We start from the raw sequence: 121,896 nt of genomic DNA, 5'->3' as shown, positions 1-121,896 counted from the left end.
CTGGAACTTCGAACCAGTGCATTTTAGAGAGGAGAGAGGGAGAATGGTCAGGAAGGGGCGACTGGAAGCAAAGAGGGCCCCCCCTCCTGCCTAGAGTTCTGAGAGAAAGAGCCCTCACCTGACAGGGCTGCTCAGGAAGCAGGGTCCACAGGGATCTGTCATCAGTGTTAGGAGTGGGTGCCGGAAGACATGAGAAAATTACAAGGGAAAGGGGTGGTACAGGGGTTGGGGAGAGGACACCCCAAGGGGCCCTGAACAGGACAGCCGGGGCTGGACCTCAGGGCAACCAGGGATGCTGGGGAAGCGTGGGAGTGGGGACCAGGGCTGGGCGTGGCTGGGTAGGAGGCAGGCACCCTATCCTCACCCCTCAGAGTCCCCCTAATCAAACAGGACCGGCTGCGGTGTGGACCAAGGTCACTGCCACCCTGGCTTTGCCCTGGAGCCCATGGAGCTGAGACCTGACACCAGCCACAAGGAGAATGTGCCCCCCAGGCCGGCCACCCCCCTGAGGCCAGGCAAGAGGCTCAGGGGGTCTGGGTCAGAGGTGGCAGGAGTGAGGTCCCCTCGGGTAGCAGCCCAGCGGCCCTTTCCCAGACAGGCCAGCCCAGGGCCTTGCTAATTCCAGAGATTAGCTGTTCAGGGCCAGCCGGGCCAGGACAAAGTCTTCCAGCTTGGGGCGCGAGGGAGGGTCAGGAAGTCAGGACACGAGGTGAGGAGGGAGGCGCAGGAGGGGGCCTGTCTGCGGCCCCTGGCAGAGAAGGGGCCCTCACAGGTCGGTCTTCTGGCAGTGCTGGTGGGCTGGGAACCTCCCTGCTCAGGTTCCTGGGGCTTCCGGAAGGCCACCAAGCTGGTGCAGCCAGGAGTGGGAGTAGCCCAAGAACAAATGCAGATTCCTGTTTACTTGCCGGGTTCTCTGTGTTCTAGCTGTGTGGCCGTGGGGCAAGGCGCTTAACTTCTCTGACCTTTAGTTCCTATTTACAAACTTTCATGGCCCACACTACCTGCCAGGCCCTCCCAGGCATCTCACCCGCCCCCAAGAGGCCTTGTCTCCCAGCTGCAGAACGGCCTGGGGGCTGGGGAGACCGGCAGGGAGGGAGCGCCACCACCTCGGGGCCAGAGCAGGCCACGTTTAGCTGTTTGATACGTTGAGTCTTGCTTTCACCCCAGCTGCGGACGCCCCAGCACCTCTTTGCTCAAGCTGGACACCAGGGAGCCGTCAGCGACACTTCTCTTCCCTTCACCCTCTTCTAGGCCTTCTCAGCAGACCTGATCTGTCTCCTTCTCTCCACCCTCCTGCCGCCCCCATGCCAGCCCCATCGTCTCTCGCCTGGGACCCCTCAGCAGCCTCCCAACTATCTCCCTGCTTCCCTCTGCCCTCCTCCCTGCCCCTGCCCTGTCCCTGCTCTGAGTCCCTGCACTGTCACCAGGTCACTGCTCTGGCTCAAGACCCCCGGGTGCATCCGTTGGTCCACCTGGGATGACAGAGCTGACGCAGACCTCTGGAGCTGGGTTCCCTCCCGTGTGGCGCCCTGTCCCTCCCCAGCACTGACCACCAACTTCTCCCCCAGGACATAACTGTCTGTCCTCTTTTTAGAGCAATGGAGACTCCGGAAGAGCCTGGCCAGTACACATGGCCAGTGGGTGCCCGTGGGCCAGGCCGGGAGCAGGGGGGCTGCCACCACACCATCCCCGGGGGCAGCACTGTGCCAGGAGCCCTGCCGAGTCCAGAGCAACCTGACCAGCCCCAGCCTGGGCCTCGCCCTGAGGGACACGCCCGGCAGCTGACCAACTCAAGCTTCCGACAGCAGAGCAACTTGCAAGCCCCTGGCCGGGAGGCCCCAAAGAAGAGCCCAGGCGTTTGCCATCCAGCAGAGCGACCTGAGCGTCAGGGAGACGAGCGTGGCTAAGTGGGGACGTCGCCTCTGGTCGGGGCTCAGGAAAGCTTCTGGCCGCACAGGATGCCCGGGGGAAGCCCTCTACCCCGAGGGCCACTGGCTTCCCCAGCCTCCCGCCCGAGGTGGTCCCGGCTGCTGTCCACCAATACCCCCTGCCCAGACATTGGGCCTGCTGCAGGCCTGGGCCCGCTCGAAGGGCACACACGGCCAGAGCCCAGATCCCAGTGTGGCCTGGGGGGCTGGACCTCCAGGCTCGTGGGGGAATGCCTCACCCTGGAGGACCTGGCTGCCCCTGCCCAGAGCCGGACTCGGGCTCCGTCCCAAGTTGCCATTCACCAGCTGCTGGCCTCTGTGCAACGCCTGGAGCGTGAGGCAGTCCGTCTCAGGTGCCAGGCATCCTGGGAACCCCCAGGCCCTGTGCAGCAGGAGTCCTGGACCAGAGCTGGCCAGATACTCCCTGCTCACCCCCAGCCCAGCCAGCCTGTTCTTGCTTCCTAGGATGAGAGGAGGAAACATTCCCAAGGTTTCAGGGAAACTGCAGGTTTCCCGGAAGCACCGGGGGTCCAGGATGGTCTCTCAGACTCTCAGGCAAGCAGCAAGTCTGCATCACTGGAGACTGCTTTGGAGATGCTTCCCGGGGTTGCCCTTGACCCTGAGCAAGGGGTCCTTCCTGCCCACCCTGTAAGACGAGGAGAGAAGTGCTCCCCAGGGACTACATACGGCAGGGGACAGAGGGAGGACCCCTGCTCCCTCAAGGGGCGGGCAGCAGGGAGGCCAGACTCTGCTCTTCAGCCTCGTCCAGTTCAGCCCGGGGCATCCTCCCTGGGCGGGAAGGAGGGGACAGGACCCCGTGGGAGCAGGTCGGCAGCGAAGAAGAGAGGCCGGCTTCCGGTCTGCCAGACACGGCCCCCGCGAGGAGTGCCCTGCAGAGAGAGGCTAGAGGGGTCTGGGATGGGAACTGGGGGACTCAGGGTTGGGGGAGGAGGGCTGCCTCCCAGGAATTCTCGCTCCAAGCTGGGTGTCACTCCTCTGTCACCCTCCCTCAGAAAGGGAGGCTGTGGGCAGGCAGGCTTAGCAGGGGGTGTCCAGTCCTGCTGCTTCTTGGCCTGAGTGCTGTGTCGTGTCCCTTTGTTTTCCAAGAACGCAGCCAGAAACACTGTGAGCCTGGAGTCTGAGATAGGCCGGTGAGGTCACGGGCTGGGGGTGGGAGCCGGGGCCATGCTCCTGGGACGCCTCCTCTCCCATTTGCCTGCAGACTCGGGCCTGATGGAGATAAGGCCCGGATGGCAGATCCTTGCAGAATTTCAGGGGCAGGGAAGGCCCCAAGGACAGGAACGCGGGGACTGCCGCTCCCGGGAATCCTAAACCTGTGAGGCTGTCCTGCATTCATTCCCCTGCCCCCAGGAGCTCTCCTGTCTGGGATTTCCAAGGCTAGCCCTCCATAGAGGGAAGTTCTCCCGGGGTGCAGCCAGCTCTCCTGCCGCAGCGTGGAGCATCACCCTCCATGCTGGAAAGGCGACGCGGGTGCTGCTGAGCCCCCAGCTCTCCCTGGGACTGGGGACCGGGCCCATCCCCTGGTCAGCCTGGTCTGTCCCCAGCCGGCAGTGGCTGTCCAGATGTTTCAGAGCGTGGCGGCACTGGGTGCAGAGGCGGCGGGCAGTGGCAGCAGCCATGGCGCTGGGCTGCCGGCAGCTGTTGCGCAGGGGCCTACGGGCGCCGCGGTGGACACTGGCTCCAGGAGGCCCAGCTGGCGGCGGCGTGGGGACAACACACGCAGGCCCTGCTGGCGCGGACCTTCCAAAAGGTTAGGGGCCTCCAGGTTGGACCGTGGGGGGGTGATGAAGTGCCCGTGTGTCTGGGGAGGAGGCTCTCCTGGGGCGCAGGTTGTTCCTCCTGAGTGATTGGCAGTAGGGGGGAGGCAGTGTCAGCCCAGACATGACCGAGCTCTGCCTGAATTCAAATCCTGTCTCCGTCACTTTCCTTTTCCCCACATTTTCTCACTGTGTGAGCTTGGGCAAGTTACTTAACCTCTCTGTGCCTTCGTCTCTTTAGCTTTAAAATGGGATCATAGGGACTCCTCTGGTGGCGCAGTGGTTGGGAGTCCGCCTGCCAATGCAGGGGACACGGGTTCAAGCCCTGGTCCGGGAGGCCCACATGCTGCGGAGCAACTAAGCCCGTGTGCTACAACTACTGAGCCCGAGTGCCACAACTGCTGAAGCCCAAGTGCCTAGAGCAGGTGCCCCGCAGCAAGAGAAGCCACCGCAACGAGAAGCCCGCGCACCTCAGCAAAGAGTAGCCCCTGCTCACTGCAACTAGAGAAAGCCCGTGCGTAGCAACCAAGACCCAACGCAGCCAAAAATAAATAGATTAACTAATTTAAAAATGGGTTAGAATGGGCATCCTCAGAAAATCTACAAACAACAAATGCTGGAGAGGGTGTGGAGAAAAGGGAACCCTCTTGCACTGTTGGTGGGAATGTAAATTGATCCAGCCACTATGGAGAACAGTCCAAGGAGTCGGAGGGAGGAGGCGGGAGCCCAGCTGATTCCATTGTGTTCTGGGCCAAGGCCAGATGGAGGAGACAGGGGAGTCCAGATCCTGCAGGCTCTGCAACAGCTGGCTGGTAAGATGTGGGGCGCTGGGAAACGGGGGAGATGGAGCCAGGTCGGGCAGGGGGTCCTCAGTGAGTGAATGAGTGTTTATCGAGTATCTACTCTGGCAGCTTCCCAGACAAGATCTCATTTGATTCTCTCGTGGTGACCTCAGCAAGGCATTGTGCCCATTTTACTGATGGGGAACTGAGGCACAGAGGCATGAAGTGAGCAGCTCAAAGACACAGAGTATGAGAGGCGCACATCCTGCGTTTGTGTGCCATGGACGCTGGTACAGGCCGGACAGAAGCTTGAGTGTTAGAATTGGCAAGTCCTTAGACATGACTCATTCGTGGGGAAACTGAGGCCCAGAGATGGAGAGGGACTGGCCGGAGGCCACACGGCCTGGGGTCCCAGGAGTCAGTGGTCCCTCCTGGCCCTGACTTCCCCTCCCTTCACTCTCTCTTCCCCCTCTCTTCATTCCCTGTAGTCTTCCTCCTGTGGTGCCGTCAGAAGGAACGGGCAGGAGAAGGGGGTCCAGGGAGAGGCCTCCGGGGCTGTGCTGAGGGCTCAGAGGATGGAGAGGCCCCCCCCAGGCCTGGTGCTCTCCTGTTGCAGATGCAGCCTGGGTGTCCCCACTGGACACCCGGCGCCAGAGGGCCTGGCTCTGCAGGTACGGGGAAGTGGGAATGGGGACCGCCTCCCCTGAGGCAGAGGGTGAGATGCAGCTGGGAGATGCACTTTAAGTCAATTCTTGACTCCTAGTGTTGAAATGATGAAAATAAGAAATGAATACATGTGCCATTTACTGAGATGCTAAGACCTGGCAGACACCACCCAGGGGCTGCGATTTAGTTATAAGCAAAGCTTCATGCCCGCTGTCACTGGCCCTCATGGAACCCATGGCCCAGTGTGGAGACAGGCAGGAAATTAACAATCACAAAGTGCGTGTGTGTGTGAATACCACCAAAGTTAAGTGCTGTGAAGGGAAGAAACACAGATCTACATGAAGTTGTTTTTTTCCTTGTTAACTATTTTATTATGGGACTTTTAATCTTACATAAAAGTAGGGAAAATAGGATAATCACCCTCAGTGTACCCATCGTCCAGTTTCACGAAAATCACCTCCTGAGAAAATGTGTTTGATCTGTACCCTGGCTACTTCCCCCAGTACATAATTTTGAGGCAAATCCCATGCATCCTACCATTTCATCTGTAAATATTTCTGTAGCATCTCTAAAACATAAAGTGTCTTTTAAACAACAGAACCACCAGGCCAGGATCACACCTAAAAAATGAATAATTCCTTAACACCAACAAATATCTGGTCAGCATTCAAATTTCCAATTGTTTTATAAGCAAATATGTTGTTATAGTTTTTTGGGTTTTTTGGGGTTTGGTATTTATTTATTTATCTTGTCTGCGCTGGGTCTTAGTTGTGGCACGCAGGATCTTTGTTGTGGCATGCAGACTCTTAGTTGCGGCATGCACACGGGATCTAGTTCCCCAACCAGGGATCGAACCCAGGCCCCCTGCATTGGGAGCACGGAGTATTACCCACTGGACCACCAGGGAAGTCCTTGTTGTTATAGTTAGTTTGTATTGGGATCTAAATAAGGTCCACTTGCTGTCATTGGTTGAGGGGTCCTTAAGCTCTTTTAAATCTAGGGACTCCCCTCTGTTGTTTTTGATTGTTTCTTTGTTTCCTTGCAAGTTATCTGTTGAAGAAACCAGGCTGCTTGTCAGGTAGAGTTTCCTACTGTCTGCATTTTGCTGGTTGCATCCCCCGATAGAGTTTTCTTTTTCATAAATTTATTTATTTATTTATTTATTGTCTGCGTTGGGTCTTCGTTGCTGCGCGCAGGCTTTCCCTAGCTGCAGCAAGCGAGGGCTACTCTTTGTTGCAGTGCATGGGCTTCTCATTTCAGTGGCTTCTCTTTGTTGCGGAGCGCAGGCTCTAGGCGCGTGGGCTTCAGCCGTTGTGGCACAACGGCTCAGTAGTTGCAGCTTGCAGGCTTAGTTGCTCCGCGGCATGTGGCATCTTCCCGGACCAGGGATCGAACCCGTGTTCCCTGCATTGGTAGGTGGATTCTTAACTATTGCACCACCAGGGAAGTCCCCGATAGAGTTTTCTATGAGAACTTTTGACAAAGAGAGCTGACCTCGACCAGCGTTCAGCAGAGATGGGAAGGGTGCATGGCTGACTGATGGAGGGACAGCAGACAGGAGTGCCAGGCAGAGGGAACGGAACAGCATGTGCAAAGACCTCTGACAGGGAGAGGAACATGGAAAATGCAAAGAATGGCAGTCCGGTCAGAGCCCTGTTAGTATGGGGTTGGGGGCTGGGGTGCTTTGAGATGAAGTTGGAAAGGTGTGTAATGGGGTGGGGGACAGACCATGCAGAGAGTGCCTTGCTGTCAGTGGGGAGGAGTCGAAATTTGATCATCAGAGCAAGGGGACTGCTCCTGGCGTATTTTAGCAAGAGAGTAAGATAATTTGATTTGAGATTTGAAAAATATCACTCTGGTTACTGTGTAGGCACTGACTGGAGGGGCGGGGGCAACAGTGGATGCAGGAGGGCAGGTAGGAGGCTGCTGAGGCCATCCGGGCACCCAGAAGTGACGATGTGGCCTGAGCAGATGGCATGCTTCACCATCCCACAGCAGCCCCATTTTACAGACGAGAAAGTTGAGGCTCAGAGCGGTGAGTGGCTTGCCCAAGGCCTCAGTGGTGTCTGGCACATGGCGGGAGGCTGTAGCTGCAGTCATTACAATGAGCACCTGCACTTTCTCTTGGCTCTCCAGGTGCTTTGGGGCCTGGCAGCGGTTCGCGCAAGGAGGGACCCGGTACCGGGACCACATGGCCGACCGCGGGCAGGGACCCTGAGGATGTGCCTGCAGCAGTGGGTGCAGACGAAGCAGCTCCAGGCCTCAGATGGGGCGAAGGTGACCCAGCCGCCCCTTTGTTGGCGGGAGGCAGGTGAGCGAGTGGCGGGCCGAGGGGCTCCCTCTCTCTCCCACCCCAGCAAACAGCGCCACTTAAGCTCCTTCTGCAGTCGCCCAGTTGATTTAGGGATGCTCGTGGTGGGAGGTGATGGGATCGGGAGTTTTCTCGGGGATGCAGCCTGGCAGGCCTGGGAGGGTCCGGAGGGGTCCCTGGAGCAGCAGGCTTTGGTGGGCCCCATCCTGACCTCCATCATGAGCTCCTCTAGGCGAGAGACCTGTTCAATCTTCCACCTGGAAGAGATGGAGCCCCTGCTTCTGGGAAGCTTCTGGTCTTAGGGGGATGTACAGCTCCTGCCCCCGACCGACCAAAACGTGACAGAGGAAGATGGGATCTTCCAGGTGTCCCGGTGGGGAGGGCTTGGGGGTGGTGGGAGGGGGCAGTAGCCACAAGGGGAGAGGCCCTAAGGGGCCTGAGGCAGCGTCCACCAATGGCTTTGAGCAGAGGGTGCTCACTGGTTCATCTCTTGTCTGCTTCTCAGGGAACATGGCCCTCCCCAGCTCAGCCCCTGGGGGGGCCACAGCCCACGGCCTGGGGGTGGTGGCCCAGGCCCAGGCGCTGCCCCGGGAGCAAGGCCGGCGCTCCTTGCAGGAAGCCGGCCGGAGGCTGGCCCTCCACCGGGTGCTGCTGCTCTGGAGGACGCAGCTCTCCCAGCGCCAGCGGGCGGAGCAGGTGTCCGTGAGTTTGTGACCTGGGGTTGGGCCTGGAGGACATGGGGTGGGAAGGTGAGCAGTCCTCAGCACTGGATGGAGTGTCCCATAGGGAATGGGCCACATCCTACTCCTCTCTGTGGCCCCAGCATGGGGCCTGGCACCCTGTGGTGCCCAGCAGGCGTGGGGCCGGGGGAGGTAGCCTAGGGACGCTGAGTCAGTGATAGAGCAGAGAGCTGTGGGGGACAGGGAGTGGTCAGGGGCACAGACACGGAGTCCTGCCAAGGTGGCTGGAACCTGACGGGGAGGTTGCTTTAATGCTCTTCTCCCTCCCCAGAATCTGGACCCACCTCTCACCCATCTCCTGGCTAAGTGGGAGCCCCCTGGTGGCCGAAACCCTGTATGTCTCCTCACCACTGTCTCCTAGCGTCTTGCAGATGCCCAGGCTGCCGAAGGCACAGAACAAATACCGTAAATGAATCAGTGAAGGAGCCACTTTTTCCCCTGCCCCCATTTGCCTTATTACACAGCTGGAGAAACTGAGGCTCAGAGGGGTCAAGCAGCTTGCTCTAAATCACACTGAATCAGGAGCAAGAAGTGAGACCTATAGTGAGACCTTGCGATGCTTTTATACAAGGTGGGATGCTGGGACTCAGAGCCCAGGCTGATGGTTATGGGTGAGAGAGCCAGTGGAGGTCAGGAGGGGCCAGCTTCACTGATGGAATGTCAGCAGGAATGTAAGCCAGCAGCTGCAGGGTTAAGAATTCTGTCCTTAAAAGCTATGCACCTAGCAGAGGAGCTCCCACGCTGCGATCTATTGAAAGTCAGCCCTCAACACAAGGGGTTGTAAAGAAACAAACAAACAAACAAAAAACCCAAAATAACAAACAAAAAAGAACAAAACAAGAAAAAAATAAACCAAAAAAAGCTATACACCTGGCATCCATCAGCCCCACACCCACTTGGTCCACTTGGACCCTCAGTCTCTTTTAATGCGTCCCTGGACCTCTAAGGAAACTCAGTTCACCATGATCCTTCAGAATGTAGCCCTCCCTCCCCCAGTCTATCCTCTGGCCTTTGGGTACCGGGTCACAGTCCATAGCTCCCTGCAACATATCTGAGGCTGCCCTGTAGCCTGAGATGAGTGCTTGGATCCCAGGTCTGCTGCTGTTTGGAGTTTGGGGACATGACCTTCCCCCAGGCCTCAGCTTCCCTACCTTTATAACCGAGTGGAGGCAGAAATACTGGTGTGGGCTCTTGAGTCCTGGGTCGCTGGGCCTGGGCTCGGCTCCACTCCGCATCAACTGTGTGGCCCCCACTCACCCAGGGAGTGTGGCGAGGATCAACCAGGTGATCAGGGTAAGTAGAGCTGTGGTCTCGGCCTCAGCTGCTCACGGGGGTCACCGTGGGGACTTTGGAAAAGTTGGGGAGCCCAAGCCGCACCCAGACCATTACATCAGAATCTCCGGGGCTGGGGCCCCAGTGAGCATCGGTATTTCTTAGAGCCCCCGGTGGTCCTAGTGGGCGGCCCGTGTGGGAGGTGGGGCTGCCCAGCTCTGGCCCAGCGTTTGGCTCACGGTGGCACCCTTCCAGCACCCCCAGCCAGGGGTGACAGGGGGCCCCAGCACTCACCTGCCCCCTCCAGTAGCTCCTTCTTCGAGGGCGTGCAGCAGTGGGTGCTGCGTCACAGCCTGAGGGGTTGGCGCCTGAGGGCGCGGGATCCGGGCAGCGCCAGGACCACCTTGGCCCCAGCGGTTCTGGGCGGTGTCCTGGGAGGAAAGGCCCTGCCGGGCTGCAGGACACCCCGCAGCTCCCTGGAGCAGGTGAGGGGGAGAGGGTGGGGAGGGCTGGGAAGGGGAGGGGAGGGGGGAGGGGTAGCAGCACCCAGGGCACCCAGGACTCCACAGCTCCTTCCCCAGGCTTCCCGGGCCCCCGCCCTCCTGGAGGTGTTCCGGGTGAGCTTTCTGTGGGCAGCTGGGCAGCAGCAGCAGGGGCGGCACCTTCTGCTCTGGCAGGCGCAAGCCCAGCAGTCCCGGGGCGTGGCAAGGTGGCATCAGCGCACCCTTCAGAGGCGGTAGGGACCCCTCCCAGGACGGGTAAGCCATGCTGCCCACCACCCTTGGATTTACTGTTTCCCATCAATCCTTGCCCTTCCCACCTCACCCCCTTGGGGTCTGCACCCCAGAGGGCTCCCCTCACACCCCAGACTCAAATCCTCTCAGAGCCTCCTGCCCTCCTACCCTGCCCTGCTGAGAGGTGTGAGGTATTCATTTCTCCCAGAAATTTCACTGCTGTGGTAATCCCAGCTTTGTTCCTCACTGGCTGTGTGATCTTGGGCAAGTTGCTTAACCTCTCTCTGCCTCTATCTCTCCGTTCGTATGGGGGTAATAATAGGACTCACTCCAATGAGAATCAGCGAGGGAGGGGCACGCACATCCCCTAGCACAGTGCCTGGCGTTAGTAAACACTCAGCCCGTGGCAATGTTCCTCACTAGGAGCTGAGCATAGCACTTGGCATCGGGGGTCTGGGGTCCCACTGCATCCCGACCACCTGTCATTGTGACCCTTGGAGCAGCATTTAAGCCCTCCAGCCCCCAGCAACCCACCCTCCCCCATGATGGATGGAGGGAGAAGAGTCACCCCAAGCCCTCCCTGCTTCTGAGGGGAGGGGAGGGAAGGGGAGGGCCGGGCTGGCCCAGGGTGGCAGTGACCACCTGAGGGTGGACACTCCCCTTCCCAGCATCCTCCTTGGCTGGAGCCACTGGGCAACAGCCCAGGGGGCCAGGAGAGAGCTGGCTGCCCGCCGGGCCTGGGATCAGAGCTGCAGGGCCGTGCTGGGCCTGTGGCGGCAGCAGCTGGTGCAGCAGCAGGAGACGGAACAGTGGGCCCGGGAGTGGGATGGGGACAGCAGCGACGTGCACTGGGTCACTGGCACTGCTGCTGGCAGAGTGAGTCGGGCACTGGGGCGGGGCACCGGGGCTGAGGGGGGGCCCAGGTCCGTCAGGGACACCCAAGATTCTGGTCCTCTAGCACAGAGTCCAGTGATGGGACACTCCCACAACCCCCCACCCCCCCACCCCAGGTTTGGGTGGCAGAGCAGGACCGGGGGGCGTGGACGCTGTAGGCTTGGGTTAACGTTCCCCGCTCTTCCATTCCCTGGCTGTGTGGACTTTAAGTGTGCTACTTAACCTCAGCTTACTCATCCGTAAAATGGGGATAACAGTGGTACCCCCCCACCCCCGCTAGAGTGATTGTGAGAATTCTGTGAGACAATCCACACTAAGGGCTTGGCTCAGAACCCCGCTCCTCGTGGGCGCTACCATCATCATCACCATCTTCATCTTCATCCTTGTCACCCTCACCTGGCCTTCAGGAGTCACAGTGTCCTCAGAGCCCAGCACAGAAGGCGGGGATCACCGGGGGCAATTTTAGAGGCTTCTCACTCCGTTGCTATCATATCAGTGGGCTGGCAGGTGGGAATTTGGTTGTTCTGGAAAGTTCGTGTCCTGTCCACTGGGGACAGCTGCTTCCCCAGCCTAATCGTTGCCCAGGAACATTGACCTAGTGTTGCCAGACCTCTGTTTTTACAGAAAAGCTGGAAATCTGTATTTTTATGTGAATTCTCCTGACTCCTAAACATCGTCAAGAAATTAAAAAAAACAAAACAAAACAAAACTCTGAGTTGGTAGTCCTGGTCACCAGTAGGACGCCTGTAATGGGAGCATCTTAACCCAGACAGTTAGGCGGCCTCCTTGGTTCCCACTTGGGTAGAGGGCAGAAGCTGGCAGAGCAGGGGCCCACGGTTCCTTGGGGCCCAGGCTGAGGCTGCAATGAGCGCCTAGGGGCACCTCAGCATCTCTCTGGCCACGGGACAGCAGCTCCTGCGTGAAAAGTACCAGCGGTGTGTGCGGGCCCGCCTCCAGGGCCTGCGCAGGGCCGTGTTCCGGGGCTGGCAGGAGGCAGCAGCTTGTCAGGGACCCACGGCGGCCGGTCCAGAGCAGCTCCTACTGCAGAGGTGGCCGGGCCTGGGGGTGGGAGAGCGAGGGTCACCCCCCACCCCTGGAAAAGCAGGGAGAGAGCCCAGGGATGGGAAGCTGGGTGGCCTCTGCAGCTCTAGGGGCAGGTCAGGCTGGAGGCCTGGGACCCGGGCATGGGCGTGAAGGGAGACCCCAGCCTGGAGTCAAAACCACCAAGCTTCCATTATATGAATTGTTTGGGAGGTGCGGGATGGCAAGCCCCTAACCCCACCCAATGCCCTGACAAGCCCCAGGTCTCCACCTCCTGGCCAGGTCAGTCCTTTGGTTTCAGAGCTCACAGTTAAGATGAGGAAATCAGGGACTTCCCCGGCGGTCCAGTGGTTAAGACTCTGCGCTTCCACTGCAGGGGGGATGGGTTCAATCCCTGGTCAGGGAACTAAGATCCCACGTGCCTTGAGGCCAAAAAAAAAAAAAAAGAAAAGGATGGGGAAATCAACTCCTCAAAGAGCCACCACAAAGAGAGAGAAATCTGAAATAGAGATGTTCTAGTGCCACACATATACTGTTCATGGGTGCATGTTTAAAAGCAGAGGGGACAGATGACACCTTCTCCCACGGTTGGTTCTGTACAAACTCACACGCATTCACAGCGTCCCCACGGGGCCATTGAACCATTCACCGCAGAGTGGCTGATGTTTTCCTGGTCCATCTGGGAGCGGGGGACCACATTCTCCTCACTGACCTCCTGGCCCACAGCGGCCTTGTGAGGGCAAGCAGGGCGTGGATGCTCTCTTGGTGGAGGGGGACCTGAACCCACAACTGCCAGGTTCCCACACCCTCCCGGGCAGCACCTGCCCCCGGAGCGGGGGTGAGTGCGTGCCAAGGCCCCTAAGCGAAAGCCAGAGCTCTCACCTGTTATACATCGATCCATACGTTCTTAAGGCACGGGGCTGTGTAGCCAAAACTGTGAAGAACCCGTGATGGTTTGTGGGGAATTTTCAGGTGTAATTTTGAATTGATGTGACTTTTGACTGGGAAGTCGGCTGGGCCCCTTCTCTGCACCTGTTCTGCAGCCGCTTCCAGGCCTGGTGTGGAGTAGCGAGAGGCACAGGGATGCCCCGGGCCAAGGGTCCAGCCTTCCAGGATGGCCTGAGGAGATGGGCACCAGGGGCCACATTTGCCAGTGAAGCCCCAGAAGCTGCAGCCCGGCCTCAGGAGCAGCGCGTGGCCCAGGCCTCCTTCTCCTGCTGGAGAAGCCAAGAACAGGGACGCCAGGTGGACAGCAAGCTGAGGAGGGCCGGGCCCAGCCGGCCTCCGTTGCAAGGCAAGTGGCCCCGGGCCAGTGCTGTGAGGCCCGCCAGCAGGCAGGAGAGAGAACCCAGGCCCAGGCCCTGTGCTGGCTGCTGCCCCGAAGCTGAGCGCCAGGTGGGCGCCCATGGCCTGAGGGCGGCCCCGCACTGTGCTTCCAGCTTAGGCCTTGAGCTTGTATGGGGCCAGGGTAGAGGGTATTTGACGGCTGGTGGCAGGTCTCAGGGGGCTAGGGGTGATGGGGAGAGGAGGTCCTGGTCCCTGGGGTCAAATTCCAGCTCTGCACTTTCCAGCTATGCCACCCCTCTTTGGGCAAGTCTAACTTCGAAGGTCCAAGGAAGATTACAGGCCTGCCTTGCAGGGTGGCCCCGGGGATTAGGATAAGAAATAACGTGTGCAAGTTCTCCGCTCAGCTCGGGCCAGACACACACCAGGTCCTGGATGATATAAATCAGTGCTCGTGGCGGGATGGGAGGGAAGGAGGAGTTGGCAGGACTGCTTTCTCTGTGTCCCCTAAACAGGATGGCTGTCCCCGTCGTGTGACAGATAATTCTGCTGCTCTCTGTGCCCATTTGAACGTGATTTCCCCAGAAGAGGGATGGGGGACGAGGAACACAGGCATGGGGCTTTGCCTGGAGGTCCCCCTCCTGCGGTGCACTGGCGGGGGCAGAGGAGGGCTCCCTACAGCCCGCTGTAGAGTCCTGGCCCTGATGGCCTCGGTGTGGGCTCCTCCCTCGCCGCCAGGGTCCTAGAGGCCTGCGCCCAGTCAGCTACCAGGGGCCGTGTCCAGTGAGCTGCCATCGCCCAGTTCCAGCGGGCTGGGCCCAGGCGCCTCCTGGGAACCCACTGGGCCCAGTGGCGGACAGCGCTGCTCAGAGTGTGGCTGGAACCACAGGCCGAGGCCCAGGAGGCCAGCACAGCCCACCCCAGGCCCAGAGCCAGCCTCAGGCACTGGCCTAGGCTGGCCGCCAGAGGGCACCTCTGCTGAGGAGCGCTCCAGCCCTGCGGAGGCAGGTGAGGCCCGCCGCAGGTCAGGCGGGAGGTCCAAAATGACCTCGGGGCTACTGGCCTCAGAGTCAGCTTGATTCAGCGCCGATGGTGAGGGTGGTTGCGTGCTTTTCCAGGACCCCAGCGGCCTTGTGGACACCACCCCTATGGGTTCTCAACAGCCTCCCGGCCGGGCAGCCACCCAATTACGGGTCCATCAGCACTTACTGAGCACCCACTGAGCGCCAGCCCAGTGCTGGTCTGCTACAAAGAAGCACCCTGGGTCGCATCTGTTAGGGAGACAGACACCTAAACTCATTATAAGTCCTGGTACAGTCTAGGATCAAAAGAGGTAATTGGGGTCAGTAGCAATTTTTTGTCGTTCTTTTTTTTTTTTTTTTAAATTAGAAAATGAAACATGCTCATTATAGAAAACCCAGAAAATATAAATGAAAAAATATTCTTTCATGACTCTCTCTACCCAGAGATGACTGCCAGTCCATCTCCAGACCAGAAGCATTAGTTCTGATAGCAGCAAATGGTGACAAAGAGCTGGGTGGCCTAGCACGAGGGAAGAGGCCATAAGGAAACCCGGGTACAAAGAGCGACGCTGCATGGCAGTCCATTGCGGGACACGTCATTGCGGGACACATAGCCCCAGAGTTACTGGCAGGCCACAGAGTGTTCCTCAAGATGAACTGGTATCACCAAGAATCCTGTTTCAGGATGCCACAAAATACGTCATAGACTCTAGAAAAGTTTCTAGGAAAAAAGATTAAAGTGGTTTGTTTTCAATGGAATCGAAACGGACTGGCTTTGGTTATTTGCAGAATCCACATATTTACCTATGTGGGGCTATGGCGACAGCAGATTCTGGGTCTCAGGGTATTTTATTTCTAGATCTGTGTTTCAAGAGAATTTTATTTTCAGAGTATGTTTATAAACACTTCCATTCCATTTCTGTCAGCAAAGGCAGGCAGGGATCCCGTTTACTGATGGAGAAACTGAGACTTGTAGAAACAAAGTAAATGTCAGGAATGGTCAATGGTAACTAGGGGCTGAATTCCAGGCGCCCCTCTTTCTACCGCACGCACACGCGCGCCCAGGCAGCCCTCACCTAATGACGGGGGCGGGTTTTATGCCACCTCACGGTGGCACAGACTCCCTTAGAGAGCCCCTGGTGTCCGTAGAGTGCAGTCACTGGGGGCTCGGGCCCTGGAGTCAGACCACTCCGGAGAGGTGAGGCCTCAGACAAGTAATTTGACTTTATGAGGCTGAGTGGGGAGAGTAATGTCCACCTCACAGGGTGTACCTGGCACAGGTAAGCTCTGATTGGTAGCCATTTTTGGTCCACTCACCTTCCTGAGTCTCGAGCCATGTGGGAGCATGGGGAAAGAGGCAGTGGCGTGTACTGATGGCCACACTACTCTCGGGCCTTTCCTGTCTCCTCTACTTGTCGGGAAAGGAGTCCTGCCAGGTCACTTGGGCCCCTAGATGTCCAAGCCCATTGGTTCAGGGTTTCCTCTTTGTTCCCTCAGGCCTGCAGCTGCAGGCCACAGGCCACAGGGCCTGGCCTGCCCAGCCCCAAGCACCACAGCCCCAGTGGACAGAGGAAGCAGAGAGAAACGTCCCGGACTCCCTCAGGGAGTAAACAATGTCTGAAGTGCAGGGATGAGACCGTCACCAGCCCTCACGGGCCTGGAAATCAGCTTTGAACTCTTGGCGAATCTGTCTTATGTATTTACTGTTTTTCCCCACCCATCTCCTCTTCTGGAATATTTCACAATTTTGAGAAAACAATTACAATTTCTCCTGGCCCACCCTTTGGGGCCACAGCCCAAGCCTTTGCAGGAGGCTTGGGCAGAGGTGGTGGCAGCAGGGACACAGGCTCAACACCATTTCTCGTTAACTCTCTTCCTAGGGCTCAGCTTCCAGAAGTACCAGGGGGAGAGCTTACTCCCCTGAATGATGTGTTAACCTCTTCTGACGCCCCTTTGCCAGGTGACAGAGAGCCTCCCCTCGGCCCTGCCTCCCAGCTCCAGCTGCTGGGGCGAGGGTCAGCGCCCTACGGGGCCAGAAGGGGACCCAGCTCTGAGACCAAAGACCTCGAGGGCAAAGGCGAGGCCGAGCAAAGGTGTCTGGGGTGGGAGCAGAGTGTGTGCGTAGAGAGGGAGGGCTGAGAGCAGGGGTGGAGAGGGAGGGCTGAGAGCAGGGGTGGAGAGGGAGGGCTGAGAGCAGGGGTGGAGAGGGAGGGCTGAGAGCAGGGGTGGAGAGGGAGGGCTGAGAGCAGGGGTGGAGAGGGAGGGCTGAGAGCAGGGGTGGAGAGGGAGGGCTGAGAGCAGGGGTGGAGAGGGAGGGCTGAGAGCAGGGGTGGAGAGGGAGGGCTGAGAGCAGGGGTGGAGAGGGAGGGCTGAGAGCAGGGGTGGAGAGGGAGGGCTGAGGGTGTGGGCTGGGCTGAGGGGCTTGCCTGACCTGGGCCCTCTCTGGCCGGTGCTCGTCCCGCAGCATTCTGCGGACCAGGCCTAGGCCCATGGCTCTGCCCTCTTTCCTGGCCATGAAGGGGTCATGATGCCCTTTGCTGTCAGGACACACACCAGGGCCTCTCCCCTCAGGAGGAAGTACCTGCAGCGCTGGCGCCTTGAGGCACTGCTTCGCCGGCTCCGGGGTTCCCTGCAGGCCAGGCCCGGGCAGCGGCGTGGCAGCGCTGGGTAGATGCTCAGGGGACAGAGCAGCTGGCGCCCACACTGGCGAGTGGGGCGGCCCCTCCCCACCCTCACGCTGACCTCCCATCACGTCCCATTCCCAGCCCTAACCCATGGAAACGCAGTCTCTGAAAGTAAGTTCAGGACTTTGGACCTACCAAGCCTGAAACCTCGGGAACAGGTGCAGGAATCTACATTAACACACCTCAGATGACACCTCCTCGTCACATCCCCCTCCTCCTGGTGCCGCAGAGTTGCAGGCAGGGAGAGGCAGCAGAGGGGCTGGGGGCTGCCGGGCCGGGGACAGTGGTGGGCCCAGCTCGGGGCCTCCTCGTGACTGTCCCCATAGCTCAGGCAGTGGCACCTGAGGCGGGCCTGGCGACGGTGGGCCTTGAGGCTGCAGGTGTCTCAGCGATTACAGCAACAACAAGATGGTTGGGTCCATTCCCAGGTACTGGGGGAGGGGGGGCGGCCCCGCCCCCCAGCAGGCCCTTCCTAGCCGTGCCACGCCTGCACATTCCTGAGCTGCGGCCCTCCCTGCTTGGTGCCCCCAGAACCCCTTCTTTTCCAGGGGAGGGGTCAGTTCAGTTAGAGAAAGCAGCCTGGATTCCAGAGCCCTTAATCCAGCTGGTGACCGCGTGCTGAGCACAGTCGTGGCCGTCACTGGTCCGGGGACGGGCTTGGCCTGTGGCACAGCTGCCGCTCACACCGCCTGCGTTGGGTGTGGGTCGCTGAGCGCCGCCCCCTGATGTGCACTCAGAACCCAGCTTCCCTGATCGCAGGCCTGTGCGTCTGGCCCAGGGCAGAGGGAAGGACCTCCTCTTCCCTCGGGGGCAGAAGGAGCTGGGCCCCCGGAGTTCCTCCAGCACTGACAGCACACACCCAGGAGGGAGCCAAAGAGCTTCCTGCTCCCCGATTCCAGGCCTTTGAAACACGGCACCAGCGTCTGGCAGCCAGGGGCCTGAGGGGCAGAGCCAGCAGCAGTGGGAGGCCTCGGAGCAGGCAGAAAGCCACCAGAGCCCCTGTGCTTGGTGGACTTGGGGTGAAGCAGGGGGCCCAGCAGCAGCTGTGACCCGTTCCCCTGGAAAGGAAAGCAGATCGGAGCCCCACCCACCTGAGGAGTACAGGCTCAGGCACAAGGCGCTCAGGCCAAGAGCTCTGAAGGACAATAAAACACCCCCTTAGCCTCGGCTGCTTCTCTCTGTCTCTCCTAAAGGCTGCCCCCTGCCCCACCCAACCAGCCCCTGACCTGCTTCCTCTGCCGTCAGGCCACCCTGTGGACAACCGGCCCCCTCTCCCCGCCCCCCCCCCCCCAGAGCCGGTGAAGCCCCGCAAGCAGGGGCTGGGACAGGGAACAGCCTGCGCGCGTGTCAGTCACAGCCCCTGGGCGGTGGGGCCTGAGGGCTGATGCCTGGGGAGCAGTGCCAGACAGACAGCTTCCGGGACAGGGTGCATGGAGGGGAGGGAGCGGCAGGCAGAAGGAGGTCCTGCCCGAAAAATAAGCCAGGAAGAAGTCAGTCCTGCTCGGGCCAACCTCACTTTCGCCCTCGATGGTAACAGGCAGGGCATCCCTTCACCCCTCAGAGCCAGGGGAGAAAAGGGAAGGCCAAGGGCTCCACCATGCACAAAGGTTCAGACACCTTTAACCCTTAAGAGGCACTTTCTCTCTCGAGCATGTGAAGAGACAACTGAGGGTAAGCTGTGACAAAGCGAGAGAGAGGCATGGACATATATACACTACCAAACGTAAGGTAGATAGCTAGTGGGAAGCAGCCGCATAGCACAGGGAGATCAGCTCGGTGCTTTGTGACCACCTAGAGGGGTGGGATAGGGAGGGTGGGAGGGAGGGAGACGCAAGAGGGAAGAGATATGGGAACATATGTATATGTATAACTGATTCACTTTGTTATAAAGCAGAAACTAACACACCATTGTAAAGCAATTATACTCCAATAAAGATGTAAAAAAAAAAAAAAAAACCAGCGCTGTATAAAAGGGAGAAACTCAGCTGAGCTCTCGGCTGGGAGGCGACAACTATTAGGTTTCAGTCCAAGGCCCATCCAGGGGCCAGGGCCTGGCAGGGCAGTGGGCCGCCCCTTCATTCCCGAGTGGGTCGTGCCTGGCTGCCAACGCCTTGGAGGTGGAAGGCTGCAGCGCCTTGACCTCGCCATGTCTCCTCTGCAATCCCACAGAGCCCACTGCCATGTTCGCTTTGCTTGTCCTCCATAGGCCCCAAGAGCAAGGTCACTGGCAGTCCCAGGCTGGCTCCTAGGGGCTCCGTCAATGACAACCCTTCTCAGGGAGGATGCGTTCTGCCCACGTGCTCCTCTGGGGGATGGGGCTGCTTCCCACCGGAGCACAGACTCTCAGCTAAGCAGGGAACACCTGGCTCCCGTGTGGGGCGGACTCCGGTCCAGCCAGAGCCTGGAATCCTCACACCAGTCTAGCTGCCATCATCGTGTCAGGGGGTGGGGGGAAGCAAAGGAGAACGGGGGTCTCCCAGAGAACCAGGACGGAGAGGAGGAAGGCGGGACACAGTGGCCTCAAGCTAAGGCTGTCAGGGCTCAGGGTCACGGCGCTTCCGTCTCCCTCTTGCTCTGGGGGGGCCCGCTGAGAAGCTCAAACGTGTCTTCCACCACCTGCCACAGACAGCTGTCCAGCGGGAACTCGTTGTCCACCAGGTTGACCAGGAAGTAGTTGTCGTGGATGTGCTGGATGATTGTGCGGGACGGGGACCCCTCCTCATACAGCTTGCCCCACTGCTCGACCCACAGGGCGAAGGCCTCGTCCTGCACTCACGCACAGGCACGCGCACGCGCACACACACGGAGACACCAGCACACACACAGACAGAAAGACACAGGTACGTGTGCGGTCCCACATACAGACACGCCGGCCAGGTTAACAGGGCTGCCCTAGGGCCAGGCCTCCACACTCAGCACCCCAAGGGCCTCTGCTGCTGCCCGACAAGAGGTTTCCAAGAATAGAACTTGGCCCACTGCCAGTGCCACCCCTGCTTCCCAGCCCAGAAGTAAACACCATGAGTCAGAGTCAGGACGCTGCCAGCCCTGGGGGTGCGGCCCCCAGCCGCCCCACCCGCCCGCCCAAGGCTCTGGAGGTGGGCAGGGCAGGCCTGCTCCCGGCCCCTCCCTTACCTTCCAGAACATGAAGCTGACTGGGTCCACCACTGTGGGCTGGATGATCTCTCGCCCAGGGAAGATGCCCCAAGTGACGGCGTTGGGCTGCAGCTCGGGGGCGTTGGTGATGTTGTCACCCTGCGGGGCGGGGGGGTGGCGCAGTGAGTAGGGGCAGACTTGGGGTGCAGACAGCTCCAGCCCTCTCTCCCCGGGGGTGTGCTCCGCCCCTCCTCCCGCCGTCACCACCCCACCCCTGCCCCGCCTCTGCAGCTCTGTGGCGGCCAGGAGCCTGAAACCCAGACGTCACCCGGGGCTTTTCCTTCCTCCTCCTACGCTCCAATCAGCTCCATACCCACTGGTACTGCTCACTTCCTCTCGTGTCCAGCCTGGCCAGGCCTCTCTTTGCTACTCAGACCACCAGGGCTGCTGACTCTAGTCTCCCCTGGCCCTGTTAGCCACACAGCTGTCCCCTGGGACCTGCCCAAAATAAAACATGGAGCCAAGGCTCCCTCTTGCCTATACGGTAAAACCCAAGTTCCAGGCAGGACAACTGAGACCCCTGGGGACCCGGCCGGCTCAACGCTTCAGCCTCACTCACCCCATTTGGCAGCAAAGCCTCTGCACGCCCTCGGCCCTGTCCCTGGGATGCCCTTTCACTCCCCATCCTTAAAGATTCAGGCCACACAGGAACCCTCCAAACACCTCCCCCGATCTCTCGAGCTGGACTTCCCTCCCTCGGATCCCCAGCTTCTTCCTACGCTGAACTTCACTGTTATACAGTGCAACTGCTTTTCACCCGTGCATAATTATTCACTGACGGCTGCCCTCGCCAGGCCGGGAGCTCTCGGAGGGCAGGGGCCTGGCTCTGTCTGCATATCCATCTGGCACGATGCGTGGCCCCACTGGGCACTCCGTGACTGCTGAATGGTGGAGTAAACTTGGTGCCCTCACCCCAGCCCTGCTGAGCGCCCTTTGACCCGGGGCCAGCCCACCTTCACATCCACGATGTGGTAATTCACCCGGAGCTCGTACTTCTTCAGCACCTGCAAGAGCGCCTCCACTGTCTCTCGGGAAGTGAAGAACTCTAAGTAGGCCTGCGGGAGGGAGACAGGTGCCATCGCGTAACCCCCGGTCCTTGCTGGATGTCTTCGCTGGGCGCTGCTGAGTGGGCCATGTGCTCTGAAACACCAGACGCCTGCCCTCCTGACCGTCCCAGGGAGGCATCCACGAGGACACTTAAGGCGTGGGGACTAGCGGTGGCCGCTAGTTGGGAGTTGAACCCATAAGCAAAGGGAGGGGAGCAGGTACGTGAGGTTTCTCGGTCTGCACAGGTCTGAGGGACGTCTGCCAACCCTTCGTCCAGTTGGGAAAGGCTCCATGGAGAAGTCGCTCCAGAAGCTGTACAGGGGGCCCAGTTTGGCAAGTAAGGCAAGAGAGGCCTGACACACCCCATCCCCCTGTCTGCTGGGGGGAGGGCCTCTCCAGCACCACCTGGCCACCAGGGATTAAGCTGGGCTTATTTAAATTCACCTCCCAGAGCCCTCAGGCTTTAGTTTAGAATGTAATTTTACCTCCAGCAGCCCCAGGAGAAAGGGGTCCACAAGGAACAGTAATAACAGCTCCCAGTTAGGGGATGCTTCCCACGTGCTAAGCGCTTTATGTGCCCTGTCACGTTTCATCCCCAGAGCACGATGTGACATATCCCCATTTTACAGAAGGGAAAGCTGAGGCCCAGAGTGGTCAAGTGACCAGCCTACCCAGGTCTGTCTGACTCCGAGCCTGAGATCGCATCCATTCTGATCCCCGGCCGCTCAGAACAAAAAGCCCCTGAGATGAAGGCCTCTGTCCCCAGCTCTGGGGAACCCCTGCAGGCAGGTCAAGGGAGGGTAGCCCTGTGCGCCCCTGCCACACCTTCTGGAAGACATAGCCCCCACCGGGGCCCCAGCCCACGACGGGGTCGGAGGACGGCTTCCCGTTGATGTTGGGCTGGGAGTTGATGGTGAGGATGCCCCGCCGGTTCACTCGCAGCAGCTCCTCCTTCATCAGGCTGGTCTCGGCCGCTAGGGGCTCATCATTCCAGGGCAGGCAAGTCACCTGGGGAGGGTAAGACGGGCTGGGTCCCTCCCTGTCACGGTCCCCATCAGAGCCCCAGCCTGTCTCTGCTTCCGTAAGCCCCTTCCAGGCACCCCACGTGGGGACCCCCCAACTCACCTTCTCCCTTTGCTGAGGTGCCACCTCCAGGCACAGAGATGAGGCTCAGGGTGGGGCAGTCACGCCCGCATCTGGCCCATGGGGCGAGGGCAGGTACCCAGGGATCCCATCCCAGCAGCACTCACTTTATAGCCGTTCTGGTTCGGCTCTCCCGAGAGGTAGTGGGCAAAGACTTCAAAGACACTTTCTTCACTGGTCAGCTCCTCCCCCCACATCTGCAGCAGCTCTTCCTTTGGGGACTTGCTCTTCAGGTAGAAGAGGTAGTAGTCCTTCAGCTCCCCGAAGGCCGGAGAGGAGGAATTGCCCCTGGCGGAGGAGGTGCCGGGAGGTCAAGGCACACCCCTGACCTTGGGCTCCAGACAGTAGCATCCACCTGCCCTGGGGTGGGGGGTGGGGGGGCATTCCTGTGAATCCTGTCCCGAGGGCTCCACCATGATTGGTCTCCCTCCTCCCAAGAAACAGTTCATTTGCAATGGCTCACCAGCGGCCGTTGGGGAACTCATCCCACTCCTGGGTGCGATAAATGTAACTCTTTGGTCTGGAGGCCCAGAAGATGGGACGGACATCTTCCTCCCGGCGCTTGGGGTGGGCACTGATGGCCCAGGGCAGGGGACGTCTGGGTGAGAATGGAGACAGAAAGGGTCAGGGCTTGGCCAGAGGGAGGGGGCACCACTGAACCTGGGTTCTTCCACCTTGACTCGTAAACGTCAAGCCGGATGGCATTCCCGCTGAGACCGGAGCCCTAAGGGTGCCACTAGCCGCGGCACAGACATCCCCTCTGTGCCCCCTTGGCAGCCAGCACTGCCAGCTAGGACGCACTCATTCTGTGACTTCTCTCTGACCTCCCTGCCCACCCGACTCTCCTCTGTGGCTCCAGGGCCTGAATTCGGGGCCGCTGGCCTCACCTGGGGTCCTCGATCCACAGGCCCAAGCGCTTCAGCACCTCTGTGGTGGCCACCTCGCGGTTGAGGGTGTAGAAGTGCAGGCCCGGCACCGAGCCGCTCGCCAGAAGCTCCCGGCACAGGCTCAGCGCCTGCTCGATGCCATAGTTACGGATGGCGTCGTCGTTGTCTTTGATTGGCTCGATCACGTCCTTGATCTGCTGCGGCACCTCCAGCTTGGACAGCTTTACAAGCTGCCGGAGGGAGTGGTAGCCCTGCCCAAGACACAGGGGGCTGTGGGTCCCATCTCCCTGCCCGTCTCTCACCCCAAATACTTATCGCCCCACCAGGCCTCCTGGCTCTGCAGTGCGACACAGACTGACCCAGGAAAGTCAGACCATCTTGTAGCAGCACTTTTTGTACTCTGCAGGCTGCAGCAGCCGCCCACAGCATTGCTGCCGTTGGTCTGAGCCGGCCCTCTGGCCCCTAGATGTACCTATTGATAAATGCTGGTCACCTAAGCCAGTGGTTCCCAGGCCTGACCAGTGACCAGAATCGCCTGCCAAACTTCAGAAACGTACAGATTCCCAGGTCCCACCTCAGATCTATTACGTCAGAACTTCTAGGCATGGGATCTGGAAATCCACGTTTTAAAAGAGCTTATTAAATGATTCTGGTGACAGCCAAGTTTGGGAAACACTGATTTAACCCAAATTTATAATGAGTAATAATCCCTTTTAGTGACACTTGTCAATAAGCCCCTCCGACAGGTACCGTTGCTATTTTGGGGAGACATAAGAGGTAATCAAAAGAGGGGGGCACGACAACATTTTGCAAGGACTGAGCACCTGTCTGACGAAAATCTAATGAGCGTCAAAGAAGAACTTTGGCCTGAACTCGGAACTTCAGGTTCACTTTGGCCTGAACCAAGGCCCTGGCCTGTGCTAGGATGGGGGCGGTGGGAGCCCATGAGCCCTCCTGGGACCCTCACCTGAATAGGGAAGATTCCGGGGAGGATGGGGCAAGTAATGCCTATCTCGGAGCAAGCCTTAACAAAGCGGAAGAAAGTGTCGGCCTCAAAGAAGAGCTGGGTGATGATGAAGTCAGCTCCCGCGGCCACCTTCTCCTTCAGGTGCTTCAGGCCAGCCTCAAAGCTCTCTGCGTCGGGGTGGCCTTTGGGGTAACCTGCCAACAGGGATGACAGGAGAGAGAGACTGGCTCCACCTGCTCGAGGGGAGTGATGAAGCAACCAGAGAGCTGGGGACGGAGAGCTCCGGATCCATACCTTCCAACCCCACGGCACGGACAGGCTGAAGCAGTGATGGCTGGGCTCGTCTGATGTGCCTCTCACCCTGGAGGTGACCCTCGGTGAACGCTGCCTTAGAGCCACCCTCCCAAGAGTGGGGATGGATTGCCCCCAAACACCCACGCTGTCCTGCCATCAGCTAGGCCAATCTGGCCTGCACTTTGTGGCCACGGAAGAGAGGAAATGCTACGTTCACACCAGCCAGCCAGCCTTGGGGTAATGGGCTTGACTCTAGGTACTGGATTACAACAGTGCTCGTAATTTCACATTAAAATTACTCAGGGGTCCCAGACAGTGCAAAATCAGAAACCACGTTACACAAGGAATAAATGAAGAGAGTAGAGATGTTCTGCTTGAAGAAAAGAACGCAGAGAACATGGTAACTATTTCTAGACGCCCACAAGTCTGTCACTGGGAAAAAGGAATCACCTTAGTCGAGTTCCTTATTCGTCATATTCTGTGCTGCTTCTGATGGCAGAAGTAGGATCAGCTTCAGAGAGCTGCCTGACAGCGGAACGAGCAACCCCACAAAGGAATGGACTCCCAGTGTGTGAAAACAACGCGGCCGGGCGATGACCCTGTGCCGGGGATGCCTGGGAGGCGGGGCCAGACGTCCCCTAGGTTCCCGACTAGCTCCAGGAACGGTGCGCTCCCTTCCCTACACGACTGAACTTACTAGTGGCTCTGCCTGCACAGGAAAGACCACAGGCCTTCATGAACTGCAAGCAGAGTGCCAGCTTCCTCAGCCTGAGGCCAGGGCAGGACCCCAAGCCAGGAAGGGGCAAGCCTGAACCCACACTGTTGGGTAGCCGGGCTGCTTTGCTGTGATAATGCAGTTTCGTTCTTAAGAAACCCTGAGTCATCAAAACTGGATATAAAAACGACTGTTTTGGGGATGGGCGTGGGAGGATTAAACACTAGAGCTTTATACTTTTATACTATACTATACTATGCTTTTATACTTTATACTATTTTTCCAGCAGACATTTCAGAAGCAGAGGTTTTAATGGCTGAAGCTCTATAAAACCGCAACGGCACCCAACAATCCAGCAATTGCCTACATCTGGATTTTGCTCAGTTTTACTGTATTCTTGTTCTGTCACGGCCAGCTGGGTGCCTTCTAATCCACCGGTCCTCCTTTTCATCACTTTACCATAAGCAAAGCACCAAACCGTTCAGCAACTGTATGCTCACAGCTCTGCTGGTTTCCCCTGGTGGCCGTCCAATGCCCACCACACGTGGGCACATTCCCCAATCAACCGACTGTCTCGTGGCCGCATGACCAACGACACTTCAATTCCTACCTCCTCATCGGGGCCTCCTAGACTCATCCACCTCAACGCCCTCTTCTCAAAACTAAGAACAGCGGACGTGTACGTGGGGGCCTGGGGACGCAGCCCAAAGTCCCTACAACAAGTAATTTCCTTGAAGCCACGTGGCTTGTATTTTTAAATTCAGATCACTTTGATTTGCTACTCCATAATGTAGCCATAATAAGAATGATATGATTTTCCCCAAAATATTTGAGAAAAATTGTCATGCCAAGGTGATGTGTCAGATTAATCCCCGGACTTCCTGTGTCCCTGGCACACACTGCCTCACCACACCCAAGCCCCCGTTTGAGAAGCTGAAGGCCCAGACCCCATGAGTCGGGGCAAGAGGGAAGGCCACGCCATCTGTTTCCAGCAGGTGAACCTTGCCTCCTGGCTGTAGCTAAAGAAACTAGAGTTGAGCCGACGCAGTTCTCTCTCCTGAGGATTTGGAACTGATGCTGAGACCTGCCAATCAGTCTGGGCGAGCCAGGAGCAGGCGGCGGGTCACATGTGTACCGTACATATCAGAGACAGAAAAAGCGTACATATCAGGTCTACTGGATGAGGCATGAAGCAGCGGGGGGGGGGGGGCGGGGGGGGGCAGAGAGAATGAGGGAGGGCCTTGGATTCTGCCTGCCTCCTGGTTCCAGCGCTTAATGAGGTCTGATGCCATTTCCTGACCTTGTTCTGAGATTCCCTGCCCCCGGAATCTTAATAAATATACCTCTTTTGTTTAAAGAAGAATAGGGCTGGGAAGCAGGCTAAGAGCAAGAAAAGGCAGAGGAAGGGACTTCCCTGGTGGTCCAGTGGTAAAGAATCCGGATGCCTCGCAACGTCTAAGATCCCACATGCCGCGGGGCAACTAAACCTGCGAGCCACAACTACTGAGCTCGCACGCCTCAACCAGAGCCCGCGTGCAGCCAACTACGGAGCCCACGCGCCCTGGAGCCTGTGCGCCACAACTAGAGAGAGAAAACCCGCAAGCCGCAGCTAGGGAGAAGCCTGCACACCACAATGAAGAGCCCGCGTGCCGCGACAAAGACCGGACGCAGCCTAAAATAAGAAAGAAAAGAAAAATAAATAAATAATAAAAAGAAAAGGCAGAGGAACAAAAACTTAAGGGTGGTGGCATGCCTGGGTGGGCAGCAGATGACAGAATAATGAGAGGGCAGACGCTGCTCAATTCACCCCTGAACCTCTGTCACCCGGCGCAGGCAGGCCGGCGGTGTGCTGAGCTAGCGGGTCCTGACCTGAATGCCGAAGGGGCTCTCTGTGCCTCTCCTTCCTTCCCCTCTGCGGTCCCACCCACTGGGATACCCCAGCCTCTCACCTGCCACACAGACATCGAAGTAGTCACCAAACTCGCTTCGGATGTGCTTCACCAAGTCTACGGCGTAGTTGAAGCCTCCGTCCTCCTCTTCCCACTGGTCACCTATGGGGTCTGCAGGGTTGGAGATCACAGTGCTGGGTCTCACCAAACCTCCAGGTAGCCTCTCTGTTCCTTCTCCCCCCACGCCCAGGACCGTGAGCACGTCGAAGGCAGAGCCTTCCTATTACTCAAGTTGGTGTCTCCGCTTTCTAGCGTAGCACTTGGTAAACAGTGGGAGGGAAGACAGCAGCCAACCCATCAGACAGTCACTGAGCCCGTGCTCAGCCCGTGCCCGTCTGAGGGCCCCGTGCTGGCAGCAGCAGACAGGGAGCAGCTGCAGCTCTGCGTTCAGCCTGGAGCATCGGCGATCCCTTCCCTACTCACATCTGGGTGTGTCCACACACCCTCACCCAAGCCCACGGCTCGTTCTCCCACTCCCTCGGAACCCTCGCCTCCCGGGAGAATCTTCCACTCATCTCAGGTGAGAAGTGGTCTTTCGGGTGGTGAGCGTGAGGCCACAAGTGCCCACCCATCAGGCTCCCACTTCCCACGCTTGCGTGGCCCCGTGACAGTGCGTGTCAGAGGCATAGCCAGCTACCCTCACTCCTAGGACACACGCCAGAGCTGAACTCTGACGGGGCCGATGGCCAGGTGCAGCCAGGGATTGATTAATTGCTTGATTAATTGATCAACTGATCGTGTACATCGGGACAGAGGGTTGTCAGGCCCCGGCCGCAGGCCCAGCTGAACTCCTACTGCGAGGTCAGGAAGTGACTCCACACATCTGTGTGTCGCTCGTGGCCTCCTGACCCACACTGCCCTTCGACGCTACTGGCAGGGGCGGGACCCTGAGTGTACTCAGTGTGGGACCTGGAGAAAAGGAAAGGACCGTTCCGGGGACAGAAGTCTTCGGGAAAGCAAGACCCCAGAGAGCAGAGTGCTGACTCCACACCTCCCCTCAGCGCCAGGATGTTCTTCAGGCCCAGACGCTTGGCCTTGTGCAGGTGGCCCGTGATCTCTTCCCGGCTCTGATGGCAGCAGGTCATGTGCAGGATGGTCTCCAGGCCACAGTAGTTCACGGCGGTGCTGGCGATCACCATGGACGAAGTCTCCTTGTCTGAGCCAGGGTCCCCTGCTGGATGCCAGGTCACATCTATGAAGAGGGGACCACCTGCCCCCATCCGGTCAAACCTGTGGGGAATTTCTTTCTGAAGAGGGGCTCCTGGGGGTACACCACCCTTCACCACCTTCCCATGGGGTCTGGGAATTAGAGAAGCATCACATGCAGGCTGGCATCAGACCGACCTGCATTCATATCCTGGCTTTGCTACTCACTGGCTGTGTGATCTTGGGAGAATTACTTGATCTCTCTGAGCCTCAGTTTCCTGATTTCTATAATATGGCAGAGGACAGTGTCTACTTCATAATAATACTCTGAGGATATCATGACAGATGGCTCCACAGCTCTTAAAACAGCGCTGGGTACACGGCAAACACGCAATCAATGTGCTATCATTACGGTTACTCTTATTGTGGAGATAATATATAATGACAATGAAACCAGTTTGTGTGAGAGCAGCACTTCGGCCTTGCAAAGTGCTTGCACGTTTATTATCTCTGGTGAGTTAAGACATTTCAATGGTCAAGGGTTCGGGGACCCCTCAGAGTGGCAAAAGCAGGGCCTCGTTCTAGGGACAAAGAGGGTCAGCAGACACAAGTCTCTTTCCTGCCGCCCCCCAGTTCGGCGCAGCAGCCAGGAGTCCTGCAGAGCACGCCCACATTTCCATAACTAGAATCGAGAGCTATACGTGCGCGCATGCGCTGTGTTACGAGCTATAACGTGGTGCATTGAAACATCTTTGTGCCTTCAAACTTCACAGCCTTGGGAGTGACACATAAGAAGTGCAAGCGATAAAAAGCATAAACTTTAAAAAAGGAACTGTGATTCATCAAGTGCTAACATAATCCGGTTGGCATTTCTAGATTTCAAGATGCATAATCCAAATTCCTAACTTGCTGAAAACGTTCTCCAAGCCGCCGTTTTGTAACTTCCTAAACTCTCCTCACGGATCCAGCCCCAAGTTCCGCCAAAGAATTTAGTCTGAGAGAATCAACATTTTTAGCACATGGAAGAGAGTGTCTAAACATTCCAGGTGCTCGGAGGGGCTTTTACAGACAACAGAAGCTGCGTATCAAAGGATCTACCCTGGCTTTGCTTTTTTCCACCCCCTGTGGCTGCCTTTTCCTGCTGGGTCAAAGTGCAGCCCAGCCTCGGGGCTGACAGTTCATCTTTTCCCCCTGCCCCCATCCCCCCGTCCGGCCCTACTCCTTATCTTGCGTTGACTCACCTCGAGATGAGATTGACAGCTCCCTCAGCAGTTCGAGGAGGGAAGAATTCTAGGGAGAACCACTTGTCACCAGATTCCATCCTCCGCTTCATCTTCTCCCTGAGCCTCTCGTGTCGTTCAGGGTCCAGCACCGGGGTGGAACACCTTGAACTATCCTTGGAGCTCTCGCTGCCACTGCTGCTGCCCTCCCAGCGGGGGCTGGGGCCGCCATGCCCTCTGGGTTCGTTCACCATGGCTGAGCTCCTGCTGCACGGGGTGAGGCGGGGGCGTGAGACGGCAGGCAGGCAGCCAGCCGAGCCCCAGCAAGGCAGGATCAAGCGAGAGATGCTGCATTTCCACGCACGAGAAAGGCCGGTGAGGGTACGGGTGACAACGCGCCCACCCAGTGGCTCCACACGCCAGTTACGACTCTCTGCGCTGCCTCGCTCCAAGCTTTGCCCTCCGCTGCTGCCTGATTCCGCATGACAGCCCCCACCCAGCACAGAAACATGCTCCTTCAGCCCGTGGATCCTCCATGACCGCTACCTGATGGAGGGTGGCACTGAGAACCTCGCGCTGCCGGCCTCCCAGGCCCGCATTCCCAGGGAGGGGCAGCAGTGCCCCGCCGGGAGGACCTTGGGTTTTGGACGGTCCATTTCTGCCAGTGTAAACTCAGACCCCAGACCACTGGGGAAGAAATGGAGGAAACTTCCCCAGCGGGTGTGTCCGACTGGGCGGAGCTGTGACAAAGGAAGAGCTGAGAGCAGCAGCTGGGGCCGGCGCGAAGGGGCGGGGGCAAGGCTTCCCTGAGAGAGGGAGGGCTGAGGCTCTAGAGGCCGAAGGCAGATGGAAGGAGGGGGACGTGGGGCTGCAGACTGCAGGGTTTGGGTGTGATGAGGCCAACAGATGTTCAGGGTGACTGGATCACATGCCAAGGAAGGAACGGCTCAGCCATGGAAACATCTCCTGTTACTTGGAACAGTTTGTACGCATGCAAGCTGTAAGGGGTGAGGGCTTGACAAAGCAGCCTGATTTCTCCCGAGTTTGTGCTTCTCTGAAAAGACCATGTCATGGGTTAGAACTTGACATTGGCTGGGTTCCAAAAACAGCCAAACCCAAATTCAATAAGAGCATGAATTTATGTCCAACTCAGAACAAAGGCTTAAGTCTGTGCCTGCCTTCCAGGCTGTTCTCCTTACACACACCAGTGAAGTCAGTTCAAGCGATTACAGCGACTGCAAAGCCACCACGGTGGAAGCCCTGAACCATGGCAACCACAGGCTGGCCGACGAGAGGGCACAGCGCCGTTGGGCAGTTTGGTGGGGAAAATAAGACAAAAACTAAAACAAAACACTACTCTTGCACAGCAAGATGCAAACACACAGTAGTGAAAATCCAGGGTGTGCTGACCTGGAGCATTGGAGGAGCAACCAGGCCAAGTTCACGTCTTTCAGGGAATGTCCACTGCTAAGCCCGTGTTCTTAACCATTTTGGGGGTCCTAGACTCTTGAGAAACTGATGAGATCCAATGCTCCTCTCCCCTCAAACACACACAAGTGCACGTAACATACCCTGGTACACCCAACGTCAAAGAGTTGAGACCAGACCACCGCCAGGGATGCCCATTTTGATTCTGACCTAAAATTCCAGTTTCTCTGTGGGGATGAACGACTAAGAAAGGGGAGAGTGTCAAGATCAGCCTAGTCTGGCCTTTCTTCTGAATTCCAGAGAGTGCCTCATTAATTGTCTGCTGGAACAAAACCAAGAGGGGAGAGGAGGCTGAACCACCCACAAACTAAATGCTCTTTCATCTGTTCATTAAGACTTACTGCATTCCTAGTATGTGCCAGGCATTAGCCTTCTTCCAACATTTTTCACGTGCTACCACTTAACCCATTTTAGGCTAGGATCCCATAGCACCCTGGGTTGCAACTGTGGCTTCACATATTTGTCTCCGCTCCCTCTTCCCAGTTCCCTGAGACCAGGGCCGGGTACTCTGCCTATGGTATCTCCGCGCTGCCACCCGGTAACAGCCAGCACTCACTGAGCGCCGACGGGCCAGGCGCTGTCACCCCGTCCTCAAAGCAACCCTCTGCCATTTGATGAGCACTTAATCGGTGCCAGGCACCGAGCAGTGGGGGAATACGGAGCCCACCACTCCCAGAGGGGTCCCGGTGTGCACCTGTGAGCCGCCCGACGCAGTGGGCGTCGGGGACAGCAGTGCCAGCGACCCACGGCTCTTCTCCAGGTGCTCGGCAGGGAGCCGGAGAGATGCCTCTGGCGCCGGGGGCTCGAGGGCCACGAATCTAGTCACCGGGTCACTAGGTCACGGGCGGGGGCGGAAGCGAAGGCCCAAGTCCACCCCCAGCACAGGTCCTTCAGTCCAGGCCGGGGGCCGAAAGTAAGTCTCCGCTTCACGGTTGAGGATGGCGGGGGGGGGGCGTGCACGCAGAGGGGGCGGGCCGACCGGCCACCACCGCTCCCCGCCCTCCGTCCAGAGCCCGCCCCCGGGTACGTGGCCCCCAAGGCTCCCAAGGCCCTGGTCTCCCTCCCCGGCGACCACAAGCCTCGGTGTCACTCACCCTCTGGTCGCGGATGACTCAGAGCGCGCGCCCGTCGCAGATGCGTGGCCGAGAAGGAGGTGCCAGCAGACTCGGCGTGGCTCGGGTGGGGGCGCGGCGCCGGTGTCAGGTTGCTTAGGAAGGCGGGGCCAGAGGGTGGAAACCACCCTTGCGGGCGCCCGGAAACCCCGCCCCCAACATGGCGGCGCCCAGAAGTCTCGTTGGAAGCCGTCCCTCCACCGTCATGTGACGCGAGCCCTCGCCTCACCCGTCTGCAGCCACTCCCAGTCTCCGTCCCAAGCTCGAGAGGGCCACGTGACACTCCCGAGGCCAGTCACGTGAGGCGCGGATCCTGGGTGGGAGGGGGTTGGCGGAGGGGTCCAGAGTGGCAGTAAAGGAGGAAGATGGCGGGGTGCAGGGGGTCCCTGTGCTGCTGCTGCAGGTGGTGCTGCTGCTGCGGTGAGCGTGAGACCCGCACCCCAGAGGAGCTGGTAAGAAGCGGGTGGAGCCGGGCTGGGGAGGGGGCGGTTGCTAAGGGACGGCGAGAGGCGTTGCCGGGGGTGGGGCCGGGCCGAGCTGGGCCCGCAGGTAGCAGCGGGTGGGGCCTGGGGACCGCAGCCTGGGCTCTCGAAGCATCTGCCCGGCTTCACGTGCCCAAGTCTTGGGTCATTTCTCAGAACCCCTCCCTGGAATCTGAGGGAGAACCCAGGCCAGCTTCAGTTAATCCCATCCTTATTTTTTTAAATTTCCATCTGAATGGAGTTTTGAATGAAACGAGCGTTTTCGGAGTGAGCCCCCTCGCTGGACTTTGTGCATATCATGCAGCTGGCTTAGTTTTTCCAGCCCTTTCTCACTCTATCCCTCACCCTTTCTGGGTCACTGGTAATCCAGCGTCCCTCTGCAAAGCACCCTGGGAAAACTTGAGTTGTTGTGTCCCCAGAGTTGACAAGTCCCTCCTGATTTCAGACTCGGCATGTTATCAGACGGAACCTGAACTCTTTCCCCCTTAAACTGGCAAGTGACATCTTTGAAGTGTCCTGACGATGAGAAGTTGTTTGGAGAATGTATAAGTAGGAATGAAGCGGTCACCTGACGACTGTGGCTCCCCGCCACATTACCCCCATCCCAAAAGGTTTTTTTTTTTTTTAGGTCTTGTTCCCATTTGATGATAATGGCTCCAGATGACTTAGAAACTAGTAGCTGGCTTCAGTAAATACTTCTGCCTCTTTCCACTTTTAAAACCATTAAAAAGGTCTTCCTTCTCTGGATCTGTTTTTCTAGACCATCCTTGGAGAAACACAGGAGGAGGAGGATGAGATCCTTCCAAGGAAAGACTATGAGGTAAGATTCTTGGATGCTGTCTTGGGTAACATAAGTAGTGAGTGACCTCACTTCAGAGCGAAGCATTAGGATTCCAACCAGAGATGCTCTTTGACCTTCTCTCCCGGGAAGTGAGTGGGTAAGATGTAACTTCTTTGTGGGAAGGGGCCTGTTTAAGAAGCGCTTTTCTCACCTCAGCCCCAAAGCAGGGTCTGGGTGTGTCTCCAGGCTCTCATAGATCTGTGGCACCTTAACCTGGATAGAGCATGTGTTTGCCATTAGACTGTTTGCTTTTTTACAACTTGTAGAGACCCAGAGTCAAAGCCACTGACAGTGTTTGCTAGTAACAGGTGTGGGCCAGTTCTCTTCTAAGAGAACTGGGTTTTCAGATGATTGTTTCCTGCCCAAGCAGCTTCTCTCAGAATTGTCAGTGCTTGGCTATAGTTCCAGATTTCAAGCATGGGACTCTGAGTGTGTGTGTGTGTGTGTGTGTGTGTGTGTGTGTGTGTGTGTGTGTGTGTGTGTGTGTGTGTGTGTGTGTGTGTGTGTGTGTGTGTGTGTGTGTGTGTGTTAAGGCCAGTGCTGCGGGAGTGCCTTTCATCATTTAATCAGTTTATGATGACATTTCTATGATTTTTGAAATAGCAAAAGCAAGCCATGGTTGTGATAGAGGATTCGTAAATGATTTATAAAAAGAAGCTAGGGAAAAACCCATAACACTGCTCGTTAAAAGATGATTATTCACTTTACTAAACGTCCTTTTCCATGTTTTTTTCTTAAGTAACAAAGTGAGACTCTACTAAATACACTATTTTAACATGTTTTCCCCTCCCAGTTGATAAGAATTTTTGTAGCAATAGATACTTTTCTGTAATATCTTTCTAAATAGGGGAATAGCATTTCATTGTGCCACCGTTTCTTTAATCTGACTTCTCTGTATTATGAACTGCATCGTTGTGACCATCCTTTCTTGTTCATCCTTAATTGCTTCCTTAGGATCAATTCCAAGAAGTGGGCTTAGTCATGTCTATGTTTAATGCTTTAAAGAAAATGTCAGGTAGACTTAAAAAAATCAACATCCTAGAGCAATAACATACCCAGACTAATTTTCTTTCTAATATTTTATCTTACTCTGGCTGTAGAATTTAGTGTAACTATTATGATTTATAGCTTCGCATGGAATTTTTTAAAAAACTTTTATTATAGAGAATTTCAAACATAGACAAAAATAGGCAGAATAGTACATTGAAACCCCCTGTACTCATCACACAGCTTCAGCAGTCATTCAGCTCATGCCTAACCTTGTTTCATGTAGGCTTCCATCCACTTCCCCCTTCCCATATTATTCTGAAGGAAATGCTATACATCACATCATTGCACCCGTAAGTAATTCAGTGCGTATCTCTAGTATATGAAGACTTTTTTTTAGCATAACCCAATACCATCTTCATACCTAAGAAATTCACGATAATTCCTTGATATCAAATAACCAGTGTTCAGATTTTCCAGTTGTCTTATAAATGTCATATGTACTTTTTAATAGTTTGTTTGAATCAGGTTCCAAATGAAGTCCTCACATTGCATTTGTGTGATATATCTTTTAAGTCAAGTAGGTTTAAGATGAAGTAGATTCCACCTTCATCTTTTTTTTTCCCCTTGCAATTGACTTAAAATAACTTTAGGAGTTGGGCTTCCCTGGTGGCGCAGTGGTTGAGAGTCCGCCTGCCGATGCGGGGGACGTGGGTTCGTGCCCCGGTCTGGGAGGATCCCACATGCCGCGGAGCGGCGGGGCCCGTGAGCCATGGCCGCTGGGCCTGCACATCTGGAGCCTGTGCTCCACAACTAGAGAGGCCACAGCAGTGAGAGGCCCGCGTAACGCAAAAAAAAAAAACAACAACAAAAAAAAGAAAAAACTTTAGGAGTCTAGAACTTGCCAACTGTACCACAGTGGTATAGTGTAATGTGCTGCTCTGATGTGAGTGCATTTAATCAATCAAAAAGCACTGTATCCACTGATGTATTGTCTCGTATTTCTTAAATATTTGTTTGCTTGTACACAGTTGAGAGACTTGCAGGAATAAGTATAAGACAGTCCATATTGTGCTGTCATCTTGCATTCCCTCATTGAGCCTGAGCCTGGTGATATCATCCTGACTGTTGCTATGACTGACACTGTCTCAGCTCTCATTCTACTCCTGGGAGCTCACTACGGCATCTGTGCTCCATTGACCTACTGTATCCCCGGCTCCTTCGCTCCTTTCACTATATTGCACTCCTATTTGTAATGCATTTACTTTCAGTTGATATGCATATTTATGTGAATTTTATGGGCTAATGTTCTTTTGTGTGAGTCATTAATATTTCTCAGTTAACCATCTCTTCATATGAGCTTCTTGAGAGCACTTGCTATGTGTAAGAGCAAACTTAGCTAGGCACGTGATCAGAAAAGCCTGCCCAGATTTTATTTATGAGGGATCAACTAGAAAACCCTTCTTTTGAAGCTCTTTCTAAAATGTGTTCTTTCTTGCCTTAGAAAGAGTTCATTGCACATACTTGACTCTTTGATAAGTTGGGGGTCTTACAAGATGTTAGTCCCTGTTGCTTTTTTTTTTTTAAATTGAGGTTTGTAGTTTTTTTTTATTTTATAAATTTTTTTTTTTTTTTTTGCGGTACACGGGCCTCTCACTGTTGTGGCCTCTCCTGTTGTGGAGCACAGGCATGTGGGATCCTCCCAGACCGGGGCGCAAACCCGTGTCCCCTGCATCAGCAGGCGGACTCTCAACCATTGCGCCACCAGGGAAGCCCAGACAATATCAGGTTTTAATAACAGATCATATAGTTCATTGGTACCTGTTTACCAAGTGTCAAACTTTCAGCTAATTTATTTTAAAAAAAGAAAAAAAGATTGGTGTTCTGGTGTTGCAGTTGTTTCTAAATGTCCCTTTAACAGCTTTATTGAGCCATAATTCACATGCTATACAATTTACCCATTTAAAATGTACAGTGCAATGTTTTTTTAGTATATTCACAGAGTTGTGCAATCATCGAAGCAATTTCAGAACATTTTCATCACCCGGAAAGAAACCATGCACCTGTTAGCAGTCACTGCCCATTCTTCTTGCCCCTGACCGTAGGCAACCACTAATCTACTTCCCATCTTTATACCTTTGCCTATTCTGGACATCTGCAAGCGTTTTCAATGTTTATGGAGTCACAGTGTTATTAGAGCCATCAAGCAAATAGTTAATTGCCAGTGATTTTTATACATATTTGCTATGAAGAATAGTCATATTTTCAACATGTCAGTTTTTTTCTGTTGGTTCCTAGAATGTGATGTCACTTAATTGATTAAAAAATATATACGTGTGTGTATATATGCACACACACATATACACAAACACATGTGTGTGTATACATACAGCTGACCCTGAACAACACAGGTTTAAACTGCTCAGGTCCACTTATATGCAGGTTTTTTCCAATAAATACAGTGCCTGTATTTTCATTTTACAGATATTTAAATTAACTAAGTGTGGGGAAAACTTTGTGTTCCATTAGAGATCACAATATGTGGAATCAAAAGAGCTAGTATCCAAACTCAGCTTCTTGCCCTTGGGTGAGTCATTTATCAATTTCTTCATTTTTGAGGCAGAAATAGCAAAATTCGGATTTTTGACTGTGTGGGAAGTCGCTTCCCCTAACCCCTACGTTGTTCAAGTGTCTACCATATGTACGTATATGTGTAGACTTTGTATGTGTATATATGTATAGTCATTAAATACATATATATATTTAGTTATTCACGGATGGGTCTAGTTTCCCAGCAGAAGTATAGTTTACAGATTGAGTTATTTTTGTTTTGTAATCAGGAAAACAATTTTGTTTCTAATATAAAAAGCACACCATGTTTGCTGGGAGAATTTTAAATCATATCCAGATGTGAATGCCTCCTAAAACACCAGAGATAACCACTGTTAACAGTTTTCCCAAATGTTTTGCATTGTATGCTGACATACAAATCTTAATTTTATTTAATCAAAATAGGATTATATTATACATTTTATTCTGCATCTGCCTTTATTTATTTTGCATCTTGCCTTTTTTACTTAATTTTTGCACATTTTCCCCATCTGTCTTTGTAGACCTGTCAGAATTATTTTATGGCTATATAGTCTTCTGTATCTGGGTGGATGATAACTGATTTAATCAGTCGGCTCTTGTTACTCCAGGACCCTTTAACAAAGGAATTTGGACTTTGGGTAGTCATATAAATGGAAAAAACTGTCACGTGTCACACCTGTGTTTGTTTGGCTGACTCAACTCCTGTCTGGGAGTGTGGCCACCGGGCCAGTGTCCAGTTTGTTCACTAGCTGACATGTAGGTAGCAACAGGTTATGGGGAGAGAGCACACAGAAGACTGTTTTCCTTTGGTGCCAAACTGCTGCTTCTCATGCAAGATGTAGAAATAAAATTATTTACTTTGAATTGCTTCTTGAAATGACTCTGGCCCACCTGCAAAGCGTTTGCAGAACAGCTGTGTTCTGCGAAGTTTAAGGAAAACAGTCTCCACGTTTGTCTCGTGACTAACCTCTTTTTCACAGACACGAACTGCAGAAGGTACTTAAAATTAGACTTTCTAAATTAATTTGGTTTTGGTTAATTGAAGTATTTGTTCATCTAATAGAGTAAGTTGGGTAACACTAGTGACAGCTGAAGGTCTTTTAATGTTTGGCAGAAACAGGACACTTAAAAATATGTAGTTTAAAACTTCTTGGGACTTCCTGGTGGCTCAGTGGTTAAGAATCTGCTTGCCAATGCAGGAGACACGGGTTTGAGCCCTGGTCCGGGAAGATCCCACATGCCACGGAGCAGCTAAGCCCGTGTGCCACGACTACTGAGCCTGAGCTCTAGAGCCCGTGAGCCACAACTACTGACGCCCATGCGCCTAGAGCCTGTGCTCCGCAACAAGGGAAGCCACCGCAATGAGAAGCCTGCGCATCACAACAAAGAGTAGCCCCCACTCGACGTAACTAAAGAAAGCCCGTGCGCAGCAACAAAGACTCAACACAGCCAAAAATTAATTAATTGATTAATTTAATTTAATTAAAAATTAAGCAAAAGACTTCCTAAAGCGTGAAGTATACACCTAAAGCGGTGCTGCTGAAATGTCCGTATAAAGCAGATTGCGATACTGCAGGTCTGAAGGGGCTGAGGGTGTGTGTTTCTAACAAGCTCCTCCTGGGTGCTGCTGTGCCCACCTGTGCTTTGAGTGGCAGGAACTGGGAGTTTTATCCCTTTCCAGGTTTTGGTAATTCTTCCTATTGGCTTGGGACTTTTTTTTTTTTAACTCATACGTCCCTCTTTCAGAGTTTGGATTATGATCGCTGTATCAATGACCCTTACCTGGAGGTTTTGGAGACCATGGATAATAAGGTGAGTCCTTTATTGATCTCTTGGGACCAAGTAGGTCTTAGGACAGCTTCTTTTTCTGTTCTAAATACTCAAGTAAATTTCTTTACCCCTTGGCCTCTTAACCCTTTTCATGAGATATCTGCATTTATTACTTAGTCGTTCAACCTGCCAACCAGAGTGCCCGCTGTCAGTGCTCCTGGCCCGGCCCTTAACCTTCTTCATTCTTGCATTATAAAGCACCTGCCACCCCAGACATCATCACCGTGCTTGCTGTCCCTATGGAATTTAGTCTAAAACTGGTTGGCTGAGATGTATTCCCTCCCTGCTGTCATCATAAGCCTGCAATAAACAGAATCATTTCTTTCCTTTGTGAACAGAAAGGTCGCAGGTATGAGGCGGTGAAGTGGATGATGGTGTTTGCCATTGGAGTCTGCACAGGGCTGGTGAGCAGGCGGGGCGTGGGGAGACGATGGGCCAAGGGGCGGAGGGGGTCAGAGGGCAAGCTCCAGCCAGCGAATAAGTTGTTCGTTTTTATAACAGAGACTGCCTTACCCCCCCCACTCCTTTTTTTAAAATCATAATCCTGACACTTTTTCATACTTCTCTTGCCACGCAACTCTGATGCCCTTTAAAGCACGCAAAGGCTTTTTGAAACTGCGTTTGGAAGGAGCGGAGCAGGCCCTCACACGTGTCTGTACTGTTCCTCTCCAAGCACCAGTGGTCTTCCTTGGTCTCCGATCTTTTTTACCATCCTTTTCCCTCTGTGCTTTAACTCTCCTTCTGACAACTTAGCTGCACCCCTTTCTTTTGTGCTTGGAGGGGCCGAGGCACCAGGCTCAGGTGGGACCCTCCTGTAGCCACAGTGACTAAGGAGAGCCTGTTCACGCGTGGCCTGTTGGTAACATTGGTGCAGGTGACCAGCGAGAACAGGCAGTGGGGGGAAGGGGCGGTGCCTCAAGGGGAGTGCCTGTGACAGCGGGGAGACCTGGGTGACCGCCCACGTGCTCTTCACAGGTGGGTCTCTTCGTGGACTTCTTTGTACGGCTCTTCACCCAGCTCAAGTTCGGAGTGGTGCAGGCGTGTATCCTTTTCGCGGGTCATGGTGTTTTCGGACGTCAGCAGTTGCTGACTCTGCTTTCCTGTCTAGAAGTGAGTTTAACAGCAGACGTGATCTTTGAAGAGCTACGTATTAGCCACTTGGGTTTGAGGTTTTTCATTATCATCGAAGGACACGAGAGAAAGACTTTAATAGAAAGGTGCTCATGTTCATGGTTAGTAAGACCTGAAGCACAGATGCCTATTTTCCCTGATCAATCTATGAATTCATTGTAGTTCCAATGGAAATTCCAGTAGATTGTTGCTGGAACTCGAAAAGTCTCTTCCTAAATTTGTGTGGAATAGTAAAGAGCCCAAAGTAGCTGAGACAGTTTTGAACAACAGACAGGGGAATAGCCATACTAAATGTCAAGACATATAATTTAAGATACAGTCATTGAAACAGTATCATGTTGGTGCGGGAATACCCAATTAGATCAGTGGGAAATAATAGAGAAGCAGAAACTGGCCCACACACATATAGAGATGTGGTAACTGACAGAGTTAGTGTTATAAATTAGGAAGGATGGATTAGTTAATAAAAGATGCTGGGACATCAGTTATCCACCTGGAAAAATACAAAATTAGATTCTTTGTACTATAAATTAATTCCAGATGGACTGAAGATGTCAATAGGCGAAACAAAACTTGAAGAGACGATGTAATGTTGAGAGTACAGAATAATTTCTAAGGACTCCAGGAGGCACAGAGTGAAGGGGAAAAGATCAATAAACTTGACCACATCAAAGTAAATATTCTATTTATACACACACAAAAAAACCCCAAACAACAATAAAACACCATAACTAAAAAACAAGTTTACAGCCTAGGAGAGGTTTTTCCCGTGCATTTAAGAGACAAATAATTAGTATCCAGAATAGAGGGAGAACTGCAGCTCAGTAAGAAAAAAGTCCAAACAGCCCAATAGAAAAGCAAGCAAAGGATGTGAACAGGCAATTCTCAGAAGAGGAAAATTAGCCGATAAATAAACCTGTGGAAAAGTGCTCACCTCACCACCAGCAGGGAAATGAAAATCAAATACATAGGAAGGTGCACCTTCCTAACTCCTGAGTTTCTGTTCTAAATGTGGCCCTCAGACATGCACAGAGATGTTCATTGCAGCTCTGTGATGGCAAAGGATTGAAATCCCACCAAATGGGAGAGTGGGAAAATTGATGTTCACATGATATAGTTTTATGTAGAAGTCAAAGGAAATGAACCAGAGCTTTTCCATCAACATGACTAATTCTCAGAAAGCGTTGAGGGAGAGGAAAAAGGCAGCTGTAGAATGAGCATCAAGTGCAATGCAATTGTTTTAATTTTAGAAGCACCTAGAACAATGTGGACGCACATGGAAACTTGCAGGGGAGGATGCGCAAGAGTTTCAGCTTAGTGGTTTCTTCCAGGAGAGAGGGAGGGAAACAGAAAGGGTTTTGTTGTTGTCGTCGTTGTTTTTAATGGTATCTAATGTTTTCATTTAAAAAAAATACCTGGAGCAAATGTGGCGTAACACTGAGATTTGTCAAGGCATGGGCTGTGGGAGTACAGGTGTCTGTACCTTACCTCTCATAATGTTTGAAGTATTTCATAGTTTAAAAATGGTTCCTAATGTAGGAGACATCTCAGGCAGTTGTGTTTTTTTTAAGTTTATATACGGAGAACAGGAGGGTGTGCAGTAAGCAGCCACCGTGCTTCAGAAGAGGAGAAGCTGCCTCACTTCAAGTGACGGTAGGACCGCCCCAGCTAGCGGGCACGGTTTCCTTAACCCCATGTCTGTAGCGGTGGAGGAGTGCAGCCAGAAAGGCTGCCTCGCCCTGTCCCTCCTTGAACTCTTGGGTTTCAACTTGACTTTCGTCTTCTTCGCGAGCCTTCTTGTCCTAATTGAGGTGAGGTGGTGGGGTGTCGCCTTTTTGCTCATGAGGTTTTCCTCTCATTTTCTCCATCTCCATTTTCGAAATGTCAAGAAACTGATTTAGACTTCGAATATAGATTCCCGTAGAAAAAGTGGTCTCTCGTTCACTTAGAGATGTTTTCTGAAAGTGAGATTGTTCAGCCTCTGGTGAGATTAAAGAGGAACAATCTAGACGAGAAGGTTGGTTTTCGACCTTGGTAGCACGTTAGAAATAACCTGGGGAACGGTAAAAATGACTTTAAATAACTTTAAAATACTTCAAACTTAAATGCTTTAAACTTAAAAAGACTTTAAAATAACTTTAAAAGTGACTGATACCCAGCTTAGACGAATGAGGTAAGACTCCCCGGTAGTGAAGGAGGGCATCGATTGTCGAAAGGCCCCCCCAGGTGATGCTGAATCACCAGGAACTTGCTAGAAATGCATCAGACCTACTGAGTCAGAAGCCCGGGGGGCAGGGGCAGCCTCTGGTTTCACAGGCCCATGGCGGGCAGGGGGGTGGGTGCTGCTCTGGTGAAGAGGGTCAGTTCGCCCTCTTTGGTGAGGCTGTCCAGGGTGAACCGTAGACCCAGTGGAGTCTGAGTTTCTGGGTGTACCTGCTCTCCCCATCAGCCAGTGGCAGCGGGTTCTGGGATACCCGAGATCAAATGCTATCTGAATGGTGTGAAGGTGCCCGGAATCGTGCGTCTCCGGACCCTGCTCTGCAAAGTCTTTGGAGTGCTGTTCAGTGTGGCTGGAGGTAAGGAGGGTCTTTTCTGACCTTTATCCTTGAAGCGTTCAGGGGGCGAAGATGACAAGAAGCATCATGTGTGTACACTGAGTAGGTTCGGATTTGAAGGCCCCAGCCTCAAACAGGTTTCTGCCCTGTTTGTTGATGGGTTATTTTTTAAATACAGATGCTCTGCATTAGTTACCATTCAGAGATATCTGACCGGCACACCCCTGAGTCTTGAAGGAGAACGAATGTCTAATTGGTTTGTGGAGGTGGCTTTTAGCACAGTCAGCAGTTTTTGTGCCAGATAATAAATACTTTATACTTCGTGGGCCAAGAGGCAAGAAAAGAAGCTATTAGGTAGGTGCCCAACTTACATGACAGCTTAAAATGTATCCATGCGAGAATGTAAAGACCATTCGGAGCTCTCTCAGGCTGTATAGGAACAGGCAGCAAGGCCGTCTTGGCCCACAGGCTATGGTTTGCTGACCCCCGATGTAGAATTTCAAGATTATTTTCTCCTGTTTGATGGGAATTTGACTCACCCTTTCTCTCACAAAGTCATAGGATCATCTTTGTTTTATAGTTGTCAAGAGAAAGGTCTATGTAACAAAGGTCTCCTGACCCAGACCGTTCTGTGCTCACTGATGGCCTCCCCCTTTTCCACCTGTTCCAGGGCTCTTCGTGGGGAAGGAAGGCCCCATGATCCACAGTGGAGCAGTGGTAGGGGCTGGCCTCCCGCAGGTAAGGGTTGATGGTCTGCGGGGGCGGGTTACCCCTGCGAGTGGGCCTCCTGCACCGGGGCGTGTCTGTGGTTGAATTTGGAAAAAATCCATCGGGAGCATCCCAACACGGCTTCGGAATCTGCTGTCACTTTGGGTTGACGAGAAAACGATATGGTCTGTCTCCCAGGAGAGCAGGTAGCTGGTACCTCGAGGCTTTGACGAGGCCCTGCTGAGTCCTAGGAGCAGGAATGGGACAGAGAGAAAGTCTGTTCAAATGAAAGTCACCCGGTGCTCCCACAGCCTTTGCCGAGCACGTCCGCGCAGGGTGGCTTTGTGGAGCGTCTCGGGAGAGGCTGGAAGCCTTGGCTGAGATGGTCTCAGGTGCAGGTCTATGCTGATTCCTTTGGAAGCAATGCGGGAGTAGCAGCTGCCGTTCGTTAGCGTTAGGTGCTGTCCGGGCCAGACTCTCATATACTGGCTCCTTTAAAGCCACCTCAAGGGTTGAGTTGCCCTTATCATCTTCTTTCTCAGATGAGGAGCTGAGGCTTAGGGAAGCCAAGGAGCTCGCTCAGGACCCCAGGCTCCCATGCTCACGGGCTGGTCCACGTGGAGAAGTCTCACTTCCCTATGAACTGTCGCTTACGGCCGTTTACATCTCATGTTCTAAGGGGGGGGAGTTGCTGTGCGGCGGCCTGAGATTTTGTCGAGCAGGTTAAGAGTTGGCCCCCTTGGCCCTTCCTCGGTGACTCTGCCCCATGACGTCTGCAGCAGCTTTCAGTTCCGCCTAACCCTTCGCTCAGCAATTTCCCCTTTTCCTTTTGGACTCGCTATGTACAAAATGCAGTTTCTGAGGGGCCTAGAAACTGGGGGGCAGGAAAAGCAGTTCCTCCCCGAAGCCGCCTCTCTTCCCATCTGCTGCCCCAGACTCCTTCTCGCAGTCCCTGCCCAGGCGCGCTCAGGCTACAGGGACTCCCCGGCGCTGTGGATGCCTGCAGCTTCGGGCCCCTCTCTGACTTTGTTTTCTCTTGTTCTAGTTTCAGAGCCTCTCTTTACGGAAGATCCAGTTTAACTTCCCCTATTTCCGAAGTGACAGGTATGGAAAGGTTGGAAATTGGGGTGTTTTTTGGAAAAAACAAGCCGTTCATTTACTGCCACTGAGACCCTACACTTGCTCTAGTCCGGCTCACACTCTCCCCTGCTGGGCGGGCTGCGTGCAGAACCCGACCATCCAGAAGGAGGTGGGCTTTGAATTATTCTTCTGAAGATTAGGAGCACAAGGGCCAAGCAGGCATCATGGCTTCCATTTTGTCGTAACGTAGGGCCTCTAGAAGCATCTCAGACAACGAAGAATGTGGTCCAAGATCGAACATACGACCAGGAAGTCCACAGGCATATTATCAAGGATGGAGTTTATTTGCTTGGTCAGCCGCGTCTCGGGTTTGGAAGCCTGCTTCTGGGCACTCTTCAGCCCGTGGGATTTGCGTGTGTTACTGACCTGCACACCTGGCAAGGCCCTTGCAGTCAGGGGCCCAGGGGCCGGGTTGCGGTCCGCCTCCTCGCCTCGGCGTTCCTGCCGGTCACTGTCACCTGCCCCTCTGCTCACAGCCACACTTGTACGTTTTCTCTGGTGCTGAGCTTTCTGGAAGGAAGGTCTGATGAGCCAGTGGCTCAGCGGTGACACCAGACCCTCCAGTCTGCCTCCTGAGAACCCATGTTGAGAGTCAACGGACGTCAGGGAGTCCCCCCACCTGGCGGAGCTCCTCTGGGGAGAGCGTTTGGCTCATAGGTGAACTGCTTTGGCTGCCGAGTTGCCTCCCCAGAGACCTGCCCTTCATGAGCCCTGACTGTTCGTGGGTCTCGAGATGTTAAAATGTCAGTGCATAAGGAAGTGAAAACTTGCCTTTCGCAGCCTGAGGGCTGTTTCTCAGATAAACCGTCTCTCTTTTCTGTCCTCAGAGACAAGCGGGATTTCGTATCAGCAGGGGCGGCCGCCGGAGTCGCTGCAGCTTTCGGGGCCCCCATTGGGGGTACCTTGTTCAGTCTGGAGGAGGGCTCATCCTTCTGGAACCAAGGGCTCACGTGGAAAGTGGTGAGGAAGACCTTCCCCTGAGCTTAACCACACCCCCCAGATTTAAACTGGACACCTCTTACCCGTTACATTTACCAGTAGTTTTTTTTTTTTCCTCTTTTACTGTTTACCAGAGTCATACTTTAAATACAGTTACAAATGTCTGGAAATAACAGGAGCAGAAAAGGTATACCATGCGAACACTAACCAAAGTAAGGCTGGTGTAGTAGTTTCTTAACGTTAAAGGAGACTTTGAGACAAGGGGAATTACCAAAGTGAATGAGGGACGTTTCACGGTGATAAAAGGCTCGATTTAATCGATAGTTTTAGGTAACCTGTGCTTCTGATGAGACCAAGAGAGTTGACGTTACTGGAAACTCCTTTGCTCTAGACACCCATAACCTGCAAACTGTGGACTTTTCTGTACTTCCCATATTAACACCCTTCCCATCCTTAGTCAAGCTGCTGCCGTTCTCTCCTGACGAACCATCCGACCTGATAGGTGAGACCGGCTATGGTCCTGATGTGAACCCCCATCTCCTGCCTCAGGGGAGCACATTCTTCCTCTGGTGTTTACGGTTCCTTTTTTGGCACAGGGTCTGGTGCATAATAGGCTGTAAATGAATAGTCCTTCGCAAAAGGCTGAATGAAAACTCCTAATAGCCTGATTTCCAACTTCTCACACTTGTGGTGTATCTACTGCCGTGGTCACCAGGGCCCTGTGTCCAGACCTGGAGTTGGCCGGTCTCTGTGCGGAGCAGGAGGTTGGTGGGGACACGTCTGGGAGAAGGCAGGACCTGTCGCTATCGAGTGTTCTTGTTTTTTCACCTGTCCCCTAGCTCTTTTGCTCCATGTCTGCCACCTTCACCCTCAACTTCTTCCGTTCTGGGATTCAGTTTGGAAGTTGGGGTTCCTTCCAGCTCCCTGGATTGCTGAACTTTGGCGAGTTTAAGGTACGTTTTGTCCTTGCCCCCAAATTTCTTTCTTGACCTGTGAAAATTGCTCTTAAGTACCAGAGAGAAGCTGTCAGAAGGGTAGGTGCATCCCTGCCCCTGTCGTCTCCCGCATGCCCTGTGCTCAGTGTGGGCGGGATTCCAGCACTGCTTTGGCTCTTGTAGGGAGAAGGCAGGATCGCTTCTCGTCTCTGTCTTTTTCTGCTCCCGTCCCTTCCTGTTCTCATGGGCACTCTGGTTTTTCTCTCTCCCTCCCTTGCCCCTTCTCTCAGTGCTCTGACTCTGATAAAAAATGTCATCTCTGGACAGCTATGGACTTGGGTTTCTTCGTCGTGATGGGGGTCGTTGGCGGCCTCCTGGGAGCCACATTCAACTGTCTGAACAAGAGGCTTGCAAAGTACCGTATGCGAAACGTGCACCCGAAACCTAAGCTCGTCAGGTACCCACGCAGTCACCTCCCCTCCTGCCGTGGCCCCCCAGGCCCTGTGTGGACCAGGCCATCTCTCCCAGGGAATGGACCCCACTTCCCACACCAGCTTTCATGTCATGTCTAAGACTGAAAATGGAAATCTGTTTGTCAGATGGGCCCAAAGACTGAGGCTGGGCTTAATTTATATCAGAGCCACTGGCTCACTCCCCGCCTCTCTGGACTTGGCCACCAGGACGCATGACAAAGTCAGTATTGGCCCCGCCGAGGGGTGCACTCTCAGTAGACTCTCGCCCCAGGACTTAAAACGGAAGGCCTTTCATTCCTCGGAGAGAGATGACGTGGCCGCAGCAGCCCACGTTACTGGCTGCCCACTTTTTACATGGAAATTGCTGGAGTGCAGCAAGTCACTGATAAATCCTGCACGCGTGCTAACTGCAGGGGCTGCTGTGCGTGCTCTTGGGGGAAAGGAGGGGTGGAGGTGGGCAGTTTTGAGTTCCCAGGACCAGGTGACTTTTTATCCACAGTAACGGCTGCGCTTTGCCTCCTAGAGTCTTGGAGAGCCTCTTGGTGTCTCTGGTGACCACCGTGGTGGTGTTTGTGGCCTCCATGGTGTTAGGAGAATGCCGACAGATGTCTTCCGCAAGTCAAGTTGGTAACGACTCCTTCGCACTCCAGGTAACCCTGGTGCACCTGCTACCTTTGTCCTACACACGCGAAACAGAAGAATCCGGAAATGTATGGCTTGCCTCAGTTTAGAGCTAATAGATGTGTTGGGTTCATTGTTCCACACCTGATTCAGATTGCCCGGGGTGGGGCAGGCGTTGTAGTAGTCTTTTTACCTAAGAGAGGATGTGCACCAAACTTTCTCTTTCTCACTTTTGTGAACAGTCCTGGCTCTCATAGAGGGAACTCCTCTCCCTCTCTCTCCCCGCCCGTCCCCCTCCCTCCTTCCTTCCCTCCCTCTCTCTCTTTGTTGAACAAAACTAATTGGAAACAGACGTTCAGGATGCTGACTGTCTGCTTCTCCTCCGAGCCTCAGTTTACTCTTTGACGCCCCCCACCCCTGAAAGGTGCATGCCAGCCTCACCCTCGGGATGTAAGAGGCACCCCTCAGACGGGAGAAAGGAGTGCCTGCCTCAGGGCACACGGTGGTCCTGGCTCGTCCTGCATCTTCTAGTTTTGCTGGGTTTAGGCCATTTACTGGCATGCCTCCTCTTTGCATTTCTCCTTTTCTTCTCCTAGGAGTATGTGATGTTTTCTAGCACCTTTCCCCGAAAGAGCCGGTTGAGTGAGGTAGGCATTGGAGCTTACTGTACCCTGTGTTTTTCAGTCCAGTCCGGTGGGTCTGAGAGCCGGCCTCTAGGGTGGAGGCTGGAGGTTCTCTAAGTACATGTCTTGTTGCCTCCGGGGAGCCACTCGAGTCCCTCTGAGCCCCTTTGGGCTTTTGTCTTGAGTGGCTGCCTCTTCCTTGTCCCCAGGAACAGTCAGTGAACGGCTAGAATGTACTAGGTCAGAGGTCAGAGGTCGGCAAACTGCGGTCCATGGTTTTTACATTTTTAAAGCGTTGGGGAAAAAAAAAAAGAAGGACATGTGACAGAGACTGTATGTGACCTGCACAGCCTAAAATATTAACTGTCTGGCTCTTCACAGGAAATGTTTGTTGATCCCTGTTACTGGCTATTCCCCAAGGCCACCTCTTACCAGACCAATATTTTCCAAAGTGTGTTCTAAGGAACATTGATACACGTGATTCAAGAGCAAACAAATGGAAAAGGATTCTGTGGTCAGATGGGTTAACCAGAGCTGAGTAGGTTTCTTTAATACAGGATTTCTCAGGGCCTTTAAAGTTCCAGTAAGTGTTAGGAATGTTTGGAATGTTCGTTGTGTGCCAGGTGTTCTACTAAGCACTGTACATACATGACCTCATTTAGTCCTTACCATTGCCACGTTGGCTAGTATTATCCCCATTTTACAGATGAGAAAACTGAGGCAAACTGAGGCCTTGCCTGAGATCACCCAGCTAGTAATATATAGCATGAGGTGGGTATTATTCCCATTTCATAGATGAGGAAACGGAAGCTTCACAAAATTAAAGACCTTTCCCAAGGTCACTAGAGGGTGGCAGTGTGAGAGTCAAATCCACCTGATCATGGAGCCTGTTCTCTGCTTTTCACAGATACACCGATTTCCAGCAAGTGCTGTGATACTTCTGTATGCGTTTGACCACAGGACTCTTTCCAGAGCACCTTCAGGACTAGGTTCCTCCAGGCATAGTTTGGGAAACACTGCATGTGCTGGTGATTAAGCTGTCGCCTCAGCTTGTCCCCCCTTCACTGTTCCGCACACGCGTCTCCTTTGCCAGCTCCTCCCTGCCAGGTTCTGCCGATAGGGGGCGCTCTCCTGTCTCCTACAGCAGCCTTCATCCAGCCGTGTTGCCCAGCCAGGTCCACCTGGTAGGGTTATACAAACCCATCACCTGGCATTGTTACAGGGTCCACATAAGGGCATCTTTACAGTGTCATTAATATCGATAGAATGGAATCCAGGAAAAGTCTGCTTAGTTAACTTTGCAAGAAGCACTCTCTAATTGTTTGCCCAGTGAGAGGTGTGAGGTCTGCCCCCTGTGCTGCTTGTACCTCGCCAACCAGAAAACAGATACCCTCGCCCTGTAATGAGTCCAGCAGTGCCCGGAGCTCATCTGCTCACACAAAACGGTGAAGAGAATGAGAGGGCTGGGATGTGGAGAAATAATCTCTCCTCCCAGCTTGGGTTTTGTGCAGCCAGGAGCGCGGTGTCTGCATCGGGCCTCGTGTACGTGGGTTTTCTTGTGCAGCAAACTCGGGTGGAGGCTTTTTCCATTTGGGACAAAGTTGGCGCGTTAGGTCAGGCCGTGCCCTGGACTCTCCTCCGCAGACGCCTGTCCACTCCCGGCCACTCGTCGGTCCCCTGCCTCGTCCTCCACCATCCATGGTGCTCTGGGGCCAGGCTTCCCGCAGCACCACTGACAAAATTAGCCCTGGGAGAGGAGGCAGAGCCAGACCATGGTGAACCCTAAGTGTAGTTACATTTTTATTGTGAATGTGCATGAACAGGGCCCTCCTCCTGATTCTTTCTTTCTCAAAACGCAAGGAATACACCGTATCACGGTTGGCTGCTCTTGGGGATCGATCTTTTTTCTGCTGCCTGTTTAATTTACGGGTAAAGCTTGCAAACCAGACTCTTTCGACCTCGCTGGAGACATCCCACTTGAAGTCTCAGATGCCCTACTCAGGGGCCCTTATTTGACTTTTTGATTCCTTTTTCTTAGGTCACATCAGAAGAAGTGAATTCCAGCATCAAGACCTTTTTTTGTCCCAATGAGACCTACAATGACATGGCCACACTCTTTTTCAACTCGCAGGAGTCTGGCATCCTTCAGCTTTTCCACCAGGATAGTGAGTATCCAGGAGGGCGGGGTTTGGGGCAGGAAACGAATGGTTACTCTGTGAGACAGAGCCAGGCTTGCCCTTCATTCTAAGCGAGAACAGGGCTTTTCATTGGTAATGCCAACCCAGACAAGATTGGGGTGTCTGCCTCCGGTGCTGGAGGTGAACCGGTCAGCGCGCAGAAGGACCTGGTGGGAGCCAACGCAGTCTGGTGGGCCCTGGCAGGCATCTTAGCGGGACTCAGGTCGGTCTGTTCTGGCTTTGCAGGTACTTTTAGCCCCATCACTTTGGCGTTGTTCTTCGTCCTCTATTTCGTGCTTGCATGTTGGACTTACGGCATTTCTGTTCCAAGCGGCCTTTTTGTGCCTTCCCTGCTATGTGGAGCTGCTTTTGGACGTTTAGTTGCCAACGTTCTCAAAAGGTACTGCGTGTGTGTGTGTGTGTGTGTGTGTGTGTGTGTGTGTGTGTGCATGCGCCTGAGCGTGCACTTGAGTATGTATGCACAAGTGTGCAAATCATAACTCCCTCCCGCACCCCCAGTGTGATTCTAAGGCGTGTTCTTGGTTTCTTTCTTCACCAGCTACATCGGATTGGGCCATATCTATTCGGGAACCTTTGCCCTGATTGGTGCTGCGGCTTTCTTGGGCGGGGTCGTCCGCATGAGCATCAGTCTCACGGTCATCCTGATTGAGTCCACCAGCGAGATCACGTACGGCCTCCCCATCATGGTCACCCTGATGGTGAGCACGCCCCCCGTCCAGGCCTCCTTCAGGTTCGGGGCCACGTTCCCCCACAGCGGCCTCTTTTCAAGTCTTTGCTTTGTGTTTCAGGTGGCCAAATGGACAGGGGACTTTTTCAATAAGGGCATTTATGACATCCACGTGGGCCTGCGAGGCGTGCCGCTTCTAGAATGGGAGACGGAGGTGGAAATGGACAAGTAAGGCCAGGATTTCTCTTCATGTCCTAGTTCCAGAATTTACAGACTTTAGGGCCCAGGAATGTTTGTATTAGGTAGGAAACGGTAATTCAGATTCTTGGGTTGGAAGAAGGTAAGTAACAACAGCAAGGTCCTTCCAACAGCAAGCACGTCTGTACCCAAGTGTGTTTGGGATGGTGGAGCGGCCCCGTGCAGCTGGGGACTGGGGCGGGCAGGGCCGCTTCGTGGATGGTTCGGCCGCTGTGGCATTCTGGTTAAATAGGAAGTGTTATGATTGAGTGTTTAAATTTAGGCTCCAAGCCCTGTGAGTGAGAACTAGCTGCCTCGTGTGTGCCCAGCGAGGTGTCGTCCTATCAGCAGTGATTCCTCTGGGCATAATCACCAGCTTATCCATCAGCCGACAGATAGTTCAGGCCTCCCGTGTCTGGGATCGTGCAAGGTGCTTAAAGTCTAACGTAGGGGTCAGCCAACTTCTGGAAAGGGCCAGATAGTAAATATTTGCAGGCCATGTGCTCTCTGTCCTGCCGCTTTAGTGTAGAAGCAGCCACAGACAACATGTAAACGAGCGAGCGTGACCAGATTGGACCTGTGGGTGACAGTTGCCATCCCTGGTCTAAAGGGACGCCCAAACATTTTAATTCCAGTATAATTAGCAGTTCAGGGGTGATACTGGCATGTGCCATGGGGTGCTGAGGAGCGATGGCCAAACCCCTGAGCAACTGGATGAGGTTTGTGGAGGGGGGACATTCATATTGAGCTGAGGGTCTTGGCCCACACATCTGACAGAGCAAGGAAGGGCATTCCAGGCACCGGGAACAGCATGTGTGAAGGGGACGGAAGTACCAAGGAATGAGTGTGTTCAAGGAACTGCTAGAGATGGTTCAGAAAAGGGGCCCAGGTGGTCCAGGCAGTGCAGGAGAGGCAGCGTAGCTCCATCATGGCTTGCTCCCGGTGCCGTGGACTCTGTCACGAGTGCGGACCGCTTCCCTCCTTCCCCCAGACTGCGAGCCAGCGACATCATGGAGCCCAACCTGACCTACGTCTACCCGCACACCCGCATCCAGTCTCTGGTCAGCATCCTGCGTACCACTGTCCACCACGCCTTCCCAGTGGTCACGGAGAACCGGGGCAATGAGAAGGAGTTCATGAAGGGCAACCAGCTCATCAGTAACAACATCAAGTACAAGGTAAAGGAAATGGCCCCGGAGGAGAGGTGGGCGATGGACAAGTGGTTCCCTGCTGCCCACAGTGATGCCGTGCTTGTCACACCCCGTAGATGGGGTGGCCCTGGTTGGCTCTTGTGAAAGTCAGCACTCTTTTCATTGCACGCGACAGTGAGTGTGGACTGGACAGTGAGTATAGACTACGCAATGAGTAAGGACTGTGTTAGGCCATCAGGACGTGTGTTCATTCCCACTGCAGCAAGCACGTGGATAGATTGTTGTTTTAAACATCAGTCTTGAGTATTTGGTGCAGGTTGTATCGGGGAGGGTTCTGAGTTGCCAACAATGGACTTTGACCTACTTAAGAAAGAAAAAAGTCCATGGAAACTGCAGGATGGACAGGAAAGCTGAAGCACCAGGAGCAGTGCACTCTGGGCGAGCAGGTGGCCGGTGGCCCCTCTGCAGGTACCAGGAGGCACCTGCGCTGAGGGAGAGTCCCACTGCCTCACTTGCGTCATGTGCCCACCCTTGGCTTCGGAGGCTGGGGGGCACGTCAGTTGATAGGACCGCCAAGACGTGACGTAGGAGCATTGAGATGCTGTCCCCAGATCAAAGGAGTAGGGGTGCTGGGCTGGCAAAAACCTTGGGCTCCAAGAGGCTCCTTTGAATCACAAGCCCCTGAGCCGCCGTGAAGGTTTCTTGCAGTTCGGCATAGGCCTGTGCTTTTGACCCGCACTGTCACCCACATCCTCACCTGAGTGGGTGCTGGCGCGCCCGCGCTAGCTGGCCGTCGTCGCCGCCCCTCCCACCCACAGAAGTGCAGCATCCTCACCCGCGCCGGTGAGCAGCGCAGGCGGAGCCAGTCCATGAAGTCCTACCCATCCAGCGAGCTGCGGAACGTGTGCGACGAGCACGTGACCTCCGAGGACCCGGGCGAGAAGGAGGACCTCCTGCAGCAGATGCTCGAGCGGAGGTGAGGGAGCGTGGCCGCCTGCGGGGCCGTCAGCCCCTCGCCCGCCCGCCGGGGCTGTCCGGGGGGCTTGGGGGAGGGGGTCGGGGACGTGGACGGGAAGTGATCCTGCTGAGGGTGTCCTAGGCAGCGTCTGGTTTCTGTATAACAGATACACTCCCTACCCCAACCTATACCCTGACCAGTCCCCAAGCGAAGACTGGACCATGGAGGAGCGCTTCCGCCCACTGACCTTCCACGGCCTGATCCTGCGCTCGCAGCTCGTCACCCTGCTCGTCCGAGGAGTTTGTTATTCTGAAAGCCAGTCGGTGAGTCTCCTTTCTTGTCCCCACCAGGATTCTGGAAGGCACGAGGGTGGCGGGAGCACAGTCCGTGCACCTGCCGTGCAGCGGTGTGTGTGGCCGCGTGGCCCCCGCTGCAGGCAGGGTCCCTGCGCTGAGCCCGAGCAGAGCTGTGAGTTGCCCTCCGGCGCCTCTTCCCGTAGTTCCTCACCCGGGGCTGAGTGTCCTTCTGGCCGGTGGGCTCTTAATGTAGTTTCTGCCTTTAATGTCTGCCGTGAATGAACTTTGTTACATGTGTCATCCAGAGAAATACCCTTCTTCTCATCGATTCCCCTGTAGTTTTCTTTTTTCTCTTTGGTTTTTGTCGAGATAGCAGGCATGGGTGGGCTGTGTTCAAAGTGGTCCCTATAGCGACCTGGGACACACTTGACCCCTTCAGATGGAGCCTGAAAAAGTCACCCAGAGGACTAGTTTCCAGACTGACTCTCCTGCTTTGGGTCTTGCCTGTGGGCAGCCAGCTGAGGTCACTCATGGTCTCACTGGCCTGCAGAAGAGAAGCTCGCATGGGCAGGCCAGAAAAGGCCATGGGTGGAGAGGCTCAGGCTTGGGGGTGTGGCCTGTGGGGAGGCCCAGCTCTCCTGGAATGGGGGAAAGGTCACGTGCGGAGCACAGGGGACAGGGAATTTGGAGGCATGAAGTGGGCCAGACTACACAGGGCCTGCACACAGGAGCCGCCAGAGCTGGCCCGAGTCACCGGTGGACGGGGAGGGCTGTGTGCAGAGGGGAGTTAAGGGGAGGAGAGCGGGGCAGGGCAGGGACTAGCACCTGTGCTTCCTGTGCCCTGCTCGAGAGCTGGTAGTGGCGGCCCAGCTGCCCGCTGATGGTCAGCAGCAGTGAGAGCTGAGGGAAAGTCCAGAAGACTCAGAATGCAGGAGGAGTCGCGAAGCTCCCGTGTGAGTCTCCTGTGGCTGCCATTTCCAGTCGCCGCAAACTGCGTGACTTCAAACAACAGCAGGGTATCCTTTCAGAGTTCTCAGGCCACAGGACAAGACGCAGGTGTCGGCAGGGCCGTGCTTCCTCCGGAGGCGCCTTCCTCGTTTGTGGTGGGCGCCAGCGGTCCTCGGCCTGCCTCGACTGGAGGCTCCCCACTCACGTCTGCCTCCTCGTCACCCACTCTCTCCCTGTGTGTCCTCTCCTCTCTCATAAGGACAGCAGTCATTGGGTTTAGAGCCCACCCTACTCCAAGATGACCTCATCTTAACTTGGTTCCATCCACAAAGGGCTTGTTTCCAATGAGGCCACGTTCACAGGTACCAGGCGTTAGGACTCGGACGTATCTTTTGGGGTGACACAAGTCACCCCACACAGCTACTATTAGTTAGCACTTTTCTCGAGAATAGCTCAGGTCTGCTTTACAGATGAAAGGGAAGTTCAGAGAGATTAGGGGACTGGCCCAGGGAGACACAGCTGGGAATTGGCGGAGAGCTGGCTGTGCAGCACCTGCTCTGGCCCCGCCCCGCCCCTGCCCCACCCCGCCCCGCTCTCAGACGCAGAGGGAGGGGGTCTCTAAAGGTGACCCTGCCAGTTGCTGCGTTCGGTGCGAGGACTGTCTTGGTTGGGGTTGCAGAGTGCCAGCCAGCCGCGCCTCTCCTACGCTGAGATGGCCGAGGATTACCCGCGGTACCCTGACATCCACGACCTGGACCTGACCCTGCTGAACCCGCGCATGATCGTGGTGAGACGGGCTTCCCTTGGGGACGGGGGCAGGCACGGAGGCCGAGGGCCTGTCTTGCGTGGACCGCTGCTCGTCTGCACGGTTGGCATCTGATCCTGGCCGGGCAGGACAGGCCACAGGTCCCCTGTGTTGTCTCCTCTGCAGGACGTCACCCCGTACATGAACCCCGCGCCCTTCACTGTTTCCCCCAACACCCACGTCTCCCAAGTTTTCAACCTGTTCAGAACGATGGGCCTGCGGCACTTGCCCGTGGTGAATGCGGTGGGAGAGGTGAGCGTAAGGGCGCGTAAGGGCGCGTAAGGGCCGTGTGCCTGTGGCCGCATCTTCTGGAAGGGACCCTCTAAGGGCAGTGCTGCTGGGGAGGCGGGGCCTCTCACCCAGGAAGGAGCAGCAGAATCCCGCAGGGAGGCTTCTCAGACCCGACCTGCTCTGTGGCTCCCCACCGGGGGTGAGGGGCCCAGGGGTGGAGGGGGAGACTGCGGTAGCTTCGGGAACCTTCCCCTTTGCCTCCGGGGTGTTTCTTCTACGCCGTCTCCTGTGTGGCCGGCAGATGTCGCCAGCGTCTCACTGGTCTTCCCTCTGAGGCCCAGAAGCGCTTAGGGCCTTGTCTGTCCTGAAACCTTCCTCTTCACCCTTGACCTGATGGCGCCTCCTTGAGGAGGGGGTCAGTTCCCCCCCTGTTATGGGAATTTGTAGCAGTAAATGAGGGAGTTTCAGACAAAATACTTGGAGAGTTTTGAAAAGTAAAATACCTAGTAATTATTGCTACAGATTTTCCCATTGTTTTCTCTTTCTTAGAACTCCATTGTTTTTCTTATTCCACAAACATTGGTGTTTGTAGGAAAATCTGAAAATATAGATAGGCAGGAAAAAGAAATGCCAAACCCTGATCTCTGTAGAGGCAGCCATGTTAACTTTTCAAAGTATATCTTGTTTTTTTCCTCTGTGTCTAGACATAGAGGTTTTATATGTCAAGGTTTAGTGAAGATGTTAACACTATTTATCCTGTTTAATACCTTAATTTTTCAGTTAATCTATAGGAAATGACTTTCCACAGCAGAAAGTGTTCACTTGGGATACTTTGACAGCTCGGGAGCATTCCGTCGCGTGGCAGTCCGGTCTCTCATTCAGTTGTCCTCTGTTGTGCAATATCTAGTTAAATTTCACCATTAACGGTCACCTGTTTGAGGCTTTCGGTGGGTGTCACCTCGTTGCCCTCCAAGAAGTGACGCCTCTCCAAAGTGAGGGCCACAGCAGGCCCTCTGACGGCACGGCGTGTCCTTACGCGGATTTAGTGGCAGGGAGTCAAATCGTGTTCCTTGAAACACAGCCGCGCTGACAGTTCTAACGCAGTTTATGGTGTGGGACGCCAACCTCAGTGACAGCTGTGAGTCACTGCGATGGCTGTGGAAAATACCCGTTTAGGGAAGACTCTGGTTCTCTGGACTCTCATGCTCTGCTGTGCGTCTGTCACTGGCTTGGCGGAGGAGGCCGGGTGTTCCCCACACAAAGCAGTTCTCTGGTTCTCTGGGTACCAGCTGGGCGTCCTAAACTCAACTCGGCCCTGGCGCTGTCTGCTGGGGGCGGCGTCGGGTCCCTCGGATTGAGGGCTCAGCTCCACAAGACTGTTCATCACATCTGCCTTCCCCCCCACTTCAGTTATCAACGGAAAGTCCAGGTTGTCACCTGTGCTCCTGAGTGACTGGCTGTAAATAGGAGGTTCCCATGACCCCCTGCTCACAGAACTCCGGAAAACAGTTACTTATATCCTTTTATAGTAAACAATAATTTAGTAACCCCGGAACGGCTGGATGGAGGAGATACACCGGGCAAGGAATGTGGGATGGGGAAGGGGTGCCCAGCTCTGCATCCTCTCTGGTACCACCTAGCACCTTACGTGTTCACCAGCCTGGACGTTCTCCAGACCCTGTAGCTCAGGGATTTTAATAGAGGCTTCATGACGTAGGCATGATTGATTACATCATTGGCCATTGGTGCTCGATTCAACCTCCAGCCCTCCCCTCCCACAGCGAGGGGGTGGTGGGAATGAAAGTTCCAATCTTCTAGTCACCCACTTGGTTCCCTGGGAAACCAGCCTCCATCCTTAAAGGGCTTTCTAAAAGTTACTTCGTTAACATAAACGCTGGGGTGGTTGAAAGGGGCTTGTTAGGAATAATAAGGCACCCTTATTACTCATCACTTAGGAAGTGCCAAGGGTTTTGAGAGCTTTGTGCCAGGAACTAGGACAAAGTCCAAATATGTGTTATTATAAATCCCAGGTAGCTCTGAAAGATGGTATTTCTGAGCTGGAGAAGGGGTCACCGCCGCTCCGAAGCCTTCCCTGGGCTCTGCGTCTTGCACAGGCGCACCTAGCAGGCTGCGTGTGGTGGCTGAGAAGCTAGAGAGCGTGGGCCCTGTTTAAAAAGACATTCACATTCAGATTCTAGCCGGCCCACCTGAAACCGTTGGGAGCTGAATTCATCCCACTGGCCTCCAGCTTGCGATCGCGAGTTGTGTCTTTATCTTGTTCCCATCTAGAAATTAGGTGGCCTTTTTTTAAAAAATAAATTTATTTATTTTTGGGTGTGTTGGGTCTTCATTTCTGTGAGAGGGCTTTCTGTAGTGGTGGCGAGCCGGGGCCACTCTTCATCGTGGTGCGCGGGGCCTCTCACTGTCGCGGCCTCTCCCGTTGCGGAGCACAGGCTCCAGACGCGCAGGCTCAGCGGCCATGGCTCACGGGCCCAGCCGCTCCGCGGCATGTGGGATCTTCCCGGACCGAGGCACGAACCCGTGTCCCCTGCATTGGCAGGCAGACTCTCAACCACTGGGCCACCAGAGAAGCCCTAGGTGGCCTTTGAAATGAGTGTCTTGATCACGTTGTCAGGCCTGTCCCCGTCCTTCCAGGACCTGATTCTGGCCCTGCCGTTTATTGAGACGGGCCGGGCAAGCTCTGTCCACTCCTGTCCCTCACGTTCTCGTCCCAGTGGGGTTCACTCTGCAGGTGACTTGGGTCTGTTTTTGCTTCGTCCTAGATCGTTGGGGTCATCACACGGCACAACCTGACGCGTGAGTTTCTGCAGGCACGGCTGCGGCAGCACTACCAGACCCTGTGACGGCCCGGCTCGGCCTCGCCGCCACGCGCCAGCCCGTCCTCCGGGAGCTGCAGCTCGGGCTCCGCCGCCACGGCTGGCCAGGAAGATTCCCAGTCGCCCGCTGGCTTGGAAAGCCTGCGATCATCGAACACTTTGCCGTCAGAGCTCCTGGGGGTGGTGCCAAGCCATCAGGGTCTGGACCTGTGTGACCTCAGCCAGTGTCTTCCCGTTTCCTGCCCCCTGCGCGCCCCCGTCCAGTGCTGCCACAGGCCGCAGCCCCTCCTCCCCGCCAGCACCAGGACCGGAAGGGAAGTCAGGCCTCGCCCACTGGCGGGGGCCTCGGAGCAGGTTCCCCACCACCTCTTTGCTCCTTTCCTAGGGAACCCAGCTGTTGCCTTAAACCATCATGGGAGGGACCTTGACCGAGGCAAACACTGGGTGGAATGCCAGTTGCAGAATTCAGTCAATTACTAAATTGAGGAATTGGGCCCTGAGGAAACTACGCCTGTTTCGGGGAGGCCCGCCTTCACTGGGACTCTTAAGTTGACATCTTCAGCAGTTCATTTTGAGGGAGGTTCTCCTTCTGGGTGTGAGCTGGTGCTCTGGTCTCGCCGCTGTGCTGTGAATCTAGAGCCCTAGAAGCACAAAGCATTCAAACCCCGCTAATAGTTCCTGAACAGTAACTGACGGTAGGGTTAGATTCACATCTGCCCTAGGTTTCAGCATTTCCGCTTCCTCTCCATTTTCCAAATTACCCGTGGTCTCCGAGTGCCACGTTTTTACCCTGGTCCTTTTCTTCTCCATGGAATTACTAAACTTTCCTTACGTTTTACCTGCATCTTCCTGGTGAAGCAACCCCAGCGCAGAGGATCTTGGCATCACTCCTAAAAGCAGGGCACCCCTAGATAAAGCTGCTTCACTTGACTCTGGGCAATGGTGCCGTTGTTCAGAAGATGGAAAGGAGTGAATCCTGAGCCAGGTGCACGATGTGGCTTAAAAAGCCAGAGTGTGACAGTACAGCAGATGTTTATTCGAGGAAGAGGGTGTCTGCCCTTCGCGAGCACTTCTCACTGGCCTCCTGCTGGCCATCCGCAGCCTACCGAGCGGCTCAGCAGTGGAAACTTCAGGAGGGGTTAACAGCGGGGAGAGGGAGGTGGCTCCTGCCAGCACGTGCCCCGGGGTTTTAACATCAAGCGGAGGAAGCCTCCCTCCCTTTCAGTGACTTAGTTTCCCTTTGGGCTGGTTGGTCCTCTCTGAACAGGCACCCAAAGGCATTTGCGCTTACTTTCCTCTTGTGCTCTCTCTACACGTTTAGCAACATCTTAGGCCCATCGTGCAACCATGTGGCAGGTGTGCTCTGAGGGTCAAGGTGGCATTCATTTGCATTACGTTAGTTGTTTGTTTGTTTGTTTTTTAATCATGGAATTTGCCTGAGGACGTCAGTGCCAGGCCTCAGCAACACAGTTCTCTCCCCTCAGCCTCCCGACTTCTGTTGCCGCCTTTAAGCCTGGGGAGTGGGTGTCCGCCCGGCTTTGCTGGCTCAGGTCTTGCGCTCCACACACTCTAGGGAACAACTCCACCTACGCGGGGGGGGGGGGGGGGGGCTGCGTCAGCATCATTGCCAATGACTCTGGCCCCTCCATTCCTCCATTTTCTTAATCTCTGACCACGATTACTTCGACCTATAAAATTTTCAACTTCTTGGGTGCACTTGACTTATGAAACACAGATGAAACTCCCAGTAAGTAGTTCGGGAAATTACAAGGACCAGAGGGCAAGCCCTTCTAAATGTGATTGCGTTCAACCAGCTGCCAGTATTTTAAGGCAGCATTTGGAACTTGACCGCATTATTTCTTTTATTGAGAAGCAAACCAATGCCTAAGTCAGGCGAGTGGCATGACCGCCCATACCAGGAACCTGCTTTCCTCTTCCCTCTCCTTTCCTCTCCTGAAATTGGTAGCACTGAGGTCCTGCTTGAGGATCTCCCACCTCCAGAGGGCGGGGTCGCAGGCTGCTGGCCTCCTGGACACCCTGGGTGAGTGGTGTCGGGATTTATGCCTCCTGCACATCACGTCGTGTTTAAGTCACCAGATATTTTGTTCCCTTCAGTGTAGCCCAGAGATAGACGGCAGAGAGCAAACGCCTCCCTCCCCCAGAACGGACTGGACGGCCACCAAGGAGGACCCAAACCCAGCCCCTCTGGGAAGGCAGGTTATTTCGTGTCCTCTCCTGGCATCTTGCCCTTTCCAGACAAGCCCATAGACAAGCGGGGCTCCACTTGTAACAAAATAACTGTAAGCCTCCCTCCTTTGATTTCTGTTAGTTAGAAATCTGCATCTCAATATCCCACCTGTTGCCAGCCTGATCACCTCCCAGTGAACCTGGCACCTGGATAAACAGAAACCCTCAGGGGGCTGGGGCTGGGGTTGGCTAGAGATGGTTTCCTGTTTCCCTGGCCGAGGTGATGGGGGAGGGGGCCAAGAGTCCCCACCCGACTGGGGGACCTTTGTGCTCTGGGGGACGATTTGCTTGTGACCTTGTTTAACTAACAGTCCGGACAGGAATGGACACTTGTATACTTGACCCAGCTGACCATATGACATTTCTGATGCAAAATCACGCACTGACACGGCCCGGGGGGGGGGCAAGAAAGCCTCCGGAAAGGCCAGCAGCGCCCTCCCAGGCCTGCAGTGTTGATGTGCAGTATTGCCCCACGGCTCGTGGAGCTTGGTCACTTCAACAGTAGCAGCTTCCTTTCTGTTTGCACTGTTTGTTTATGTGGTAATGTTAGCTAATTCTACTGTGTATATAAATTGTATTTTTTTTAATTTGTAAAATTCTATTCTTATTTGAACTCTTGGAACGTGGAAGTTCTCACTATAACTGTAACATGTCAGAATAAAATGTCTTCATCTCCATCATCCTCCTGTCTCCACCGTGCACTTTCTTTAGAGTGGTACATACTTGGTTTTCATTTCACTCCCTCTCTCTCTCTAATATGTAAAAGTTGCACAGCTGGGGAAGGGGTTTATAGTCTCGGGTCTTTTTCTGTAGCTCTCCCAGCAGAACTCTTCATCCGCAGGGGGCCACTTACCACCTTAGTATAAGAACCAGTTTAGTCCTGAAGATCTTAGCAAAAACCACCGGTGTTCCCCGTCTCCTGTTCCCCCTTCACATCGATGCTGTTGGGCCTGGTTTACAGGTCGTTTCCTCCTATAAAGCCACCTGTCCTTCCAGCCTTTCCTTCCCGCAGCAGTCGGTGGAGAAGCCATTCGGTTCCTGTTGGTGTTGCGTTTAGGAGGCTGCCCCACAGGCAGCTTTCCCCGATGTCCAACCAGAACAAATGGACCTGGTGCTGGGCCTGAGGATGTTTAGCCCTTGCAGAGCTTCCGTCACTGCCACCTGCCATGGCTCTTTGCTCACATTTTATTTCGCTGGAAACGTGATGTTCTTGGTCTCCAGTTGTCCTGCCTCGCATTGCCGCTCCACAGTGGCAAATGGTCTCAGTCGGCTCAGGTCCCTCCGCCCATCCCCCCTTCCGCCCACCCCCACCCCCACCCCACCCCCCGTCCACCCATCCCCGAGGGTCCTCTAAGTTCCAGGGGCGTCTCTTGTGCGTTACGGTATTTGGCACGTTCGGTGAATTCCACTGGCGAGCACCCGCTGTGTCACTGCGACACCTTGGCAGTGAGCCCAGGTCCCCACTCCTCTCCTCTCAGCAGCTCCCACTCCCCCAGTGCCGGACCTCAGGAGCCGGCTTTGGACAGACCCTTCTTCCTTGCTCTCCACCCTCCTGGTCCTTGTTAGTCCTCTGTTCTTGGCTTTCCACCCTCTGCGTTCAGAGTCCACGTAAGGAACATCTTTATGAGAAGTGGTTACCTTACTGTTCTTTCCCCACCTCCCTCTCTAACCATCAATTCACTCCTGGCCTCCCCTTCCCTCTACAAGGAGCACGTTGCTAATTTATTTCCTCTTTTCTCAATTTCTGTACCAGACCAAGAGAATTTGACAGACATTTATAGAGCACCCAAAGTGCCACGTGCTGCAGGGGCTGCTGAAGGGGCATTGACCCTCCAGGAGCTTGCAGTTCAGGGACACAGACGCAGTTGCATACCAAGACAAATTGTGGTCTATGATAATAGCTATACGATAGTTATAAAATGCTGCCAGTGAAGAGCTTCATTTGTCCTGGACATGTGGTGTCAGGGAAGGCTTCAGGGAAGAAGTGGCATTCTCAATGAGCCTTGAGAAATGAGCAAAACGGTCTCAAGGGCTCTGGATAGAGGGCATTCTAGGTGGAAGGAACAGCGTGAATAAGGGCGTGGGGAAGCAAAGGTGGAGGGTTGTCGGAGGAGTGTCGTAGAATCTGATTCGGAGAGTGTGGTGTCAGGGGGTAACGGCTGGGGAAATTGGTCAGAGCCCTGCTTCATGTTGCAGGTGAACTCAGGGCCTGGTACTTTCTGCTTTGGGCAGCACCCTTTTCAGAAGCAGATACAAAAGAACTTCTCCAGTGGCTCCCACCTTAGTAAAACCTACAAGTCCAAACACCTTGGACCTGAATTTAGGAAAGCCAATGGCTAATTTTTAAATTTAGTGCCCAAAAGTCACATAAACGTGGAGTTTGTCAGCACAGCAAACATTTTCTTTCTTCACTTTGCTCAGCTTTTAAACCCAAATATCCTGCCTACTCTTCTTCAGATTAAAAGTGCAATTCACTCAGCTGGCGTACTACCTCTCAAAAGGTGTCAGAGAAGAGTTAGTGCCCTTATTTTACATATGTGCCTCTAAAAAATAATAACAGTAACGAAAAAACACTAAGTGTACAAAAAGTGTCATATTGAGTACAAGCTACGTTCGATGTAACCAGAAGAAAAGCCCAGATGTTCGTAAGTTTTCTTTTCAATAAATAAGTGCCCTGAATGTGAGCAAATCTGAATATAAAGATAAATGCCCTTTTGGTCTCCAGGGGCTTTTTCAGGATCCATGGTGAGGCTGCAGTATGAGTGAGAACAAGTTGAGAGCTGTGGTTTGAGACCCGACCCCTACACACACACACACACACACACACACACACACACACACACACACACACACACACACACACACACACACCCCGTGCTCACGGAGGGAGAAATGAAAGGAAGCCGAAGTTGTCCAAACCCATAGAATGTACACCACCAAGAGTGAACTCGATGTGAACTATGGACGTTAAGTGATCATGATGTGTCATTGCAGGTTCATCCATGGTAACAAATGTCCCACTCTGGCAGGGATGTTGATAATGGAGGAGGATGTACATGTGGGACGGACAGGGATATGTGGGAAATCTCTACTTCCTGTTCAATTTTGCTGTGAACCTCTAACTGCTCCCCAAAATAAGTTTGTTATTTTTTTAAAAAAGGAGGAAGAAAAGAACTGAGCATTATTCTCTTTGACGAAAGGTAAAATGACAAGGACTATCAGGCTGAACTCCCTTGCCCAGGAAATGAAAGAAATCACACCAAGCCTCCAGCTTCTGTCCGTGGTGCTGAAGTTTATTCATTTTCAAACCGATGTCAGTAACAGGTGATTAAAATTTAACGCATGGGTGGGAGAAGTGGAGAAGCCACAACTAAACCACTTTATCTACATTTAGCATAAAATGTGAGAAATGTTGACAGGAGGCTGATGCTTGAATAGGACACTCGTCACAACTCAACCTGATGGCAACGAGATGGGACAAAGTTGAATGAGAGATCCCAGGGGGTGAGGGTCTCTTGAAGTCTGCCGGGGGCCTGGCCCGCCTTTTCCTCCCTGGCCGTTATCTTCGGTACTACAAAGAGAGCAGAGACATGTTTGACTTGGTGACCTGCCTCCACTGGAGAAAGTCAGTTTCATAGGACCGTTCTCCCTTCCCACCAGCCCCCGCTCCAGCTTGACGACCCTCTGAGTTCCACGAACTGGTAAACAAATTGCCCATTAGAAGCTAGTAAAAGTCAATCCTGGTAAACTCCGATCCTTCGGGATCTGACAGTTCCTCGAGGGCCATGAACTGCCAATCAGCAGTACGCAGGTGACTTGGCCCCGTGAACATATTAAGTTCCCGGTGCTCCTAGCAGTAACTTCTTTTCCTCTTAGCATTTTCTCAGCAGACTGTAGCTGAGGATGGTATCATGGTTCTGAGACTCATGGGGCACCTACCCAGTTGGGACAGAAATTTCAAAGGGAGTAAGCTTCTGTGCTGTTCCCTTTCCTGCTGAAGGCGTCCCCTGGTGGTATTCTTTCACAAGGTTTGGACCTCAACAAAACCACAATTTCCTTCCCGCCCAACCCATTTCCATCCGCAGTTCCTCTTACCCGGAAGCTGTTGCAGCCCAGCCCGCTCTGGGCTCCAATCCTGTCCATCCTTCCCCCGAAGCAGCTGGACCTCCGCAGGCTCCGAGGGGCAGCGAGCAGCGCCCTCAGCTTGCTGTTCAGGAGGGCAGATCTATCGGAGGGTTCCCAGGGGCCACGCCCAAGGGCACCCCCATCTCTCTGGGCTGGGTGGACCTCCCCGGTCCAGGGAGGCACCTCAGAAAGGGGGCTGAGAGGGACCCCAGCTTCCTCATTCTGCTCGCTTAGTACTTGTTGGGGCATAGCCTCATCTTCTAAAGGCATCTTGTCCTCCAAATGGTCCAGCAAGTTCTTTACAAAAGGAAAACAGGGAAAGGGAGACGTCTCACTGCTTGGCACAGCGTCACAAAGCCCCCTCATCCCAGACCGTGCCCCTTTCCTGGCCCTACCTTGAAATCCATCAGGTCTGCGTTGGACACAGAGCCATACACGGGGTTCGCTCCGGTTTGCCCTGGGAGCTGAAACGCCAGAAAGAGGAGGAAGCTCGCGGCGATGGTGGCGGAGCCCATGCTGGCGTCGGTCAAGGGGTGGTCTGGTGCTTGCTGACTCTTCTCTCTCCTCTCTGCTTTCCCACCCGTGGCCTTCCTCCGTCTCCGTCTCCCAGCTGCCCTGAGCCTCCTCTTTTTATAGCCCCTTGGCTCTCTGAGAGCACAAGAGGGACGGAACCCTCCCCATTCTGTCACTTGCAGCGATAAAGCAGCTGAGCGAGGAGCCAGCAGAAGATGCCCTTTTAAAGTTATCAGTCCAGCCGGCTCGTCACAGCCCCTCCGCCTTGAGCAGCTCCAACGAGCCGGGACCCCCAGTTGCAGGAGCCACATTCTTGTTGATTTGCCTCAAGAGGTTCCCACTTCAAAGGTGTGAGAAGAGCAAAAAAGAGTCCTTGGTTATCTCACAGCGATGCCTCAGGCTTCTTTCTCATCAGCAGCCGGACCCATGCGGGGAAGCAGAGGGTGGCGGTTGGCTGGCGCCCAGCTCCCCCGTTGGTTTGCGGCTCAGCTGTCAGGGACTCCAAATAAGGGCGGGAGGGGAGGAAATGGCAGGCAGCCGGCAGCTCAGCTCAGGACAAATTAGTCCAGATGCTCGAGCTGGCCTCGAACCTGACTCATCGGCGGCGAGGGCAGACCTCTCCCTCCACAGGGCTGTCCTGACACCTGGCTGTCACTCTCAGTGGTCAGGTGAAGAGGGAGTTATTTTTTAGCATACTAAGTCAGAACCAAATGTGACAAATTGTCCCAAGAACTCCACTCCCAAATAGAAACACAAGAAAAGTTTTGGGAACGCAATCATTCCTCTGCAGAGCTCGCCCCCTTCACCGCACGGCTCCCCCCAAGGCGCTGGGGGAGATCGGCGCTAAGAGGATACCAGCATTTTCATTTATAGAAGTTTGCTGCTTCTCAGACTCTGGGTTTGAAGCTTGTAATGCCTCACATCTCGCCGGGAAAGCTCCCCTGGAGAAGTTGGCTGCTGGAGCGAGGTGGGATGCAGCTGTGGCCCGTGGAATTTCCCTTAATGCCTCCCATGTCCTTCTCCAAGGCCAGGCAAGGGATGAGCCACTGAAGCCGCCATTTTCCTGGTCCCCAAAAGAGAAGTACCAGGCAGCGAGCCTGTCCACATGTAATGAGTGGCCTCCACTTACTAAGCACTGGACTTAACGCTCTACACTCTTCAATGTAACGTATCCGGGGGAAACACTACACTTGAAGGGATGAGAGCCCTGCATTGCAGCCCCAAACAAGCCAAACTGCATACATCTTTGGGGCCTTATTCTCCTCATCTGTGAGGCTCATAAGAGCTATTAATATGTGAACGTAGTTTGAAGTGTGAATTGCTATATAATTGCACAATGTTCACAATGGTTGTCCTTACTGGTTGGTTGGAATGTGCCGGGCACCGTGCTAAGAGCTTTATACGGATTCTTTCCTTTTCATCACCAGCCCCAGAAGGTGGGTAGTATTGTCCCCATTCATAGAGGGACAGAACTGAGACTGAGAGCATCTGTCACTTGCCCCATGTCACTCGGCAGAACCAGGACTCGGACCCCAAGTCTGACGCCAACGCCTGTACTCTCCACCCACTTACCAGATCCCGCTGCTTCTTTGCACGAAGGTTCCTTAACAAGCCCTTTAGTCTCAGTTCCTGATTAAACACCACCCTAATCCCAGCCTCTCAGGTTGCCTCTGAGCACCTCCTCGCCTTCCCCCTGCCCTGGGACTAGAGCTTTGCGTGCTTGGCAAGTCTGCAAGTATGCGGACTATCTCAGGAAAGCACCACATCCAAGCCCCATGACCTATTTACACACCTAACGTGTTTCAATCTACCCCGTAGAAGCTCAGGAAATGTGGGTGGAATGACAGCTCTGTCCCGGCTGGACCCTCCCCCGACTGTGCTCACTCCTGGGCTGATCAGAGAGAGAGGCTGTTACGCAGTGAAAAGGCAGGAAATCCGGGCATTACGTGGCCAGGGGTCATGAGAGGTGTTTGGGGGGGGGGGGTTTATTCTAAAGGAGAAAAGATTTGGGTTGGCCAAACTCAACTTGAAATCTGAAATGAGCGCAATTCTGAGTAGGAGCGCTGGGGGCAAAGAACCGCTCTATCCTGAAGAGTCTCTGGAATGTGCTCACAGTTTAATAGCTGGGGTGGCAGTGTTATTATTAGCAAAGAGAATTCAGTGAGCAGTCACCCTGGGGGAACTGATGCTCCGTGCTGCGTGCGTCACACAGCCTGTCTCCTGGAGATACCCTTTGAGACAGACCTTTGATGCAGGCAAGACTTCCGGAAGGGCGTCGTGGCAGGTGGCCTCTGCCACGGCTTGGCCTCTGGGGGCTGATGCGGTTCCTGCATCCTGAGCCACTTCTGAAGTCTGTTGGTGGCCCAAGGAAAAGTGGAAATCCCGTCCAAGGTTCCAGAAGGAGAATTTCAGAATTTTCCCAGCTCCTTTTATTAAAGTTACATTTTGTCTTCCAGAGTGAAACTGGAGTGGGGCACGAGTGTCATTTGTTGAGTTTCTTCTATTGTTTTGGGGTTTTTGTGGAAGATGGGTGGCAAAAAAAAGAATACTTAGGTTTATTGCCCTGACTTTGTATAGGACCAGCACCACCCCCTGCACTAACAGGGCCCAGGGCAAACAGATAATCCCCAAACACACTTACCGCCCAACCCTCTTAAAGCCTTTGACTTGTCCCTGAAATGGAAAATGCCTTGACGTACAGTTTCTCTTCATCTTCGTGCCCTTGTTGCACTTCGGGGGGTATGTGTGGAGGAGTTAATATTTAAGGGGATGTTTAGAAGCCAGCCTGTGGGAGTGAGAGAGAAGAAAAGCAAAAGGTACAGAAGACCAGGCCCACCCTCCACCTCCACCTCTCCCAGTAGCTGAAAAATCAAAAGGTTTTATTTCCTTATCACTGGAAAGAAGTCATCTTAGTCATATGATGGAACAAAAGTTGCAGATGGGTGGGAGGATCCAGAATGGGGTAACTCCAGTTTCTAGCCGAGTTTGGTTTCATGACTCTCCGTGGGGATGCTGTGGGCTGCCTCGGGGAGCCATGAGGGCCCAGCAACGTCACATGTGGGCAGAACTGGTGTGAAAAACCCATCACATTCATGGGACAAGTTTGTTAGACCTAAATAGCCTAAAGCAGAAGCCCCAGTTGGGAGAAATTGGTAGGACATTGGTGCGTATTTAGGAATGATTGCTTTGGACTTTGAAAACGATGTTCTGTTTCTCTGGTGCAACATGGAGGTCACTGAGACTGGAATTTGGGGGCATCTTCCCCAGGAAAAAAGGCCAAAGACAAGTTGATTTGCTAAAGCTTTATGGGGGTTCTAGTTCAAGGGAAGTAAGAGTGAGGAGCAAAGGGAAGTGAGATAGTGTATCAGTCAACAACTGCTGCGTGACAAATTACCCCAAACCTTAGCAACTATACATCTATTATCTAATAGTTCCTGTGGACCAGGAGTCTGGCTCTGCTTTAGCTGGGTGCCCCTTGTTCAGAGCTCACACAGGCTACAATTAAGATGTTGGCCGGGGCTGCGGTCATCTCAAGGCTTAGCTGGGGATCTGCTTTCAAGCTCACTCGTGTGTCTGTTGGCAGGTCTTCGGGTCCACACTGACTGTTGGCTGGAGATGTCAGTTCCTTACTGCGTGGGCTTCTCCACAGAGATGCCGCTGACTTCCTTTAGGTAGAGAGGGAAACATTATGTAAGCCACCATCTCTCTGTAACCTAATCTTAGATGTGGTACCCCATCATTTCCGTGGTACTGTGTTCATTAGAAGTAAGCCATAATGTCCAGCCCATACTCAGAGGGAGGGGATTACCAAGGGGTGAATACCAGGAGATGAGCATCAATGGGGGCCATCTCAGAGGCTGCCCACCACAGGTAAGGAAAGAGAAAGAGCAAATATAAAGCGATATGTTACCAAGCTGGTCACAGCTTTGCAAAAACAGCTTAGTGGTTGGTTGGTCGGCTGGTTGGACGTGCTGCACATCTCCAGAGAGCTCTGTGGAACCCAGCACCTTTGAACAGTCTACGAAGAGAGAAAAGGATGAGGACACTGCATTAGATCCCTAGGGCTGCTGTAACGAAGTACCATAAACTGGGTATCTTAAAACAACAGAAGTGTATTGTCTCACAGTTCTGAAAGCTAGAGTCTGAAATCAAGGGGTCAACAGGGCCAGGCTCCCTCCACAACCTGTAAGGAAGGATCCTTCCTTGTCTCTTGCAGCTTCTGGTAGCTGCCGGCAATCTTTGGCATTCCTTGACTTGTAGATGCATCCCTCCAATCTCTGTCTCTGTCATCATATGACCGTCTTCCCTCTCTGTGTTTCTCTCTTTTCTTCTTATAAAGACACTAATCATATTGGAATAGGAGCCCACCCTACTCAAGTATGACCTCATCTCAACTAATTACATCCACAATGACCGTGATTCACAAACACCCGCTCCAGCATACCACCCAAGGACATACATGAGGGCCCACCCCTGCACCTTGCCCTCCCTAGGGGCCTCACAGGGAGGGGGAGTCACCCACTGTCTAAGGCATGAAGGTTCTGCTCTCTCCCCCGATGCAGGAAGAACCAGATCGAGGAGTCCAGGGCAAGGAGGCCAGTTAGGAAGCTGGTGTGCCAATATGAGTGGTGAGGGAAGGAAGGAGGAGTGGACATGGTACTTGCCTGGGTGGTCCAGCCAAAGAACAGAGTCAAGGAAGATTCCAAGGGCTGAAGTCATCGAGGGTGGAGCCCTGGGAGAAGGTTTACTCATTCGGGAGTGTCATAGTTTGGGTTCTCCTGAATCTGAGACAAGTATTCAAGCAAAGTAGTTTATTTTGGAGATAATCCCAGGAAATACTGGCAGGAGGGTGGGGAAGTAACCAGGGAGAGAAGGAGTTTAGCTGCACAGATCACTGTGGGCAGTTGCAGCTTAATCTCAACCACCCCCCCCCCAGCAGAGAAATCCAGTAACCAGTGAAAGATACACACCACCTGTGAACAGAGGGCTCTCCTAGGTGTTGACTGAGTGTTGTTCCTGGTCCGTGTCAATTCCCCAGCACTTCCTGCCTGCCCGCAGGAAGTGGACTCTGGCTGCCAGAGAAAGTCCTCGGGCAGGAAAGTGCGGTGCTGCTGGATGAAATTAGGGCTGGTGTGCACTGAAGCGGCAAGGGCAGGGGCTGTACTTGGCAGTGCCAGAGACAAGACACTGCGGGCACAAGGGTGGGAGCCAAGGTCCCATGGCTGAAATGTTCCAGGATGCCCAGGCAGCTGTATGGAGCCTGGCTCCTGACCCCACGGGAGAAACGGGCCACTTAGTAGAAAAGCACTGATTGCATGAAAAATCCTACAGAGACAGGGGTAGAAGGTTGAGAACTGCAACACGAACAAAGACAAATGGCCAAGTTCATGACTTTGTTTACACCTGGTTCTGCATGAGGAAAGAATGCACTTTTCTTTCTTGCCACAAATCATTCTCAGAAGGGTCAAAGCTGGGAATTCCTTGGCCGTCCAGTGGTTAGGACTCCATGCTCTCACTGCCGAGGGCCTGGGTTCGATCCTTGGTTGGTGAACTAAGGTCCCAGGTCCCACAAGGTGCGCGGCGTGGTCAAAAAAAAAAAGAAAAAGTCAAAGCTGCCACGAGAGGGATGGAGAGGGGAACGCAGCATCAGTGACATGAGATGTAGCGCTCAGGCCCAACACTGTCCTGACTTCAGTAACCTCAAAACTGGAGACCCAGCAAAGCCAGTCTACCCTCTACCGAAGCTCCTTCCAGCTGTGAAGCCGTGGGCTAGGCATCCTTGGGCCTGTGTCCACCAACATGTCTTTCCGGGTAGATTCCAGTGACAAGTGTCCATGGAGACACATAATCTGGCAGCTTCTTTGGAGGACGAGGTTGATAATAGGAAAGTCAGGGAGGTCAAGGCCATGGCTATAGCTACATGGGGATGTGATTGAAGGGCCAGGGTCACAGGTGAGGGAGGGCTGGTTCTAAAGGGCACCCATACATGATGCATGTGCCACAGCACTGCCCGCAAACACCAAACACAGGGGGAGCTCAATGAGATGTCACTTCATTGGGTACGTCAGGCCACCCACTCCCCATCCTCCAGAAGACATATTTGCTTCCTTCACAGTTTGTTTTGGGATCCTCTCTCCTGGACTTTTGCTTGGGGAAAAGGTTCAAGTAACAGGATATATCTGTATCATACATACAGACTCCACTGCCTGAGCCCTACTTATGGAAGAGCTGGACTTAGCTGGAAGAATTCTGAAGTGCTGGCTGGGTTTGTAGAGTGGGCATTCTGGGAGGAGGTCTGCCTTCATCACCTGAGCAGGGGGAGAAAGTTGCCAATACGCAGCAGCCCCAAATGGGGAACTGAGTGATGCCATTAAGAGGGGGAGCTTCCAACCCACCAGCAAGCCTAATTCACTGGCTTGGGAAAGGTTGGGTTGTGCAGTGGTTAGGGGCCTGGCTGCTGGACCAGTATGCGTGGGCTTGAATCCTGGCTCTGCCACTTACTAACTGCGGGACCCTGAGAAAGTCACATTACCTCTCTGTGCCTCGATTTCCCCATCTGTAAAATGAAGGATAATAAGAGTCCTTCCTGCGTAGTTGTTGCAAGGACTAATATGAATTCATGGAACTGGGCCTGGTACATAGTGAGGCCTTTATAAATGTTAACTGTGCTAATTACTCATTACTGTCCTGGGTCAAAAACATTAGGCAGGGCTTCCCTGGTGGCGCAGTGGTTGAGAGTCCGCCTGCCAATGCAGGGGACACGGGTTCGTGCCCCAGTCCAGGAAGATCCCACATGCCGTGGAGCGGCTGTGCCCGTGAGTCATGGCCACTGAGCCTGCGCATCCGGAGCCTGTGCTCCGCAGCGGGAGAACTCACAGCAGTGAGAGGCCCGCGTAGCACAAACAAAACAAAACAAAACAAAAAAAACATTAGGCAAAGATGGCTCACAGTTTTATTGGAAAATAAGTTGGTCCTAAAACCTTACCTTCAAAATCTGAATCTCATTAGATATGTCTAATGCACACTGGGTTAAAATGAGAAATAACACGAAGACCCACCACTTCTCTTTCCCTCTCACTCAAAGAAACATCAGATGAGAACAGCAGAAAAGCCATAAGAGAGTCACGTGGATCTCTGCTCAAACCTCAGTGTTGGCACTTAGCAGCTGAATGCTTTCAGGTAAGATGCTTCCCTTTTCTGGGTCTCAGTTTTCCCACCCATAAAGAGGGGATAATAATAGTCCTGTCCTCCTGCAGAGCTGGGATCGTAAAAGGCATTCTAGGCAAAGGAAACTGCATGAGCTGAAGCCTGGGAGCCTGAAAGCAGGAGAGAGCTCTGCAGCATGACCTGGGATGCCTGGAACCCAAGATGCAGGGGAAGGAGGACCCTGAGAGGAGAGGGCAGTGACCTCTACCAGGACTCCCTGCTGATTAAGGCAACACAGTAGGATTCTAGTGCTTGTCTCCTTTTCTGCCTTGGAATAAAGGTCTCCCTCTAAGGCAGAGAGGAAGTGAAGGTGTGGGGCCCCGAAGGAAGGCACCCTGAAATGCTGGGCCTCTTTCAGGCACTTCTAAACTTATGGGCTCAGGAAATGAAAATGCTATTAAACTCAGGGCTTAGAAGCCTCCTTTCCAGGATGACATCAGGAATTGAAGACTTGAACCTGAGGTTTGGGGCAGATGGAGGGCTTACCCCCATCAGGAATGCAAATAAGCTGGCATATCTCTTTCTCTCACTCTCTTTCTCTCTCTCTCTCACACACACACACACGCACACACACACCACACACACACACACAAAGCGCCCCTAATCTCTGAGAGCTTCTGGAAACGACAAATACAGGGAGAGGGCCCCTAATGGCAGAATTCCAGGCAAAGGGAAGGCTACTGTCAAGGGGCAGATACCTTGACACACACCCTCATGTCACAGGAATACATCAGGGCCCATTCAACTCCCAGGGAGAAACTGCCGGCCTCTGAAAAGTAGTTTCTGGGAAGTGTCTCAAGTGCTTGAGATATTTAGAGACCTTTCAGAGCATGAAAAGCCCTTAAAGCAAAGCAGCCACCCCCCCACCCCGCCAACTGTTTGACCAGCCCTTGAAGCCGTGTCCCCGCCCCACCATTAGGACATCTTTGGGATCTTCAAGAAAACACAGGGTTTGACTGTTCTTCAATGACGGATTATATTTTAGAACACTGAGACAAATCAATTTCAAAGGAAAAAGCTATAATATTGACTTTATTTCATCATGGAAAATTTGTGCTCAAAGATAAGAACCATCTCATAGAAAACAACCAAATAAATAAATAAATAAGTAAAAATAAATAGGAGTTGCTTCAAAGGGGAGCAGGGGGTTGAGGGAGAATCGGATGCTGCCAGGACCTTCTCTTAATACCTCCTCAGCACTGTGTGGGGAAGAGAGAGAGTGATGATTACATTTGGGCGGGAGGCAGGCAGGACCTGAGCTCCCCCTCACCATGTGCCACCTTCAGTCCATCTGGATGTCTGAGGCTTTGGAATACTCTACCTCCCTGGACCTTGCTTTCCTCGTTGTAAACTGGGGATTGCCGTTCCCCTGGTGATCCTGCCCTCTGCCCTTGCAGCTCTAGACAGTTCAGGGGAAACCAGGAGGAAAATGTTTAATACTCTTTCTGCGCCAAGAAGGGGCTGCCAAGGCAATTGACCGAATTACACGGATGTAATTCATGGGATGACCGACTTACATCCTAAGGTGATTCTGCCCCTTTTGGTAAGAGAGGCAGGAGGGGGTTAGAAGGTGGGCGGGAACTCACAGGCATGGTAATGAATGTTGTCAAAATTTAATATTTCCAGAAAGGCGCTCCTTGACCCTGAGGACTGACGGCAAGGAAGAGTGATATCCAGGTGTCCTTTGCTCAAAATTTGGTCCCGAGACTTCAGACCCAGAAAGGCGGCACGCGGTGGGAATGGGGGTGGGTGCTCACCATTGCAGCCCAGGCCGCTGAGGGAGCCGATCCGGTCCAGCCTCCGCCCAAAGCAGCCGGAGTCGCGCATCATCCTGGGGCTGCGTATTCCCCGCAGGGCCTGGAGGACGCTGTTGCCGGGCCCGAGGAGTCCCGCGGGGGCGGCCGCCCGGGTCTCCCAGGCTTCTGCGAGGCCGTGGCCCTGCTGAAGGGGGTCCAGGTCCATCTGCTCGGCCTGCAGCTCCAAGACCCTGCCTCGTAGACGGCCCAGCAGTTCCTGCGATGGGTGGGGGAGGCGGAGCCTCAGGAACCCGCACCTGGGCCCAGCCGCTCTCGGCACCAAGGCAAACCGACCGCCTTGGGGACGGGGGTCCCCGCACCCAGCCTCGCCGCTTTCTCACTCTCTTATCACTAATTCCCAGGGGAGGGTGGGGACCTCTTGAGACTGTGGGTGGGGGTAGGTGGGGACCCGTTAATTGCTGCTGTCGGTGCCCTCCCGGCGAGCCGGGTTTACGCAGTTCGGCAGCGCTCACCTGTATCCCGCGCAGTTCCGAGGCCGGGCCGGGGCCACCTAGCGGGTAGGAACGACAGCGTGGCAGCGACAGGTGCAAAAACAGAATGAGCATGAGCGCCCGGGGCAGCGTCGTCTGGGGGTCCATGTCGTTGGAGGGGCGGAGAGAGGTTGCCGCTGCTGCCGCTGCGCTGGGTCCCGGTTCACGTCTCACCCGCTGGGTCCTCGGGCAACGGCGGCCTTTTATCCCCCGTCCTGAGAGCCGGGCCGGCCCTGCCCCTCTGGGTTATCTCTGATTTATCGGCGCGTTCCGGCCCGGCCCGCTGAGCTCAGGGCGGGGGAATGCACCTCTCCGCGCGGAGGGGTGGAGGCCGGGGAGAGCAGGCCTTGTATAGAAATGGGCCTGGCCGACAACGGGAGCGCGCGGCGGGGGGGAGTTGGCGGGGTTGGGTAGACACCGCTATAGGTCCTTTGTTTCTCGCTTCCCCCTTTCCTGAAAAAACCCCGGGGCCTTAGAGTGGCTCTTTTCTCTTTCCTCCCCCCCGCATTCCTGGAGAGGGCAGAGGGAACCCCAGCGATCAGAGGCCCGACGCAACTGCCGGGCGCACGGGGTGACTCAGAGAAATCACAGGCCCAGCCGCCACCCCCGCGCCGCAGCCCATCTTCCCTCCCCGCCTGTAACTCTCCGCACCTTGCTCGGCGGCGGGTCTTCCGGGCGCTCTGACCGCTGTCCGTGGTTCTGATCGCTCTGAGCCAACAACGCAAGAGGACTCGCTCTCCTCAACGTGGGTCTTGCCAGAAAGACAAGCGTGGGGCAGGGGCAAGAGACGTCTGAGACCCCTCTCCGCCCTCTCACAACCTCCTGCACTAGGATGCTAATTCTCCAGTGTCACCTGATTACATGTCTGGGTATGACAAGGAACTTCTGGAATGCTGACCCTTCTTCCATCCCTTAAAGTGTAGAGCTGATTTGACAGGAATTTTGAGAGGCAAGGCCCAGAGATGAAGTCATTCAGGAATGCTTCTATCACAGCTCCCGCAGGTGCCAACACCTCCTCTCTCCCACCAAGCCAACATAACGGAAAAAGCAAGGATGACTGGAAGACGGTTATCTATTTGGTGAGACACTAAGGGTGTGAAGGAGTGCCTTCCACAAGACCTCCTTCACCTGGCCGGCCATGATCTCATTCCCATTCGCAGGTGGTCTGCGCCTCCTGTCTGCGATTACAAAAGGGCCTCCATAGAAAAATGGCCCTGGGAAGAGACACTGCAGATTAAATCCCCCCTAAAGTGTGCATGACTGATGTCACCACCCCTACCAGATAACTTGTGCTGAGAAGCAGCAGGATGAGGGGGCAGCATGGTTTAGGAAAGGAAATGTGTCATGACGGAAGTGGAGAAAGAGGCAGCAAAGGGCAGAAGCTGAGACTTCTAAGCAAACCTGGCCTGAAAAACAGCATCTTCCAGGTACTGAGTGAGAAAATTGTTATTGTAGTTCTTCACTTTTCAGATAAGAAAACTGAGCTCAGAGAAATTAATCTGCTTTCTTTTCTTTTTTACACCTAAATTGATTTTTAACTTTTTTTTTTTTTTTTCTGTACGCGGGCCTCTCACTGTCGTGGCCTCTCCCGTTGCGGAGCACAGGCTCCGGACGCGCAGGCTCAGCGGCCATGGCTCACGGGACTAGCCGCTCCGCGGCATGTGGGATCTTCCCAGACCGGGTCACAAACCCGTGTCCCCTGCATCGGCAGGCGGACTCTCAACCACTGCGCCACCAGGGAAGCCCCAGCACCTTGATTTTAACCCAATGAAATACATATTAGACTTTAGATCTCCAGAACTGTACGAAAATAAATTTGTGTTATTTGAAGCCCCTAGGTTCAGGGTAATTTGTTTCAGTAGCAATAGGAAACTACTACAACATATGTAAAATCCTGAGCACAGCGCTTGGCACTTAATGACCCTCCCCCGTAAAGGTGGCTGTGGCGGCAGTGTTGGTTCTCTCCAGCATCAGACCCTAGGTGGGGGGTTCTGGGTGCTGGCCGTGCTGGCTACAAAGGAAGAAGGAAGACCCTTACTTCGCTCAGCAAGTCTTCATTGAAGGTCTGGGTTCACAGCGGTCTGGAGTCCAGTCCCTGGGATCAAATTGCCTGGATTCAATCCCACCTCAGTCTTTTGCTACTCAGGCAAGTCGCTTCACCTCTCATGGTTTTTCATGTCCACCTCATAGGGTTGCTGTGAGATGAAATGGGACTGTGCAGGTAAAACTAAGCTTTCTGGGCTTCCCTGGTGGCGCAGTGGTTGAGAATCTGCCTACTAATGCAGGGGACATGGGTTCGAGCCCTGGTCTGGGAGGATCCCACACGCCGCGGAGCAGCTAGGCCCGTGAGCCACAACTACTGAGCCTGCGCGTCTGAAGCCTGTGCTCCGCAACAAGAGAGGCCGCGATAGTGAGAGGCCCACGCACCGCGATGTAGAGTGGCCCCCGCTTGCCACAACTAGGGAAAGCCCTCGCACAGAAACGAAGATGCAACACAGCAAAAATTAATTAATTAATTAATAAACTCCTACCCCCAACATCTTCTGTAAAAAAAAAAAAAGTGCACACTCCTTATGCAAAAAAACAAACAAAAAAAACCCACTAAGCTTTCTGCTGGGAGGTGGGGATGCAGAGTGGACAAGACAAATCCCACCTTTGAGGAGCATACAGTGTAGGGAGAGAAACAGACACAGTCACAGGCCCTAGGGTGACGTGGTGACTGATCCAGCACGGAGACCTGGGTGCTCTGGGAACATGGCAGGAACACTCCGTTGAGGAGAGAGCTTCCTGGAGAAGGTGGTTCTGGGCTAATGCTTTGAGGGATAAGAATGAATCAGCCATGACAGGGAAGATGTGGAGTGTTCTGGGCAAAGCTGGGGGACTGGTTAACTGCTCAACTACAGTCCCCAGTGTCTTAGTCCATTCAGGTTGCTGTAATAGAATAACTACCATAGATTGGATGGATGAAACAATAAATTTTATTTCTTTTAGTTCCGGAAACTGGGAAATATAAGATCAAGGTGCTGGCCGATTCAGTGTCTGGTGAGAGCCCCCTTCCTCGTTCATCAGCTTTCTTTTCACTGTAACCTCACATGGTAGAAGGGGTGAGAGAGCTCCCTGGGGTCTCATTTATAAGGGCACTAATCCTATTCATGAGGGCTCCACCATTACACTGGGGGTTAGGTTTCTACATGTGAATTTTGTGGGGGACACAGACATTCAGTCTATAACACCTAGGCTCTTGGCAGAAGAAAGATGCAGGGAAGGAAATGTTTGGGGCAATTGGGCCTGTCAGGTAGAATGGCCCAGCTGCAATTGTACTGCAGCTCCCCTCTCACCCCATCTCTAGCCCAGCCCTGGGCAGCTATGGGGTAGCAAAGAGGAAGCAAGGAGCACTGCCCCAGGAGTCAGCTGGTGGCCAACCTCTGCCCACTGCTGTCTCACTGAGTGTCTTTATGCAAGTCCTTTCTCTGCCCTGGCACTCTGTTTCCCCTGTGTAGAAAGAAGGAATTAGACAAGGAATTCTCCCAGCCACAAAAGTGTTCTTACAGTCAACTGCCCCTAGTTCATGGTTAGGTCTGCTTGCCAGCTTCCAGCCCCCAGTAATGCCTCCATCTTCTGTGACCCTTAGACCTTCTCCAAAAGCCAGAAACCACCTGCAGAGGGACATCAGATCCTTCACAGCTGTGATAGGCGTGTGTGTGTGTGTGTGTGTGTGTGCGCTCGGGGTCCTTTAGAAACCAGTCTGAGTGTGTGGATCTTCTCTGCTCTTGAAGTGAATCTCTAGACTGATGGTTAACAGAGGAAGGTCTGAGTTTGGCAGCCTGAAAGAAAAGAGCTATTAACTCTTCCCATCTCATGTGCAGCCTCGCCAGCAGCATTCAAAGCATCTGACTAGAGTGGAGGGGTTGCTTATGTGTTGCAGGGTAATAGTGTCTCTCTCTCTCTCTCTCTCTCTCTCTCTTTCTTTTCTTTCCTCTCTCCTTCACCTTGCTACAACCTCATAAGGAAAAAAGAATTCTGAAAGGGTCACCTTATCCCTTCCACCACTTCCAAAACGTATAGTACTCATTATTTGTCCCCATAGCTGACATCCTAGTGACATCATTGGGGCCCCCGGACTCAGCAATGCTTGAAGTCAGTCTGCTTTGGCCTCTTTGGTTATGTGAACTTATAAATATTCCCCCCTTTTTTGCCTAGACCAATTTAAGTTAGATTTCTATCACTTCTGTCTCAAAGATTCCTAACCGACACGGTCCCCGAAAGAAACGGCATGCCTTTCTTTTAGAAATGTATCTTGAGAACAAAATATCTCAGCCCTTGGTAACAGCCCAAGGTCTAGAGCCTTTGCAGACAAAACTGCTGAGCACTGTCTAATTTAAATCTCTCCTCTTGTAATGTGAGTTTATCCCCATAGTCAGACAGAAAACATAAAACATGTTCAATAACTTACCAAAAGGCTAGAAAGTCAGAGCTGGATCAGCTGGTGGGAGAGATGCAGGAGGAAGGATGAGAGGTACACTTCAGAATACACATCCTACAGGAGCTCTGTCCTGGCACAGTGGGGATAGATGGAGGAATTAGAAGGTCCAAAGCCTGGCTTCAAGTTGCTTACAGTCTAAATGGGCAGACAGACCTCCCCCTTCAGCAGGCTGAAGAGGGCTCCTTAAGAAGCAGGGCTAAGGACACATGTTGACCTCCCACCCACCAGCAGACATCTGTGCAGCCTGTGATGCTGAGCCAGAGACACCATGGGAAAATGGTCCCTCTGCCTCCTGAGGCGGTTCCCTCCCAAGGTCCTCCTGATCCAGGAATCTCGCCTCCTTCCTGCAGGAGAAGAGACAAAGGACTACCTCAGCTCAGAGCCAGGAGCCTGGAAATGGGTGTGAGATTGCTCTCTGACCCTGCTAATCCAGTAGAGACACGGGGTCTGCATTCAGTGTCCTCCCGGGATGCCGCTCTTAACCTCAAAGGGGGGGATGGGGGCATTGGCTTCACTCAGCCTGTCTGGTTTGAGTGGGTCACCAACTAAAGGACTGGTTTGGGCTCCAGGGGGAACAGCCGTGTCGGGGAGCCCCTGGAGGGATGCTCCCTGGCCCACCCTGGCTGACTGGGGGAAAGCAGCTGACCTCAGAGGGAGGAGCTGACCATGGACAGGCTTGTGCCCTGTGCCCAGCTGGGAGAGTCTGTCCCCACGCCTGGGACTCCCTAATTAAACGTCTCCTATCTAGACTGGCCGGGAGAGAGAGCATTAATGAGTATCCACCTGAGGCCAGGTGCCAACTCTGGGGCTCTCCCACAAGCGGAATCCCTGCTGGTGCAGCTCAGCCCAGTAGACTGGGGCTCACATACACTAAAAGGTTAGTCCCTAGTTGTCTGAAATTCAGGTTTAACTGGGCGTCCTATAGTTTTACGTGCTCAGCCTGGCAGCACTAGACGGGGAGTGGAGGGTGGGGCTTGCGCGCTTCTCCCTTGCACGGGGTTCTTCTGTCCGCAGGTGCTGGAGGTGGGAATCAGAGTGAGCGGGGCATTCCCCAAATTTCATTAGCGCCCGCACCCCGTTCCACCTCGCGGCCCTTGGGTACCCGGTGCCTGCCTTCACTGCGAGGGTCCCCCGCAGCTCGCCCTCAAAGGCGCTGACATCCCACGTTTGGCCACCTCGCGGCCCCCCGGGGCGGGGACAGCGCGGCCCTTGGCTCAGAGGGTCAAGAGGGTCGTGCCCAGTGGCGCCGAACCCCAGCCCCAGCGGCTAATTACGGGGCCGCGGCAGCTGCAACGCACCTCCCCTACTCGTGGTCATCATCGTTCCGCAGGCTCCCCCCACCCCATCCCTCCCCCTGTATCAGAGGAAAGAGCACAGGCTCACGACCCCAACCCCTGATGCGAGTCCTGTCTGGTCACTGAGCTTCCAGCTCTGTGGAAGCCGCATCCCACGGGGGCCTCATTCTCCGCACCCAGCCTGCGGAGGTGGGGCTGAGGGATGGGTGAGGTTTTAGCACCAACCTACCCTCGGCTCTAAGAGATACCGCTGTGCCACCTCGAGCAAGTCACGTACCTCTCTGTGCCGCTGTTTCCCCTTCTGTAAAATGGGAACAATATGGTCCTGTGTGAGGATCAAAGGGATTAACCCGCATACAGCGCTTGGGAGAGCGCCACGCAGGTACCAGCTCTAAGAAATTCTGTCTGCTCTGCTGGTTGTTTCTTTCTTTTTTTTTTTACATAAATTTATTTATTTTTGGCTGTGTTGGGTCTTTGTTACTGCACTCGGCCTTTCTCTAATTGTGGAGGGCGGGGGCTATTCTTCGTTGCGATGCTCAGGCTTCTCATTACTGTGGCTTCTCTTGTCGCAGAGCATGGGCTCTAGGCACGCGGGCTTCGGTAGTTGTGGCTTGCGGGCTCTAGTGCGCAGGGTCAGTAGTTGTGGCGCACGGGCTTAGTTGCTCCGCAGCATGTGAGATCTTCCCAGACCAGGGATCGAACCCGTGACCCCTGCACTGGTAGATGGATTCTTAAACACTGTGCCACGAGGGAAGTCCTGCTGGTTGTTTTCTAATCTCTGCGCCCTGTGCTTCCCGCAGCTCAATCTTAGATAAGGGCACTTGGAGCCTCCATCCTGTCCTTGCCAGAAAGACTGTGGAATCTCTCCCTAGAGATCTTTCACATTAGGACTTGACATCTTCACCATCAAACATTTATTAAACTAACTGCATGTGGCATATGTTTGGCCCTTGGTCCTGAGGGGCTCCTTTTGCAAGCGAGCATTCTCTAAAACTTCTGTAGTAAAACAGCTTAATGTCTTCTCAGAACCTTCTGCTCAGCATCAGACCAGGGTGGAGTTTGCTTTTCCCGCACACTTAGTTCACCATCACCTTCTTGCCTGGGACAGGGTTCCACTCCCACTGGGCAAAGGAAATGTTTGGGTAGGAGCGGAATAAAGAATAGGATGCAGTTTAAGTTCATCCCTCCCTTAAACCCACCCCAGGGGGACTTCCCTGGTGGTGCAGTGGTTAAGAATCCGCCTGCCAATGCAGGGGACACGGGTGCCAGCCCTGGTCCGGGAAGATCCCACATGCCGCGGAGCAACTAAGCCCGTGCACCACAACTACTGAGCCTGCGCTCTAGAGTTCTCGAGCCACAACTACTGAGCCTGCACACCACAACTACTGAAACCCATGCACCTAGAGCCTGTGACGCGACAAGAGAAGCCACGGCAATGAGATGCCCGCACACTGCAACAAAGAGTAGCCCCCACTCGCCCCAACTAGAGAAAGCCGGCGTGCAGCAATGAAGACCCAACACAGCCAAAAATAAATAAATAAACTTATTAAAAAAAAAAAACCACCCTGGGTCAGGTCAGCCCCTGAAAAACAGGAGCTGCTGCTGCTGAAAGGAATCTCTGGCCATCACCGCCCCCCAGCTCTCTTCTTCCTCCTCTCCCCAGTGCATCTCCACCCTTGCCCTGGAAAACGTAGCCTCTGGCCCCTCTTCTCATTTTACAGATGGGAAAACAGAGGTCCGGAAAGATAAAGGTCCCTACCCAGGGTCACACGGGAAGGCAGTGATTCAACTGTGAGATGAGCAAAAGGCCTGTATCTGCCATTCAGGGGGGCTATAGGAATGCATGGACCTGTCTATACCACAAACACATCACACCATGTGACATCCACACTCCCAGTGTACTGAAGGCTTTCTAAGGCCAGCTGCTTTTTATTTTGAGCTAATTTCCAACTTATAAGAAAGATTGGGATTGACATATATACACTAATATGTAAAAAATGGATAACTAATAAGAACCTGCTGTATAAAAAATATATTAAAAAAAAGTTCCAAGAATAACTCAGAGAAGTCCCACATACCCCTTACTCAGATAAAACCAGTATTTAATATTTTGCCACATTTATTTTCTCTCTCCCAGGTTAGGTAAAATACAACACCTAACACACAGGCAACTGAAGAAAAAGTAGATAAGTTAGACTTCATCAAAATTTTAAAATTTCATGCATCAAAGGACACTATCAAGAAAATGTGAAAATATTTGTGAACCGTATATTTAAATGTCCAGAATATATAAAGAACTCTTACAATTCAACAATAAAAACACAGGGCTTCCCTGGTGGTGCACTGGTTAAGAATCCACCTGCCAATGCAGGGGACACGGGTTCAATCCCTGGTCTGGGAAGATCCCACATGCCGCGGAGTAACTAAGCCTGTGTGCCACAACTACTGAGCCCGCATGCTACAACTACTGAAGCCAGGGCGCCTAGAGCCCGTGCTCGGCAACAAGAGAAGTCACTGCAATGAGAAGCCCGTGCACTGCAACGAAGAGTAGCTCCTGCTCACCGCAACTAGAGAAAGCCATGTGCAGCAACAAAGACCCAATGCAGCCAAAAATAAATAAATAAAATAAATAAATTTTTTTAAAAAGAAAAAATTAAAAAAACAATAAAAACACAAATAACCCAATTTTCTTTCAATGGGCAAAGGATTTTGAATAGATATTTCCCCAAAGACAATATACATATTATGCAAATCAAAACCACAGTGAGACCACTTTATGCACTAAGATGGCTATAATTTTTTTAATTAAATTATTTATTTATTTATTTTGGGCTGCATTGGGTCTTTGTTGCTGTGTGCGGGCTTTTCTCTAGTTGCGCCAAGCAGAGGTTACTCTTTGTTGTGGTGCACAGGCTTCTCATTGCGGTGGCTTCTCTTGTTGCGGAGCACGGGCTCTAGGCACACAGGCTTCAGTAGTTGTGGCATGCGGGCTCAATAGTTGTGGCTCGTGGACTCTAGAGCGCAGGCTCAATAGTTGTGGCACACGGGCTTAGCTGCTCCGCAGCATGTGAGATCTTCCCGGACCAGGGCTCAAACCCGTATCCCCTGCATTGGCAGGCGGATTCTTAACCACTGCGCCACCAGGGAAGCCCTATAATTTTTTAAAAAGAAAAATAACAAGGGTTGACAAGGATGTGCAGAAATTAGAGCCCTCTTACGTGGCTAATGGGAATGGAAAATGATGCAGCTCCTTTGGAAAACACTATGGTGGCTCCCCAAAAAGTTTAACATAGAGTTACCACATGACCCAGTAATTCTACTCCTAATCATATACCCTGGAAAAATGAAAATATGTCCATACAAAAACTTGTATACAAATGTTTATAGCAGCTTTTTTTTTTTAGGTAACATCTACCAAAGAAAAAAAAATTTTAACATCTTTATTGGAGTATAATTGCTTTACAATGGTGTGTTAGTTTCTGCTTTATAACAAAGTGAATCAGCTATACATATACATATATCCCCATATCTCCTCCCTCTTGCATCTCCCTCCCACCCTCCCTATCCCACCCTTCTAGGCGTTCACAAAGCACTGAGCTGATCTCCCTGTGCTAGGCGTCTGGCAGTTTTATCATAGCTAAAAAGTGGAAACAATTCACATGTCCATCAACAGATGAATGGATAAACAAAACATAGCATAGCCATACAGGAATATTATCTACTCATAAAAGAATAAAGTACTGATACTTGCTACAACATAAATGAACCTTGAAAATATCATGCTAAATGAAAGAGGCAGACACAAGAGACGGCATATTATGTAATTCTATTTATATGAAATGTTCAGAATAGGCAAATCCATGGAGACAGAAGGAGATTAGTGGTTGCCAGAGACTGGAAGAAGAGGGTGAACAGGGAATAGTTGTTAATGGGAGCAGAGTTTCTTTCCGGGGTGATGCGAATGTTCTGGAACTAGTCACGATGGTTGCACATCCTTATGAATATTCTAAATGTATGGTTAAATTTTGGGATATGAATTATATCAGTAAAAACAATGGAAAATTTCCTTTAATTTTCTGTGTTCTGAAACAATGAATGGAGCCTTGGGACTATCTTTACTCTAAAGTTGTGGTAGAATTTCTCCCCTGAAACAATATGGGACTGGTTTTTTGTTTGTTTTCTGTTTTGTTTTTTTGGTGTTTTTGGTTTTTTGCAGGGGTAGTTTGTAGAAAAGTTTTTCTGCCTCTTCTATAGAAATAAGTCTATTTAAAATTTCATTTTATCTCAGTCGCAGTTAATCTTGGAAAACCACATTTCCCTAATAATTGATCTATTCATCTAGGTTTTCATATTAATGTGCATTGAAATGTACAAATAGTGTCTTTTGATATATTAAACTTCCTCTCTATTGATTGGTACTATTCTTCCACCCATATCCCAAACTTTGTTCTAGTGTTTGCTCTGCATATAAATATATTAAATGCTCACCATCAGCTTTTCAATCTAGGTTTTCCCAATTACCTCTTGGTTGGATCAAGTTAACTGTCTAGCAGATTTCTCCAAAAGGGCACATGTTAACTATATTCGTTGATTTCAAGCCTGTTCTTCAATACCCTTTATACTTGAAGGACAACTTGACTAGACAGAAGGTTCTTGACTCACACTTTATTTCCTTGAGTCTCTTGAAAATGTCGCTCTGTCTGCTGTTGCCTTGCTTTGTACGTTGCTCTTGGGATGTCTGATCATAGCCTAATTTATTACCCTCATAAATAATTCAGTGTATTATTTTAGCCTGAGTGACCTGATGATTTTTTCTAATAATTTTATCAGTAACTGTCTTGGAGTTGATGGTTTCAGGTCAATTCTCAGTTTTTTGGAAATCTAAGTTTTCTTTTATTTCAGGAAGATTTTCTCGCATTATGGTTTTAAATATTAATTATGGTGCATTGTTTTGTTTTTACTTTCAGGAGCTACAATTATCTCCATGTTAGACTTTCTTTGCCCATCTCAATTTCAACCACTTTTTCCCTTTTTATTTTTTTGTTTCATTCTCTCTCTCTCTCCTTTCTTCAATTTTTTTTTTTTTTTTTTTTTTTTTTTTTTTTTTTTTTTTTGCGGTACGCGGGCCTCTCACTGTTGTGGCCTCTCCTGTTGCGGAGCACAGGCTCCGGACACGCAGGCTCAGTGGCCATGGCTCACGGGCCCAGCCGCTTCGCAGCATGTGGGATCTTCCCGGACCGGGGCACGAACCCGTGTCCCCTGCATCGGCAGGCGGACTCTCAACCACTGCGCCACCAGGGAAGCCCTCTTCAATGTATTTTTTAAATATTCATTTGAGTCTATCTGCTTCTGGGCATCTTGTTATTTATTCTTCATTTCTAATATGATTTTGTCTTTATATTCAATGTCTTTCCTGAATTCAAGCACCTTTCACTGCCTTTCTTCCTGTTTTGTGTCCATTTTTCTTCTTAGTTTTTATATTTTATTGCAGGGTTTTAAAGTCTGTATAAAGCAAGATTAATTTTTCATATTCCTGGGTATTATGTGGACAGATTCTTAGTTCAAAAACACACTTTAGGGCTTCCCTGGTGGCACAGTGGTTAAGAATCCGCCTGCCAATGCAGGGGACACGGGTTCGAGCCCTGGTCCGGGAAGATCCCACATGCCGTGGAGCAACTAAGCCCGTGTGCCACAACTACCGAAGCCCGCGTGCCTAGAGCCCATGATCTGCAACAAGAGAAGCCACGGCAATGAGAAGCCCGCGCACCACAATGAAGACCTAACGCAGCCAAAAATAAATAAATTTAAAAAAAAAAAAAAACACACTTTATGTCAATATTGTGCAGTTTTTAAATGGATGTTGGTGGCGGGATGGGGGAAGGAACAGGGCTTGGCACATCTTGTTTCTCTTTAGTTTCTATAAGATCCTTAATTTCCCCTCTGTATTAGTTTGCTCAGGCTGCCATAACAGAGTACAGGAAGACCTGGGAGATATTGTGGGTTCAGTTCCAGACCACAGCAATGAAGCGAATATTGCAATAAAACAAGTCACACAGATTTTTTGGTGTTCCAGTGCGTTTAAAAGTTACATTTACACTATACCGTCATCTATTAAGTGTTCAATAGCATTATGTCTTTTAAAATGTACATACTTTAATTAAAAAATACTTTATTGCTAAAAAAATGCTAACCATCATCTGAGTCTTCAGCAAGTCATAATCTTCTTGGAGTAGTAACATCAAAGATCACTGATCAGATATCACTGTAACAAATAACAGAGTAATGAAAAAAGTTTGAAATATTGTGAGAATTACCAAAAAGTGACACAGAAACACAAAGTGAGCAAACACTGTTGAAAAAATGGCTCCAATAGACTTGCTCAACACAGGTTTGCCACAAACCTTCAATTTATATAAAACACAGTATCTGTGAAGCACAGTAAAATGAGGTATGTTTGTACCACAGACTCAGTGGCTCAAAAAACAGAAACTTATTTTCTCCCAGTTCTGGAGGCTGGAAGCCTGAGATCAAGGTGTCTGCAGGGTGAGTTTCTTTCTTTTTTTTTTTTTTTTAAGCATCTTTATTGGAGTATAATTACTTTACATTGTTGCGTTAGTTGCTGCTGTATAACAAAGTGAATCAGCTATACGTATATATATATCCCCATATCCCCTCCCTCTTGCGTCTCCCTCCCTCCCACCCTCCCTATCCCACCCCTCTAGGTGGTCACAAAGCACCCAGCTGATCTCCCTGTGCAATGCGGCTGCTTCCCACTAGCTACCTATTTTACATTCGGTAGTGTATATATGTCAGTCCCACTCTCCCACTTCGTCTCAGCTTACCCTTCCCCCTCCCTGTGTCCTCAAGTCCATTCTCTCCGTCTGTGTCTTTATTCCTGTCCTGCCCCTAGGTTCTTCAGACTCATTTGGGGTTTTTTTTAGATTCCATATACATGTGTTAGCATACCATATTTGTTTTTCTCTTTCTGACTTACTTCACTCTGTATGACAGATTCTAAGTCCATCCATCTCACTACAAATAACTCAATTTCCTTTCTTTTTATGGCTAATATTCCACTGTATATATGTGCCACATCTTCTTTATCTATTCATTCATCGATGGACACTTAGGTTGCTTCCATGTCCTGGCTATTGTAAATAGTGCTGCAATGAACATTGTGGTACATGACTCTTTTTTTGTGTGTGTGTGCGGTATGTGGGCCTCTCACTGTTGTGGCCTCTCCCGTTGCGGAGCACAGGCTCCGGACGCGCAGGTTCAGCGGCCATGGCCCACGGGCCCAGCCGCTCCGCGGCATGTGGGATCTTCCCAGACCGGGACACGAACTCGTGTCCCCTGCATTGGCAGGTAGAATCTCAACCACTGCGCCACCAGGGAAGCCCACGTGACTCTTTTTGAATTATAGTTTTCTCAGGGTATATGCCCAGTAGTGGGATTGCTGGGTCATATGGTAGTTCTATTTTTAGTTTTTAAGGAACCCCCCTACTGTTCTCCATAGTGGCTGAATCAAGTTACATTCAGGGTGGGTTACTTTTGAGGTCCTCTCTCTTCGGCTTGTAAGTGGCCGTCTTCTCCCTGCATCTTCACATGGTCTTTGCCTGTGCATGTCTGTGTCCTAATTTCCTCTTCTTATAAGGATACCAGTCCTATTCGATTAGTCCCACCTGAATGACCTCATTTTAGTTTAATCACCCCTTTAAAGACCCTATCTCCAAATGCAGTCACATTCTGAGGTACTTGGGGTTAGGACTTCAAAATACGAATTTTGAGGGGACACAGTTCAACCCTAACACCCCCTTACTTCCCTCTAGTCACTGCCGTGTCTCCAAGGGCCATTTCTCTATCGTTTTGTTACCTTTTGCTGCATAACAACGCCCCCCCCACAGAATATAGGGGCTTAAAATAACCATCATTTTATTGTGTCTCCTGGTCCTAGGGGTTGATGAGGCTCCGCTTCCTTGCTCTCACTTGAGGTGCCTCAAAGGGTTATCCTCAGATGATGGCTGAGGCGACAGGAATTCCCTGGCAGTCCAGTGGTTAAGACTCCGTGCTTCCACGGCAGGGGGCGCGGGTTCGATCCCCAGTCCCTAGTCAGGGAACTAAAATTCCGCCTGCCGTGCAGCAGGAACAACAACAACAAAAAAAGATGATGGCTGAGATGAGTGGTCTGAAGACTTCATTCACTGCTGTTAGCTGAGCTGGAGCGGCTGGAATAAGGAGGCCAGCCGAGTCCATCTCCCTCCCTGTGTGGCCACCTTGAGCTTTCCCAGCAGTAGTGGTTTTCCCCACAGCAAGTGGTCCCAAGGTGGAAGCTGCCAGTCTTCTGATAAGCTAGGCCTGGATGGTGTGTCCTCCATCATTTTCTATTGGTTAAAACAGTCACAGACCCCCTCAGATGTAAGGAGAAATGGATTCCACCTCCCAGTGGGGGTTATGAATTGAACTGTGTTGCCTCAAAATTTAATCTCCGGTACTTCAGAATGTGATCCTATTTGGGAATAGGGTCTTTACAGAGAAAATCAAGTTAAAATGAAATCATTCACGGGGACCCTAATCCAATATGACAGGTGTCCTTATAAAAAGGGGAAATTTGGACACAGAGACATGTGTAGAGGGAAGAGGATGTGAAGAGTTGCAGCCACCTATATACAAGCCAAGAAGAGTCTGGAGCAGACCCTTTCCTCACAGGCCTCAGAGGGAACCCACCCTGCCAACACTTTGATTCTGGACTTCCAGCCTCCAGAACTGTGAAACAATGAACTTCTGTTGCTTAAGCCCCCTGATCCGTGATACTTTGTTACAGCAGCCCCAGCAAACTGATACAACGGGAGAGAGGCATGCATCTATAGGAAGGGTAGGAATTGATGGCGAGCATCTTGGAGATAAGCCACCATGTCTGTTAATGGGATTCTCTCCCAAAAGCACTGCTTTATCAAAGCTGCCACCTTTTTTTTTTTTTTTTTTGCTGTACGCGGGCCTCTCACTGTTGTGGCCTCTCCCGTTGTGGAGCACAGGCTCCGGACGCGCAGGCTCAGTGGCCACGGCTAACGGGCCCAGCGGCTCCGCGGCATGAGGGATCTTCCCGGACCGGGGCACGAACCCATGTCCCCTGCATCGGCAGGCGGACTCTCAACCACTGCGCCACCAGGGAAGCCCAAAGCTGCCACCTTTGACCTACTCACTTTCAAGCCCCTTCCTTGTAGTTGATGCCGTGAACCACAAGGTCCCAGACCCAGGATCAGTATTTGGACACACAGCTGGACTTACTCCTTCTAGGAACAACTCTGTCTACACTTTGTCTATGAGCTCTACTGTCCTCCCCCTTCCTGTCCTCCTCTTTTTACTGTATCTTTTAAGCCTCCCTCCTCCGCTGTCCCCAACCACAGATTTACAAGGGCAAAGTAGCTATGCTGGAATTTGGTGTTTGGGGCTTACAGGTAAGTTTCAGTTTGTTGAGTTCTCTGTCTCCTAATAATGTTGAAGAAGTGGGTCATGTGTGGTTGTATGTGCGTCCTTTGTAGACCTTATGTACGTAGGAGAGGATGTGTGTAGGGATGTGAATGCGGGTGCTCACTGTTAAGCTTGCCAGTATACTTTAGAGGTATTAACTGAGTTCATCTATTTGATGGCTACGTTTCCTAATAAACAATAGCCGCTTTTTGTGCTGGAAATCTTCACTGTGCCCCTGTGGAGCTTCCCGGCATCCTTCACTCTGCTCAGTGCCCCAGGAGGCCGACTTTTATGGACTGGCCTACATGCCCTCTGGCTTCGTGTCAGATCCACCCGGTGGTGGAGGCAGCGAAATATCCCAGGGAGTAAGATTAGAGAGGGAGGCCATGGTATGTTGTCTGCCAGCTCCAGCTGCCCCGTCTCTTAGGGTTAGCACCCCCCTCCCCCTCCCCCCTCTCGGTCTCAGGCTGCTTCCAGCTTAGGTGGGGTGGTCCAGACAATGCTGCTTCCCCTGGACGCTATTCTCCGTGGTTTCTCTGTGTGCAGGCCTTTTTTTTTAATTTATTATTTAAAAAAAAATTTTTATTGAAATAGAGTTGATTTACAATGTTGTGTTAGTTTCAGGTGTATAGCAAAGTGATTCAGTTTTATATAGATAGATTCTTTTCCATTATAGTTTATTACAAGATATTGAGTAGAGTTCCCTGTGCTATACAGTAGGTCCTTGTTGGTTATCCATTTTATATATAGTAGTGTGTGTATGTTCATCCCCAACTCCTAATTTATCCCTCTCCCCCTCCTCTTTGGTAACCATAAATTTCTTTTCCATGTCTGTGAGTCTATTACTGTTTTGTAAATAAATTCATTTGTTTCATATTTTAGATTCCACATATAAGGGATATCATATGGTATTTATCTTTCTGTTTCTGACTTACTTCACTTAGTATGATCATCTCTGGGTCCATCCATGTTGCTGCACATGGCATTATTTCATCCTTTTGTATGGCTAATATTCCATTGTATATAATTACCACATCTTCTTTATCCATTCCTCTGTGGATGGACACTTAGTTTGCTTCCATGTCTTGGCTATTGTAAATAGTGCTTGTGTGCAGGCCTTTATACTCTGTGTCCACACCTTCATATACTGCCCCCTCCTTATTTTTTTTCTTTGGCCACAGCACGTGGCATGTGGGATCTTAGTTTCCCGACCAGGGATGGAACCCACGCCCCCTGCATTGGAAGTGTGGAGTCTTAACCACTGGACTGCCAGGGAAGCCCCAAGAGCCCCCTTTATTAAACCTCCTGGAATTATTCTAAGTCGGCTGCTTTCTGCTACCACCCTCACGGATACTCTTTATCTTCATCTCACAGCCCGTCCAGGTCAGGGCTGGTTCAGCTGAGTCCTCTGTGTGACAGGGAGGAAGACACCCCAGGCCCGAAAATGGGGCAGAAGAAGCCAGGACAGTCACAAGGCCCTGTGAGGAACTTATTTTAAGGCAGCCCTTTGGCCTGTCACCTGCTCTCAGCCACCATCTCCCACAAGGTTTCTAGGACCTGAAGGCTCGGAGGGTGACGGGTGACACACATACTTTGTACCAAGCTCTCCTCCCTGGGCTGGCAGGCTCTGGCCAACACCTCCCAGGAAACCACACTCTCTTCCTGCTGGACGGGGCTGGTGGGGGCTTGGAGGCACTAGATGGCCGCAGGTCAGGAGTGATGGGCCAGTCTCAAGTTCTGTCCAGGACAGAGCAAGCCCAGCAGACGGCTTCCTGACAGGGGCAGGAAGGGCAGGCCGGGCAGCCGGGCCATTCAGAGGTGAGGGGCCACTCGCTCTCTTTTTATAGCAGCTGCGTTTAAACTGGGGACGGTTCTGACTTACTCATTCACTCAACAAACATTCATGGAATGCCTGCTTTCTTCTGGGTGCGGAGGATACAGCAGTGAACAAAAGAGACAAAAGCCTTGTCTTTGGGAAGATGATGGGGTTTGGGGGAGTTTTTGTTTGTTTGTTTTGTTTTGTTTTGGCTGCTCCAAGCAGCATGTAGGATCTTAATTCCCAGACCAGGGATTGAACCCATGCCCCCTGCGCTGGAAGCGCGGAGTCTTAACAACTGGACCACCAGAGAAGTCCTGGAAGCTTATGTTCTAATAGAAGGAGATAGACCAAAACAACCAAATAACTATGGGCCTCCCTGGTGGCACAGTGGTTAAAAATCCTCCTGCCAATGCAGGGGACACAGGTTTGAGCCCTGGTCTGGGAAGATCCCACATGCTGCAGAGCAACTAAGTCCGGGCGCCACAACTACTGAGCCTGCACTCTAGGGCCCGCGAGCCACAACTACTGAGCCCATGCGCCTAGAGCCCGTGCTCCACAACAAGAGAAGCCACTGCAATGAGAAGCCCACGCACCGCAATGAAGAGTAGCCCCCACTGGCCACAACTAGAGAAAGCCTGCGTGCAGCCAAAAATAAAAATAAATAAATTTTAAAAAAACTAAATAACTGAAATATTTAGTATATTAGAAGGTGATAATTCTAAGGAGGAAAATAAAGCAGAGAAGAGGGACGGCTGTGTTAGGGGTTGTTGAGTTGTTAGCAGGAAGCTCAGGAAGAACTCATCAGGGAGGTGATATTGGAGCAAAGACTTGAAGGAGGTGAAGAGGGTGCCCCAATGATATTTACAGGAAGAGTGGGTCGGGCAGCCTTACAGTGTGTTGGAATGTCCACGAATGACAAAGAGGCCAGCATTAGGGAGTGGAGTGGGTGAGAAAAGAGAGACAGGAAATGAGCTCAGAGAGGTGGTGAGGGCTGGACAGAGCAGAGCCTTCTGGTTAGGACTTAGGCTAAATTTATTCCGAGTAAGATGGGGCCAATGGGGTGTTTAAGGCCAAAGAGGGATGCTCTCTGACTCATGATTTCACACTCAGTGTGGCCCTGCCTGTTCCAAAGAGCCGGCCCCAAGGACCTCTTCTGCTTCTTTTCCATCCTCCTCAGAGGTCTGGGTCCCAGCCCCATGGGGCCCCTCCTCCAAACTTCTAGTTTTAATCATTTCAACCCTTCGTTACTCCGGTCCGGGGGCACAGCTTCTTCTTGTCTCCCTCCTTGACACCCAGTGTTCTCTTAATTTTTCAGGTTTTCATGCCTAATTAACATTTTTATATGTTAAATTCTTGCTGTTAAAATAACTGGAGTGGCAACAGTTTCAGCTGGCCCCTGGCTGTACCCTCGATGGTGGACCTTCCACTGTGAACAAGACCCAATCTCTAGCTTTGAGGATGACTTGAAGGTGATGAGAGAAAACGCCTTCCCTCATGTTCACTGCAGCATGAGTTTCCCAGGGCTGCCAAAATAAGGTACCACCAATTCCTCAGCTTGAAACAACAGAAATCGATTCTCTCACCATTCTTAGAAACCAGAAGTCCAAACGCAAGGTGTTGGCTGGGTCTCGCTCCCTCTGAAGTTTCTAGGGGAGGATCCTTCCTGGCCTCTTCCAGCTTCTGGCGGCTCCAGGTGTTCATTCCTTGGCTTATGGCGACATCCCTCCAATCTCTGCCTCTGGCTTCATATCACCTTCTCCCCTCTGGGTCTCTGAGTCTCAAATCACCTTCTCTTTTTCTTTTATAAGGACACCTGTCATTGGCTTGAGAGCCTACCCCATATCCAGAATGATCTCATCTCAAGACTCTTTTCCCAAGTAAGGTCACATTTGCAGGTTCCAGGGGCTGGGACACAGACATACCTTTCTGGAGGCCACCATTCAACCCTTTACAACCCTCCATGCCCCACTGCCCACTATTGGTCTTATTGCCCCCAGCTCTCTGCTCATCTTTACCCAGACCTCCTACCCAGTCTCCTGAGTCCCTCCACAGTTTGGCCCATCTCACTTTCCACTTTTCTTCTCTGCAGCACAAGCTGCTCCCTTGAACTGACTGACAGACAGGCCCTGAGTCCCCGGGCCCTTCACAATGACTTGGACAGCTCAGCTTGGTGTCATGTTCACCATGACCCTGGCTTTGACCCTGCCATTCACACCCCACCCCTCACCTTTCTTTAGCTTTGCTTCCTCCCACTCTGTTCCTCCCAGAGACCGGTATGGACCTCTATGGACAGGCTCCTCACACAGGAGCATAATTCCTTATCCATGGCTTGTCTGATTCCCCCGCTGGGGTAGGAGCTGCACAAGATATGAGTCAGGCGCACAAGGAATGGCTGGTGCAGGGCTGGACACATGGAAGGGGCCTCGCCAGACACGTGACGACTGAATGATGCATATATATGTTTACTTTTCTTTTTGCATTTACATCTTTTAATCCATGTGTGTCTGTATTTTTTAAACAACTTTATTTGAATGTAATTCACATGCCATACGATTCATCCATTTAAAGTGTATCATTCAACAGCTTTAAGTATATTCGCAGACATATGCAACCATCATCACAGACAATTTTAGAACTTTTTCATCACCTCAGAGAAACCCCAGGCCCTTTAGCCATTATCCCCTACGTCCCGTCATCACCTCTAGCCCTAAACAACCACTAATCTTTGTCTCCATAGATTTGCCTATTCTGAATATTTCATATGAATGGAATCATAAGCTCTGTGACCCCTTGTTGTAGGTTTCTTTCACTTAGCATAATGTTTTCAAAGTTCATCCACGTTGTAGCATTATATATCAGTACTTCACTCCTTTTTGTAGTCAAATAATATTCCATCGTGTGGACATATCACGTTTTGTTTATTTTGTTCATTCATTCGTCCACAGATGAACATTTGAGTTGCCTCCCCCTTAGGCTATTATGAATAATACTGCCATGAACCTCCATGTACAAGTTTCTTTGTGGACATACGTTTTCGCCTCTCTCAGTTATATACCTAGGAGTGGAATTGGTGAGTCACACAGTAATGCTCATTCAATTGTTTGAGGAATTCATATATATAATTACATATAATATTCATGTATAATTTTAATTTACTTCTCTGTGTTTCCAAAGAGCTGTCATATTTATCTTTTTAAATGGCTGTTCTATAGTTCTCTGAGTTTAATATTCGGAATATAATGAACTATTTTCTAATTTGATAGCGTGTAGATTTTTTTTGTTAGTTTCAATAATGCTGCTATAAGAGTCTTTAACTAAGTAGGCTTTTTGTCCTTTTAGATTAGGGTTCCTCAACCTCAGTTCTATAGACATTTGGGGCCAGATAATCCTTTGTTGGGGTTGGGGGACTGTCCATGTGTGGTAGAGTACTTAGCAGCAACCCCGGTCTCTACCCACTTACCCAAATTGTGACAGCCAAAAATGTCTCCAGCCGTTGCCAAATGTCCTCTGGGGGCAAAATTGCACCTTACTGAGAGCCACGGTCTTAGATATTTTACTCAAGATAAACGCCCAAGAATGAGATTCACTGAGTTAGAGGCTAAGAGCCTGTTCATGGATCTCGATGCCAGCCAGCGGCCGGCCCTCCAGCAGTTCACGGCCCCTTCACGAGGGTCAGGAGAATGGGATCAGGGATCCTCACGGACACCTGTGAAAGAGCAGACCTTGCACACGGGGCCAAGAGTGGCTTCCCACTGCTGCTCGCACACCTGCAGGGGGCGCCTTTCACACTTAAGCCCCTGGGAAGGGCTGCGCGGGGCACGTATACAGGCAGACACTGTTCATTCAGCATAAGATGTAAACACAGTGCCTCTAACTCGGTGGCCTCATTGTCAAGAATAAGCACACGGTGGCTTAGATCCTGCAGACGCTCTGGAAACAGATCAGGGGAGGGAGGGAAGGAGCAGAGAATGGAGAGAGCACACAGGAGAGGAGGAGGGAGCCAGCCCAGCCTGGAGGGTCACACTCATGAATGGTGTGGGGGGGGCCCACACGTGAGGACGAGCTCATGAATGGCCGTCCCGGAACGTCCACATGAGGGATATTAATAGAGCCGTTCCGGGAGAGGACACCCTGTGCTGGGCAGGGTCAGACGCAGGAGCAGGGCTGGGTGTGCGGGAAGCAGGCCCTGTGACAGCCCCACTGTGGGAAGTAGGGGAGGCGCTGGCAGGGCACTGATGTCGCCCTGGCTGGCTCTTCTCCCGATGCTACTCCCCAGGGAAGGTGGCCATCCCCATGCGGGCTAGCTGCATCCTCCTGGACGTGGCCGGGATCTGGAGCCATGCTCCCGCATTTAAAAGGCTGCGTAGAGCAATGAGAGAGACCGGGAAGACAGCCAGGGTATGACAGGAAAATCAGAAAGAGGCATTGCACTGGGCTGAACAGTGTCCCCTAAAATTCATTCCACCCAGAACCTCAGAATGTGACCTTATTTGGAAATAGGATCTTTGTAGATGTAATTAGTTAAGATGAGATCGTAATGGACTAGAATGGGCCCTAAATCCAACGTGACTGGTGTCCGCATAAGAAGAGGAGAGACACAGATACAGACAGACATGCAGGGAGAAAGCCATGTAAAATCAGAGGGAGAGATTGGAGCCATGTGTCTACAAACCAAGGAACACCAACGATTTCCTGCAAACACCAGAAGCTGGAAGAGCCTCGAGCCTTTGGAGAGAGCGTGGCCCTGCCGACGCCTTGATCTCTGCCTTCCAGTTTCTAGAACTGTGATAGCATGAATTTCTGTTGTTTTAAGCCACTCAGTTTGTGATACTTTGTTGCAGCAGCCCCAAGAAAGGACACGGGCATCTTGTATTTGCAAAGCGTCTTTGGTCTGGGCTCCCGCATCCTTAGGTTTATGCCTTAGGTCTCTGGCGGACTTAGCCTTTAATGGGACAACACAGTACAGCAAGGCAGAGTTTAGGGTCCAGGAGCCAGCCTGCCAGCATTCAGATTTCAGTGCCCCCCCTTACTAGATTGAATCTCAAAAGAGGGCCACATGATCCTCCACCCTCCATGCTCTCCTCCCATTGAAAAGTGGGTCCATGTTCCCTCCTCTTGAACCTGGACAGGCTTGTGACTATGGCAGAAGTAAAGCTCTGTCACTTCTCAGGCTGGGTCATAAAATGTTGAAGGAGTTTCTGCTTTGCTTGCCCAGCAGAACACTTGCACTGGAGTCCTGAGCGGCTGTGTAAGGAGTCCGACAGCCCCGAGACTGCCTGCCATGCTGTGAGGAAGCTCAAACTAGCCTGATACCAATCAGAGCTCTTGGCCTTCCCCAATCAATAGAAATTGATAAGAGGCCAGACAAGAAATTCAGGCAAGGCTTTATTGAGGCCCCTGCTGCAGCAGGGAGGAGAAAAAACGAGTAACAATTTCCCTTGCTCACTCCCTGAGGTGGGGGCCAGCTGCTTCCTTATATGGCATGAGGGTAGGGGTGTGTCCAGGGGTCGGGCTGGAGAGGTGGCTTAGGTGTTTTGCCCGCCCCTTTGGTGGTGGTGTGTGCAGGGAGCACGCGCAGTACCCTGCTTCTGCTCCTGACACCCGATTTTTGCTCCCAGCTCTTCAGAAGTGGCAGTTGGGTTATTATTTTTTTTTTTTTTTGGTCTTTTAGTATCTTCTTGTCCATAATTTGCCCCAACTATGCGTGCACGCAGTTATTTTCAGTCCCTTATAGTTTCTTTGCATTTTGTTGCTCAAGGAGATGTTTGCCCAGGTGCAAGCCCTGCAACAGAACGGTCCCAGGTCCCAGGTCCCAGCCTGTCTCAAGCCCACCTGGAAAAGCCCTGAGGCCACATGAGGAGAGAGAAATGCCCTGGCTTAGCCCAGAAAACAACCCCCTTATAAAGGATTTAAACTTCCCAAAGGCGCAAACTCTCTCTCTGAGTTTGCCCGTGCGTCTTTCCGCATGTACTTTGCTTTCCCAATAAACTTTTTACCTTTCTCTTTACCTTCTGCCTCCTTGCCTGAATTCTTCCTTGACAAGGCAGGCAAGAACTGGGGATTTAGGCCCTAGCTGCTGGCCTCTGTGGTCTAGTGGTTAGGACTCCTGGTCAGGGAACTATGGTCTCGCTTCCAGCTACTGCTCGCTGCCCCTTACTGCTGCACGCGTCCGAAATCGCCAAGAACTAGTTAACATTTACTGAGCATGTCCCACAGGCTCTGACCAGTTCTACATGCCAAAGGGAAGCATCTCACTCACGGGAGGAGGAAGTGGGCAGAGCCCAGCTTTGCAGGACAGATCAGGGAGGCGGCGGGGTGGGGGAAGAGGTTCGGATTTTGTCCTGGGGCATCTTCCCCACCCTTCTCTCACTCACCTCCTCCCGCCTCTGTCTAATGCGCCCCAACACGTCCCACCCCTTTTAAAATAATTTAACTTGTTTTAGTAAGCAGGCATCAGCTTTGAAACTGTACACACAAGTTGAAGTCTTTGAAGACAAGAAAAGCAGGAAACAAAGCAAGTCCTCTGCTCATCTCTCTTTATCCTTGCCATCCTCTCCTCTCCTGTCCTGTCCCTGCAATGTGCACCTTCTGCCCTGTAGTGGGAACCCGAGGCTGAGCTGCGCCCCGCTGGGCCGGGCTCCTGGCTGTCAGCACCTGCGGCCAGCAGGATTGTTGCAAACTGTGTCACTCTAACGGCTGATAAAGCCCCACGACCCGCTCGCCTGCAGCCTGGGCTTATAGTCCTGATAAGTTGGGCCTGTCAGCACTGTGTCCACACCTACTCCTGGCCCGGCCTCTGCGAGCCCACCCCTGCTCTGGGCTTCCTGCTGCCTGTTTACAGCCAAGCCCTGGCCACCGTGCCTAGGCCAGGCCCCAGTCACCTTGAGATGACCCCAGGGAGCCAGGCTTGCAGCCGCAGGATCAGGAAAGACAGTTTGCTCAGGACATGGAGTGGGTGCTCTGTGCTGGAGGTATTCTGTCCCCAGTGCTGTTCAGATCCCTACTTGCAGACTGGTCTGTGTGGGATTCTGATTGTACAGGGAGGTGCAGAAGCATCCTGGCCCTTCCTAAGGCAGCCAGCTAGACCAGGGCTGTGGTCTTGACCCCAGAAAGACTTGGCAATGTCCAAGACGTTACTGGTTGTCATAACTAGGGAGGGGGTACTACCTGCTTCTAGTGGGTAAAGGCCAGGGACGCTGCTAAGAGCCCTACAGTGTATAGGACAGCCCCCCAAGAAAGAATTATCTGGCCACAAATACCAACAGTGTCGAGACTGAGAAACCCTGAGCTGGACAACACAGGGGCAAGCCTGGAAGTTGGACCTCCAAATGCCTCACCCAGAGATGCAAAAGCCAAGTCCACACACTGCCTGGGAGCCTGGACCAGAGCAGGGCAGGGATCCTACCCTCAGGTACCAAATGGCTCGGGGAAAGGCCAACAAACTACCACAGCATCTCCCCAGGGCTGGCTCCCCACGGCCGCCAGGCCCCGCCCTTCCCTCAGGCATCAGATTCAGGTACAGCCTGACTAGCAGCCCCTTGGCGGATCTCATCTTAGGAAGGACACAAGAAATAACAGTGGCTGTTTTCCTGAGCACCGACTATGATCTGGGGGCTGTGTTTCTAAACAGCAACTCTGCGATGGAGGGATTATTACCAACCCTATATTACACATAAGGAAACTGAGGTTCAGAGCTGATATCTGATTCACCCAAGGTCACTGTCATGGTCATGTTGAAGTCCCAAACCCCAGTACCTCAGAATCACCTTATCTGGAAGTCTTTACAGAGGTAATCAAATGTAAATGAGGTCTTTAGGGTGGGTCCTAATCCAATAGGATTGCCGTCCTCAAAAAAAGGAAAAATTTGTGCAGAGACATGCACGCATTCAAACCTAAAGGCAGAGACCAGGGTGACGCATCTACAAGCCAGGAACGCCAGAGATTGCCAGGAGACCACCAAAAGCCAGGGGAGACACGACAGACCCCCCCTCGCAGCCCTCAGAAGGCATTAACCCTGCTGACACCGTGATCTTGGACTTCTAGCCTCCAGAACTGTGCGACAAGAAACTTCTGTTGTTTCAGCCACCCAGTTTGTGGTGCTTTGTACAACAGCCCTTAGCAGACTAATACAGTCACACAGCTCCTAGGGGTGGGTCCACCGTGGAGCTCAGACCTGTCCAACTGCAGGCAGCCTCTGACCATGTTTCCATTATTTCTTCTGGGGCAGGTGCCCTAGCATTCGGCAGGTCCCTTGAAGTAAGGCTTCAGTTTCCAGAAGTTTCATTGGGTTGCTGCTCATTAACCTTGTTTTTGAAATAAGTTCTTGTGTTTTTTTTAATTAATTTATTTTTATTTTTTTGCTTTATTGGGTCTTTGTTGCTGTGTGCAGGCTTTCTCTAGTTGCGGCGAATGGGGGCTACTCTTCGTTGAGGTGCGCGGGCTTTTCATCGTGGTAGCTTCTCTTGCTGCGGAGCATGGGCTCTAGGCACACGGGCTTCAGTAGTTGTGGCTCGCGGGCTCTAGAGTGCAGGCTCAGTAGTTGTGGCGCACTGGCCTAGTTGCTCCGTGGCATGTGGGGTCTTCCCGGACCAGGGCTCGAACCCGTGTCCCCTGCACTGGCAGGCAAATTCTTAACCACTGCACCACCAGGGAACTCCCTCATTAACATTTTTAACATAACTCTGCTAAATAACATACAATCACTGTAAGTAAGCACCACCCCAGGCTGCTTGCAGCACGATGGTTTTTACTGTAATGAATAATTCGTCAGGACCATGTGATTCGTAGGAACACTAGTAGGTGAGTGATTGGGAGTAGAACTTGGACTCTGGAGGTCTGAATGACACACGCAGGTCCAAATCCCAGTTCTACCACCCACCAACAGTGTGCTGTTAGGCAAATCTCTCAGGATCTTCCAGCCTCGGTTTTCCCAGTCTGTAAAATGGGTGTAAAAAGAGTGTCTGCCCTATGGAGTTTTCATGATGATTGAGTGACATCATGCTTGTGAACTGCTCAGCACAATTCTTGACACATTGTACTCCCTGAGTAACTAGCTGCTATCGTGATTATTACTATTAGTATGACTCTATCGTGTGGTCCCAGGAAGACCGAGAGACGTGGCTATTGACGATGACTGAATTCATCTCTGGGTCCCCCTGCCCTGTTTCCCAGTGCTCTGCCATGTTTCTCAGAGCTGGGCCTAAGAAGACCTTGGAGATTCAGGATCGAGGTGCTGGGGCCTGCCCAGCACACTTTTCTTCACACGGTTCCCAGAGGAAGTCACATGGTGATCACACACAGAGCATGAAGTGCTGTCAGCAGCTCTGCCACGTTCCAGGAATTCTTTAGCCTGTGTGGGACCCAGGGGAGTGTGTAGTCTGATGCGAGCCTGGGCTGCCATTACACAGGATGGCTTTGCCCCCGCACAGAATAACCTGCCCCCATATGGTACATCGTTCTCCCATCCCACATCCCAGCAAGAGTCCCAACCAGGCCCAGGCTGCTCCCACCAGAACCTGTTACCAGAGGGACCGTACTTGCCGTCCTGGTAGGGAGGACAGTCAATGCCTGGTACCCTTAAGAGATCCTCCGGGGCCTCCTGCTTCTGGGAGACAGGCTGGATCCTCTCCCACCCCCGGGACTCAACAAACATCCATGAACACTGACCATGATCCTGACACTCTGTTGAGCAAAAGGGACCCCCCAAATGTCCCCAGTTTCAAGGAATTTGTAGTCAATAAAGAGGGAAAGACCAATACATTTTTTGTTGTATTTTACTTTGCTACGTTATTAAATGCAAAGTTTCTGGCCAAAACCCAGAAATAAGTGATAGAAAAAAAAAACAAGGAGAAGTCCCCACACCATAGAATAAAAACTGGGAACACAGGCTGGGGTAGGGGACAGAGTGGGGATGAGGAGGTCATAGCAGATGACCGGCCTTCTGTTTTCTTTAATTTTACTGTTTGAAAAAAAGTAACACATGTTCACAGTAATAAAAAGGAAATCAGGGACTTCCCTGGTGGTCCAGTGGGTAAGACTTCGTGCTCCCAATGCAGAGAGCCTGGGTTCGATTCCTGGTTTGGGAACCAGATCCCACACGCATGCCGCAACTAAGAAGCCCACATGCTGCAACTAAAGATTGCAAGTGCCACAACTGAGACCCAGCGCAGCCAAAATAAATAAGTAAACAAATAAATATTTTTTAAAAAAGGAAATCAAACTTCTGAAAAGGATGCATCTCTCCCGGACACGCCCTCATCCATTTCTTCCATCTCCTTCCGCGGATATCTCATCCACACATGAGCGCACACGTCTGTGTCTAATTGTGCTCCAGCATTTTGCATTTTTCTGCTTTTTTACTTAAATGATTAAGCTACACAATTACTAATTATCAAATTATCTTAGAGATGATTCTATATGATCATATATAGACCTAATGGCATAACCATGTAACCTAAGGTCCAAACCAGGATGCTTTTGCGCATGAAACAGGTGGAATTATACCAGGTGATGGACATCAACCAGACAGCCTGGACAACTGTGTTTTAGAAGGAGCCCTGAGCAAGGTCCAGCTAAAACCACGTTGAACAGAGATCCGTGAATGAACACATCGTTTCTGAGTGTTTCACGTATTTCCAAGCAGGCGACAGGAGGCCTGGGGGTGGGACACACCTCAAACCAGGCTCTGGGTCCCCCCAGTCTCTGAGCCATCGGTCCTCACATCTGAGAGACGCCTGGGGGAGACGGTGTGGGTTCAGAGGGGAACTGGGCTGGCCGGTAAGTGACAAGTCTCCACCGTGGGTGAGCCCCGTGGACACTGCTGCGGCCCCTGTTCCAGCTGCGCCCTCCCCGACGTCCCCTTCAGGCCTCCCTCGGGGCACCCATCCTCCTTCACCCAAGCAGCTGGCCTGCAGAAGGACACAGCCACTTCCCTGACTTCTAGAGCCCTGTTGTCCAAGAGAGACCAGAGCACTGCCCTCTCAGGTTCCATGGCAGCTCGACTACAGGTGTTTTCGAGCAGTTACTCTGTGCCAGGCACTGGGGTCACAGAAGTAAGCAGCTCTGTAGCTCAGTTTCCACGGGGCTCCCATCCCAGTGGGGTCACAAGCAACGGGCCTGATGAGTATTAGCACAGGGGCAGGGTCACAGAGAGAAAGGAGCTTTGACCTGGGGTCAGGTCTGGGCAAGCCCTTCTGAGGAAGTGACATTGAAATTGAGAGTACGAGGCTCAGCAGGGCAAGCTTCCTCATCAAAGGAACCTGGCAAGCTAGGGAATGGGACAGAGGCCATGTGGCTAGGAGTGGGGTGAGAGGTAGGCAGGGCTGGACCTCGTGGGCCTTTTAGACCCCAGGGCTGCAAGCAATTGTTAAAGGAATCCAGACAGGTACGGTGACAGGATCTAATTTGCCACCTTCCCTGCCCGAGAAAACAACTTGGGACAAGAGCAAAGGCAAATGACAAAGTCCTGGACCCCAGGCCAGGGCGCGGGGGAGGGAGCGAGAAAAGGCGTCTCAGAGCCTGAGGCCCACGAAGCCTCACCCCCAGCTTCCTCGGCAGCCACGTCCATGAAGACTGAGGGGACCAAAGAAGGAGACAAGGAAAGAAAGCCCAGTGCAGTGGGCTTCCCTGGCCTGGAGGCCCAAGCCCCGCACTGGCTCACACTCTCAGCCCAGGCCTGGGAGCCCCAGCTCCAAGACGGTGGCTTCTTCTGAGCAACCCCCAGTCCCCCTCCCACACACATGCCCCCAAATGGAGCAGAAAGAACGCACAGAAGGCAAAGGGACAGTCACAAAAGGAAAAGTGCAGCCTGGAGGGCCAGACGGCGCCGGGACTGGGGGGCTCTGCCCCCTCCCTTCCCGCGCACCGGGCGCAGACAGGAAGCGGTTGGAACCAGCTCCATTCTGCAGGCAGTGCAGCTGGGGGAGAGGTGTCCTGACCACTGGCCATCGGGCGGTGCCATTGGTCCCACAGGCTGACCTCACTGCCCAGGCCCGCGGAGCCCTTCCTGGGGTCACATTCCGCGCTGAAGAGCCCCTCTCCAAGGCCTTGGTTGGCGCCAATGTCTTTTTAGGAACCAAGGGTCTAATTTTAGTGTCCCAGCCTTCGACACCTTCCCGAAATAGCTCCCTGTTTTCCCTCTTGTCCCTGCGCCTTCCTTGGAGAAGGTGAACCCCCTGCGTCCCCGTGATCCGGGCTGGTGAGCGCAGGCCCACAGCCTTGTATGGGTCTCGGTGGAGGGACTCATGTCCCGGTGGCCTGTTCCCGGTGACCCGACCCAGAGGGCTCTCCTCAAGCAGGGCAGCTCAGCGCCCACCAGGTCACGGGTCCCACACTCAGGGGCCAAGCTTTGAAATGATCACCTATAGGAGCCAGCTGGGTAGTGTAAGGAGGGAAACAAGCCAGGTGACAAAGAGGACCTGACCTTTGACCTAGGTGTTGAGGATGTCACAGGGCTGTGGGGACCCAGAGAAACTTGTCTGAAAGAGCAGCTCAGCCTGCCTGAGCGCTGTCTTGAGAGGGGCACCTCTGTTGTCAGATGCCGAAGTAAATTCAAAATCTTCTGTAAAAACCTGATTTTTAAATCTTGGCCCAAAGTTATTATTATTATTATTTTTACTGCTGAAAGCTTCTAACAAAACATGTCTGCAGGCCATATCCACCTATGGAGAGGGCTGAGGAGGCAGCATTTGCTGTGAGATTACGCTTTTCTTGTTTACAAAGTACATTGTCTTGTGTAATTGTCACTGTGCAGGTCTGCCGTGTCCATCTGACAGATTAGGGAAACTGAGGCCCACACGAGTGAAGCACTTGGCAAGTGTCACACGGCAGTGGCAGGAGAAGGACTCAAACTCAGGTCTCTCTGGTTCCCAAGGGATGCAGGCTGTGTGGGGAGGGAAGGGGCGCAGCTGCCTGTGGGAATGGGGGTGACTGCACTTTTGCACAGCTGAACCCACCCTGTTACCTGAGCCCCCAGTTCCCTGCTCTCAGCACCCCGAGAAGAGCTAAAGGCGGAGATAAGGTTGTCGAGGTGCTGATGGGGCATGTGACGCGAAGATCTTTGCAGCTTCAAAGATGGCCCTTACCCTCCCCATCTGGCTGGAGGAATGCAGAAGAGAAGGTCAGGTGATGGACAGGGCGTCCGTGATGGGCAGATTCCAGTGTCAATCCCAGGGGCTCCATGCTGAGACCTGCCTCACTTCCAGGGCCACCTCCCCATCCGTGGGTTTCCTGGGTCTGACCAGCCCTGGTTCCTCGCCCTCCAGAGGGTCCCACATCACTGGGTATTGCCTGCCTCTTGGGATCCCACAGCCCTGAGATCCCAGGTGCCTTCCATTGGACTCATCCATTCCATAAGACAGGAGCAAACACGTTTGCTGTGAATCCTGTCTTTGAGGCCAGATGGCATTTCCGGTGCCCTGAAGGAGACCCCAGAGAAGCTACTTGGGACCCCACCAGCTCAACTCACCGATACGAGAGGCCCCAGCCTCTGAACGCCCAAGACACAAACACTTCAGAAACACCTGTTTCCCTGGCTCTGGACTCGTGGCTCTCTGCCCACTCCTCCCCAGGGTAATCACTCACTGCCGGTGCCCCGGGCGAGGGTCTGTCACGGGTCCCGTCACTCTCCTGCTCTCCTCGCTGGGGGCTCCGGTCGACCCCTGACATCCTGCTCTCCCTGCTGGGAAACATGCCCTAAGAACCACGGGTTTACCAGTGAGGCCGACCCAGCCTTTCCAAGGGAACTAAACTGAATCCCCACCTCTAGGACTGGGTTTTGTTGTTTTTTAAAGAAATCCCTGATTTTTTATTATATTTTAACTTCACATGTTAACATTATGATGTGTGCCTTGCCAGGCTTTTTCTAGAAAGCAATGATTTTTGAAGTAGCATTTTCCCTCCAGCCTGTTGTGAAAGAAACAAGAGTTACTGGACGATCAAGGTGATGCACCCAGGTCTCCCAAAGTGGAGGCAGACGCTAGTGTGGCCGTTAGTGGGCTTGAGGAAGCAGTTTCTGGGACTTTCCTTGCCTGGACCCTCAATTCTCTCTTAGCAGGAACCCAGATCTATACTGGCTCAGGGGACAGCATAGAGTAGTAAGAAATGCAGGCCCATCCTGGGCTCTGACTGCTGGCAGGGTCACCCACACAAGGCCTGCAGATGGAGAGAGAACCAGTACTTGCCGACGACCTGTAGCGATGTGGTGCTTTTGCATGCTGACGCATTTAATCCTGATGCTAACCTGAGCACCATTACCCCATTTGACTGGTGACTAAACTGAGGCTCAGAGAGCTGAAGCAAGTTGCCCACAGTCACACAGCCCTTAACATCAGAGCTGGGATTTGAACTGAGGTCTGTGTAACTGCAAGCTCTATGCCTTTTCAGGGCACCGGGCATGACTCTCAGGGGAGACAGGGTGAGTTTGGCTCTGAGCGCTACGCAGCTGATCCCAGACCAGAAGGGAGACAAGCCCTCCTGCACTTTCTAGGAATGCCCACGCAAGGACAAAAATTTCATATGAGAGTTTCCCTGCCTGGTCTGCTGGCCTGGGGCTGAGCCACTGCCCTGGGTTCCCACATCTGGCCCGCCTGCTGCTTCCCGAAGCAAGGGCGGAACGGGCAGTGTCACCCAGGTGAAGAGAGGCCTTTTAGCGCCACCTGCTGGAGATACTGTAGCAGCATCTCCAGCGGACCCTGCATCCCCAGAGCATGTCATCATCCCTGGCCACTTGAGGGAATTGAGGGTGAGATATGAAGGAAGGCAGGGAGCAGGGCCAGGCTGCCTCTCAGGAGATTAGTCCTATACTTGACCCTATAAACAGGTGTGGGTATTCCTCCTGCCAGAACCTCAGAAAGCTGCACCTGGAGCTCAAGGTAGGTGCCTGACCTTGCAAGGATAGATGGATGGATGGATGGATGGATGGATGGATGGATGGATGGATGGATGGATAGATGGATGGATGGATGGATGGATGGACGGATGGGTGGATGGATGGATGGACGGATGATAGATGGAGGCGTGTCAGCTGCTGAGGGCCAGGCTAGGAGGAAGGTTGGCTAATTTTTGTATCATGGAAACAAGGCAATTTTCTGAACGATGCCCTGGCTGTTTGAGTCCAGAGAGAAGATTGGACTGGCCAGCTGGAGTCTCATGTCATCTCTATTTCTGATCAGCCTGAAATTTTCACAACAATCATGACTATTAATGAGCCTGTGGCCACTGCCACTATAAACCTCCCCTATCTTCCCTCTCCCAGCCTAAGTGTCCTCAGAGCTTCCGCTGAGGGTTGTCTGGGGTGACTGGCCTCAGGAACCCAGGAGAAGCAGGCAGCTCAGCCCTAGGGAGGGAAAGGAAGAGATCCAGGCTGTTCCCCACAGCTAACATCTATCAAGCATGTCCTTTGTGTCAAATCCTGTGTCCACACACAACACACAGGGTCACATGGACCATGGCTGTGACCAGTGAGGGAGGGACGCTCGTAACCAGAGTCGTAACCATCAGCGTCCACAGCCCTCTGCCTAGATGGAGGTCTCCAGGACCCAGTCCTCCTGACCACCTTCCACTGTTCAGGCCACAAAAGGAGAGGCATGGTTGGAGTGTTAAGCAGGCAGCCTCCAGAGCCAGACAGCCTGTCCTGGTCATCACCGATCAGCAGTGTGACCCTGAGCAAGTAACTTAACCTCTCTGAGCCCCACTTTCCCTGCCTCTGATATAGAGGTTGTGACGGCACATACCCAGGGCTCCTGATCCCCCAGCTGACACAGCCAAGAGTCAATTCTGACTGGTGACTGTGTCATATGGTTGTTACATTATTTTTCTATTATAAAAATGTCAAACATCATAAAAGTGGAGAACATACTATATAAGAATGCCCACAAATATATCATCATCATTCTACCATATATCACCTGATCCTTGTGTTAGTGTTAAAGCATTATACACGTAGAAAATGTTCTTACTGAAAGAAACATACAGAAAGTAGCCATCTTGGTGGATTTTTCAGTGAATCAGATCAAAATATAGACCATTTCCAGCCACCCCACCTCCACCCTGAAGTCCCTCTCATGGCCCTTCCCAGACATGGGTAATCACCATTCTGACCTCTGTCATCATTGATTAGTGTTGCCTATTGGGGGAATTTATAAAAATGGAATCACCCAGTGTATACTCTTTTGTGCCTGTCTTCTTATTTTCGGCATCAAGTTGGGAAGATTCATCCACATAGTCATGTGTTCTGTGGTTCTGTCTCACTGTGTTTACATTTATGAATGTATCACAATTTATCCATTCTAATGTTCGCAGACATTTGGGATTTTTTTTTTTTTAAAGAGGAAGGTGAATATATGATCCAATTTTTAAAATTTATTTATTTATTTATTTATTTATTTTTGGCTGTGTTGGGTCTTCGTTTCTGTGCGAGGGCTTTCTGTAGTTGCAGCGAGCGGGGGCCACTCTTCATCGAGGTGCGCGGTCCTCTCACTGTTGTGGCCTCTCTTGTTGCAGAGCACAAGCTCCAGACGCGCAGGCTCAGTAGTTGTGGCTCACAGGCCTAGTTGCTCCGCGGCATGTGGGATCTTCCCAGACCAGGGCTCGAACCCATGTCCCTTGCATTGGCAGGCAGATTCTCAACCACTGCGCCACCAGGGAAGCCCCCATTTGGGATGTTTTATGTTATAATTCTGCTGTAGATGTTCTTGTCCATGTCTTTTGGTACATATGTATACACACACTTTTTTTTGGTTATGCACCTAGGAGTGGAAATACTGGATCATAGGACATGTACATGTCCAGCCTCATTAGATGCTTCCATGTAGTTTTTCTTTTATATAAATTTATTTTATTTATTTATTTTTGGCTGCGTTGGGTCTTCAGTGCTGTGCACGGGCTTTCTCTAGCTGCGGTGAGCAAGGCCTACTCTTCGCTGTGGTGTGTGGGCCTCTCATTTTGGTGGCTTCTCCTGTTGTGGAGCACGGCCTCCAGGCACACGGGCTTCAGCAGTTGTGGCACGTGGGCTCAGCAGTTGTGGCTCACGGGCTCTAGAGCGCAGGCTCAGTAGTTGTGGCACACGGGCTTCAGCAGTTGTGGCTCGCGGGCTCTAGAGCGTAGGCTCAGTAGCTGTGGCGCATGGGCTTAAGTTGCTCCGCGGCATGTGGGATCTTCCCGGACCAGGGCTCAAACCCACATCCCCTGCATTGGCAGGCGGATTCTTAACCACTGCATCACGAGGGAAGCCAGTGGTGGTTTACCTTTTAACTCTCTTAATGATGTCTAAGCAGATCTTAACTTTAATGTAGTCCAGTTTATTGCTCTTTTCCTTTATGCAAAAGTGTTTTTGGACTCCCGTTTGAGAAATCTTTCAAGGTCATGAAATCCTCTCCTAGTTTTTCTTTTCGAAGATTTATTGTTTTACCTTGACTTGTAAGTCTATGGTCCACTTGGAATTGGTCTCTGTGTATAGTGTAAGACAGGTGTCAAGGTTCTTTTTCTCCATTTGGATGTCCAGTTGATACAGCACCATCTATTAAAAAATAACATTAGGGCTTCCCTGGTGGCACAGTGGTTGGGAGTCCACCTGCCGATGCAGGGGACGCGGGTTCGTGCCCTGGTCCTGGAAGATCCCACATGCCATGGAGTGGCTGGGCCCGTGAGCCATGGCCGCTGGGCCTGCACGTCCGGAGCCTGTGCTCCGCAACGGGAGAGGCCACAACAGTGAGAGGCCCACGTACCGCAAAATAAATAAATAAATAAAAATAACATTAGCTGACTAATATATGGGACTCTTGTACATCAGGTGACTGTACATATGTGGCTCTATTTCTGGACTTACTATTTTGTTCCATTTGACCATCTTTGCACCAATACCACACTATTTTAATATCTGTTGGTGATAATAACTTTAACATAAACAGCTTTATTTTAGCCAATACCATAGTCCTCACCAACATTTGGAGAAGTAGATATTTTTAATTTTAGCTATTCTAAAGGGTGGTATTTCACTGTGGTTTAATTTTCACTGTCCTGATGAGAGACGATGTTAAGCACCTTTTACGTGCTTACTGGGCATTCATATATCTTCTTTGGGGAAGTGTCCATCCAAGCCTTTTGCCCACTTTTTCTTGGGTTCTGTTTTTCTACATGGATTTCTGGGATTTCCTTATATAGTCTGCATACAAGTCCTTTTCTAGATGGTTGTATTGTGAATATTATCACCCTGTCTGCGGCTTGCTTTTTCATTTTCTTATTTTCATTTTCATTGACCTAATGAGCAGAAGTTTCACTGTTGGTGGAATGCGAACTATCTATTTTCTTTTCTATTTAATGCTTTTGCTTATCTCTAGAAGTAGTTTTGCCTATGCCAAGGTCATGAAGATATTCTATGTTTTCTTCTGGAAATGTTATGGTTATACTTTTTATAGTTAAGTTTATGACCTATATTAATCCCCACTTCGGGGTTAATTTGCTCTTCTTTTTCTAGCTTCTTAAGATGGAAAAATAGAATATTTATTTTTAAACGTTTCATTTAAAGCTACAAAATTCCTTCTAGTGACTACTTTAGCTTCATCCCACAAGTTTTGATGTGTTCGTTTTTATTATCACTGACACTGCAAAATAGCTCTTAATTTCCCTTTTGATTTCTTCTTCGGACCATGGGTTATTTAGAAGGATAGTGTTTAATTATCTAATAGTTAGGGCTTTTCTAGATAAGTTATTTGTTTTGATTTCTAATTTAATTCTCTTGTGGTCAGACAACATATTCTGTAAGATTTTAGTCCTCTTCCTTTAGTTCTGTCAGTTTTTGCTTCAGTGCACTTTGAAACTCTGTTATTAGGTGAATAATCATTTAGGATTATGTCTTCCAAATAAATTGACCCTTTTATCATTACGAACTATCCTACTTATCTCTGGTAATATTCCACGTCTTAAAATATACATTGTTTCATATTACTACAACCACACGAGCTTTATAATGCTTACTAAGGCGTAATTTTCCATCCTTTTCGTTTCAACTATTTGTGTCCCCATATTTGAAGTGTATTACTTACAGCAGCACAAAGCTGAGTCTTGCTGTTTTTATCCTATTGGATAACCTCTGGCCTTTACTTGGAAGATTTCATTCATTTAGATTTAATGTGATGACTGATATGGTTGAGTTTAAGTCTAGCATCTTGCTGTTTGTTTTCTATTTATTCTACTTCTTCTTTGTTGCTCTTTTCCTGACTTCTTTTAGGCTAATTGAATAATTTTACATTCCACCTTATTTCTTTTACTAGTTTTTTAACTATACCTTTTTATATTGCTTTAGGGATTATAATATGCATTATTGATTTTCCAGAGTGTACCTAGAATAAATACTTTACCACTTCAGGTAAAAAGTAAATACTTTAAAACAGTATAATTCCATTTAACCTCCTCCTTTGCACTATCAGTGTTATATTCTACCTATGTTATAAACTCCCAAATACAAAATCACTATTTTTGTTTTAGACAGTAGTCTTTTAAAGAGATTAAGGAAATTAAAGATAGTTTTATATTTAGCCATGTGTTTACCATTTCTGGTGCTCTCCATTCCATGAATGTCAGTTTCCACCTTGTATCATTCCTTTCAGCCTGAAGTACTTGCTTTAGAATATCTTGTCATGCAGTTCTGCTGGAGACCGATTGTCTCAACTCTTTTCCTGTGTGTCTGAAACAGTCTTTATTTGAGGGATATTTGAAAGATATCTTAGCTGGACATAGAAGGATTTGAAGGATATCTTAGCTGGATATTTGAAGGATTTGAAGGATATCTTAGCTGGACATAGAATTTTACATTCACAGTTGTTTTTTTTTTTTCTTTCAGCACTTTAATGTGGGCATTCCATTGTCTTCTAGCTTCTGTTGTTTCTGATGAGAAGCCAGCCATCAGTCTATATTCAAATTCCCCCCAGTTATCTCCAAAATGACTTTTTATCATTGTTAGTTCAAATCAAGATCCAAAAAGGACCCTCATATTGCATTTTGTAATTATGGATTTTTTTAGTCCCTTTTAATCAACGGGTTTTGTTTCCTGACACTGTGTGTATGATTGTGTGTGAGTGTGTGTGTGTGTGTGATTTTTGAAGGACTGGATCAATTGTCCTAAGGAATGTCCTCATAGTGAATGTGTCTGAATTCTCCCCTCATGGTAGGTACTTCTTCCTCCAAATTTAATTTTTCCCTATATCCCCTAAGCTTCTTGTAAACTGGACATCAGCTCTGCAAGCTTGATTAGATTCAGGTGTGTCATTTTTATATTGTCTGACATTAATTATATTGAACAAAATCTCTCCATCTACCTCATAGGGTTGGCAGGGGGATTAAAGGATCATAAAGCGTTTCTCAGCACCTACCTTAGAGCAAGTGAACATAAATGTTAGCTAGTGTCATTATTATCATTCAGTCAGTTATGCCACTGGTTATGCTACTGACAGCCCACTGGTTAAATCCAGACTACAGATGTATCTGGTCTTATTTTTTAGTTTTGAATTAATCGCCAATGTTTTTTTAAAGATTTGATTATTATTTATTTATTTTTGGTTGCGTCAGGTCTTAGTTGCAGCATGCGGGATCTTCATTGAGGCATGCAGGATATTTCGTCGCAGCACCTGGGCTTCTCTCTAGCTGTGGTGTGCAGGTTTTCTCTTCTCTAGTTGTGGCGCGCAGGCTCCAGGGATCATGGGCTCTGTAGTTGTGGCGCGTGGGTTCTGGAGCTCATGTGCTCTGTCGTTTGTGACACACAGTCTCTCTAGTTGTGGCGTGCGAGCTCAGTAGTTGTGGCACTCAGGCTTACCTGCCCCGCGGCACGTGGGCTCTTAGTTCCCTGGTCAGGGATCCAACCTGCGTCCCCTGCATTGGAAGGCAGATTCTTTACCACTGGATCACCAGGGAAGTCCCTCTCAATACTTTTTTAAGTACTGGAAATTTTATATAAAATTCTAAATTTATGGCTTCTCTGGGAAAATGAGAAGTGACAACACTCAGTCTCCCTTTCTGCATAGCCTTGATCAGCTGGAGCTAAAGTACAGATGCTTCCCTCAGAGGGGGCCCACTCACCCCAGTTGGTAGTCATTGCCTCTCAGTCTATGCGGGTTTGTAATTCCTGGTCCAAGCTCACCCTGTCTCTTGTCTAAAGAGTTGGGACCATTTCTGAGGTCCTTTTCCTGTAGTTTCAGTACTCTGATCTTCAGAAAGGCTGTGACTGCCACTGCTGAGAAGAGTTCCATTTCAATTCAGCAGATATTCATTGAGTCCTTTAACCACTCAATTAAAACAACAAAAGCCATTCTCAGCAACCATTTTGTCAATAACCCAGGGCTCTCCAAAGGGTTCTACAATTACTCTCAAGGGCCAAGTGAGCTAACCCTTGGGAAAAAAATTTGACTCCATGCTCCTGCTAAAAACTGGACAAACCTACCAGTGGACCAAAGGTGGGGAAATAGGAAGGACTTGCTATGATTCATGTAATTCATTCCTGTGTATAATGTAAGACCAAGATAGAAGTGGCATGAGCATCATGGTGGCGTGAGATGCTCTCTTTGTCTCTCCCCTTCAATCTACACACAGAGGAGGTGGAACTGGGAGAACAGTGGAAATGACACCTGCAGTCCCAGACTCCCAGCTGTGGCAGCTGAGTCTGCAGCCCCAGAGAACCCAGTGGCAAGAGGGGCGGTGGTGCATACAACTCCAGCCTCCTGGCTATAGCAGCTCCCATGGCCACAGATAACTGGGCAGCAGTGAGGGCTGTGAACCCATCTCTCTGGCTGTAGAGGCATCCATGACTCTGACCCCTGTCCCCACCCACCGCGGTGAAGCCTGAACCCGACGGACAAGGTATATGCAACCCTGACTCCCCGCTCCTTCCCCTTTCAACTGCAGTGTAGCCTGCAACTCAGGAGGTCCTGGACTAAGCACCTACCATTCTGGTGCCCCAGACGGTGATGCCAGTGACACCAGCAGCAGCAAGGCGCCGACAACCCTTAGAGGCACAAGCAGCACTAATGATGGCACTAGGTGACACCTACGACAGAGGCAGTGGAGGGTGGAAAGTGCTGACTCTCAAATATAACCAGAGGGAGGGCCGCTAAGAGAACCCAAAAAAAGGTGTGCTATAGCGCCACCTACTGGAAAACTAAAGAAAAGCCTCTAATTTCTAATCCATTGAATTGTTAGAATGAATTTTTTTAAAAAAGCTTTACTTGAAAAAGAAAGGTATTCATTACTTCAAATGTGTCAGCAGAGGGACAACTCATCAAGTACCATGAATAAGCACAGTAACTCTATGTCACGAAAAGAAAATGACAATTCTCCAGAAAGCAAACGTAAAGCCACAGAATATTGTGATCTACCTGATAAAAAACGTATTCAAGGGCTTGTCTGGTGACGCAGTGGTTAAGAATCCGCCTGCAATCCACCAGGAGAGGGATAGGTTGACATCCACCCTCCAGGAAGCCTGAAGTTGCTCAGAAACTACTAAAGCATAGACAAAGCAGGTGGCAGCCTGGTACCAGGGCACCACACCACTTGGGGGCAACTGCCACTGCCAGGCCTGGAGCAAGAATGTCAGGGCCACCACGGCAGCCAAGTCAGGGCCGGTCTTCAGAGCTGCGAGCAATTCCTTCTGGTCTTTCAGGAACCGAAGCAGCTCAGAGATGGCACCTGAGAAGAGCAAGCTGGGCTCAGGGACCTGACTCCAAGGGCACGCTGGGGTGCTTGCTGCCGTCTCCACGTGTTGCTTGCAGACTAAGCCTGATTTCCCCTCACACTAGGCATGGTGGGCACATATCCTGCCCAGTTCCCCCTGACAGAGGGCCTCCATCCTCTGAGCATCAACCTGTCCAGGACCAGGGCTCAGCATCGCCCAGGGCGTCCCAGCAGCAGAGGGCCTGCTCTGCTTGGAGGAAGCAGATCAGCAAGGCTCGTAGGACGTGACTGCAGGACAGAGCCCCCAGTGGCCTGGTCCATGGCTGCCATTGCCCAACGCAGGCCCAATATGACAGCCCCCATGAAGGCCACCGGAGAAACTGCACAGGTGGCCAGAATCCTCCACATCTGGCTGGCTTCAGAGATGAAAAGGAGGCACTGGGGATGGAAAGCCCCACCGAGACGCCCAGGGATGTGCTGCTGGACACCTCAAGGAGGCCAGGGGTCCAGGAGTGGAAGGAGGGGGAGTTAACAATTTTACAGGAGTTTCCAGGGAGGACAAGGATTCATGGGAAAGTCAAGGTCCCGCATGAGAGTCAGCAGGGGTCCTGGACCCAGAACTATATCCAAGGTGATGGCCCTGACCAAGGTATATTTCCTCATCTGCAAATCCCTAATGATGACAACAGTTATCCCATTAAGCCGTGAGAATTAAATGAAAGGATGTGGGTAGAGCCCATGGGAGGGGCTCAATAAATGGGAATCTTTAGATTACGACTGAGGGAGGGTAGAGTCATGGTTAGGGGCATGGACTCTGGAGAGACTCTCCTGGGTTCAAATCCAGGCTCTGCTACTTACTACCTGTGGGCTTTCACCCCTCTGTGCCTGTTTCCTCATTTGTTTGTTTGTTTGTTTGTTAGTTAATATTTATTTATTTGGCTGCATCGCGTCTTAGTAGCAACATGCAGGATTTTTCATTGCAGCGTGTGGGCTCTTTGTTGTGGCGCATGGACTTCTCTCTAGTTGTGGCGCCTGAGCTCAGTAGTTGTGGCACGCAGCCTTAGTTGCCCCGCGGCATGTGGGATATTAGTTCCCCGACCAGGGATCAAACCCATGTCCTCTGCATTGAAAGGCAGATTCTTTACCACTGCACCACCAGGGAAGTCCCCCGGTTTTCAGATGTAAAGTGAGGATGGTAAGAATAGTGACAAACACATAGGGTTGATTTAAGGGTTATAAGAGTGAAAATAACTAAAGATAATTAACACTCATATGGTCATCCCAGTATCAGCTCTCATTCTCTCTCGATCTGAGGGTGATTACCAGCAACAAATTTCTAATACTAGCCCTTCCCTTTCTCAAGCCGTCTTCTGAAAAATGCAGAGGAATTCTTTTATCTATGACTAAACCAAATATCAGTAGGAAAGTAAATCTACTACAGAGTCACAGCATGCACTCCCAAGCCAAGGCAAAACGATGTAAGTTCCCTGAAGTTTTTGGTTTGCCCGCTCTATCGGTGTGGATGATGGGAAGTTAACTGCGTTAGTAGGCGGGAGCTTGGGTGGGTGCCGGGAGTGAGAAAGCAATGAAGCAGGAGGAAGCCGCCTTCTCCTGGATGCCCAGGGTCTAAGCCCAACTGGGAGAAGCGCAGGGGCAGCTACGGAAGGAGGGCTCCCCCCACCCCTTCCCTCACACCCAGCAGCGCAAGGTTCAGTCCAGAGACTTGAATTCTGCAGATTCAGGGACCACCTGGGGTGAGGGCTTCATCTAATTATCTGCAGCCAGCAAGTCTATGGGAGGGCTGACTGGGGGGATCTTGGCTGGTCCATATTCTGGCTCAGAGCCCTGTGGAAGCCGGGGAGAGCGTGGAAACTGGTCGAGGCTGCGTTTGAAAAGGTGGACACCTCTGGGAAGGACCAGGGAGGTTGGAGGCTCAAGGACTCCAGCCTTTCACCTGCTCTGGGCTCGGCTTCCCCTTAGGGTGTCCCTGACGCCCTCCTCTTCCCTCCGTTCCTCCTTCCTTGCCTCCCTCGCCGTCAGGCAGTGGAGACCCTTCGTTTCTGTCTGGGCTGGGCCAAGCGTGTCGGGGAAAGCGGGTCCTCCCCTGCTCTGACTCGAAACAGCACACCTGTCTTGGCCGCGGGGCGGTGGAAAATGAGGACCTGTCTGGATCCGAGGGCGGCTCCTGTCTGGATCCGAGGGCGGCTCCTGTCTGGATCCGAGGGCGACTCCTGTCTGGATCCGAGGGCGGCTCCCTGTCCACGGTGCTGAAATGCGGCACCCGCTACAGGCCCGGCCAAAGCATCTGCCCTGCGCGCTTCCGGAGGCGCCCTGCCCTCCATGAAGCCCCCGAGTAGGATTTGTGGTGCGGTGTTCATGGCTCTTCTCTCAGCCTCCGTCCTTACGTGATCAAATCCTGCTTTCTGTCCCCTAAAATTGTCCCTAGTGCTTCCTGGGGATCTCTCTGGGCAGACATCACAGGCTGGCCCGTTTGCTCATTATTTGCACCTTTGTCTTACACTCCACGCCACCTCCCAACTCCGCGCCCCACTGTCTTTTTGGGGGGACATTGACGTTTCCCACCCTTAACCAGGCTTTTTTTCTGATTATAAAAGTAACTCTTGGGGCTTCCTTGGTGAGGCAGTGGATGAGAGTCCGCCTGCCAATGCAGGGGACACGGGTTCGTGCCCCGGTCCGGAAAGATCCCACATGCGCGGAGCGGCTGGGCCCATGAGCCATGGCCACTGAGCCTGCGGGTCCGGAGCCTGTGCTCCGCAACGGGAGAGGCCACACAGTGAGAAGCCCGCGTACCGGGAAAAAAAAAAAAAAAGTAACTCTTGGGACTTCCCTGGTGGTGCAGTGGTTAAGACTCTGTGGTCCCAATGCAGGGGGCCTGGGTTCGACCCCTGGTCAGGGAACTAGATCCCACATGCATGCTGCGACTAAGAGTTCGCATGCCACAACTAAGGAGCCCCCGTGCTGCTACTGAGGAGGCTGCCTGCCGCAACTAAGACCCAGTGTGACCAAATGGATAAATAAATAATTTTTTTAAAAAGATCATGTTATTGAAAAAACCCTCTTATTTATTGCTGAGAATAAATTATTTATTATTAATATTTTTATGTTTACTCTTAAGCCTTTTATAGGCACACACGTCTTTTTTTCTACCTAACTGGAATATACTTTTGTATCTTTCTTTTCTACCAAATAAATTGTAAACATATTCATATGTCATTATACATTCTTTGGAGAAAAACATTTTAATGGCTTCAAAATAGTCCAATTTATGGAGCTACCACAATTTAGTTAATTGCTTATTGCTAGATGTTCATATCACTTCCAATTTTATTTTCATTGTAAAAAGTGCATTTTTCCACACGTGTATTTTTCTACATTTCTGTTCCCTTAAAATATATTCCCAAATGTGAAATAGTTGACTTGAAGTACATGAACTTTTTTTTTCTTTTTTTTTTTTTTTTGTGGTACGCGGGCCTTTCCCTGCTGTGGCCTCTCCCGTTGCGGAGCACAGGCTCTGGACGCGCAGGCTCAGCGGCCATGACTCACGGGCCCAGCCGCTCTGCGGCATGTGGGATCCTCCCGGACCGGGGCACAAACCCGTGTCCCCTGCATCAGCAGGCGGACTCTCAACAACTGCGCCACCAGGGACGCCCATGAACTTTTAAAATACTCTTTTTAAGACTCTTGATAACCAAGTGAAATTCTTTTTTTTAATTTATTTTTTTATTTATGGCTGTGTTGGGTCTTTGTTGCTGCACGTGGGCTTTCTCTAGTTGCGGATTCTTAACCACTGCGCTATCAGGGAAGCCCACCTGTGCTTTCTTAATAGCCATTTTCTCTACCAGTTGTTGACTGCAAGGCCTTGGGTGAGCTACTTCATGTCTCTGTTCAAACGCTTTTTCTGCATCTATTGATATGATGATGTGATTTTTCTTCTTTAGCCTGTTGATGTGATGGACTAAATGAATTGATTTTCAAATATTGAACCAGCCTTGCATACCTGGGATAAATCCCACTTGGTTGTGGTGTATAACTCTTTTTATATATTGTGGGATTCAATTTGCTATTTTTTTAATATTTATTTTTTATTATTATTATTTTTTGGTTGTGCCGGGTCTTACTTGTGGCAGGTGGGCTCCTTAGTTGCAGCTTGTGGGCTCCTTAGTTGTGACATGTGGGCTTCTTAGTTGTGGCATGCGAACTCTTAGTTGTGGCACGCATGTGGGATCTAGTTCCCTGACCAGAGATCAAACCTGGGCCCCCTGCATTGGGAGCATGGAGTCTTAACCATTGCGCCACCAGGGAAGTCCCAATTTGCTATTATTTTGTTGAGGATTTTTGCATCTATATTGATGAGACATACTTGCCTGTAGTTTTCTTTTCTTGTAATGTCTTTGTCTGGTTTTAGTATTAGGGTAATTCTAGCCTCATAGAATGAATTAGGAAGAATTCTCATCTATCCTCTGAAAAAAATTGTAGAGAATTGGTATAATTTCTTCCTTAAATGTTTGGTAGAAGTCACCAGTGAATGTATCTGTGCCCTGTGCTTTCTGCTTTGGAAGGTTATTAATTATTGATTCCATTTCTTTAATAAATATAGACCTATTCAGATTGTCTATTTCTTCTTGTGCAATTTTGGAAGATTGTATCTTTCAAAGAATAGGTTCATTTCATCTAGGTTATCAAATTTGTGAGCACAGAGTTATTTATAATATTCCTTTATTATCCTTTTAATGTCCAAGGATAAAAGGAACTGTAGTGGTGTCAAAAAATAGGATGTCTCATCTCCCAGTTTCTTTCAATATTGGACTGGGAGTCCTGGTTAGTGCAATATGATGAAAAGGAAATTAAAGGTATAGAGATTTGAGAATTCCCTAGCAGTCCAGTGGTTAGGACTCCGTGCTTTCGCTGCCGAGGGCAAGGGTTCAATCCCTGGTCAGGGAACTAAGATCCCACAAGCCGTGCAGCATGGCCGAAAAAAAAAAAAAAAAAAGGTATACAGATTTGGAATGAATAAATAAAACTGTCCTTTTCCACAGATGACATGATTATCTATGAAGAAAATCCAAATTTTTTTTTTTTTTTTTTTTTTTGCGGTACGCGGGCCTCTCACTGCTGTGGCCTCTCCCGTTGCGGAGCACAGGCTCCGGACGCGCAGGCTCAGCGGCCATGACTCACGGGCCCAGCCGCTCCGCGGCATGTGGGATCTTCCCAGACAGGGACACAAACCCGTGTCCCCTGCATCGGCAGGCGGATCCTCAACCACTGCGCCACCAGGGAAGCCCCCAAATAATTTTTTAAAAAAAACACCTCCTGGAACTGAAAAGCAATTATAACAAGGTTGTGGGATAAAAGGTAAATATATTGATACAAAAGTCAATCAATTTCCTATATGCCAGCAATGAACAAGTGGAATCTGAAATTAAAAACACATTACCATCAAGAGAAAGAGAAGACAAGACACAGATTTGGGGAGAATATTTGCAAAAGACATATCTGACAAAGAACTATTATCCAAAATATACAAAGAACTCTTCAAACACAATAAGAAAACAACCCCACGGGCAACAAAAACAAACAGACAAGTAGGACTACATCAAACTAAAAAGTTTCTGCATAGCAAAGGAAGCAATCAACAGAGTGAGAAGGCAACCTACAGAATGGGAGGAAATATTTGCAAATTGTATGTATATTATAAGGAATTAATATCCAAAATGGATAGGGAACTCCTATAACTCAATGGCAAAAAAACAAAAAAGATAAAAAATGAGCGAAGGACTTGAATAGACATTTCTCTAAAAATATACCAATGGCCAACAGGGGTATGAAAAGATGCTAAAAACATCTCTAATCAGGGAAATACAAATCAAAACCACAATGTTTGGGACTTCCCTGGCGGTACAGCGGTTAAGGCTCTGTGCTTCCGATGCAGGGGTGAGGGTTCCATCCCTGGTTGGGGAACAAAGATCCCACATGCTGCGCGGTGCAGCCAAAAAAAACCAACAACAACAACAACCCACAATGTGTGATGTTATTGCACACCTATTTGGATGGCTATTATCAAAAAATAAGAAGTGTTGGCAATGAAAAACTGGAACCCTTGTACACTGTTGGTGGAAATGTAAAATGGTGCAGGCACTATGGGAAACAGGATGGAGGTTCCTTAAAAAATTAAAAAGTAATACTATCATATGTTCCAGCAATCCCATTTCTGGGTATTTATCAAAAGAATTGAAATCAAGATATCAAAGAGTTATACACACTCCCATGTTCATGGCAGCATTATTCACAATAGCCAAAATGTGTAAACAACATAAATGTCCACTGATGGATGAATAGATAAAGAAATGTGGCATATCCACACAATGGAATATTACTCAGCCTTTAAAAAGAAGGAAATCCTGCTAAATGTAACAACATGGCTGACCCTTAAGGACGTTATGCTAAGTGAAATGAGTCAGTCATTGAATAATTCCTCTTATGTGAAGTATCTAATATAGTCAAATTCATGGAAGCAGAGAGTAGAATGGTGGTTGCTAGGGGTTGGGGGAAGGAGACATGGGGAGTTGTTACTCAATGGGTATAACATTTCCTTGTGCAGGATGAATAACTTCTAGAGATCTGCTGAGTAGCATTTTGCCTATAGTTTAAGTGTATTGTACACTTAAAATGTTTTAAGAGAGTGTATCTCACATTAACTGTTCTTACTGCAATAGAAAGAAAGAGAGAGAGAGAAAAGGAAGGAAGGAAGGGGAGGAAGAAAAAGAAAGAAAAAAGAAAGAGAAAGAAAGAAAGAGGAAAGAAAGAAAATGAACATTCAGATTAAAAAATGGGCAAGACTTGAACAGACACCTCACCAAAGAAGACATACAGACAGAAAGTAAGCATATGAAAAGATGTTCAACATCATACGTCATCAGAGTTGCAAATTCAAACAAAGAAATATCACTACAACCTATTAAAATGGTCAAAATTCAGAACACTGACAACACCAAATGATGTTGAGGATGTGGAGCAACAGGAACTCTCATTCGTCATTGGTGGTGATGTAAAATTTTACACACACTTCGGAAGTCAGTTTGGGAGTTTCTTACAGAACTAAATAAAGTCTTACCATGTGATCCAGCAGCTGCACTCCTTGTGGTCTACCCAAAGGAGGTAAGAACTTATTTCCACACAAAAGTCTTCATGGGAGTGTTTATAGCAGCTTTATTCATAGTTGCCAAAATCTGGAAGTAACTAAGATGTTTTTCAATAGTTGTGTGTATAAATAAACCACGGTACATCCGACAATGGAATATTATTCGGCACTAAAAAGAAATGAGCTAGCAAGCCAT

The 121,896-nt window shown here is 51.7% G+C and overlaps 5 protein-coding genes across 12 annotated transcripts; 2 read left to right on the top strand and 3 right to left on the bottom strand.

Annotated features, from left to right (window-relative positions):
* The first annotated feature begins 445 nt into the window (after positions 1–445).
* Positions 446–18,211, top strand: C2H1orf167 (chromosome 2 C1orf167 homolog). The gene is given in 24 exon segments (XM_060141987.1): positions 446–515; positions 1,595–1,777; positions 1,780–1,823; positions 1,825–1,899; positions 1,938–2,637; positions 2,640–2,755; positions 3,300–3,620; positions 3,622–3,778; positions 4,468–4,518; positions 4,977–5,021; positions 5,072–5,159; positions 7,291–7,352; positions 7,355–7,465; positions 7,971–8,157; positions 9,788–9,962; positions 10,059–10,213; positions 10,880–11,031; positions 11,034–11,087; positions 11,222–11,259; positions 12,015–12,154; positions 13,190–13,463; positions 17,024–17,090; positions 17,093–17,162; positions 17,810–18,211. Coding segments are annotated over 24 exon segments (3,711 nt in total). The 3' UTR covers positions 18,186–18,211.
* Positions 18,212–19,550: 1,339 nt separating this feature from the next.
* Positions 19,551–32,328, bottom strand: MTHFR (methylenetetrahydrofolate reductase). 7 transcript variants are annotated; one of them, XM_060141416.1, is made up of 13 exons: positions 31,840–32,219; positions 30,204–30,711; positions 29,679–29,924; positions 28,283–28,521; positions 27,292–27,402; positions 24,334–24,527; positions 23,367–23,617; positions 22,943–23,077; positions 22,587–22,767; positions 22,162–22,344; positions 21,294–21,344; positions 20,269–20,388; positions 19,551–19,902 (listed from the first exon to the last, which is right to left on the bottom strand). In XM_060141416.1, the coding sequence occupies exons 2-13, from the start codon at positions 30,311–30,313 to the stop codon at positions 19,684–19,686; spliced, it is 2,040 nt and encodes a 679-aa protein (XP_059997399.1). In that variant the 5' UTR covers positions 30,314–30,711; positions 31,840–32,219; the 3' UTR covers positions 19,551–19,683. The 7 variants fall into 7 exon arrangements, with proteins under 7 accessions (XP_059997399.1, XP_059997396.1, XP_059997398.1 ...); XM_060141413.1 differs by having other exon boundaries at positions 21,243–21,344; positions 31,840–32,217; XM_060141415.1 differs by having other exon boundaries at positions 21,243–21,344; positions 29,679–29,921; positions 31,840–32,217.
* A 261-nt stretch (positions 32,329–32,589) lies between these two features.
* Positions 32,590–61,371, top strand: CLCN6 (chloride voltage-gated channel 6). 2 transcript variants are annotated; one of them, XM_060141411.1, is made up of 24 exons: positions 32,590–32,709; positions 33,500–33,559; positions 38,906–38,971; positions 39,328–39,393; positions 39,965–40,031; positions 41,825–41,931; positions 42,570–42,696; positions 43,346–43,413; positions 44,429–44,487; positions 45,351–45,483; positions 46,302–46,415; positions 46,688–46,854; positions 47,394–47,520; positions 48,088–48,138; positions 50,153–50,279; positions 50,538–50,691; positions 50,851–51,010; positions 51,101–51,207; positions 52,208–52,394; positions 53,186–53,343; positions 53,492–53,648; positions 55,249–55,356; positions 55,501–55,626; positions 58,389–61,371. In XM_060141411.1, the coding sequence occupies exons 1-24, from the start codon at positions 32,623–32,625 to the stop codon at positions 58,467–58,469; spliced, it is 2,664 nt and encodes an 887-aa protein (XP_059997394.1). In that variant the 5' UTR covers positions 32,590–32,622; the 3' UTR covers positions 58,470–61,371. The 2 variants fall into 2 exon arrangements, with proteins under 2 accessions (XP_059997394.1, XP_059997395.1); XM_060141412.1 differs by lacking the exon at positions 48,088–48,138.
* Positions 61,372–62,739: 1,368 nt separating this feature from the next.
* On the bottom strand, positions 62,740–65,329 carry NPPA (natriuretic peptide A). Its single transcript, XM_060141986.1, is given in 5 exon segments — positions 62,740–62,814; positions 64,785–64,916; positions 64,919–64,982; positions 64,984–65,111; positions 65,210–65,329. Coding segments are annotated over 5 exon segments (519 nt in total).
* Positions 65,330–66,244: 915 nt separating this feature from the next.
* On the bottom strand, positions 66,245–74,928 carry NPPB (natriuretic peptide B). Its single transcript, XM_060141985.1, has 3 exons — positions 74,803–74,928; positions 74,291–74,546; positions 66,245–66,390 (listed from the first exon to the last, which is right to left on the bottom strand). The coding sequence occupies exons 1-3, from the start codon at positions 74,926–74,928 to the stop codon at positions 66,245–66,247; spliced, it is 528 nt and encodes a 175-aa protein (XP_059997968.1).
* Between the last annotated feature and the right edge of the window lie 46,968 nt (positions 74,929–121,896).

The sequence above is a fragment of the Lagenorhynchus albirostris genome, chromosome 2 (assembly GCF_949774975.1).
Source record: "Lagenorhynchus albirostris chromosome 2, mLagAlb1.1, whole genome shotgun sequence".
NCBI lineage: Eukaryota > Metazoa > Chordata > Mammalia > Artiodactyla > Delphinidae > Lagenorhynchus > Lagenorhynchus albirostris.
This window is presented reverse-complemented; position numbering and strand designations above follow the sequence as displayed.

Coding starts and splice junctions, on each gene's coding strand:
- NPPB (XM_060141985.1), bottom strand. CDS start 74,928: ATGGACCCCCAGACGACGCTGCCCCGGGCGCTCATGCTCATTCTGTTT. Junction 74,547..74,802: donor CGGAACTGCGCGGGATACAG/GTGAGCGCTGCC, acceptor CACCCATCGCAG/GAACTGCTGGGCCGTCTACG. Junction 66,391..74,290: donor CAGCGGCCTGGGCTGCAATG/GTGAGCACCCAC, acceptor TTTGGGGACCAG/GAAAATGGCGGCTTCAGTGG.
- CLCN6 (XM_060141411.1), top strand. CDS start 32,623: ATGGCGGGGTGCAGGGGGTCCCTGTGCTGCTGCTGCAGGTGGTGCTGC. Junction 47,521..48,087: donor ACGACTCCTTCGCACTCCAG/GTAACCCTGGTG, acceptor TTCTTCTCCTAG/GAGTATGTGATGTTTTCTAG. Junction 55,627..58,388: donor TGGTGAATGCGGTGGGAGAG/GTGAGCGTAAGG, acceptor GCTTCGTCCTAG/ATCGTTGGGGTCATCACACG.
- MTHFR (XM_060141413.1), bottom strand. CDS start 30,313: ATGGACCGTCCAAAACCCAAGGTCCTCCCGGCGGGGCACTGCTGCCCC. Junction 29,925..30,203: donor TCAGTGCCACCCTCCATCAG/GTAGCGGTCATG, acceptor CACCCCGTGCAG/CAGGAGCTCAGCCATGGTGA. Junction 21,345..22,161: donor GGGGCTATGTCTTCCAGAAG/GTGTGGCAGGGG, acceptor TCCCTCCCGCAG/GCCTACTTAGAGTTCTTCAC.